This window comes from Malus domestica, chromosome 12 (genome assembly GCF_042453785.1).
Source record: "Malus domestica chromosome 12, GDT2T_hap1".
In the NCBI taxonomy this organism is placed as follows: Eukaryota; Viridiplantae; Streptophyta; class Magnoliopsida; order Rosales; family Rosaceae; genus Malus; species Malus domestica.
Genome location: NC_091672.1, coordinates 29,908,035 through 30,035,032, shown reverse-complemented (window position 1 = coordinate 30,035,032; position 126,998 = coordinate 29,908,035). Strand labels below are relative to the sequence as shown.

At 37.9% G+C, this 126,998-nt stretch overlaps 16 protein-coding genes, 4 long non-coding RNA genes, 3 other non-coding genes and 3 pseudogenes across 26 annotated transcripts; 17 read left to right on the top strand and 9 right to left on the bottom strand.

Moving 5' to 3' along the window:
* Nucleotides 1–9,359: 9,359 nt before the first annotated feature.
* On the top strand, nt 9,360–9,967 carry LOC139189948 (uncharacterized). Its single transcript, XR_011573750.1, has 2 exons — nt 9,360–9,612; nt 9,701–9,967. It is a non-coding gene; the product is annotated as an uncharacterized lncRNA (long non-coding RNA).
* Nucleotides 9,968–11,591: 1,624 nt separating this feature from the next.
* LOC103448719 (probable aldo-keto reductase 1) lies at nt 11,592–13,796 on the top strand. Its single transcript, XM_008387986.4, has 7 exons — nt 11,592–11,749; nt 11,884–12,075; nt 12,359–12,562; nt 12,655–12,827; nt 12,916–13,012; nt 13,093–13,252; nt 13,340–13,796. Exons 1-7 carry the CDS (start codon nt 11,690–11,692, stop codon nt 13,516–13,518), a joined length of 1,065 nt encoding a protein of 354 aa, XP_008386208.2. The 5' UTR covers nt 11,592–11,689; the 3' UTR covers nt 13,519–13,796.
* Nucleotides 13,797–22,059: 8,263 nt separating this feature from the next.
* LOC114820069 (uncharacterized) lies at nt 22,060–24,580 on the top strand. Of its 2 annotated transcripts, none has more exons than XR_003767394.2 (3): nt 22,060–22,127; nt 22,366–22,630; nt 24,570–24,580. It is a non-coding gene; the product is annotated as an uncharacterized lncRNA (long non-coding RNA). The 2 variants fall into 2 exon arrangements; XR_011573851.1 differs by lacking the exon at nt 24,570–24,580 and adding an exon at nt 22,764–22,836.
* Nucleotides 24,581–25,591: 1,011 nt separating this feature from the next.
* LOC103451026 (perakine reductase-like) lies at nt 25,592–27,584 on the top strand. The gene is made up of 7 exons (XM_029090136.2): nt 25,592–25,732; nt 25,867–26,034; nt 26,221–26,424; nt 26,517–26,689; nt 26,778–26,874; nt 26,955–27,114; nt 27,203–27,584. Exons 1-7 carry the CDS (start codon nt 25,673–25,675, stop codon nt 27,379–27,381), a joined length of 1,041 nt encoding a protein of 346 aa, XP_028945969.2. The 5' UTR covers nt 25,592–25,672; the 3' UTR covers nt 27,382–27,584.
* A 1,846-nt stretch (nt 27,585–29,430) lies between these two features.
* TRNAG-GCC (transfer RNA glycine (anticodon GCC)) lies at nt 29,431–29,501 on the top strand. The gene has a single exon. It is a non-coding gene; the product is annotated as a tRNA-Gly (tRNA).
* A 402-nt stretch (nt 29,502–29,903) lies between these two features.
* Nucleotides 29,904–33,021, top strand: LOC103451027 (probable aldo-keto reductase 1). Its single transcript, XM_008390452.4, has 8 exons — nt 29,904–29,983; nt 30,112–30,196; nt 31,045–31,212; nt 31,382–31,588; nt 31,673–31,845; nt 32,007–32,103; nt 32,216–32,369; nt 32,608–33,021. The coding sequence occupies exons 2-8, from the start codon at nt 30,137–30,139 to the stop codon at nt 32,796–32,798; spliced, it is 1,050 nt and encodes a 349-aa protein (XP_008388674.2). The 5' UTR covers nt 29,904–29,983; nt 30,112–30,136; the 3' UTR covers nt 32,799–33,021.
* A 430-nt stretch (nt 33,022–33,451) lies between these two features.
* Nucleotides 33,452–33,522, top strand: TRNAG-GCC (transfer RNA glycine (anticodon GCC)). Its single transcript has one exon. It is a non-coding gene; the product is annotated as a tRNA-Gly (tRNA).
* Nucleotides 33,523–34,712: 1,190 nt separating this feature from the next.
* LOC103451028 (probable aldo-keto reductase 1) lies at nt 34,713–38,134 on the top strand. 2 transcript variants are annotated; one of them, XM_070809418.1, is made up of 7 exons: nt 34,713–34,932; nt 35,941–36,108; nt 36,307–36,513; nt 36,652–36,824; nt 37,020–37,116; nt 37,219–37,372; nt 37,726–38,134. In XM_070809418.1, exons 1-7 carry the CDS (start codon nt 34,873–34,875, stop codon nt 37,914–37,916), a joined length of 1,050 nt encoding a protein of 349 aa, XP_070665519.1. In that variant the 5' UTR covers nt 34,713–34,872; the 3' UTR covers nt 37,917–38,134. The 2 variants fall into 2 exon arrangements, with proteins under 2 accessions (XP_070665519.1, XP_070665520.1); XM_070809419.1 differs by lacking the exon at nt 34,713–34,932 and adding an exon at nt 35,782–35,850.
* Nucleotides 38,135–39,397: 1,263 nt separating this feature from the next.
* On the bottom strand, nt 39,398–40,302 carry LOC103451379 (ascorbate transporter, chloroplastic-like; annotated as a pseudogene).
* A 1,858-nt stretch (nt 40,303–42,160) lies between these two features.
* On the top strand, nt 42,161–44,399 carry LOC103451025 (perakine reductase-like). Its single transcript, XM_008390450.4, has 7 exons — nt 42,161–42,322; nt 42,491–42,658; nt 42,767–42,982; nt 43,124–43,296; nt 43,400–43,496; nt 43,630–43,783; nt 43,950–44,399. Exons 1-7 carry the CDS (start codon nt 42,263–42,265, stop codon nt 44,132–44,134), a joined length of 1,053 nt encoding a protein of 350 aa, XP_008388672.2. The 5' UTR covers nt 42,161–42,262; the 3' UTR covers nt 44,135–44,399.
* A 485-nt stretch (nt 44,400–44,884) lies between these two features.
* LOC103451378 (probable aldo-keto reductase 1) lies at nt 44,885–53,193 on the top strand. Its single transcript, XM_029090135.2, has 7 exons — nt 44,885–45,150; nt 46,204–46,371; nt 46,573–46,779; nt 46,897–47,069; nt 52,268–52,364; nt 52,467–52,620; nt 52,852–53,193. Exons 1-7 carry the CDS (start codon nt 45,091–45,093, stop codon nt 53,037–53,039), a joined length of 1,047 nt encoding a protein of 348 aa, XP_028945968.2. The 5' UTR covers nt 44,885–45,090; the 3' UTR covers nt 53,040–53,193.
* A 3,833-nt stretch (nt 53,194–57,026) lies between these two features.
* LOC103413991 (perakine reductase-like) lies at nt 57,027–59,294 on the top strand. Its single transcript, XM_008352412.4, has 7 exons — nt 57,027–57,200; nt 57,368–57,559; nt 57,663–57,878; nt 58,021–58,193; nt 58,296–58,392; nt 58,526–58,679; nt 58,846–59,294. The coding sequence occupies exons 1-7, from the start codon at nt 57,141–57,143 to the stop codon at nt 59,028–59,030; spliced, it is 1,077 nt and encodes a 358-aa protein (XP_008350634.2). The 5' UTR covers nt 57,027–57,140; the 3' UTR covers nt 59,031–59,294.
* A 3,789-nt stretch (nt 59,295–63,083) lies between these two features.
* On the top strand, nt 63,084–65,321 carry LOC103413990 (perakine reductase-like). Its single transcript, XM_008352411.4, has 7 exons — nt 63,084–63,243; nt 63,403–63,570; nt 63,677–63,880; nt 64,023–64,195; nt 64,282–64,378; nt 64,513–64,666; nt 64,833–65,321. The coding sequence occupies exons 1-7, from the start codon at nt 63,184–63,186 to the stop codon at nt 65,024–65,026; spliced, it is 1,050 nt and encodes a 349-aa protein (XP_008350633.2). The 5' UTR covers nt 63,084–63,183; the 3' UTR covers nt 65,027–65,321.
* A 174-nt stretch (nt 65,322–65,495) lies between these two features.
* LOC103451024 (protein ECERIFERUM 2-like) lies at nt 65,496–68,519 on the bottom strand. The gene is made up of 2 exons (XM_008390448.4): nt 67,920–68,519; nt 65,496–66,519 (listed from the first exon to the last, which is right to left on the bottom strand). Exons 1-2 carry the CDS (start codon nt 68,346–68,348, stop codon nt 65,578–65,580), a joined length of 1,371 nt encoding a protein of 456 aa, XP_008388670.2. The 5' UTR covers nt 68,349–68,519; the 3' UTR covers nt 65,496–65,577.
* Nucleotides 68,520–70,592: 2,073 nt separating this feature from the next.
* LOC103451022 (peptide-N(4)-(N-acetyl-beta-glucosaminyl)asparagine amidase) lies at nt 70,593–75,756 on the top strand. The gene is made up of 17 exons (XM_029090133.2): nt 70,593–70,777; nt 70,841–70,894; nt 70,990–71,160; nt 71,251–71,349; nt 71,593–71,679; nt 71,793–71,875; nt 72,032–72,145; nt 72,673–72,727; nt 72,821–72,907; nt 73,154–73,209; nt 73,311–73,370; nt 73,464–73,551; nt 73,667–74,428; nt 74,511–74,571; nt 74,658–74,760; nt 75,034–75,168; nt 75,245–75,756. Exons 1-17 carry the CDS (start codon nt 70,700–70,702, stop codon nt 75,327–75,329), a joined length of 2,178 nt encoding a protein of 725 aa, XP_028945966.1. The 5' UTR covers nt 70,593–70,699; the 3' UTR covers nt 75,330–75,756.
* A 1,168-nt stretch (nt 75,757–76,924) lies between these two features.
* Nucleotides 76,925–79,791, bottom strand: LOC103451021 (PITH domain-containing protein At3g04780-like). The gene is made up of 8 exons (XM_008390445.3): nt 79,566–79,791; nt 79,231–79,317; nt 78,690–78,813; nt 77,758–77,806; nt 77,613–77,670; nt 77,447–77,493; nt 77,278–77,355; nt 76,925–77,129 (listed from the first exon to the last, which is right to left on the bottom strand). Exons 1-8 carry the CDS (start codon nt 79,602–79,604, stop codon nt 77,078–77,080), a joined length of 534 nt encoding a protein of 177 aa, XP_008388667.1. The 5' UTR covers nt 79,605–79,791; the 3' UTR covers nt 76,925–77,077.
* A 787-nt stretch (nt 79,792–80,578) lies between these two features.
* LOC103451020 (probable ribose-5-phosphate isomerase 3, chloroplastic) lies at nt 80,579–81,811 on the top strand. The gene has a single exon (XM_008390444.4). It carries the CDS (start codon nt 80,779–80,781, stop codon nt 81,619–81,621), a length of 843 nt encoding a protein of 280 aa, XP_008388666.3. The 5' UTR covers nt 80,579–80,778; the 3' UTR covers nt 81,622–81,811.
* Nucleotides 81,812–82,820: 1,009 nt separating this feature from the next.
* LOC103451019 (uncharacterized) lies at nt 82,821–84,643 on the bottom strand. The gene is made up of 6 exons (XM_008390443.4): nt 84,479–84,643; nt 84,166–84,318; nt 83,981–84,061; nt 83,748–83,879; nt 83,411–83,497; nt 82,821–83,158 (listed from the first exon to the last, which is right to left on the bottom strand). Exons 1-6 carry the CDS (start codon nt 84,582–84,584, stop codon nt 83,082–83,084), a joined length of 636 nt encoding a protein of 211 aa, XP_008388665.2. The 5' UTR covers nt 84,585–84,643; the 3' UTR covers nt 82,821–83,081.
* A 5,195-nt stretch (nt 84,644–89,838) lies between these two features.
* LOC139190119 (uncharacterized) lies at nt 89,839–91,802 on the top strand (annotated as a pseudogene).
* A 1,757-nt stretch (nt 91,803–93,559) lies between these two features.
* LOC103430583 (protein IQ-DOMAIN 19-like) lies at nt 93,560–95,327 on the top strand. The gene is made up of 4 exons (XM_017330998.3): nt 93,560–93,892; nt 94,132–94,392; nt 94,621–95,208; nt 95,307–95,327. Exons 1-4 carry the CDS (start codon nt 93,560–93,562, stop codon nt 95,325–95,327), a joined length of 1,203 nt encoding a protein of 400 aa, XP_017186487.2.
* A 283-nt stretch (nt 95,328–95,610) lies between these two features.
* On the bottom strand, nt 95,611–101,191 carry LOC103430503 (serine/threonine-protein kinase Nek3-like). Of its 2 annotated transcripts, XM_008368646.4 has the most exons (16): nt 100,610–101,191; nt 99,712–99,822; nt 99,501–99,567; nt 99,223–99,288; nt 99,011–99,057; nt 98,864–98,909; nt 98,651–98,731; nt 98,501–98,543; nt 98,370–98,419; nt 98,206–98,287; nt 98,066–98,115; nt 97,830–97,903; nt 97,525–97,576; nt 96,899–97,127; nt 96,672–96,826; nt 95,611–96,508 (listed from the first exon to the last, which is right to left on the bottom strand). In XM_008368646.4, the coding sequence occupies exons 2-16, from the start codon at nt 99,795–99,797 to the stop codon at nt 95,816–95,818; spliced, it is 1,821 nt and encodes a 606-aa protein (XP_008366868.1). In that variant the 5' UTR covers nt 99,798–99,822; nt 100,610–101,191; the 3' UTR covers nt 95,611–95,815. The 2 variants fall into 2 exon arrangements, with proteins under 2 accessions (XP_008366868.1, XP_008366867.1); XM_008368645.4 differs by having other exon boundaries at nt 96,672–97,127.
* Nucleotides 101,192–105,916: 4,725 nt separating this feature from the next.
* LOC139189975 (uncharacterized) lies at nt 105,917–106,415 on the bottom strand. The gene is made up of 2 exons (XR_011573850.1): nt 106,200–106,415; nt 105,917–106,101 (listed from the first exon to the last, which is right to left on the bottom strand). It is a non-coding gene; the product is annotated as an uncharacterized lncRNA (long non-coding RNA).
* A 1,988-nt stretch (nt 106,416–108,403) lies between these two features.
* On the bottom strand, nt 108,404–109,560 carry LOC139189974 (uncharacterized). Its single transcript, XR_011573849.1, has 2 exons — nt 109,131–109,560; nt 108,404–109,042 (listed from the first exon to the last, which is right to left on the bottom strand). It is a non-coding gene; the product is annotated as an uncharacterized lncRNA (long non-coding RNA).
* Nucleotides 109,561–110,940: 1,380 nt separating this feature from the next.
* LOC103451017 (trihelix transcription factor GTL2-like) lies at nt 110,941–113,871 on the bottom strand. The gene is made up of 2 exons (XM_008390440.4): nt 113,017–113,871; nt 110,941–112,563 (listed from the first exon to the last, which is right to left on the bottom strand). Exons 1-2 carry the CDS (start codon nt 113,535–113,537, stop codon nt 111,114–111,116), a joined length of 1,971 nt encoding a protein of 656 aa, XP_008388662.2. The 5' UTR covers nt 113,538–113,871; the 3' UTR covers nt 110,941–111,113.
* Nucleotides 113,872–118,579: 4,708 nt separating this feature from the next.
* TRNAF-GAA (transfer RNA phenylalanine (anticodon GAA)) lies at nt 118,580–118,652 on the top strand. Its single transcript has one exon. It is a non-coding gene; the product is annotated as a tRNA-Phe (tRNA).
* Nucleotides 118,653–118,892: 240 nt separating this feature from the next.
* On the bottom strand, nt 118,893–125,510 carry LOC103451018 (multisubstrate pseudouridine synthase 7-like; annotated as a pseudogene).
* Between the last annotated feature and the right edge of the window lie 1,488 nt (nt 125,511–126,998).

The window sequence follows — 126,998 nt, the reverse complement described above, 5'->3', positions numbered from 1 at the left end:
ATGATTGTGGCAACCGACTACTTCACCAAATGGGTAGAAGCAGAACCCATGAGGACCATAACTCAGATGGACATATAGCGTTTCATATGGAGGAACATCATTTGCCGAGTTGCATCCCTCAGTCAATCGTCACCGACAACGACCCGTAATTTGTGGGAAAAGATTTGGCGAAGTTCTTCCAAAAGTACGACATCAAACAACACATGTCCATGCTAAGATATCCTCAAGAAATGAGCAGGACGAAGCATCCAACAAGACAATCCTCGATTGCCTTAAGAAATCCCTCATCGACAAAAAGGGAAAATGGCCAGATGAACTCCCCAGATGTTTATGGGCATATCGCACCACCAAAAGACGAGCGACTGGTGAGACTCATTTCTTTTTGGCATTTGGTTCGAAAGCAATCATTCCTCCCAACATCATTGTGCCAAGCATCAACACTCTACTGCCAAGCATTGAGCAGAACAGTGAAGAGATGGCTACAAACTTAGATCTGGCAGAAGAGAGGCGCGAACAAACCATCACCCGCATCGCAGTTTACCAGCAACAGCTCATTTCTAGCTATAATAAAAGGGCAAAGATCCGGCAGTTCCAACCCAGAGATCTAGTCCTAAGAAAGGCTTTCATCACTGCCCGCATAGAAGGCTCGAAAAAGATAGATCCTATCTGGGAAGGTCCGTACAAGATCAGAAAAGTAGGCAGTAAGGGTAACTACACCTTTACCACCATGAATGACAAAGAGATCGAGAAGCAATGGAACGCCTACAATTTGAGGAAATACCATGTGTGACTTCCCACTATATAAAGACCCGAAGACTCAAGCAGCTCAACGGGCACCATCTCGCAAGTCGAGGAATATCCAGTCATCATGCAGTCTTTTACAACTAAGTTTCGTTCATTTTGTTCATTTTTCAATAAAAAATTAAGAAGTAATTTGCAACTTGGCTCGACTACATGTCTACAACAACTTATCTTTCCTGCAGTTCAAAAGAAGATCGCACCCCTTTCTGGGACTCACCGTAAGAATTGCATCCCCCGAAGGGCCAACCATGCTCTCTAAAACAGGAGGATAAACTCAACACTCTGAATATCCAGACGTGGATGAGCCTGGCTGCCCTAGTATAATTAGATGCACGATGGCTTGCACCGGGATTCCTAGAAGTAGCCACAATGGTCTTTTTCAAGGCTTAGCTAATTGAAGGATTTTGGGTCTTTTGGCCTAAATTCGCAGGGAACCGGGCCCTAGAGACGGAGGGGCACATTACGCAGTACACCCAACAGGCGGCTGCCCTGGAAACCTAAAGCTGCTACCGAGTGCACTAAGGTAGCCTACGAATTTCTGGAAGACTACCTACGGCTTGCCCTTCGAGCAGTAAAACCATGCTAGACTTATGCAACCGCACATTCTTGTGAAAGGTTAAACAAGCTAGCGTGCATACACGAAGATTTTATCCACTACCGACATGCTACGTAGTCAATAAGCTTCACCTCTGCCAAACACAGAATAACCTACACCAAGTCCTAAAGTGTTGTGATACTTGCTACACAACCTACGGAATTGGAAAGATCCAAGGTTAACAACCTAGTGGTTACGCGGATTCGTCTGCTTCTGTAAGTAAGGCATTCGGCTACCAACCCTATAGTTAAATAACTTTGCAAAAGTTCTACACCAATACCTGCTTATAGAAAAGTAGCACGCTTGCCACTGGTCTATAAGGTCTAAAGGTTAAGGCATAGACAAAAAGAAGCGAAGATGGAGAAAAGCAAAAAAAGCAAGTTTATTAAATTTTCTAGCAAAATTGATAAACAATTAGCAAATACCGAAGGAGTTCAAGCAAAAGTAACAAAGGAAAACAAAGAAAATCCTAAAGGCTACCTAGAAGACTATTCTTCAATAGCTTGGACATTTCACGACTACTCGGTCGTCACACCTTCAGCAGCCTTGATGTTCTCAGTAGCAGCATCCTCCGGCTCTTTACCCTCGGCTGCCCTAGCCTGGGCACCAACTTCTCCAACTACTTCACCGATAGAAGACTCAAAAATAAAAGTGAGCAAGTCTTCTGGAGAAATAAAGAAGGTTTCAAAGTCTTTACCGGAAAAATCAAACTCAGACGGCCGCCTATAGAGATGATCTACATAGCCCAGCTTGTAGAAATCGGCTTAACTTTGAGTAAGTGAAGCTTCGAACCCAGCCTTCTCACCCTTCAACTGCTTATTCTCCTCAAGCAGGGAATCACGAACCCGCTGTAATTCTCAATTTCTTTTTTCAGATTGTCGTTGTTCTTCAAAGCACTCTGAAGTTCCAACACTTGTGGCTCAAGCCTATCAACGACCTTTTTGAAATGGATCACTTGGTTGTAAGCAGCGATTAATTCTTCATCCTTTGCATAAGCAGCGGAGCGGAATTCAGAGATGAAACGCTCAAGATCTTGAATTTGAGGTATGTAACCTTCGATTTCTTTCTCTGCATTTTCGTACTTCACTTGGATTACATCAAGCCTAGTCTTCAAAACCATAATCTCTTGGTGAGTGGCCTCAAGCTGCAGAGAAGTGGGGGCATAAATATTAGATCCCTTAAAAGCAGCAAGCTCAGATTCTAATTTCCTGATTTTTTTCGACCGATGAGTAAGCTTTGGTAGCCATAGTTCTTGCCATCTCTTTAGCAGCCTTGGTTTTCTCTTGGTCAAGGAACATGGACTTGGCTGCCAAAATTGTTGTTTTCTACATCATGGCTAGCAGAGCAATCTTCCTATACTCGGATGTGTGCTTCGTGAAAATACTCGGACCAATAACCTCATTGACCCCATCAACAAACTTGGCACATAAATCCATGTCTTCAAGTAGATTTGGCTTTAAAAGCGTGCAAATCTTAGCAACTTCCCAAGAAACAGCCTTGGTGGATTCTTCAAGCCTGCATGAACAAGCAGTTTCCTTCTTATCAGCAGACGAGTTGCTTGCAGCAACGGATGAAGCAGGTTTTGGCACCACTTTAGTAGGCAGGGGCACCTTGTCACTCTTCATAATAGCAAGCCTCTCCAAAGGTGAGCCAGACTTAGCTCTAGACGAACGCTTTGGCACAAACTTCGGCATTGGAGGCACGAAGGAACTTCTGCGCTGGGTAATCCTTTCAGCAATCGAGGTAGCAGCCTTCGGAGCAATAGGCGTTACCGGCATAAATATAGCAGTTCTTTCTTTCTCGCCCTTAGAGGAAGTCAAGTCAATCACAATATTAAGAACAGTTGATGAACCCTCGCGAGCAGCAGAAGCAATCTTCGGTTTCTTCTCAACAGGTATTTCTTGAGCAGCCGAAAAATCCCCGCGATCAGTCTTCGGTTTCTTTTCAGCAAGCATCTCTTGAGTAGGCGAGGAATGTTTCTTTTTCCCACCTTTATTGATAGCAGGCTCCATCACAGTGATAGGACGAGCCATCGCATCTGCTTTGATCCGTTTTATCTCCTCTTTTGGAGGTAGCCCACTTTTTTCCCTACGAAGAGGACTAAGCAGACAACGCCACTCATGATATTCGGAAGGGATACCCCAGAACGACATGTACTTTCTTTATGTTCGGAAAAACCTTAGGTGTTAAGCTGAATTCCGAATCTACAAAAAAAAAAACAACGAAAGACAATCAGAAAATTGAAGTGTAAGTTGGCACTACAACAAAGTAGCCGAGAAGATTAAGCAGCCTGTTTACTAGATATGAAGACAGTTGGTACACGCAACTCGGGGGAAGAATCAGACTCCCATTCTCCACTTATCTCCAAAGTCTCTTTGGCCTGGTCATGATCTCTCTTGCTCGAGTTATCAAAAAGCTTATGGCGAGACCACAGTTGCCCAACTTTGTCAATGTGACCTATGTCAAAGAAATACCAAAATTCGTTAACGGTTAGATCTAAGTCAAAGAATTGGCTTAGATTGTGGAATCCCACCATCACATGGACTGTGTTCGGGGAACATTGGGCGGGGGCACATCTTATGGAGCAAAGCACTTCTTGGAAGAAACGCTGCATAGGGAAAGTAAACCCTAACACAAAATAATAGGGGTGGAACTTGATGGCTCTCCGAGTTCCACTGCATGGTTCCCGGCTGCTACCATCCTTAACTTGCTTCACACGTACTCCCGACGGAATGACATGCCAGTATGCCTCGAGGAAGTCCCTGAACAAGTCGTCGAAGCTAATCTTGAAGTGAGCAGCCTTAAAGTCGCCAACCTTGCTTAAAGACCCGCCTTGACTGTACAACGGCGGCACACCATCATCATTCTTGTGGCTTGAGGAAGACATGCTTGAAAATTCTACAAAAGTACAAGGAATATTTGTTAAAGAGTTGTTAAAAAAAAAAAAAAAAAAAAAAGGAAAAAAGCAGCTCTCGGCAAAAAAAAAAAAAGGGGGGGGGGGGGAAGGCACAACACAGAGGCCCCCAAATCCAAGAGGGCATTCAGCCCTTCATTCCTCCCTAGGGCAAGGGCCCAATAATAAAAAAAAAAAAGGCAAAGCAGGGAGCCCTGCCTGTGCTGGCTCCCCAATTTCTTTCTTCTCGACCCAAATGCCCCGAGGCCCATATTTGACTGACAGGGGGCAGGCGCCCCACATCATTTTCTCCCCCATAGCCCGAGCCGAACCTAGCCACCCTACTGCACTCCACAACCCATGGCTTTTAAAAAAAAATTTCAAAGTCTCCTCGACCCCTGGAGAGCCAATTTCAAGTCCTAAGACTTCTAAGAAAATTATGAAGACAGAAAAATTAAATTTTTCTTACCTAGAAACAACGAGAAGACGAAGCATGCAACGAAAGACGATCCTTTGCATGGGCAAGATGTAGAAGATGGCTAGAGGAGGAGGAATAAATATCCTCTAAGCTTTCTCTCGCTTGTAGGGTGAAATAAGTTTCTCTCAAAAAATTGATTTAATAATCCACTTAAGGTGGACTTACATAAACTTTGAGAGGGATTTATTTTCTTTTCCTAGAAGGATCTAATTTCCCATTAAAAGAGAGAATCATCACAAAAAAAGGGAAACAATTCAAAGTTTCCTAAGGCAAGAAAATCTCTACACCTGTTACCCTTTTCTGCAAGCAGCCCAACAGGTGTGGGGGCATTTGTGGAGCTAAAAATAATCACAAGGCGACACGTGGATTTTTGGACAAAAATGACAAAAATACCCTAGCGGTACAACGAGGTTCCTACGGGCAACCCTCTTTCAACCAAGTTAAAAGTGCCCAAAATAGGTAACAATTTAAAGCCTATTTCATTAAATCATTTCTATAAGGTAATTCCCAAAACCTAATTTATTCCATTTCATTATTTAGCTAATCAATTAGCTAAATAATATATTCCTTTCATATTTCCTAAATCTTCCTTTAAAAACATAATAATTGACTAATTAAGGGATTAATTGCCTAATCAATCCCCTAATTGTCAATTAAATCTAGCTAAATAATATATTCCTTTCATATTTCCTAAAATCTTCCTTTAAAAACATAATAATTGACTAATTAAGGGATTAATTGCCTAATCAATCCCCTAATTGTCAATTAAATCATTCATTCAACTCCAAAAACAACTCAAAGGCCGGCCATCCCCATTCAAAAAGGAGTCCACCATACTTTCTACCATTTTTTTTTTATCATTTCTCCCTTTTTATTACACTAATTAGCTAGCCAATTAATTTCATAACCACCAAAACATTCCCCTTATGATTAATTAGCCAATTAATCATAATAAGTTGGCTAATTAAACCAAAATTAAACCTAAAAAACCCTACCTAATGGCTGGCCACTCCCTATCCGAAGGGGACCGGCCTATCCCTATAAATAGGCTCCCATATTCATCAAAAAATCATTCCAACACTCTTGCAAAATTCCACAAACTCTCTAAACATTTTTTCTCTCTAAATTCTAACTTTGGCATAAGAGTTTCTTCAGCCAAAGCCCCCCCATTCATCGTGGGCGTGTGAGGCTCTTGGCATTGACTCTAAGGTGTTAATTGTTTTGTAGGTGCAATTTTGTCCAATAAGAAGGAGGAAGAAATTTGCATCCACATCTCCAATTCCAAGCACTTGAGACATTTAGTCATTTCCTAAAGTTACACGTCCTCCACCTGATTTCTGATAGGTTTTAAAAAATTCACGATCAAAACAGAGATGTATGTTAGCTCTAGAATCTACCCACCAATCCTTATTTTCATAAGTAAAATTGACAAAGGAATCATACTTAAAATGTGTTTGAGAAGATTGTTGCTCTATCAGCATATTCACTTGGGCTTTTGGACCATTATGATTTGACCTAGACTTGTTCTCCTCAGTCTTCTTGTAGAAGTAATCCTTAGCTTTATGATTGGTTCTTCCGCAAACGAATCAAACCCCTTTCTCTCTCCCTTGATCCTTAGTCTTGTGAAAGTTCTTATTTTGGTTGGGTGATTTGAATTTAAAATTTGTTCTTCTAGGTTTGAAATTCCTCTTATTATTCATGGTAAACTTGGTTTTGTTTTTTTCATATTTGTTGGTGTCATTCTGTTAACCCTAAAAACTACCAAGCCTACGTGGCACGCAGACCGAGTAACTAGTAAGCTAACTACGTCATTCGGTTGTATGCGGGCGTGCCAACTCGTCGGCCGACCGAGGAGTAAAATATGTTGATGTTACGTTGGGTGCGCTGTTGACTTCTGAATCTCAAGACTGCAGCCGAGGAAGGAACACTCTCGGCCTTTAGGTTCTAGAGCCTGAAGATAAGGCTGCTAGTTCTGCGAAGTTCAATATCAAATTCGGTTTTCAATGTGCCGAATGTAATAACTTGTAACACCTCACTTCGCCAAAAAGGCTAATGAGATGGCCTTTGCCAATAAGAATTCGAAAATCCTTCTCGACCGAGACTTAGATAGATAACCAGTCGGCCTCTACGCAGTGCTGTTTATCCAAACTGAAGATGTTCGCCGGTTGCCTTCACAGTGCTGTTTATCCAAACTGAAGGTATATCAGCGGAAAAAGAAAACAAAAGTCTCAAGGTTGATGAGAGGTTTCGCGTAGAGCGAGGGTTTACACATGGCAGTTTTTGTGTTGAATTGGAAAGGGGCTTGAATGCTGCACAGTCTTCATGTATTTATAACGTTGGATATCTATCTGGCACAACCTGATGGTGCTTGTAGAGTTCAACTGCAATTCTTTTCCGTGGAACTGAAATTAATCCGCATCAGAAACCAAGGCATATCCTTCAAATAGATGTTCACGATTTTCTAAACCTCACAAAAACCTATCCAAATAAAAGTTTTATCATCATAACCTAACCTACCTAGGCTTGTCATCATCATCCAAGACTATTAAATCTTAGACTTATCACATCACCACCAAAAGCCAAGCCTATCTAGGCTTTTCCATAATCCATCCGTGCATGCACCATGACTTTTCAAATCTCATCTACCAAGTTTCTCCAATCTGATAGCAGTAATCCTAAGTTCACTAGAACTGTACTTGTTCCAAGATATAATGCCAAGATAATCCAAATTGAAAAATAATTACTATGACAAAAGCCATAATATTATTTTTTAACAATAACAAAATTATCTCCACTTTTCCATCTGACGATTGAGAGCTATGCTTACTCAACGGCCTTGATTGCACGGGCCGATGGTGTAACTTTGGGTCCAAACACATTCTCAACTAAGTTCATAGTTGTTTGTTTTTCGGTTTCCTTCTTTTGGCTTGACCTATGTTTCTCTTCAATTCTAATTGAATTTATGACTTGAACCAAAGTAAATTCTCCTTGTTTATGCCTTAAGGTTCTAGCAAAGTCATTCCAAGATTGAGGCAGTTTATCAATAAGGCAAGAGACTTTAAAGTCCTCACTGAACTTCGTTCCTTTCTTTTCAACACCTCTTAATAGCTCTTGATACTCATGTATTTGTTCCCCAACAGACTTATTGTTAACCATCTTATAATCATTAAAGTTTGAGACCGTGAACCTATCCATCCCAACATCTACAATTCCATATTTCGCTTCTAAAGTTTCTCAAAGTTCTTTGGCGGTGGATGTAGTAGCATGATACACATCATAGAGATGATCAGAAATGGCACTTAAGATTCTATTGTGACAATGGTATTCTATGAGTTCAGGGGTTAGTTTAGAAGATGACTCTTTAGAAGAGGAATCTTTGTTTGATTGAGTTTCTTCAAGTGCGGATACAAGTCCTAAGACAGTTAACCAATATTTCACTTGTTTTTGCCACCTACAGAAATTATGCCCACTAAATTTTTCAGGCTTAACACTATTTGCTTCTTCTAGGCTTGCCATTTGTTATGTAATTCTGACTAATAACAAGTGAGAGAGATATAAGATTGCTATAATATTGTAGAGATTAAAACAAATTGTCACTCAAAATTTTTAACAAGTATAGGATAAACTATACTGCTATATAATAACCACAGATCAATTAATAATGATAGTCATGCACATATTTAATTAAAGCATAAAACAATTAACATATATGAGTATGCAATTGTAGTCAAATTGTAATAATCAAGCACATATTTAATTTAATTAAAGCATAAAAGATGCAAGTGCTTGGTACTGAATAATCACACACAAATTGTAATAATCACGCACTGATGCAATTGTAGTCAAATCACTTGACAGATAAACAATATTAAATAATTGCAGTTTACAAGTAATATTTAATAATTAATTGCAGTTTACGAATAATATTAGATAATTGCAGTTTACATGTATCAGTATGCAATATACAAGTAATATTTAATTATTAATTGTAGTTTATGAAGATTATCAACCCCAGACAATAGCTGACAGATATGCAATATTAAAATGTTTTGGTACTAAAAAGAATAAAGAGAATGCAAAGAGTCAAAAAAGCAATGAATTAAAGGCAAAGTTTGCCTTCTCAGACAATTGAATGACATGATGCAATGAATGAAGGGTAAGGTTTGCCTTCTCACAAAATTCAATGACAATGACTCGAATAAAACAAATGCACATAGTCAAAAAACAACGATAGGACCTGAATAAAAAAAAATTCAATGAACGACAGAATCCTAACAATTCCACTTTCAACATAGGAAAAACTACAATTCTTAGGGCTTTCAAGGTACTGTAAAAATAGATTGTAAAATTTGCAATTATATTATCACACGTATACGGCTTTAGATTGTGAAATATATTGCAAAAATATATCAATTATTTATATGATCAAATATATCAAATCAAATGTATAATCACTATCAGACTTATGAAATTTAAATTAAAAAAAATATCTGGCCTGTGAACCAAAGAGAGGCGCGATGTTGCTGCCCTAAAGCCGTAAACGCCTCCCTATGTGCAGGTTATAGCGGTGCCTACAACTCCAAGATACAACCCAAAGTCTCACAAGATGTCTGATTCGATATGCACGCCAACGGCAGACATGATTGCTAAGTAGTGATCAATTGCCCAAGAATTATGAAGTAGGAATGTAAATAGACTGAGAGAGATGTGAGAATTGAGGGAGACAGAAAAGTTTAGCGTATTATGTTTTCTGTCTAAACTTGGCCGAAAATCATGGATGCACATCGGCACGGCTTGCGCTCTTGTGGATTCTTAATCAAGGCGATGGCATGGTACCAATTCCTGGTATGTGGGTATTAGCTTACTAACTGGACCGCGTCGATTTTGAACAAAAAAAGGTTAAGCGAACTGATCTCTCATTGTGTCTTTGCAGGGACAACTAAGAAAAAAAAACATTGACGATAATATTGGTTCCTTGAGAGTGAAACTCACTAAAGACGATATGAAAGAGATTTCGGATATGATACCCATCAACGCGGCAGCAGGGGAGAGATTAACAGATAGTCTTATGCGCTGCTCGTGGAAGTTTGCAAACACACCAGCAAAACAATGAAACAGACCAACTTAAATGTTTGTATGCACAATCGAATCTGCACAGTTTCTGCGAGAAAGTTGCAATACAGTCGAAGTCTTTGAAGCAGTTACGGATATTTCAACATCGTATTAAGTTCTTTTCTAAGCGTAATTGTTGTGCTAAGATAGCACCAAACCCTTTAGAACCAACTCTTTGTTAACCCACAGGAAATATATCAAATGAAACGCAAGAACAAAATATTAAAGACACCAAGATTTTAACGAGGTTCCTCAACAGTTAGTGTAACTGGAGTACGTCCTCGGAGCAGTAGGAGCTCACCCAATAATCCACTATCAACCAAATGGGAGTTTACAAAGTGTTGGCAATCTCACAACCCAAATAACCCAATACACCCAATAACTCTCACACTCTAAAGAAACAAATAGAGAAAGAAATATAGTGATTAATTTCTTCTCTATACAAAGCTCAAAGCTATTACAACAATAACACTTTGATGGAGTGAGAACTATCCAATGAAAGGAATAACAACTCCTTCTCTCAAAATGGTACTGCAGCAGTACCTTCTTTCTCTCCCTCTCTTCTCTTCGGCTCACCAATTTTTCTGCTCTCTTAAAAAAACAAAAGGGCAGCAGCTCCCTCATCATAACATAGCCTTCATTCAAGTCACCCCGTGACTTCCCATGGACCAAGAAAACTTTAGACAAAAATCCCTTTTCTTTTCCCCAAAATAAGGAAGAGACATAATTATTTTGTCTACCTTTTTCTTTATAATTTTTTATAGTCAAAAGTTGGCCACTTGGCCACATACTCCAACAGTAATTTCCATTCCAAAATTGTAACGCTCATGAACAGAACAAAGATCCGGGGACTACTTATCCCGGAAACTGTTGTTCTGAAAATTTCCGTTTCTTATAAAATGATACTGGACTCGTACACGGCAGGCACATTAATGGGAAATTATATGTAATAAGAGAGATTATTTACGCAACAGACTGTTGAGAATTAAGCTGCCTCCTAGCTTTAGAGTTATCCTGCAGAAGGTAATCCTGCAGATGAAGTCAAAAGGAAGCAGAAAAGTGTGAAGAAATGAAGACCTTACTAAAATTAGAAGGAGCTTTTTAATTTCAACGGCTAGTTTCTTCCCCTAGTTTTAGAAAGATTACAGCTGGTGTTTTATCTTTTAATTGTACTGAGCATTCTCATCTTCTTCCAAGTGGATGGATGATATTCTCTGATAACCATTTATGATCGGAGAGGAGTACTAGGCCTCTAGATGTAGGTTCTGGTTTTAGACCGGCTGTGAAAAAGATATAGTCTTTGTAATTTGTCTTTTGGGATATTAAGAAAAATATATACAAAGTGACTTTTGCTCTTCCGTTTTCTCTCGAGCCAAAACAAACACAAAAATCTCTTCAAACGATTATTCAAGTTTGAATCTTTATCAACCAAAAACAACATGCCTGATACCATTTCAAACACAGACCATCTTAAATATCCTACTCCTTTTAAACTAATACCGGGGTATTTTGTGATAAAATCTCATACTTGACAGATAATGCAGATGGTAATTAACAAAGTGTTGTTGGAAGTGGGCTTTTGGACACTAACAAACTTCCAAATAATATTGGTTCTCACGAGTTTAGTATTGGATTTAGTTCCTTAATGACCAATGACACACGCAGTGATCTAAAAGATATGCTGATGTAATCAATGACGACATGAAGTTTAGTGCGTAAAACGCCTTTAAATTCGCTCTCACTTCACCAAACAGGAGACAAAAAAGAGTTCCAAGAGTGCAACAAGATCGAAGAAGATCGAAGAAGAAGAATGGCGGAGGAGCAGAAAGTTCAAATTCCAAGAGTGCAACTCGGAACTCAGGGATTTGAGGTGAAACCATTTCAGATTCTTTACTCTAGCTTTACATTTCTGCAACTCGGTTATGTTTTTTGCTTCCCTCCAAATAAAAATTAGAATTATTTCACATTGATTTTATGCAAATTGTGAATTCATTTGTGGTGCAGGTTTCCAAGTTGGGATTTGGGTGTCTGGGGCTCACTGGAATCTACAACGATCCAGTCCCCGAAGAGCTTGGCATATCGATCATCAAGCACGCATTCGATAAGGGAATTACATTCTTTGATACATCAGATGTTTATGGACCTCATATTAATGAAGTTTTGGTACCTCATATTAATGAAGTTTTGGTTGGAAAGGTAATGTGCTCTGAATTAGTCTTTCCATAATTCAAAGTTGTGATTTTCCTTGTGCATATCGATACATCAAATGTAGGATACCCGTCTTTCTGATATAAAATACTCAGGAGTGTCGTATAATATCGCCGTATTCGTATCCGTATCCATATCCATGCCTCATAGGCTTAGGATCTCTTTGACTCGAAATTGGAGCAGGTTCTGAAAAGAGTCTAAGAGTGTCTAGGGCTGTCGGTATGCATTTAATGTTGGTCATTTATGCCGTCTTCGATCGGTTTAACTTCAGGCATTGAGGCAATTTCCACGAGACAAAGTTCAGTTGGCTACGAAGTTTGGTATCGTAAAAATTGAACCTAATCAGATGCTAGTAAACGGCAGTCCTGAATATGTCCGCTCCTGCTGCGAGGCTAGCCTGAAGCGCCTTGGCGTGGACTACATTGATCTTTACTATCAGCACCGGATCGATACAACAGTCCCCATAGAGGACACTGTAAGTGTTAGATATTTCCCCCTACTTTTGAAGTGCATTGTGAAGCCTTTTTCCATTTTTCTGTTACTCAGTTACTATTTTTGTAAGGACAGATGGAGGAGCTAAAGAAGCTGGTGAATGAGGGAAAAATTAAGTACATCGGATTATCGGAAGCTAGCCCGGACACAATAAGAAGGGCTCATGCGGTTCATCCCATAACTGCTATACAAATGGAGTGGTCCCTTTGGACTCGAGATATCGAGGAAGAAATTGTCCCGCTTTGCAGGTAACTACTTTGTGGCTGGTCGATTGTTCCCGCATCATAGTCAATTGATCAATGTGAGAAAATATTGTCGCTTTTGTTGGAACCACAGGGAGCTTGGAATCGGAATAGTGCCATACAGCCCACTGGGTCGCGGATTTTTCGGTGGCAAGGGTGTTGTCGAAAGTCTACCTGCAAATAATTTTCTGGTAAGGGAGTTCGGGGGTTGCGATATGCTAAATTATGTGAACAAGAACGGTTATTTGATGGCTATTCATTTTGTTATCAGGTATCAGGTTTCTGTCCTCGATTCACAGGGGACAACTTGGAGAAGAACAAGGTCATCTTTGGCAACGTACGAAAGTTGTCCGAGAAGCACGGATGCACCACTGCACAATTTGCCCTAGCTTGGATTCTTAGCCAAGGTGATGACGTGGTACCAATCCCTGGTAAGTTCGTATTAACTTGCTAACTGGACGAACCATTGTAATAAACTTGAAAACGAAGCATACTTACATCTCATTGTGTTCTTTTAGGGACGACAAAGATAAAAAATCTCGATGATAATATCGGATCGTTGAGAGTGAAACTCACTGAAGAAGATGTGAAGGAGGTTTCTGATGCGATACCCGTCAACGGTGCGGCAGGGGAAAGATATAGTGAAGGTCCCAATAGCTGCTCATGGAAGTTTGCAAATACACCAGCAAAAGCATAGCAAAATACCAACTTGTATCTGAAGTGCCTATAGTACTAACTAGTTGGCCAATACTGCTCATTTCTGTTGATATGCCTAGGGTTTTTTATTGATATAATAAAGGCACGTTTGTTGTAAACAGTGGGTATGTTTGCCCACATGTATACAGTAAAGATTCATATGCTAAATAGTGAAGTTTTTGTAAGTTTTCAAGGTAGTTGCTCTATAAATATAGCACCACGAGTGTTCAAAACACATGGATGCAAAAAGCAATAAGAGAAGAATGATAAGTTAGAATATTTTTTGCGTTCTCCTATTTTTCTTTTACCTGCAATCATTCTGTTGTAGTTAATAAACAAAACATTGTGATATGTTACATCCACTTTGCTCTCGCTCTTAGCAAAGGTTATTTCTCTAACTTTTGCCTATTTATAACAATGTTTGAATTTTGGTGACAATAATTTTGGAGCAAATCTTTACTCTTTAGTAAAAATGCAAGTGAATTTTTAAAAAATACATTGAAGTGTTTTCTACAAGAAATACTTAAAGTGCTTCCTACAAGAAACACATAACTAGTGCTTCCTACAAGAAGCACATAACTAGTGCTTCCTACAAGAAGCACATAACTAATGTTTCTTGCAAGAAGTTCTTCAAGTGGTTTTGAAATATAAAAATCTTTTTCTCTAAATGTGATTTCAATCATTTTTAAAATACTTTCAAATGAGCCATAAGCTAGAGATTCCATCTCCGTGTTAATGCTCTATCCATGGCCTCGTAACTCTACTTGGAGGCTTGAAATCGGAAACGTGCATGTTTACATGCCATAAATTTACAAATACAATCACAATTGTTGAGTTTAATCCATAATCCAAAATCAAAAGAAAAAAAAAGAACACTCTAAGAATGTGCGTAAAATTACCCTAAAATATTTAATGTGTTGATAGTATCTATCTCACATCGAAGAAATGATGGACATCGCATGTGCTTATAAGTAATTGGACTACTTTCCATATTATCAATTGGTTTTATGGTGGAACCTCAACTTTCTTCATGGTAAGATTCTCCATTGTATGAATCACAACGGCCACATATGCTACACTTTACCCAACTGGTATTGTCCATGTGCTTATAATTGAGCTACTCTACGTCATTCGATTTGTATTGTCCATGTGATTATAAGTAATTGGGTTACTCTAACCCATGGTTTTAATGGATAGTCGAAAATGCCTTTTGCTTTTACATCTCATAGTAGGGTAGAAAAGACATTATGCATTTTGCAATATTCTTAAGGGATGTGCTGTCCACACTCCATTCTTTATTTCTCATACATTCTTTATTAATTTTTGTCATATTTTCTTCTTCAATTCATCCGATATGACTGTCGAAAATTTAAAAAAAAATGTATAAAGAGTAAAAAAAGGCATGTGGATCATGGATTTTGATCATCTCCTGAGCTCAACATCCTGAGCCTACTGAGCAAAACAAACGGGGCCGTTGGATTTTGATCCAACGGCTTATTATAACTTTTAAAGGAATCCTCTATTTGAAGCCGTTGGATTAAAATCCAACGATCCGTTTAATTTGCTCAGGAAGCTGAGCTCATAAGAGGATTCAAATCCTGTGGATCACACCTCTATTATTAATTTGCCCTGGAGTCGTTTGTCATATCCGACGGATTATAATCGCGAATGTGCCCACTTTGTTTCGTGACAATAATGTTGTGGGAGCTGAAAATGACATGTGGGCACAAATTGTCTAGTGGTAGAATAGTACCCTCCCACGGTACGGACCCGGGTTCGATTCCCGGCTTGGTGCATTTCCTCTTTTTTCATTCCCCCCTTTTTATGTTTGTTTTGGGAGACAGTGAGGTCCACAGTTTCTAGTCAAATTGGGCAGCCAACAATATCCTTGAACACCCAAATTTTCAATCTATCTTTTTGAAATAGTATGTATATGTTTTATCATTAGCACTTCAAAAATCTCATTTAACATTCTAAACTTTCTATAATTAGAAAGAAAAACTACCACATATGGAGATCACTCTAAGAAAAAAAAAAAGTTTGACTTCTCTGCTGCAAACAGTCTAAAGTTCGTGATCCAATGAGGTAGGAGGGCGTGCCAACAATATATATTATATATCCTGGACTTATACGAAAATTCACTTGGCCAGTGTTGGCAGCCATAGACTTCGATTGTTATTTAGGCTAATAATGTTCAGCCACAGACTTTGATTGTATGTATGTATTCTCTCATTTGGCATTTTTTGAAGAAATTCAGAGGAGGGGAATAGTATGGCTGAGGAGATGGGAATACAGTGTTGAAATGTAATCTTGTTCTTAGCCCAAGAAGATGATCCAACCCATAGAAAACTCATGAAATGTGCTAGAAAATGCTAGCAAAAGGTTGTCGGTGAAGTGATATGCTAGAAAACTCTAGTAAAGTGCAGCAATTGGTGGTATAGTCAAGTCCACCGCCTTATGCTTAAGAAAATATAAAATGTTTTTGTTTGTGGTAGAATCTAGAAACATATTGGCTGAAATTGGAAAAGTGTGCATGATCAATGCACTAGAAAATTCTAGTGAATGAATAAGTTGGCAAACATGCCCTATAAATATAGGTATGTGTGTGTGTTGCTAAGTAAGAGAGCAAGAAGTGAGAAAAGAGTGAAGAAGTGTAAGAGTGTTTGAGTGTTTCCTCTTGTACTAAGTTTGTGAGTGAATAAATTGAGTGTTCTTTCTTTCTCTTGCCTATCAATTCCGCTGCATTACATTCTTCTTTGTGAGATAAACATCTTCAAAGTAGTGAAGTCTTTTTAAGCCCCAACAAAGTGGTACCAGAGCTATGGCTAGCAACACTATGGCAGCCTTCCAAGTTCCAGTGCTCGACAACAACAACTTCGATAATTGGAGTATCAAAATGAAGGCCCTTTTGGGAGCACACGATGTATGGGAAGTCGTGGAGAAAGGCTACACTGAGCCAGAAGATGAAGCTACTTTGTCCCAACCCCAGAAGGAGAGTTTGAAAGATTCAAGAAAGAGAGACAAGAAGGCTATCTACCTCATCTACCAAGCATTAGATGACAATGGCTTTGAGAAAGTCTCGAGTGCAACCTCTGCCAAGCAAGCATGGGAGAAGCTTTAAACCTCTTACAAAGGAGCCGAACAAGTGAAAAAGGTTCGTCTTCAAGTACTAAGAGGTGAGTTCAAATCTCTACAAATGAAAGGGTTTGAATCAATCTCTGATTATTTTTCAAGAGTCTTAGCCATTTCCAATCAATTAAAAAGAAATGGAGAAAAGTTAGAAGATGTTAGCATTATGGAGAAGATACTATGCTCGTTGGACCCTAAGTTCAAGCACATTGTCGTGACGATTGAAGAAACAAAAAACTTGGAAGAAATTAGTATAGAGCAATTAATGGGTTCGCTACAAGCATATGAAGAGAAACATAAGAAGAGGCAAAGGAATGATGAGCAGCTCTTCAAGACGCATGTCCAGCCAAAGAAGAAAGAAGAAAGCTTGGACAACGAGAGAAGCCAGTACGAAAGAAGTCGCGGTTGAGGTCACGGACGTGGACATGGACGTGGACGTGGTTGGAACTTCAACAATCATAGCAACTACAAAAGAGGAAGAAGCTCAACAAATGGTCGTGGAAGAGGGCGCTCAAACTTGAGGTATGAAAAATCTCAAGTTCAATGCTACAACTGTCAAAAGTTTGGGCATTATGCTTGGGAATGTAGAGCTCCAAGCAATAGGCTTGATGAGAAGGTCAATTATGTGAAAGAAGAGAAAAAAGATAATGGCGTTGTGCTACTGGCATACCAGAACAATGATGGAGACCAAGACTATACATGGTATCTTAACACAGGCGCCAGTAACCACATGTGTGGAAGAAGAAGCATGTTCGTAGAGCTCGATGAATCGGTGAGTGGCAACGTTTCTTTTGGAGACGAATCCAAAATACCCGTCAAAGGAAAAGGTAACATCCTAATTCCCCTGAAAAATGGCGGTCACCAATTAATTTCAAGTGTCTACTACGTGCCCAATATGAAAAGCAACATTTTGAGCTTGGGTCAACTCTTAGAAAAAGGTTATGATATTCACATGAAAAATTATAGCCTTTTTCTTAGAGATGACAAGGGAAGATTAATTGCCAAGGTGAAAATGTCAAAGAATAGGACGTTTCCTATGAATATTCAAAATGATGTTGCAAAGTGTCTCAAGATATGTTAAAAAGACGCATCCTGGCTTTGGCATCTTCGTTTTGGGCATCTTAACTTTGGGGGACTGGAGTTATTATCCAAGAAGGAGATGGTGAAAGGCTTACCGTGCATCAGTCACCCTGATCAAGTTTACGAAGGATGTTTACTTGGGAAACAGTTCAGGAAAAGTTTTCCAAAGGAGTCGGCCACAAGAGCCTAGAAGCCACTCGAGCTCATTCACACCGATGTGTGCGGTCCAATAAAACCAAGCTCTTTAGGTAAAAATAATTATTTCCTTCTCTTCATTGATGATTTTTCAAGGAAAACCTAGGTGTATTTCTTAAAGCAGAAATCAAAGGTATTTGGAGCATTCAAGAAGTTCAAAGCTGCTGTAGAGAAAGAAAGTGGTTGCAAGATCAAAGCCATGAGATCTGATCGGGGAGGAGAATTCACTTCAAAGGAATTTCAAGAATTCTGTGAAGTCAATGGAATTCGTCGACCTTTGACAGTTCCAAGATCCCTTCAACAAAATGGTGTGGCATAAAGAAAAAATCAAACCATCCTCGACATGGCTCGAAGCATGTTCAAAAGCAAGAGATTGCCTAAGGAGTTGTGGGCAGAAGCGATAACATGTGCTGTCTACCTATCTAATCGGTCTCCAACAAGAAGTGTGTGGGGAAAGACTCCGCAAGAAGCATGGAGTGGAAGAAAACCAGGTATCTCTCATCTAAGAATTTTTGGAAGCATAGCCCATGTACATGTACCAGACGAGAAGAGAACCAAACTCGACGACAAAAGTGAGAAGTTCATCTTTATCGGCTATGACTCAAATTCAAAAGGCTATAAGCTGTATAATCTAAACAATGGGAAGATGGTGATCAGTCGAGACGTGACGTTCGATAAGGAAAGAGAATGGGATTTTTGCTCTCATGCAGGTGATCTTCACTTCTTTCCTCAGTTTGAAGAAGAGAATGAACAAGGGACGATGGAGCAAGCAAGAGAGGTTCAACAAAAGTCAACTACTCCACCTGCTTCACCAACATCAACCAATCATGGTAATTCACCAGCATCAGCATCATCAAGTGGGAGTCTAAATGAAAGAGAAGTACCATGTACAAGAAGTCTACGAGATCTTTATGAGGTAGCTGAAATACTCGATAATCCTACACTTTTCTGTCTCTTTGCTGATTGTAAACCAGTTGACTTCCAAGAAGCAGTGCAAGATACTAAATGGATGAAAGCAATGGATGAAGAAATTGAAGCAATCCAGAAGAACGATACATGGGAACTCGCTATTCTTCTGAAAGGACACAAAGCCATCGGAGTCAAGTGGGTGTATAAGACAAAGAAGAATGTCAACGGAGAGGTTGAAAGATACAAGACGAGACTAGTGGCGAAGGGCTATAGTTAAAGAGCCGGAATCGACTATGATGAGGTATTTGCACCTATTGCTCGGTTGGAAACTATACGATTACTAATTTCTTTGGCAGCTCAAAACAAATGGAAGATTCAACAAATGGATGTGAAGTCCACTTTCCTAAATGGAGTCCTTGAAGAAGAAGTCTACATTCAGCAACCATCAGGCTATGAAATCAAAGGGCATGAAGACAAAATTCTGAAGTTGAAGAAAGCCCTCTATGGGTTAAAACAAGCACCACGAGCGTGGAATAGTCGCATCGACAAGTACTTTCAGGAGAACAACTTCATCAAGTGCCCTCATGAACATGCTCTCTACGTCAAAGTCAAAGATGAAGATATTCTGATTGTGTGCTTATATGTGGATGATTTAATCTTCACCGGAAGTAATCCAAGTATGTATGAAGAGTTCAAGAGAGTGATGACCAAAGAATTTGAGATGACCGACATCGGGCTGATGGCATCCTACCTAGGCATTGAAGTCAAGCAGAACAAAGAAGGCATTTTCATCTCCCAAGAAAGCTACACAAAAGAGATACTCAAAAAGTTCAAAATGGACGACTGCAAGCCCATAAGCATGCCAGTGGAGTGTGGAGTCAAACTAACCAAGCATGACAAATGAGAAAGTGTATATCCAACATTTTTCAAGAGTTTAGTTGGAAGCTTGCGCTACTTGACATGCACAAGACCAAACATTCTCTACGCCGTCGGATTAATCAGTCGCTACATGGAGAATCTCATAACTACACAATTGAAGACCGCCAAAAGAATTCTTCGATACCTTAAAGGTACTATTAACTTTGGCTTGTTCTGTTCAAGTTTTGATAACTACAAACTTGCTGGATATAGCGACAGTGATTGGGCAGGAGATTCCGACGATAGAAAAAGCACTACTGGATTTGTGTTCTTCATGGGAGACACTGCATTCACATGGATGTCGAAGAAGCAACCGATTGTCACCCTCTCTACCTGCGAAGCTGAATACGTAGCTGCTACCTCATGTGTCTGTCATGCAATTTGGCTGAGAAACTTACTAAAAGAATTAAGCATGCCACAAGAAGAGCCAACAGAGATCTATGTCGACAACAAATCTGCAATAGCTTTAGATCCAGTATTTCATGACAGGAGCAAGCACATAGATACCCGTTATCACTACATAAGAGAGTGCATTGCAAGAAAGGATGTGCAAGTGGAATACGTGAAGTCTCAAGACCAAATCGCTGACATATTCACCAAGCCACTCAAACAAGAAGACTTTATCAGACTGAGGAACTCAATCGGCGTCACAAGACAAGATTAAGGGGGGATGTTGAAATGTAATCTTGTTCTTAGCCTAAGAAGATGATCCAGCCCATAGAAAACTCATGAAATGTGCTAGAAAATGCTAGCAAAAGGTTGTCGGTGAAGTGATATGCTAGAAAACTCTAGCAAAGTGCAGCAATTGGTGGTATAGTCAAGTCCACCACCTTATGCTTAAGAAAATATAAAATGTTTTTGTTTGTGGTAGAATCTAGAAACATATTGGCTGAAATTGGAAAAGTGTGCATGATCAATGCACTAGAAAATTCTAGTGAATGAATAAGTCGGCAAATATGCCCTATAAATATAGGTATGTGTGTGTGTTGCTAAGTAAGAGAGCAAGAAGTGAGCAAAGAGTGAAGAAGTGTAAGAGTGTTTGAGTGTTTCCTCTTGTACTAAGTTTGTGAGTGAATAAATTGAGTGTTCTTTCTTTCTCTTGCCTATCAATTCCACTGCAGTACATTCTTCTTTGTGAGATAAACATCTCCAAAGTAGTGAAGTCTTTTTAAGCCCCAACATACAGATTCTAAGAGTTCAACTTGGAAACTGTGGATTTTAGGTATAAATTAATTAATTAATCCATTTTTGGATTCTGAAGTTGTTTCAATTTATGTCTTTTGTTACTCGGATTAAGTTTTGAAGTGAATATATATATATATATATATATATGCTTGGTTGTGTAGTACATTGCTTAGCACAATTTGCCCAAAGTCTACTAATCTCTAGTTTCTTTTTTTTTTGGTTAAAGAAAGAGATGTAAGGGCTCGTTTTGGTGTCAAAGACTGGTGTGGATCAGATAACTCATTCGATTTAGTGTATGTTGAAGTAAGAATGGAAGATGAATTAGTTATGAAGAAATTTATCCCTCCCAATCCTATTGGAAGGAATAAGTTTCTCTTGTGATCCATCTCTTGAGCTTGAGCTTAAACAAAATTTGGAACTTTGGCATTTATTTTCTATCAACATCCATTCAACTATTGAGTTATCCAATCCGATTCAATCCTTGACACCAAATGAGGCCTAAGTGTTTTGCCTCTTTCAATGCTTTCTAGGCTCCGTTTCCATTAGGCCTCATTTGATAAGGAGGATTAACTTGGATATGGCTATTCACTACACTGAAGGCATTTTGAAGGAAGAAATGGATGAGAACTTCCATATTTTCTCAATGTTACCACTCATGAAGAAAAGATATTCCTCTTAGTCCTCACAAAAATGGTAGGATGAAAAGGGACAACTTTTCTTCATAAATAATTGTCGTATTCAAGCTAATCCTCTCTATCAAATGAGACCTTTGAGTTTTGAGGTCAACCTTTGTTGCAGAGGTTGACTTCTGTGGTTGGAAGTGTACTCATTTAAAAAAAATAAAAAAAGATTTCTATCGATTTTTTCCTGATTTGTTGCAAAATTTCTAACTTCTTTGTTTTAATCAGGTTTCAAAACTGGGGTTTGGATGCATGGGGCTGAGTGGGATTTATAACTCTCCTGTTGCCAATGTGGATGGTATCACAACAATGAAGCATGCCTTCAGCAAAGGAATCACTTTCTTTAACACAGCTGATGTATACGGACCTCATACGAACGAAGTTCTTCTTGGGAAGGTATGTGTGTTGCACTGCTGAATTTATCAAGTTACTTAAAGCATGTCTTCATGCTCTCCTGCTCAACTACCACTAGCATGGGTTCTCCACCAAGGAAATGATGTCGTACCTATCCCGGGTGAGTCCTCATTACATTTTTGTTCTCATCAAGTTCATTTGATTTGAAACCTGGTACGTTGCATCTGCAGCTTGTTGTTTCCGTGCCAATGAGTTTGTGCTTGTTCTTATAATGGTTGTCTTAGATAGAATAGAAAAGTGGCTTTCGGTTCATCTTACTTGAGCTCCAAGTATATGACATTCTGATTTAGAACTCGTCATCGACACATTGTTTATTTGTTTTTGAATTTCGACTGCAGGGACAACAAATATTAAGAACCTGGATTCAAACATTGACTCCTTGAAGGTGAGCCTGAAGCTCTTTCATTCTAATTATATTATATGATTTGACGAATCAATCATGCTCTCAGTACGGGCATCCTCGTTTCCAAGCAGACAACCTTGAGAAGAGCAAGATTACATATAGTAGAATACAAAAGTTGGCTGAAAAGCATAGATGCAGCACTGCGCAACTTTCCCTTGCCTGGATTCGTGGTCAAGGCGATGATGTGGTACCTATCCCCGGTGCGTGCCCCTTACCTTCCTGATCTAGCCTCTAGGGTTTAGGGTATTTGATGAGTTTAACTAATGCAATAAAGTGGAAACATTGCTAGATTTTTTTTTCCAGTTGCTGACTTTCCATTTTGTTTTCTTGTAGGGGCAACTAAGGTGAAAAATCTTGATGATAATATTGAATCCTTTAAAGTGAGGCTCACAAAAGAAGATGTAAAGGAGATTTCGGATATGGTACCAGTGGATGCGGCGGCGGGGAATAATGTACCTGAAATTTTCATCCCCTGCTCTTGGAAGTTCGCAGATACACCGCAAAGAGATGGAGGAAGACCATCTTAAATGTTCGTGTATGTGATCGGGTCTGTGCATTTCCTGTAAGAATTTTTACTATGCAGCTAATATCCGTAAGAACCGCCGAAATGCTTTAAGGTGATTATGTTTGTTTGGTTCTGATTGTTGTTAGAAAGTGCAACTAAAGTTCCAATTGCTGCACAGTTTGAGAACCTTTGGTGAATGCTGCCGAGTTCTGTTGGATGCTTAAGCCTTTTTTTTTTTTTTTTGTACTAATAAAAGCTGTTCTCAGTTAATTGTGTGCTGATTTAAGCTTAATTTCGTACACTTTTTAATCAAATTTCATGTTTCACGTATCAAATGATTTTCTCCATCATTTATGAACTAGATACACAAGGAGGGAAAAACTAGAGAAAAAAATTTCAAAATAAAAAGCAAAACGAAATAAAACTAAAACCTGCAACTTACTAATAACGAAAGATAAGTCGGTAGAGTTGCCCTACTAGGACAATTGCGTGAAGTTGAGAGAATCAATACAGATAATATGAGAAATGCGTTGCAGATGACGTGATTAGCATGTCCCAGCCTCAATTTTTCTTTGATAATTGTGGCAAGCCCTTTGAGTTAGTGGGGAAAAAAAATGATTTTTCAAGTTCTTGTGGTATATCAAGTGGTGTGGGGAGAGGGAGCTTATGAATATTCGAGGATAGAGAAAGAATGGTGACTTCTTTGTGTTGTGCTAGGATAGCACCAAACCTTATGGAACCAACTCTTGATAACCCACAGAAAATATATCAAATGAAATGCAAGAACAAAATATTAAAGACACCAAGATTTTAACAAGGTTCCTCAACAGTCAGTGTAACTGGAGTACGTCCTCGGAGCAGTAGGAGCTCACCCAATAATCCACTATCATCCAAATGGGAGTTTACAAAGTGTTGGCAATCTCACAACCCAAAACCCCAATACACCCAATAACTCTCACTCACCAAAGAAACAAATAGAGAGGGAAATATAGTGAATAATTTCCTCTCTATACAAAGCTCAAAGCTAATACACAAATACAACTTTGATTGAGTGAGTACCAACAAAGAAAGAAAATCACCTTTCTTTCTTCTCTTCAAAATGGGGCTGCAACACCTTTGTTTTGCTCTCTATTTTCTGCTGCGTTTTTTCCTCTTCTATGGTTTCATTACTACTCTTCATCAAAAGTAGCAATTACTTATCATACAAAACCTCATCCGTGACTTCCCACATGGACCAAAGAAAACTTTAGACAAATTTCACTTTTCTTTTCCCCAAAACAAGGAAACATAATTATTTTGTCTTTTTTTCTTTTTGATTTGTTTAATCAAAAGTTGGCCACTTGGCCACATACTCCAACACTACCTGCAAATAGTTTTCAGGTAACACATATATGATCTGAAGAACATCTCCTTAAATTCAAGACAGCTGCAATTTGTTATCCGAATAAGTACGGAACAAAACTTGGCCGAAAATCATGGATGACATCGGCACGGATGGCGCTCTCGTGGATTCTTAATCAAGGCGATGGCATGGTACCAATTCCTGGTATGTGGGTATTAGCTTACTAACTGGACCGCGTCGATTTTGAACAAAAAAAGGTTAAGCGAACTGATCTCTCATTGTGTCTTTGCAGGGACAACTAAGAAAAAAAACATTGACGATAATATTGGTTCCTTGAGAGTGAAACTCACTAAAGACGATATGAAAGAGATTTCGGATATGATATCGATCAATGCCGCAGCAGGGGAGAGATTAACAGATAGTCTTATGCGCTGCTCGTGGAAGTTTGCAAGCACACCAGCAAAACAATGCAACAGACCAACTTAAATGTTTGTATGCACAATCGAATCTGCACAGTTTCTGCGAGAAAGTTGCAATACAGTCGAAGTCTTTGAAGCAGTTATGGATACTTCAACATCGTATTAAGTTCTTTTCTAAGCGTAATTTCCATTCCAAAATTGTAACGCTCATGAACGGAACAAAGATCCGGGGACTACTTATCCGAGAAACTGTTGTTCTGAAAATTATACTGGACTCATACACGTCAGGCACATTTTAATGGGATATTATATGTAATAAGAGAGATTATTTTAACGTTTCACGCAATTAGTGTATGGTTTTTGTTGAAATATCTCACATTGATCGTATTTATGAGAAAAGAAGAGTTTAAATATCGTACCCTTTTTAAACTAATACCAAAGCCTTTTGTAATAAAACGTCACACCTAACAGATGGTGGGGTGTGATATTCACACACCTCATTTTACTTCTCACAGACCGTTTTAATTTTCGGTCATCGGATCGGTTGAATTGAAGAAGATCAACGGACATAAATTATCAAGGAGTGTGTGAGAAGTAAAATATGCCGTTTTAATTTTCGGTCGTCGGATCAGATAAATTGAAAAAGATCAACAGATAGAAATTATCAAGGGATGTGTGAGAAATAAAATAGGATGTGTGGATAGCACACCTTATTAACAAAATGTTGTTGGAAGTGGACTTTTGGGCACTAACAAACTTCCAAATAATATTGATATAGCACTCACGAGTTTAGTAATGGATTTAGTTCCTTAATGACCAATGACACACGCAGTGATCTAAAAGATATGCTGATGTAATCAATGACGACATGAAGTTTAGTGCGTAAAACGCCTTTAAATTCGCTCTCACTTCACCAAACAGGGGACAAAAAGAGTTCCAAGAGTGCACCAAGATCGAAGAAGATCGAAGAAGAAGAATGGCGGAGGAGCAGAAAGTTCAAATTCCAAGAGTGCAACTCGGAACTCAGGGATTTGAGGTGAAACCATTTCAGATTCTTTACTCTAGCTTTTCATTTCTGCAACTCGGTTATGTTTTTTGCTTCCCTCCAAATAAAAATTAGCATTACTTCACATTGATTTTATGCAAATTGTGAATTCATTTGTTGTGCAGGTTTCCAAGTTGGGATTTGGGTGTATGGGCCTTTCTGGAATCTACAACGATCCAGTCCCCGAAGAGCTTGGCATATCGATCATCAAGCACGCATTCGATAAGGGAATTACTTTCTTCGATACATCAGATGTATATGGACCTCATATTAATGAAGTTTTGGTTGGGAAGGTAATCTGCTCTGAATTAGTCTTTCCATAATTCAAAGTTTTGATTTTCCTTGTGCAGCAAGCAAGGGTTTAGGATCTCTTGACTCGAAATTGGAGCAGGTTCTGAAAAGAGCCTAAGAGTGTCTAGGGTTGTCGGTATGAATTTAATGTTGGTCATTTATGCTGTCTTCGATCGGTTTAACTTCAGGCATTGAAGCAATTGCCACGAGACAAAGTTCAGTTGGCTACGAAGTTTGGTATCGTAAAAATCGAACCTCATCAGATGCTAGTAAATGGCAGTCCTGAATATGTCCGCTCCTGCTGCGAGGCTAGCCTTAAGCGCCTTGGCGTGGACTACATTGATCTTTACTATCAGCACCGGATCGATACAACAGTCCCCATAGAGGACACTGTAAGTGTTAGATATTTTCCCCTACTTTTGAAGTGCAATATGAAGCCTTTGTCCTTTTTTCTGTTACTCAGTTACTATTTTTGTAAGGACAGATGGAGGAGCTAAAGAAACTGGTGAATGAGGGAAAAATTAAGTACATCGGATTATCGGAAGCTAGCCCGGACACAATAAGAAGGGCTCATGCAGTTCATCCCATAACTGCTATACAAATGGAGTGGTCCCTTTGGACTCGAGATATCGAGGAAGAAATTGTCCCGCTTTGCAGGTAACTACTTTGTGGCTGGTTGATTGTTCCCGCATCATAGTCGATTGATCAATGTGAGAAAATATTGTCGCTTTTGTTGGAACCACAGGGAGCTTGGAATCGGAATAGTGCCATACAGCCCACTTGGTCGCGGATTTTTCGGTGGCAAGGGTGTTGTCGAAAGTCTACCTGCAAATAATTTTCTGGTAAGGGAGTTCCGGGGTTGCGATATGCTTAATTATGTGAACAAGAACGGTTATTTGATGGCTATTCATTTTGTTATCAGGTATCAGGTTTCTGTCCTCGATTTACAGGAGACAACTTGGAGAAGAACAAGGTCATCTTTGGCAACGTACGAAAGTTGTCCGAGAAGCACGGATGCACCCCTGCACAAGTTGCCCTAGCTTGGATTCTTAGCCAAGGTGATGACGTGGTACCAATCCCTGGTATGTTCGTATTAACTTTCTAACTGGACGAACCATTTTTAATAAACTTGAAAACGAAGTATACTTACATCTCATTGTATTCTTTTAGGGACGACAAAGATAAAAAATCTCGATGATAATATCGGATCGTTGAGAGTGAAACTCACTGAAGAAGATGTGAAGGAGGTTTCTGATGCGATACCCATCAACGGTGCCGCAGGGGAAAGATATGGTGACAGTTTCGTTAGCAGCTCATGGAAGTTTGCAAATACACCAGCAAAAGCATAGCAACATACCAACTTGTACTTAAAGTGCCTGTAGTACTATTTGGCCAATACTGCTCATTTCCGTTGACATGCCTAGCATTTTTTATTGATATAATAAGAGCTGAACTCGTTTAAAAGTGCTTTTAACATGATCGAAAGCACTTCTGGTGAAAATAATTTTGTAACCAATTTTTAGTAAATATACAAGTGAATCTTAGAAAAGCATTTGAAGTAATTCCTACAAGAAGCACATAACAAGTTTTTTCTCTAAAAATGTTTTCAATCGTTTAAAATATATACTTTTAAACGAGCCCTAACTTAGAGACTCCATCTCCATGTTAAAGCTCTGTCCATGGCCTCGTAACTCTACTTGCACTTGGAGGCTTGAAATCGAAAACATCCATGTAATGACATGCCATAAATTTACAAATACAATCACAATTGTCGAGTTTAATGCATAATCCAAAGTGAAAAGAAAAGAAAATACACTCAAAGATTGTGAGAAAAATTATCCTAAAACGTTTAATCTGTTGAGAGTATCAATCTCACATAAAAAAAAAAGGTACATTACATGTGCTTGTAAATAATTGGTTTACTTTCTATATTGCTAAATAATTTTATGACTAAACCTCAACTTTTTTAATGGTATCAAAGCAAGTTATTCCTTGTGTGAAGCCAAAGACTACACGTACTCTAAGTTACTCAATTTATCTTGTCCACATATTAGGCTTAAAAAAAAAGAAACACGGCCCCTCTTCCTCAAGATTTTGTAATATTTTCTGCTTCAACATGGTCGTAACTAGGGGTGGGCACGGGCTGGGGATAACATTTTCTAAGATAGGAACCGGACCTTACCCGGCCCGGTTGAAACGGACCGGGTCCACGGGTTTTTTTGTTTTTGTTTTTTGTGTGGATACAATTCAATCAGTTTGATCCAAATACAATGTCCACATAAACAAAAAAATGGACCTCATAGGTAACCTAAAAGCCTAAACAAAGTTTTGAGCCCAAACAAACACTTAACCCTAAAGGTTTTCTTCCAGCACCTTCTTCGATATCGCTGCAGCTCTTTCGACGATCTTGACACACCACCACCGTTTTTTTTTTTTTTTTTTTTGTGGCGAAACAGCCACCTTCCTCGACGTCTCCGCCTCCCTCCGCCAAGGCCACGCCGTCGCCATCCTCTCCTTCAACCTTGAATCCCTCAAGCCCATGGAGTCCCAATCCTAGGAATCCCAACCCCTCAACTCCTTCAGCACGTGCCCAGCCCTAAATCAACCCACTCACACTCTACTTCTACCCAGTCTTCTCTCTCTGACTGCCTCCCTCCCACGCACAGACGCTAAGTTGAAAATTCAGTTGTAGAAAATCAAGGACCAGCCGCAGAGCAACGAAACTTGATCTCTCCGCTCACCCAGACCCGATCGTAGGGAGGTGAAAAAGTGAGGAGGAACAATCCACAGATGGTGATGGTGCTTGCTGGAGTGTACGCCATGATAGTGGAGGTCGCAGTGGTGTGTGGGTGTGGTGTGTCTATGCTCTGGGAAGGAGAGTTGCAGAGATAGGAGAAGAAGAAACAAGGAGAGGAATGAGGGAGAAGGGAGAAGGTTCGAGAGATTGGGGGATGAGGAAACACAAGTAGGGGGTGTGTGTGTGTGAGATGAAAATATGGAAATCAACGGTGGCGAGTGAGATTTGACAAACATTAAACCCCATCCAATTTTCTCAAGCTAGAAACGGGTGGGGCCGGGGGCCCACTCCTTCCTATTTTTGAACCTGCCTTGCCCTGCTAATTTTGGTTACCTGCCCCGCCTCGCCCCGCCCCATTTTGTGTTTTAAAATTTTGTACCCACCTCGTACTACGGGTACCCACCCCTACCCGTGGGTACAAAACCCGTTTGCCCACCCCTAATCGTAACTAAGTTTGGATAGTCAAAAATGCCATTTGCTTTTACTTTTACATCTTGGAGTAGGGTAGAAAAGACATTATGTATTTTGCAATATTTTTATTCGGTATAATTTCTTTTCCTGTCGAGCCAATAATAAAGCGGGAGCTGTAATCGACATGTTCGCACCAGTGGTCTAGTGGTAGAATAGTACCCTGCCACGGTACAGACCCGAGTTCGATTCCCGGCTGGTGCATTTCCATTTTTTTTCTTTTTCTCATATTTTTATGTTTGTTTTAGAGAGAGAGAGAGAGAGAGAGAGAGGTCCAAAGTTTCTAGAGTCAATTTGGGCAGCCAAGGACTTGAGAGGTAAAAAGTAAAATCTCACATTATGTCTTTGGACACCCAAATTTTCAATCCATTTTTTTCTTTATTGTATATGTTGAAATCAGATTTCTTTCCGTATGCATAAAGAAAATGAAAATGATTTATGCACACCTTTTTCACCTACTGTATGTATTTTTTTTCATCATTAAATTGAACAAATTAATGAAAAATCAATTGCTAAAGTTTAAAAAGATTGTGCGGAAGTTAAAAAAACGATGTACGGAAATCACTCTAAGAAATAAAAATTGACTTCTCTGCTGCAAACAGACCAAAGTCTGTGATCCAATGAGGTGGGAGGGAGTGCCAATAATATATCTTATCCTGGACTTTTCTGCAACGAAAAATCACTTGGTCAGTGTTGGCAGCTGTAGACTTTGATTGTTATTTAGGCTAATAATGTTCAGCAGTTTGTGATTTCAAATCATATAAATATATTCTCTCATTTGGTTTTTTTCTTTTTTGCTTTTCTTTCTTCGAAGAAATTCAGAGAGGGAGGGGAACAGTATGGCTGAGGAGATCGGAATACAGATTCCAAGAGTGCAACTTGGAAACTGTGGATTTGAGGTATGAATTAATTAATTAATCCATTTTTAGATTCTGAAAAGTGTTTCAATTTATGTCTTTTGTTTCTCAGATTATTTTTTGAAAGTGAGTAAATGGTTGGTTGTGTAGTATGTAACTCATCACAAGGTGCCTAAAGTTTACTAATCTCCAGTTTTTTGGTAAAAGAAAGAGATGTAAGGGCTTGTTTTGGTGTCGATGATTGGATTGGATTAGACTCGTTAGACTCATTGCATATTGAAGGAAGAATGGAAGATGGATTAGTCACAAAGAAAACTTATCCCTCCAAATCCTATTGGAAGGGATAAGTTTCCCTCGTGACCAATCTCTTAATCTCGGCTTGGACCAAATTTGGAACTTGACATTTATTTTCTATCAAAATCCATTAAATCTACTGAGTTACCCAATCTGATCCAATCCTTGACTCTAAACGAGACTTAAGCGTTTTGCATCTTTCAATGCTTTCTAGGCTCCATTTTCATTAGGCCTTGGTTGATAGGGAGGACTAATTTTGATAGGACTATTCGTTACATTTAAGGCATTTTAAAGGAAGAAATAGATGAGAAGATTTTGTCCATGTTGAAGATTACTCATGAAGAAAATATATCCCTCCTAGTCCCTACAAAATGGTAGGATTAAAAAGGACAACTTTTTTCTTCATGAATAATCGTCGTACCCAAGCCAATCCTCTCTATCAAACGAGGCCTTTGAGTTTTGAGGTTAACCTTTGTTGCAGAGTTTGACTTAGATGCTTACCTTCTGTGGTTGGAAGTAGCTCAATTTTTTAAAAATATATTTCTACCAATTTTTTCCTGATTTGTTACAAATTTTTTGTTTTCTTTGTTAATCAGGTTTCAAAATTGGGGTTTGGATGCATGGGCCTGAGTGGGGTTTATAACTCTCCTGTTGCCGATGAGGATGGTATCGCAATCATAAAACATGCCTTCAGCAAAGGAATCACTTTCTTTGACACAGCTGATATATACGGACCTCATACGAACGAAGTTCTTCTTGGGAAGGTATGTGTGTTGCACTGCTGAATTTATCAAGTTACTTAATGCATGATAGATTTATATGTCTTCATGTTTTATACATGTGTTTTGTATGGCGGAGCAGAAAAATGCAGCTACCGTTACCTTTCGCGGTTGTTATGTTCTGTAATTCTAACTGAAACATTGCGTAATTTAGGCCTTGAAGCAGTTGCCAAGGGAGAAAATTCAAGTGGCTACAAAGTTTGGAATTGTTGGACAGGTGGATCCTCCTGTTATTTCAGCGAAGGGAACTCCCGAGTATGTCCGCTCATCCTGCGAGGGGAGCTTGAAACGTCTTGATGTGGACTACATTGATCTGTATTACTACCACCGGGTGGATTCTTCGGTGCCTATAGAGGAAACTGTACGTCATTCTTCTCCTCAATCAACTAAAGCACCAAACTTGTGTATAAACTGATTAGATACGTTTGTTTTTCGTGGAGTTTAGGTGGGTGAGCTGAAGAAACTTGTGGAAGAAGGAAAAGTAAAGTATATCGGGTTATCTGAAGCCAGCCCGGACACAATAAGGAGGGCACACGCAGTTCATCCGATCACAGCTATACAAATCGAGTGGTCCCTCTGGACTCGTGATATTGAGGAAGTTATTGTTCCACTTTGCAGGTATGTTCAAAATCCAATCTGAGACTCTGAGTTATGCAAAACTGCTACCATGAATTGTTTCCATCATTCCGTTAAAAAAGGGGATGCTTCTGAAGATGGCCTTGTATGTATAGTTCATCGTAGTTTTTGTGAATCATTTTGTTCAATGCTATCGTGTATAGGGAGCTTGGCATCGGAATAGTTCCATATAGTCCACTTGGTCGTGGTTTTTTCGGTGGCAAAGAAGTTGTTGAAAGTGTTTCTGCAAATAGTTATGTGGTAATTTCTTCTCCTCAGTCCATTGTAAAAGTAAATGGTGGTTCTGTAGAATAACGAAAAATGACAGCGTAGGGTTAGATTCTAATCATGTTGTTTTTCTTCGTTTTGTAAGGCCTCACATCCCCGGTTCGTAGGAGAGAACTTAGACAAGAACAAGAACATGTACAACCGAATAGAAATCCTCGGTAAAAAGCACGAATGCTCTCCTGCTCAACTAGCCCTAGCATGGGTTCTCCACCAAGGAAATGATGTCGTACCTATCCCGGGTGAGTCCTCATTACATTTTTGTTCTCATCAAGTTCATTTGATGTGAAACCTGCTACGTTGCATCTGCAGCTCGTTGTTTCCATGCCAGTGAGTTTGTGCTTGTTCTTATAATGGTTGTCTTAGATAGAATAGAAAACCGGCTTCCGGTTCATCTTGCTTGAGCTCCAAGTATATGACATTGTGATTTAGAACTCGTCATCGACACATTGTTTATTTGTTTTTGAATTTCGACTGCAGGGACAACAAAGATTAAGAACCTGGATTCAAACATTGACTCCTTGAAGGTGTGCCTGAAGGAAGAGGACCTGAACGAAATTTGTGATGCTGTACCGATCGACCAAGTAGCTGGTGATAGAGATCATGCACTCCTGATGGGGCTGCAATGGAAGCTCGCCAACACTCCTCCTCCGAAAGACTCCAAGATCTGAGCTTTAGGACATGGAAACGTTTCCATCTGATGGTCGGAATTGAACGACATTGTATTTTGTGAACGGAAGCTGCTATTTACATTACCTAGAAAGTCATCGTGCACTCCTCTCTTGTGTGAAAAAAAAAAGAGAGGAGAAAAGCGCAGGATGAAGTTTTTATCGTGTTAATAACAAATGAAAGTTGAAACTCGTGTTCTATACTTTATCTGTTCTCATTTCTTAACATCTCTTCGTTCAATTTCCTTAGACTTTGGAAAGATTTTTTATAGTAGTTGTAATTCATGCTTTGTGGGCTTGAGTTTAGCAAATTAAGCATTGAAGTACCATATTGTCCCGAATTCAATATGTGGTAATAAGACCGGTCTTGAGAGGAGTCGGACCCTTAAGGTCGGTCACCTCATATTCGTAAGTGTGCGTTGCAAATACAAGTTGTGAAAATTGAGTGATTTGAAACATAAAAAAAGTTTGGATAGAAAAAAATGCCCTTGAATTTTCCTCATGTAACAGAGTAAAAAAGACATTGTACAATTTACCATTTTCTTCAATTTGCATGTGATTATCTCATATTTGATCATTTGATTGTTATGGCCAATGTTGGACAAACGCTCTTATGTTTTATTAATATGTGGGTGGGAGCTGAATATGACATGTTAGCACCAGTGGTCTAGTGGTAGAATAGTACCCTGCCACGGTACAGACCCGGGTTCGATTCCCGGCTGGTGCATTTCCTTTTTGCATTAAAAGATCATTTCCTTTTCAGTTTTAGTACACTCCATTCGGATTTGAAAGAATTTTTAATGGATAATGTAAAGAAGTTGGTAGAGAATCGATTCCTTTATAAAATTAAAGGCCATTTCTTTTTCAGTTTCAGCACATCCAATTTGGATTTGAAAGGACTTTTAATGGATAATATAAAGAATTTGATAGAGAATTTATTTCTTTATAAAATTAATTGACAAACAAAATAATATTATTCCCTTATAAAATTAAATGACGAACCGAAAAAGAGAAAATGGATGAACAAAACAAGAAAAAAGATGGATGAACAAAATAAAATAGTGCATTTTTCACGTTATATCTCAACTTTATTGAATACACTTAGATTTTTGGACTCATTTCTAATTCGAGTAAATTGTAGCTATGGTTCCTTAACTTTAACTCAATTTGAGCAATGGTCCTTCAACTAAAAATTCATTACCATTGGTTCCTCAACTCATCAAAACGTGTAGCTATGGTCCCTCAACTAAAAATCTATTACCATTGGTCCCTCAACTTTAATTCAACTAGAGAAATTGTCCCTTAACTTTAACCCAATTGTAGCAATGGTCATTCCAACATAACTCGTTTTGATAAAAGTTTTGACGTAGTTGACGAAAAGGACCATGATTACACACTTTGATGAGTTGATGGACCCTAATTATATAAATGGTAATTCCAACATAACTTATTTTGACAAAATTTTGACGAAATTGATGAAAATGACTATAGCTACACATTTTGATAAGTTGAGGGACCAAAATTTTGACGAAATTGATGAAAATGACTATAGCTACACATTTTGATAAGTTGAGGGACCAATGGTAATGAATTTTTAGTTGAGGGACCATTGCTCCAATTTGATTAAAGTTGAGGGACCATTGCTACAATTTACTCTTCTAATTCAATTCAAGTTTTAAACGGTTTTAAAAAGGAAGATGGATTGTCTGCCCTTCCCTTCCCATACCCTCCCCATGCCCTCCTGTTTTGTGCAGTCACAGTTAAGCTACATCAACATTTTATATTAATTTTTTTTATAAAAATAATAAGATAAAAAATAAATGTTAACGTAACTTAATCGTGATCCCACAAAACATGAGGGTATGGGACGGCAGACAATCATCTCCTTTAAAAAGCCATGGATTCTCCGTCAAACTCGATAGATTCCTTATTAAAACCCTTTAAAAATATTAATCGAGTACAGACAGTCCACCTACCCTTCAGGCTCCAGCTGATCCAACAACTCTGAGAGTGGGAGGGACCTTTAAAATCTAGGGAGAGAGGGAGTCAGAGAGAGAGAGGCCAAAAGTTTGGAAGGATGGCAGAAGAGAAGCAAGTCCAAGTTCCAAGAGTTAAACTGGGAAGCCAAGGACTTGAGGTAAAATCTCACATTCAAGCTTTCAAATTTCAATACCCCAACTTTCATTCTTTCTTCTTTCTTTGGAGAAGTGCAGATTGTTGTTTGTGTTCATATCAGATTTCCTAATAACCCCACTTGCATAAATCCAGAAAAAAAGTCAACTTCTTTGCTGCAAACAGACCAAATTTGGTGGTAAAAATGCAAAATTTAGTGAAGTTGATGATGACCTTGTTGGTGCTGGGTCAAATCCTATAGTTTTTCCTGGTTTTGGGAAATGTTTATTAAGATGGTCAATGGTGTGAGTGGTAAATTAATCTTAGAGAAGAAGAAGATAGTATGGATGAGGAGGGGATGGGAATATTGAGTCCAAGAGTTAAACTTCGATACTGGGGATTTGAGGTAACAATGATTCCATTTTTAGTTTCCTAGACGTGCTCGTTCGGTGCCTTGGATTGAATTACATAACTCGTTGTCTTCGAGATTACTCGTTGTATTCGAGGTATGTTGAAGGAAGAAATGAAGAAATTCTTTTCGAAAAACTTTAAAGGTAGAAGATGGATTAGTTGTTAACGAAGCTTTTCCACTCCAATCCTTAGAAATTGGTAGGATTAGGAGGGATAAGATTCCTTCGTGTCTAATCCCTTCTAGTTCTCTCGGAATGAAAAATCATTCGCCTCCACCTTCAGCAGACCTTCAATTTTATAAGTAATCCAATCCAATCCTAATCACCAAACGCGGCCAGAGTCCATTCAAACTCTGTCTTTCTCTCTTCAGACAGAATTTTGTTCAGTGAATATGTTTGATCCTGCAATGGAACTGATCAGATTTGCTCTAACTTAGTAATCCATATTATTCTTTCAAGGCTTTTTGGGCTCACTTTCTCAAAGGACAGACAAAAAGAACATTAACTGAGCTTTAAATTCTTTTGGTTTTGAGGTTAACCTTTGTTCCAGAGGTTGATTTAGATGCTTACTTACAGTAGTTGTAAACGTACTCAACTTTTCCTGATTCTTTCAAATTTTGCAGGTCTCAAAATTGGGGTTCGGATGCATGGGCCTTACCGGGGGTTACAACTCTCCTGTCGCTGATGAGGATGGTATCGCTATAATAAAACATGCCTTCAGCAAAGGAATCACTTTCTTTGACACAGCTGATGTGTACGGACCTCATACGAACGAAGTTCTTGTTGGGAAGGTATGTGTTTCCGCTTGTGAATTTATCGAGCTACTTCTTTAGACTAACTAGAAGTAAAATATTTGCATTGTTTGATGCATGATAGATAAACTTTGTGAAGTCGTAGACGACTAGCAGAATGTATCTATCCTTGCTTTTTATATGCGTGTCTTTTCATTGTTATTCTGTAACTTTAATTGAAAATTTTATGCCATTTAGGCCTTGAAGCAGTTGCCAAGGGAAAAAGTTCAGTTGGCATCAAAGTTTGGTCTTGTTGGACAAGGGAATCCTCTTATTATTTCAGCGAAGGGAACTCCTGAGTATGTCCGCTCATCCTGCGAGTCTAGCTTGAAACGTCTTGACGTGGACTACATTGATCTGTATTATTACCACCGGGTGGACACTTCGGTGCCTATAGAGGAAACTGTATGTCAGTCTCTTCATTTAGAAACAGTGTAGAATATTGAACATGTTAAGTTCTACACTTTATATATCCACATCTAGAAATAGTGGGTACCTGGCTGGAAAAATTGATTAGGTATGCTTGTTTTTCGTGGAGTTTAGATGGGTGAGCTGAAGAAACTGGTGGAAGAAGGAAAAATAAAGTATATTGGGTTATCTGAAGCCAGCCCGGACACAGTAAGGAGGGCGCATGCAGTTCATCCGATCACGGCTCTGCAAATGGAGTGGTCCCTCTGGACTCGTGATATTGAGGAAGAGATTGTTCCTCTTTGCAGGTATGTTCCAATCTGAGCTAAGCACAAGTGTTACTATGAATTGCTTCCATAATTCTGTTTCTGTAAGGGGAAAAAAGGGAGTGCTTTTGAAGATGATCTCGTACGTATAAATCCATTGTAGTTGTAAAAGTTGATTGGGGTTACGATAATAACTCTAGTTGTGTGAATTATTTTGTCCAATGTTATCACATATAGGGAGCTTGGCATCGGAATAGTTCCATATAGTCCACTTGGTCGTGGTTTTTTCGGTGGCAAAGCAGTTGTTGAAAGTTTGCCTGCAAATAGTTTTGTGGTAATTTCTTCTGCTCCAGCTATTGTAGAAGTAATTGTTGATTCTAATCATGTTGTTCTTAAATATGTGCCTATTGAAACCTTGTTTTCCTCCGTTTTGAAGGCCTCACAGCCGCGGTTCACAGGAGAGAACTTAGACAAGAACAAGAACATTTACCATCGAATAGATACCATTGCTAAAAAGCACCAGTGCTCTACTCCTCAACTAGCACTAGCATGGGTTCTCCACCAAGGAATTGATGTCGTACCTATCCCGGGTGAGTCCTTGTAACATTTTTATTCTCTTCAAATTTAATTGATGCGAAATCTGGTAAATCGCATCTGCAGCTCAATGTTTCCATGCCAATGGGTTGTGCCTTGTGCGTGTTCTTATAATGGTTTATAGAAACAGAAAAACAGCTTTCATTTCATTAATTCATTTTACTTGAGCTCGAAGTACGCTACATTGTGAGTTAGAACTCATAACTAAAAAGCCGTTAGCTCCAGGTTTGTTCATATATTTTGCAGTTACTAATGTTCCTGAGGAGATTCTACACGCACTTGAATTGGGCGAAGAGAAATACACACTCAATCAACTCATTGTTCATTTGTTTTTGAACTTCCACTGCAGGGACAACAAAGATTAAGAACCTGGATACAAACATTGGTTCCTTGGGGTTGAAGCTGACGGAAGAAGACGTGAAAGAGGTTTCTGATGCTGTACCACTCGACCAAGTAGCTGGGGAGAGAACTCTCGGAATATTCATGGCGTTGCAGTGGAAGTTTGCCAACACTCCTCCTGCAAAAGATTCCAAGATCTGAGCTTTTAAGACATGAACGTTTTTCCATCTGAGTGTTGGAATTTAATAATGCTAGGCAAATGAAACTTGCTTCTTGCTAATTCTTTTAGTTCTTTTTATTTTATTTTTATTTTCTTCAACCTATTTGTAATTAATCCGCGCAAAAGAACAGCTGCAACTAAACAAAAATAGTAATATGGCTGAAGGGCTCCAATACTTGGAACTCAAGGCCTTGAGATATATTTTTTGAGTATCTACATTACTCAGTGACAACACATATTTAATCGTGAGATTTGATTTAACGATTTAAATGAGTGATCGAAAATTCCTGGATCCAATTGAAAATCGAATATGTGTCAGCATAGTGCATGTAGTAGGTACTCAAGAGAAAATGCATTCCTAGAGCTTCATTGTCATGACTTTTGGTTTTTAGATAAACTTGTTGAATATATCACTCTAGCTCAACAATAGTTAGTTAGACAGTTGAGAATGTGGCTGCGTTGTTATAGCTGTTATTGAATTAGTTAGTCATGATGGCTATATAAACTGTATTCTCATAGTTGTAAATATTAATTCAGTATCAATACCATCAATTGTTTCTCTCTCTAAACTCTCTCTTTGTCAAACTCTCTGTGTTCATCTATTTCTCTTCATCTTTCTTCTTGATTCTCTCTTCAATTCCCAAACACTACAATGTAGTTAACATGGTATCAGAGCCACCAGGCTCACGCCATGATTCTGGTGGTTCCGTTTTTATTAGATTGTCATTTTCATCGTTTTCATTTCATTAGATTTTCTTTTCAAATTTTCTTGAATTTTCCGTCAAGTTCTTCGGTGGGGTTCCAGAGAGATGAAGTTTTGATCATTCCCAACTGGGTTTTGGAAATTCGATCGGAATCCATCACATAGGCTCTCAACAGAACAGCAAATGCTCAGGTGCAAGTGTTATTTCATACGAAATTTTGTTCTTGCCAGGTTCCAAGAGCAAGATGGGTCTCGGTCCTAGGTGGTACTACATCCGCTGTGTTAGATTGAATGGTCGATGATTTCTGGTGTTTCTCTGGATGTAATGATCAATGATTTCTGGTGTTTCTCTGGGCTTTTTGCTATCAAGAACTAAAGATTCAGGTTTCATCTTTCTTTATGCACTCCAACTGTTTGTTTGATTGTCTCAGTGAGGAATTATGTGTTAATTCTTGTATCAAGGCTGATAGCCATTTACTGATTTAGAAGAATATGAAGGCCGATTGCCATTTCTTCTAAGTGACAGATAGATTCTTTGATTGAATATTGTTTGCGATTTTGTGCACTCGATATTGTGTTGAATGCAATTTGTTTCCTCCATAAGGCCGATAGTCGGAGTGAAAAGTTCTGTCTCAGATATTGTGTGTTACTCCTTAAAGGCCGATAGCTGGAGTAACGTTCTTGAAAGTTTTTGTTTGTTGTTATTGTGTGCAGCTCCATTAAGGCCAATTGCCGGAGTGCAGTTCTTGTTCCTTTTCTTCATTGAAGGCCAATTGCCGAATAGGGGTGTGTTTCTTGATTTCTGTGGTTGTAAAGCAAATTCGAAAATGAGCAGTGATTTGACGAACCCACCTGGACTAGTCGTATCAACCGTTGTGATTGTTCTGCATTTCTCAAGTCAATAATTTTCTCCCCCGTTGAAAATAAGTTCCAGATTAATGTGCCCATGATGTATAATACAACATAGACCTTAAATACATCATCCCAAGAACCTCGTTGGAGTATGTAGCCGGTTGCAATTGTACCGAATACACCAGCAAGAACTCCTGCTGTGTTTGAGAGTCCTAGCAATACCCCAGCATAGCGAGGTCCAATGTCTTGGTGGTTGGAGTAGAGACCCGATTGTGAAAATGCATCAGATCCTTGACTGCATGCCATGCATAGTACTACCATTGTGGGTGTCTTGACATGGTTCAGCAGTGTAAAGAAAAAGGCTGGTCCCAGAAACCCAATTGATTGCATGATCTTACGAACTGTCGTTACAGAGAAACCTTTGCTGACTCTGCAATCCAGCCTCCTATATTTGCAAAAATAGCCATTGTCAACCATGGCAAGACACAGAGGAGCCCGGATTCAGTGAGGTTGAATTTCAAAACCTGATTGTAGTATGTTGGCATCCATGTCAATAGAATAAATGTTCCCCAATTGTGGCAAAAGTGGCATACTATAAGAGCCAAAACAGGTGGTTTTGATAATATTAGCTTCCAAGGAATGACCTTAACAGGTTCCTTAGATATGTTTCCACCCATGATAAGCTCTTTTTCCTCTACGCTAAGCTCCAGATCTTCTTTTGGTGTCGCTATGCCTGCTATGAATAACATACTATCTAAATGGATTCCAGTGTCTGAGAGAAGCAGAGTACTTTCACTGGTATATACTGGCATGTACCTTGGTTCTGTCACTGGGTTGGCTGTCTCTCCGATTCTAATCCAGAAGTTTAAATGGCCATCTGTGTTTTACTCATTTGGCTTCAATCTCAAACTGGGCAACCCAGTTGAGATTGAGGGGGGATGTTGAATATATCACTCTAGCTCAACAATAGTTAGTTAGAAAGTTGAGAATGTGGTTGTGTTGTTATAGCTGTTATTGAATGAGTTAGTCATGATGGCTATATAAATTGTATTCTCATAGTTGTAAATATTAATTCAGTATCAATACCATCAATTGTTTCTCTCTCTAAACTCTCTCTCTGTCAAACTCTCTGTGTTCATCTATTTCTCTTCATCTTTCTTCTTGATTCTCTCTTCAATTCCCAAACACTACAATGTAGTTAACAAAACTTCTGTTATTGCATAGCACATTGTTATACAAAATACTGTTACAGTAGTTCCGGGCGAAGGAGGGAGGATTTATATTCTCTAAGGCCATTTTCAACCCACCCGGTCAAATAGTCATAGGCCAAAATATAGCCTATTTTGACATGAAAACCATCTCTAACCAAGGGTTAGGCCAAATGGCTTGTGTGCCCTAAGTTATTTCTACACTATTTCTCACATCATTTTCTCCGTTATATACTATATTACCTCATTTTATTTCAATTTTTCACATCATTCTCATTATATAAAGATAAAAAATTCAGAGGTTTATTCATTTAACGACAAGTGGCACTCAAAAGATGTCTAAAAACTTTATTTTAATATGGTAATTTAATTCAATTAACCATATTAATTCAATTAAAATAATAAATTATTGAGATGGCTAAAAAATAATCCCCTTTAATTGGAGATGATATAAACTATAGTCTGACATTATTCATTAAAAAATATTTTTTTGCAGGAAATAAAAAATGGCCATTGATCCTTTTTCAGTTGTAGATGTCCTAAATGAAGAAGATAACATGATAAGGATAGAAACGTAATCAATGATGGAGGAAATAATAGACAAGAGAGTTGCAGTATGACATAGTCAATGATGTCAAGTAGTATAGATAGTGACATAATATATGGATGCTGGTTGTCAAATGTGCACTAGATATTCCCGATGACTACTGACATACTTAGTGATGTCACTATACATACACACACATACATAAAGAGAAAATAAACGTGTGTTGTACGAAACTTTATCTTTACCTGTAAAGAGATTGTTTCTACTACTGAAACCAGTGATTTTTTTGTCTTAAACAAAGTTCTAAAAGATGCTAGGCACTAATCGGGTGGTTGGTTGGAGCCTAGTGTCTAGACGGCTATGCAGGGTCTAGGCAGGCACCTAGATGGATTTAATTACATTTATTATATTTTGTTTAAATAAGTGTCTATTTATACTTAATATATATATATATATATATATATAATTTCATCGTAAACTACAAAATAGAATGACATAATATTATGAGCTATTGGAACATAATGAAAACATGAGAAACAAACATATAATGTGTGTTCATTTCAGTATTCAAAAAGGCTCTTACAATTTATTAAAAAAATGCAAAATGAAAGTTATTTATTTTTTGTCTAAATGAGTCGCAACCTTGGAGGGTCTTGGAGGGTCTTGGCGGGGTGCCTAGGCGATCTAGACGTCATTTCTTAATTTTCAAACGCTTAGGCATTAATCAAGACGGTGACCAACTACCTAACGTCTAGACGGCACTAAACGGAGATTTTTAGAACAATGATCATAAATGAACAATGTTTCTATCGCGATGTTTCTATCGCGCTAAATGGTCCCCATGACACAATGACATACTTAGTGATGTCAGTAAATAAATATACAAAGATATATATGTTTATATATATATAATATACTAGTGATGTGTGGCACTCAATCCTTCTTACATTTGAGATTCATCTTCTAAGAGAGGAAGCAATCAAAAGAAACTATAATTCAGAGGAAAAGAGGAATAATATGGCAGAGGGGCAAGAAATACAGATTCCAAGAGTTAAACTTGGAACCCAAGGACTTGAGGTAATTTCTTTCAATGCTGATTTGGATTCATCGCGTTTTAGTACCCTTTTATTGTTGGATTAGAGCCTCTTCAATAAATCTTTTGAATTTTGATTGAATATTTGTAAAACATTCCATTGATGCGTTATCTCCAAAAATTATTAATTAACTCACCTTGATCATCTTCAGGTGTCAAAATTAGGGTTTGGATGCATGGGACTTAGCTGGATAAACTCTCCGGATGCCGAAAAGGAAGGAATCTCAGTAATAAAACATGCCTTCAGCAGAGGAATCACCTTCTTCGACACATCTGATGTATATGGAACTGATCATTCCAATGAAATTCTTGTAGGCAAGGTATTCATATCGATCGATTTAAGTTAATTAATTACACGAACTCCGCTAATTGGACTCTCGCTATTGCTAAACAAATATTGATGAACGTAACATTGTATGAATCTTTAGGCCTTGAAGGAAATGCCGAGAGAGAAAGTTCAGTTAGCCACGAAATTCGGTGTTGTAAGTGTAAGCGTCGGACACCAACAGCCTCGTATGGAAGTAAGGGGCGATCCGGAGTATGTGAGGTCGTGCTGCGAGGCGAGCTTGAAGCGCCTTGGTGTCGACTACATTGATCTCTACTATCAACACCGGGTGGATCAATCTGTGCCTATTGAGGACACGGTATGGAATCCTGGTTACTTGCATTCTTCTCTTCCTCGGTCCTAAAACCGCGTAAATTTGCACTAAATGCGCAATCCGAAGCCAGTCCGGACTAAAATCTGATTACTTAGATTCTGCTTTTCTTGTTTTGTTGGAGTTCAGATGGGGGAGCTGAAGAAACTTGTGGAAGAAGGAAAGATAAAGTATATCGGACTATCAGAAGCGAGCCCGGACACGATTAGGAGGGCTCATGCGGTTCATCCCATCACAGCCATACAAATGGAGTGGTCACTTTGGACTCGTGATATCGAGGAAGAGATTGTTCCGCTTTGCAGGTAATCATGTTATCAAAAAACTGACAACGAAAATGGTTGCCATACGGACGCTTAAGTTTTCGTGCAAATGTTGGCAAATTGTAACACATTTATACGTATGCAGGGAACGTGGCATTGGAATCGTTCCGTATAGTCCTCTTGGCCGTGGTTTTTTCGCCGGAAAAGCGGTCTTGGAGAAATTGGATTCTAATGTTCATGCGGTAGATACTAATTTCTTCATTACAAATGCGCATTGTTTTATGCTCTGCTCACTTAAGTTATGAAAAACAGAGCTAATTAAGCTAATCTTAAACTTAACAAATAAATTTGATTTGTTTTCGGTGTGTAATTTAGGCTGCACATCCTCGGTTGACAGGAGAGAACTTGGAGAAAAACAAACAGATATATTATCGGATCGAAACCCTTGCTAGAAAACACGAATGCAGTGCTGTTCAACTAGCCCTCTCATGGGTTTTCCACAGGGGAAATGACGTTGTTCCGATCCCCGGTGAGTCAACTCACTGATTGCATTTGCATTCCAGGATGATCATCTGTGCTAAATTTGCATGATCTTGTTTGCATTGCATGATGCCAATGAGTTTGTCATGCCTTAAAATTTGATGAACATGAGTTACATTGTTCGTTTATACTTTATTTGCTTTGAATTTCCTCAGGGACGACGAAAATTAAGAACCTGGATGCGAACATTGGCGCTCTGGCGCTGAAACTCAAAGAAGAGGACCTGAAAGAAATTTCCGATGCCGTGCCTCTCGACGAAGTAGCCGGCGAGAAAACTTACGAAAATGTAAGTCCCTTTCAATGGAAATTCGCCAACACCCCCCGAAGGAATCTAAATTAAAGGCATAAATCATCATACAGATCAGGAAGGATACAAATTTAAGCCAAGCCATTGGATGATGCCTAAGAGTGCGGCAGTTGTGTTAGTAGAGTTGTAGGTTGTTTTTGTTACTACGATATTTGGGAGGGAGAGTCGAACTCGAGACAACGAATGTAAGGCTGAATGCTCTTAAACGACTATTGTAAAATTGAGCAATCCTCAATTCTTAGTCTATAAAGTCTTAAAATTATAATAAATATTTCGAAGCTATGGAAAATTTTATATAGTTTGTCTCCCACTCAGCAGCATTGTAGGGTTAAGGCTCGAAATAGCTTCTGCCTCACAAAGTTGGGCAAGCTCCTTCTCCGACAATGTCACCATAACCGGCAATCAGTTTTATCCTTTCAGAAAAAACTGAATCCAAAAATAAAAAACGTAACTTGTGTTTTCGTCCATCCGAGCCCAAGAGGACATAACTGTTCAATCAGTTTTATCCTTTTAGAAAAAACTGAATCCAAAAAATAAAAAACGTACCTTGTGTTTTCGTCCATCCGAGCCCAAGAGGACATAACTGTTCAATCATGCTTTCAATACCATAACCGTCCTTGCGAGCCCGCCTTCTGGCGCCCCCATCACCATCATCAAACCTTCCCCTTCCATATTTCCCACATGATTCGACATGTAAACCAGTTTCTTCTGCTTCTCAAACATAACTCCATCCATTAATGGCTGACAGTCGTTCATTACGTGCTCCGTGCTAACACTTGTCAATTCAAGTCCTCCTCCTTCTGACTCGAAACATGGGGGACCAAAAGTTCTACTCCATAGATTCCTTATTGAAACCCTTTAAAATATTAATCGAATAGAGACAGAACACCTAACCTTCAGGCTCCAGCTGATCCAACAACACTGAGAGTGGGAGGACTTTTAAAATCGAGGGAGAGAGAGTTAGCGAGAGAGGCCAAAATTTTGGAAGCATGGCAGAAGAGAACCAAGTCCAAGTTCAAAGAGTTAAACTCGGCAGCCAAGGACTTGAGGTAAAGTCTCACATTCATGCTTTCAATACCCAAATTTCAATCTTTCTTCTTTCTTTGAAGAAATGCAGATTTTTGTTTGTGTTCATATCAGATTTCCTGATAACCCCACTTGCATAAATCAATCCAGAAAAGTCAACTTTTTAGCTTGCTTTGTGTTCATATCAGATTTCCTGATTATCCCACTTGGATAAATCCAGAAAAGTCAAACTTTTTTGCTGCCAACAAACCAAATTATGTGGTAAAAATGCAAAATTTAGTAAAGTTGATGACCCTGTTGGTGTTGGGTCAAATCCTGTTTACATTTGGGATTAATATGAAAAAAGTTATGAAAAGAAATTAATTTTAGAGAAGAAGAGGATATTATGGCTGAGGAGGGGATGGGAATAGAGAATCCAAGAGTTAAACTTGGATACTGGGGATTTGAAGGTATAGTGATTCCATTTTTAGTTTCCTAAACGTGCTCGTTCTATGCCTTGGATTGGATTGGATTAAATAACTCGTTGTATTCGAGGTAGGTTGAAGGAAGGAATGAAGAGTTTTTTCGAACTTTAAAGGTAGAAGATGGATTAGTCGTTAAAGAAAATTTTCCCTTCCAATTCCTACAAAATGGTCGGATTAGAAGGGAGAAGATTCCTTTGTGTCTAATCCCTTCTAGTCCTCTCAGAATAAATATCATTCACCTCCACCTTCTACTTACCTTGAATTTTATGAGTAATCCAATCAAATCAAATCCAATTCTAGTCACCAAACGAGGCCAGAGTTCCCGTCACATTCTGTCTCTCTCTTCAGATAGAATTTTGTTCAGTGCATATGCTTGATTCTGCAATGGAATTGATCAGATTTGCTCAACTTAGTAATCCATATTATTCTTCAAGGCTTTTGAGGCTCACTTTTTCTTAGGACAGATTAAAAGAACATTAACCAATTCTTTTGGTTTTGAGGTTAAACTTTTTTCCAGAAGTTGATTTAGATGCTTTCTTTCTGTGGTTGTAAATATACTCAATTGTTTAGATACATTTCGGCCAAATTTTCCTCATTTTTCAAATTTTGCAGGTCTCAAAGTTGGGGTTCGGATGCATGGGCCTTACCGGGACTTACAACTCTCCTGTCGCTGATGAGGATGGTATCGCTATAATAAAACATGCCTTCAACAAAGCAATCACTTTCTTTGACACAGCTGATGCGTATGGACCTCATACAAATGAAGTTCTTGTTGGAAAGGTATGTATTTCCGGTTGTGAATTTATGGAGCTACTTCTTTAGATTAACTCAGAATCAAAGTATCTGCATTGCTTGATGCAGGATAGACATAATTTGTGAAGTAGTAGACGATTAGCAGCATGTATATGCCATTGCCTTTTATATATTTGTGTTTTGATTGTTATATTCTGTAATTCTAATCGAAAATTTTCTGCCATTTAGGCCTTGAAGCAGCTGCCAAGGGAAAAAGTTCAACTGGCCACAAAGTTTGGTATTGTTGGAGTAGTGCCGCCTGCTGGTGTGGTAGTGAAGGGAACTCCTGAGTATGTCCGCTCATGCTGTGAGGCTAGCTTGAAACGTCTTGACGTGGACTACATTGATCTGTATTATTACCACCGGGTGGACACTTCGGTGCCTATAGAGGAAACTGTATGCTGTTCTGTTCCTTTAGAACCACAATGTATAATATTAGACATCCCCATGTAGAAATTAGTGGGTACCTGGCTGGAAAATTTATTGGCTACGTTTGTTTTTCGTGGAGTTTAGATGGATGAGCTGAAGAAACTGGTGGAAGAAGGAAAAATAAAGTACATTGGGTTATCTGAAGCCAGCCCTGACACAATAAGGAGAGCGCATGCAGTTCATCCGATCACGGCTCTGCAAATGGAGTGGTCCCTCTGGACTCGTGATATTGAGGAAGAGATTGTTCCACTTTTGTTGTTGAGTGTCATTGTAATACCTTTCCCTTGATTTAAGGGAGTAGACTTGCATAAGTTAAGTTTAGATAGGTTGGCAGCTTTATTCCTTATTTTTTTATTTTCTTGTTGGCTGCTTGCAGCAGCTTTATTTTCCACTTTCTTCCTACTACTTTCTCCCCATTTCCTGATTTCTTGTCGGCTGCATATAGCAGCTTTCCCTCCCTCTTCTCATATATATCCGGACTCCCTCTTGTACCAATACACATGAAATACATATGAAAACTTTAAACCAGAAATTCTACATGGTATCAGAGCAGGTTTTGTAACCTGTCTCTGGCCATTCTTCCCGCTGCATCTTTCTTTCAATCGTAAGCCATGGCTGAAGAAGATTCAATAAACATTGAGGGTGACATCTCGCATGCCTCTCCTTCAAATTTCTCAGACGTCGAGGTTAACACCAATCAACGTTTGTGTTCAGTTCTCTTGAATGAGTTTAATTATCTCCCTTGGTCTCGAGCTGTGTCACTAGCTCTCGGAGGCAAAGGGAAATTAGGATTTGTAAATGGAAGTGTGGAAGCTCCAGACATCTCCTCCCCTTCATACGGTGCATGGCTTTGCAAGGATCAACTTGTCATGTCTTTGCTGCTCAACACCATGGAGAAACATGTTGCTGAGATTTTTAGCTACTACAATTCTTCATGTGAGCTTTGGAAAGCATTGCAAGATATGTATGGAAATCAAAACAACTATGCACGTGTCTTTCAACTTAAGAAGGACATAGCCAGTGCCCAACAAGAAGGGAAAGCATTTGTTCAACATCTTGGAAGCCTCAAAGCCATGTGGAATGAGTTGGATGTATACCTTTCACATACCACAGATCCTATCATTCTCCTTAAACGAGACGAGGAAGACAAAATCTACCAACTGTTGGGGAGTTTGAACTCCGAGTACGAGGATCTAAGGAGTCACATCTTGATGAGTCAGGAGCTTCCCACGTTCAACAATGTCTGTGCAACTATCCAACGAGAAGAAGCAAGAAAGAAAGTGATGAATGCTGAGCACAACTCGAGATTGACTAAGACTCGTGCATATGCCTCAAACTACAAGACCTCAGAGGCAAAAGTGTACAAGGGTAAAAATACACACCTGAAATGCAAATATTGCAATGGCGTTGGTCATGTGGAAGACAAGTGTTGGGAACTTCATCCTGAACTCAAGCCTAAGTTCAGCAAAGATGGAAAAATGATACCAAGGTCCTCACAGCAATTTCAACCTCACTACAAGGCTCAACTTGCCAATGCTCATCCCTCTACTATCTCACAAGGATCCATGGAGTTCACTACCAACCCATTGTCACTTATCAATGAGTTTGCAGCTTACCTTCAAAGAAAGGAACACGAAGGAGGTTCACAAGCTCGAGGCAACGAAAAGAGCAGTCATACAGCCATGTTGGGACAGTTTGCTGGCTTTCTTACTGGAAATGAGAAAGTCCCAAAGGATGAAGCACCAGGTATACTCAAAGCTTTCACTACTGCCCTATTAACTAGTACTGAAAATGATTGTTGGGTAATTGATTCAGGAGCCACAGATCATATGACAAACAAAGTCACAAATTTGAATCATTTTAAACGTTTTTTAAGTCCCTCACATGTGTCTATTGCAAATGGAAAAAATGTCTTGGTTTTGGGAAAAGGAGAAATAAACTTACTCTCACACAAAACACCTTCCACTGCCTTATATGTACCAACCTTTCCTTTCCAACTTCTGTCAATTGGAAAGATCACAAACACCCTAAATTGCCGTGCCATTTTCTTACCAGATAATGTGATGTTTCAGGATGTTCTCACCATGAAGATGATTGGTGGAGGGGTCTTTATAAATGGACTTTACTACCTGTGCAAGAATACCTGTTTTACTCAGGCCCTTCAAGCTCAATCAAAGTCCGTAGATGAAAACCAACTTTGGCATAAGAGATTAGCTCATCCCTCTGAAGTTATCTTGTCTAAATTATTTCCAAATTTTTGTAAAAATCATGTTACTTGTGATACTTGTCAACTTTCTAAGTTTACTAGACTACCTTTTGGTAATTCAATGTCTAGGACAAGTAAACTCTTTGAAATGGTGCACACCGATGTATGGGGACCAACAACTGAATCAATAGAAGGGTTCAAGTACTTTGTTCTATTTATCGATGACTTCTCTCGAATGAGTTTTGTGTACCTTATGAAATCAAAGAGTGAAGTTCAAACTATTTTCAAAGATTTTCATATGCATGTTAAGACACAATTTCAATCAGACATTAAGGTGTTAAGATCTGATAATGGCACTGAATTTCTATCCAACAACATGCTTCAATACATAAGTTCTCAGGGCATAATACATCAAACCAGCTGTGTAGGGACTCCCCAACAAAATGGAGTAGCCGAGAGAAAAAATAGAGATATCTTGGAGAAGACTCGTGCCCTCATGCTTCATATGCATGTTCCAAAGAAATTTTGGTCATTTGTTATCCTCACTGCCACCTACCTCATCAACCGACTCCCAAGTCGTGTGTTAGGGTTTAAATCTCCCTATGAAGTACTCAAGGGTAGGAAAATTAATTTGACACACCTCAAGGTATTTGGATGTGTTTGCTTTGTTCACATTCAAGCCTTGAACCGTGACAAATTAGATGCCAGGGCAACCAAGTGTGTGTTTGTGGGGTATTCTTCCACCCAAAAGGGATACAAGTGCTACAATCCAACCACTAAGAAATGTGTTGTGTCAAGGGATGTGAAGTTTGAAGAATATTGTCCTTATTTTACTCACAAGGGAAATATTGCAAGTCAGGGGGATGAACTGTTTGAAATCTTTCCACTTCCTCAGAACATTAATAATCCAGTATTGGAAGAGAGTTCAGTTACTGTGATACCAGATATTAAAGAAATACAAACTGACTCAATCACTGATAGCAGTATCCCGGCCAATGAGAGAGACGAGGAGTCTCATTCTGATAATTCACAATCTCCTACAGAGCCTCAAGGGCTTAGAAGAAATCCTCCTCAAACCAGAAAACCTCCAACTAGGCTGCAGGACTATGTTACTTATGCCTCACGGTATCCTATCAGTGAAAACATCAGTCTTGGTAAGTTCTCAACATCTCATGCTACATTTCTCTGTGAAATTGATAAACACAATGAACCTAGAAGCTTTCAAGAGGCTTTTCTCCTCCCACAATGGAAACAAGCCATGGCAGATAAGCTTAGTGCTCTAGAAGAAAATAAAACTTGGAGCTTGGTTCAACTACCACCAGGAAAAAAAGTTGTTGGAAGTCGTTGGATTTACAAGATTAAATTCAAGGCTGATGGTTCTATCGAGAGACACAAGGCTAGGCTTGTTGCTCGAGGTTTCACCCAAACCTTTGGGGTAGATTACAAGGAAACATTTGCTACTGTGGCCAAGATGAATTCAGTGAGGGTTCTACTCTCAGTTGCAATCAATTGTGGGTGGACTCTTTATCAAATGGATGTGAAGAATGCTTTCCTTCAAGGAGAGTTACAAGAAGAAGTTTATATGCAGCCTCCTCCAGGTTTTGATGGTATTAAAGGCAACATGGTTTGTAAGCTACACAAGGCAATCTATGGATTGAAACAATCCCCAAGAGCTTGGTATGCCAAGCTCAGTTCAGTTCTAGAGAAGGCTGGATTCCTACGAAGTAATGCTGATTCCTCATTGTTTGTAAGAACTGGCACCAGTGGGAAATTGGTGGTGCTCATCTATGTAGACGATCTCATCATCACAGGAGATAGTGTTGCTGAAATTGAGGCACTAAAAGTCTCGCTATGCCAAACATTTGCTATCAAAGATCTGGGGAAACTAAAGTATTTTTTGGGCATAGAAATGGCAACCTCTTCAAAGGGGCTATTTCTACATCAACGGAAATATGTATTGGATCTTCTTCAGGAAGCAAAAATGCTTGATTGCAAACCTGCCATCACTCCCGTGGATTCTAAACTAAGGCTCAACACAGATGGAGAAGCCATGCATAATGTGAGTTACTATCAACGATTGGTGGGCAAACTTATATATCTTACCATCACACGTCCGGATATCACATATGCAGTGAGCCTAGTAAGCCAATTTATGCATTCTCCTACAGTTGATCATCTTAACATGGTTAAGAGAGTTCTGCGTTATCTCAAGGGTTCGATAGGGCAGGGAATCATCATGCGTAACAACAATTCCACTGCCATCAGTGGCTACACTGATGCAGATTGGGCAGGGAATGCTCTTGATAGGAAATCTACCACGGGTTATTGCACGTTTGTTGGTGGAAATCTTGTCACTTGGAAGAGCAAGAAACAACATGTCATTGCTCGCTCTAGTGCAGAGGCTGAATATCGAGCCATGGCAGCCACTGCATGTGAACTTATATGGCTTAAAGGGCTTCTTTCAGACTTAGGGTTTACTAGCACTACTCCTATGTCTCTTATGTGCGATAATCAAGCAGCCATGCACATCGCTGCTAACCCTGTGTTCCATGAAAGAACGAAACACATTGAAGTGGACTGTCATTTTGTTAGAGCTCAAGTGCAAACTCAAGTCATTCAGACCATCTTCACTTGAAGCCATGATCAACTAGCAGATCTCTTTACCAAGGCTCTGACATCTACTCCATTTCATCGTTTTTTGGGCAAGCTTGGCTCGATTAATCTACTCGATCCAGCTTGAGGGGGAGTGTTGTTGAGTGTCATTGTAATACCTTTCCCTTGATTTAAGGGAGTAGACTTGCATAAGTTAAGTTTAGATAGGTTGGCAGATAGGTTGGCAGCTTTATTCCTTATTTTTTTATTTGCTTGTTGGCTGCTTGCAGCAGCTTTATTTTCCACTTTCTTCCTACTACTTTCTCCCCATTTCCTGATTTCTTGTCGGCTGCATATAGCAGCTTTCCCTCCCTCTTCTCATATATATCCGGACTCCCTCTTGTACCAATACACATGAAATACATATGAAAACTTTAAACCAGAAATTCTACAACTTTGCAAGTATGCTCCAATCTGAGCTATGCACAAGTGTTACCATGAATTGCTTCCATAATTCCGTTTCTGTAAGGGGAAAAGAGGGAGTGCTTTTGAAGATGGTCTCGTTCGTATAAATCCATTGTAGTTGTGAAAGTTGATTGGGGTTACGATAATAACTCTTGTTTGTGTGAATTATTTTGTTGAAATTATCGCATACAGGGAGCTTGGCATCGGAATAGTTCCATATAGTCCACTTGGTCGTGGTTTTTTCGGTGGCAAAGCAGTTGTTGAAAGTTTGCCTGCAAATAGTTTTGCTGTAATTTCTTCTGCTCCATCTATTGTAGAAGTAAATGTTGATTCTAATCATGTTGTTCTTAAATGTGTGACTATTGAAACCTTGTTTTCCTCCGTTTTGAAGGCCTCACAGCCCCGGTTCATAGGAGAGAACTTAGACAAGAACAAGAACATTTACTATCGAATAGAAAGCATTGCTAAGAAGCACCAGTGCTCTACTGCTCAGATAGCACTAGCATGGGTTCTCCACCAAGGACTTGATGTCGTACCTATCCCGGGTGAGTCCTTGCAACTTTTTTATTCTCTTCAACTTCAAATATTTTGTTCCAAGCACACGACAATGTGATTTAGAACTCAAGTAACTTAAAAAGGTGTTAGCTCCAAGTTTGTTCAAATAGTTTGCGGTTACTAATCTTCCTGAGGAGATTCCACACACCATGGAATTAGGCGAAGAAAATAACACACAACGATCGACACATTGTTCATTTGTTTTTCAATTTCCGCTGCAGGGACAACAAAGATCAAGAACCTGGATGCAAACATTGGGTCCTTGGGGGTGAAGCTGACGGAAGAAGACGCGAAAGAAGTTTCTGATGCTGTACCAATCGACCAAGTAGCTGGCGAGAGAGCTTTCGTGCTCCTCATGGCGTTGCAGTGGAAGTTCGCCAACACTCCTCCGAAAGATTCCAAGATCTGAGCTGTTAAGACATGAACATTATTGCATCTCAGTGTTGGATTTTAATGATATTGTATCTTGTGAAGTTTAGGCAAATGAAACTTGTTTCTTGTGCTCTTATGGGACGGTTACTGGTACTAATTAATTCTATTAATAAAGGGGTTTTTGAACATTAGTCATTGAAAAAAATTGATATTAAAAAAAAGAAAGAAAAAAAAAGAAAACTGGTGTTAGATTACGTATTCATTTTAATCTTTTGAAATGTACCTTTATTAAAATTTATATTCTATTTTGTTATTTAATGTGTATTTTTATTTCATGTTTTCACATTAAAATTTTGGTTTTATTAATATGCACAATTTAGTTCTTCCAATTCTAAACAAACCTAAATGAGAAAACATTAAAAATATATATATTGACACGTAAATATGTAATTACACAAGTGTACATAAATCACTATACCGAAAAACATCAAGTTGACTTCTTTGTACCGATATGTCTATTGTAACATCTCACATTGCCCAAGGGTGAGGATCTTGTAAGCCTTATATATATATTCACATCTATACCTAGCACGAGGCCTTTTGGGAGCTCATTGGCTTCGGGTTCCATCGGAACTCCAAAGTTAAGCGAGAGCAATCCCATGATAGGTGACTCACTGGGAAGTTCCCATGTGAGTTTCCAAAAACAAAACCGTGAGGGTGTGGTCAGGGCCCAAAGCGGACAATATCATGCTACTGTAGAGTCAAGCCCCGGATGTGGTGGAGCCCGGGTCGGGATGTGACATCTGTTCCTAAATATTTGTACCGAAATGTATGCACTAAAATGTATTATATTGAACTAATGTAGTATGTACCTAAATGTCAATACCGAAATGTCTTATAAAGAATTAATGTGCATAAATGTCTATGCCGATGGATATAGCAGAATATATTAAATAAATTAATTTACCTAAATGAAGAGCACACAAATTGTATTGAAATATATTGGATAAAATATTAGTTTAACCTGCATGTCTATAACAACATATATTATGATAAATGAAATGAAAATTGGATTCAAATGTAATTAATACAATAAAAATAAGGAAGAACAAGAGAAATAAAATATCAAAATATAATCACTAAATGAGGTTATTAAATGAATCAGGGACGATAATTAGATTTTAATCTCACACAAGGTTATAGTCTAAAAATCATCTTTTTGAAGAATTAAAATGAAGTTTTAACACCAATTTCTTCTAATTCTTTTAATTCCTTTTACTTTATTTTTAGTTTCTTCAACCTATTTATTAATTAATCTGGATAAAAGAACAGCTGCAGCTAAATAAAATGAAGTTGTTGAGAATTGATAGACTGATTTAATACATATACCAAATCCTAGTTTGTTTTTGGGATTGATCTAAATTGCAGGAAGTAATAAAAAGAAATCGTTTGGAGAAAATTAAAGAAGAATAAATATGGCTGAAGCTGAAGGGCAGGGAGTAATGTGGCCTTGCGGTATACCCATTTAGCTGCGTTTCTAGCTATTTTTCTTGAGCATATACACGTATTCAATGACAAAAATATTTGATCGTTGAATTTGATTTGGTTTAAACTAAGTGATTAAAGATCCTTGAATTAAATTAAAAACTCAAATATTTGTCAAGCGCATTTAGCAGGTACTCAAGAAAAGTAGCATTCTTAGAGCTTCTCTTATTTACTTTGATTTTTGTTTTGTAGATTAACGTTGGATTTTTCTTGAGCATCTACACGCATTCAATGACAACAAATATTTGATCGTTCAAATTTTTTTTTAAAACAAAATTTGATCGTTGAATTTGATTTAACGGTTTAAGCTGAATGATTAAAGACCCTGAAAACTTGAATATGTGTTAGGCATAGTGCATGTAGTAGGTACTAAAAAAAATAGCATTCTTAGAGCTTCTCTTATTTACTTTGATTTTTGCTTTTTAGATTAACGTTTGACAGTGCATAGCACATTGTTATGTAAAATACCGTTACAGCAGTGTCCATATGAGAGAGGTGGTATCTTCATTTCATCCAATTCCATCTCGTCCCTTTTTAAACGCTACCTAAATTAATGAAATAATATGAGTAGTATAGAAACAAGATCAATGATGGAAGAAAGAATAGACATAGATGCACATGACGTAGTCAATGAGGTAAGATAGTAACATAATATATGGATGCCGGTAGTCAAAAGTTGCTCTAGTTATTCCCACGTGGCATGTGACATACTCAGGGCCAGGCCAGAGATTTTTTAGGTCCGGGGAGACGCCAAAAAAAGTGCCCAAATTTCATATAAGAAAATTATTTATTTTCACATGTAAGACATTGATAAAATTATACTTAAAAAAGCACTTCAAACTCAATAATTTAGAAACACAAAAAAACTAATTTATTTTGTATTGAGAGAAGAAAACCAAACAACTCTGGGCTTATAAGTAGATAGATAATGAGTTTTGTTTTCCATTTGAACTTTGAAAGTGTTTTTGTATAAATCATGAGGTGTTTTTTCTTATTTACTAACCTTGTCAATATGGGACTAAAAAAATAATGATGTTTTCGAGTCTTTAATTGATATGTATTAGTAATGAATGAGCATTAAATTAAATATTTTGATAACACGTCATATAATTTACAAATTTGCGCTACAAATTTGGTCTACTTATTACTCATTGTTGAAGATTAGACTTGAATTGAAACAAATATTTAAAAATAACAAGTTACATAGCTACTAGCTAGTAACTAAAAAAAATTAACAACCAAACAAAAATTTGTTAAAATTGAAAAAAATAAACATGCCCATAGCGTTTCGAATTTGTTAAAATTGAAAAAAATAAACATGCCCATAGCGTTTCGAACTTAGGACCTCTTGCTAATTTTAAACAACAAAAACCATTGCTTATAATTAAACTTCTTGATCCTTTAACCAAATTTTATAAATTTATACTCTTCTGAAAAGAAATTTGTAAAAATTAGAAAGTAAATAAGCACATGTGGTGTTTTGAACTCAAGACCTCTCATTATTTTCAAATGACCAAACCACCTTTTCTACTTAAATTTCTGTGTCATTGAACCAAATTGTATAAATTTATACTCTTATGAAAACATATATAAATATACCACCCTAATAATTTTGGTGCCCCCAATATTTTTGGGCCCCGGACGGTTGCCCTGCTTGCACTGGGCCTGGGCCGGCCCTTACTTAGTGATGTCAGTATATAAATATATAAATATATATTAAACTATTTATTAATGAAATTATCTTTATCAATTAAAAAGGGTAAAAGATATTTTGTCTTTTACAATAAAAAAATTAAGGATAGTAACTTAATTTTATAAAATAACATTTTGATTTTTTTTGTTTAAACCTCATCTACAAATAATTTTATCATTTCTAATTAAAAAATAAATAAAAAACAAACCTCTCTCCCTATCTCCCAACTCCCACATTCTCTCACTCTCTTCCTCTCCTTCAATTTTAAATACAAAAGTAAAAAATTTCACACACTTTGTGGCTAGGCATATATTAGTATATATACATAAAAGCGCGATCTCATGCTAATAAAACTCTATGCTTTGCTAGAGTCGGGGAAGAAACATTTACCATATGCAGTTTTACCTTTGCTTTACAAATAAACTATTTTCACAACTTGAACCCGTGATCTTTTGGTCACAAAGGAGCAATCTTTTTGTTGCGTAAAATACTCTCCCATGACATAGTGACGTGACGTACTTAGTGGTGTTAGTATATAAATTTATAACCAACAAAGTTTTCCGTTTTACAAGTATTCAGGGATATGAAACATTGCCTTTATTTTACAAAGATGTTGTTTCTATGTTTTGAACCCGTGATTTTTTTGTCACAAAGAGAAACTTATTCGCTGTGCCAAATACTCCCCCATTACAAAGTGACATACTTAATGATGTCAGTATACAAATATATAAAGATATATATGTTGACAAACTTAGTGATACGTAAATATATAAAGATATATATTTTATATTACATATAATATACTAGTGATGTGTGGCACTCAATCCTACTTACGTTTGGGATTCATCTTCTAATAGTGGAAGCAATCAAAAGAAACTATCATTGGAAAAGAGGAATAATATGGCCGAGGGGCAAGAAATACAGATTCCAAGAGTTAAACTTGGAACCCAAGGATTTGAGGTAATTTCTTTCAATGCTGATTTGGATTCATCGCGTTTTAGTACCCTTTCATTGTTGGTTTAGAGCCTCTTGAATAAATCTTTTGAATTTTGATTGAATATTTGTAAAACATTCTATCGATGCGTATCTCCAAAAATTATTAATTATTTCACCTTGATCATCTTCAGGTGTCAAAATTAGGGCTTGGATGCATGGGACTTAGCTGGATAAACTCTCCAGATGCCGAAAAGGAAGGAATCTCAGTAATAAAACATGCCTTCAGCAAAGGAATCACCTTCTTCGACACATCTGATATATATGGAACTGTGAATTACAATGAAATTCTACCTGATCATTCCAATGAAATTCTTGTAGGCAAGGTATTATTATCGATCGATTTAAGTTAATTAATTACACGAACTCCGCTAATTGGACTCTCGCCATTGTTAAACAAATATTGATGAACATTGTATGAATCTTTAGGCGTTGAAGGAAATGCCGAGAGAAAAAGTTCAGTTAGCCACGAAATTCGGTATTGTAAGTATAAGCTTCGGACACGGACAGCCTCGTTGGGAAGTAAGGGGCGATCCGGAGTATGTTAGGTCGTGCTGCCAGGCGAGCTTGAAGCGCCTTGGTGTCGACTACATTGATCTCTACTACCAACACCGGGTGGATCAATCCGTACCTATTGAGGACACGGTGTGTACTCCATGTTCACTTGTATTCTTCTCTTCCTCAGTCCTAAAACCGCGTAAATTTGCACTAAATGCGCAATCCGAAGCCAGTCCGGACTAAAATCTGATTAATTAGATACTGCTTTTCTTGTTTTGTTGGAGTTCAGATGGGGGAGCTGAAGAAACTTGTGGAAGAAGGAAAGATAAAGTATATCGGATTATCAGAAGCGAGCCCGGACACGATTAGGAGGGCTCATGCAGTTCATCCCATCACAGCCATACAAATGGAGTGGTCACTTTGGACTCGTGATATCGAGGAAGAGATTATTCCACTTTGCAGGTAATCATGTTATCAAAAACTGAAAACGAAAATGGTTGCCATACGGACGCTTAAGTTTTTGTGCAAATGTTGGTAAATTGTAACACATTTATACGTATGCAGGGAACGTGGCATTGGAATCGTTCCATATAGTCCTCTTGGCCGTGGTTTTTTTGCCGGAAAAGCGGTTTTGGAGAAATTGGATTCTAAAGTTCATGCGGTAGATACTAATTTCTTCGTTACATATGCGCATTGTTTTATGCTTTGCTGACTTAAGTTTTGAAAAACAGAGCTAATTAAGCTAATCTTAAACTTAACAAAGAAATTTGATTTATTTTCGGTGTGTAATTTAGGCTGCACATCCTCGGTTGACAGGAGAGAACTTGGAAAAAAACAAACAGATATATTATCGGATCGAAAACCTTGCTAAAAAACACGAATGCTGTGCTGCTCAACTAGCCCTCTCATGGGTTCTCCACAGAGGAAATGACGTTGTTCCGATCCCCGGTGAGTCAACTAACTGATTGCATTTGCATTCTAAGATGATCATATGTGCTAAATTTGCAGGATCTTGTTTGCATTGCATGATGCCAATGAGTTTGTCATGCCTTAAAATTTGATGAAGATGAGTTACATTGTTCGTTTGTACTTCATTTGCTTTGAATTTCCTCAGGGACGACGAAAATTAAGAACCTGGATGTGAACATTGGCGCTATGGCGCTGAAACTCAAAGAAGAGGACCTGAAAGAAATTTCCGATGCTGTGCCTCTCGACGAAGTAGCCGGCGAGAAAATTTTCGAAAATGCAAGTCCCCTGCAATGGAAATTCGCCAACACTCCGCGAAGGAATCCGAATTAAGGATTTAAATTTGAGCCAGACCTTTGATGATATGCCTAATGTTGGAAAATACTAGTCCTTTTATGTTTATTTAATTATTTGGGTTCATGTAGATAATATCCATTGTTAGGAGAGTTAAAGTTTCTTAGATTTTGTTCTCTATAAATATAGTTTGTACTTTAGTATGATAAACGAGTGAGTCACAATGTAGTCAGTTTGGATTATGTAGCCGTCTCGACAAATTTGTAGTATTTCTTCATTTTCAATAATATTCCTAGTTTTGTAGACCATTTGTTCATCAGTTTGTTATGTGCGCTCTAATTTTCAACTCTTTAAGAGTCCGGCATTTGTGTTAGTTAACAGTCTCTCTTTCTAATTAGTTAGAGAGTTGTAAGGTGTTTTTGTTACGACGATATTGGGGGAGGGGGAGTCGAACTCGAGAAAAATGTAAGGTGGAATGCTCTTAACCAACTATTGTAAAATTGATAAATCTTCAATTCTTAAAGTCTATAAAGTCTTACAAATATAATGTATTTCAAAGCTATAGAAAATTTTATATAGTTTGTCTTCCCACTTAGTATCATTGTAGGGTTAAGGCTCGAAATAGCTTCTGCCTCGCATAATTGGGCAAGCTCCTCCTCCGGCAATGTCACCATAAACGTCCTTGCGAGCCCGCCTTCTGGCGCCGGCATCTTTATCATCAAACCTTCCCCTTCCACATTCCCCACATGATACGACATGTAAACCAGTTTCTTCTGCTTCTCAAACATAACTCCATCCATTAACGACTGACAATAGTTCATTATGTGCTCCATGAAATGAAAATTGGGTTTAAATAATATATCGTTTCTTAAAAAAAAAAAAAAAAAAATATATATATATATATATATATATATATATATATATATATTAGTTTAACCTAAATTTCTATAACAACATATATTGTGATAAATGAAATGAACATTGGGTTTAAATATAATTATTACAATAAAATTAGGAAGAAAAAGAGAAATAAAACATCAAAATATAATCAATAAATGAAGTTATTAAATGAATCAGGGACGAAAATTGAATTTTAATCTAACACAAAGTTATAGTTTAAAAGTCATATTTTTCAAGGATTAAAATGAAGCTTTAATACCCATTTTCTTCTATTCTTTTAATTGTTTTTATTTTATTTTTAGTTTCTTCAACCTATTTATGATTAATCTAGATAAAAGAACAGCTGCAGCTAAATAAAATGAAGCTGCTGAGAATTGATAGGCTGATTTAATACATATACCAAATCCTATTTTGGTTTTGGGATTGATCTAAATTGCAGGAAGCAATCAAAAGAAATCACTTGGAGAAAATTAAAGAAGAATAATATGGCTGAAGCTGAAGGGCAGGGAATAATACTATGGCCATGCGGTATAATCCATTTAGCTAGGCTTCTAGCGATTTTTCCTGAGCATCTGCACGCGTTCAATGACAAAAAATATTTGATTGTTGAATTTGATTTAATGGTTTAAACTAAGTAATTAAAGACTCTTGGATCAAAATGAAAACTCGAATATGTGTCGTGCATAGTGCATGTAGTACGTACTCAAGAAAAATAGCATTCCTAAAGCTTCTCTCATTTACGCTTTGTTAAAAGTACAACACCAGCCCAAATAATAAAGACTGGCCCATGATAAAGAAACAAAGAAAGCATGCATATGCTAGAATCTTCTAGCATGAGTGTGTCGGTGGGCATGCATAATAAGCTAGATAATTCTAGCAAGTTGTAATATTATATGGCTATTAGTAGCTAGAATGATCTAGCAATGTCCAATGTCGGCAAACCTCACCTATAAATAGGTGAGGTGCTAAGCAAGAACCAACCAAGCAAGCAACCAACCAACCAAGTGAGAGTGAGAAGCAAGAATAGTCTTGTAGGAGTGTGAGTGATCTAGAGTTTGTCTCTAGAAGGTGAGTGAGTGTCATTGCTTCTAAAGTTGTGTCCTTGTGAGTGTTGTAATATTTTGTGTGTGTAATACAAGTAATTTGTTTACTTATGTTGTCTCTCCAACACTTGTGTTAGAGTTGTGTACTCTAAATTTTTTCCCAACACGCTTGACTTTTGTTTTTTAGATTAACGTTTGATATTGCATAGCACATTGTTATGTAAAATACCATTACAGTAGTGTCTCGGTGAGAGAGGTGGTATCTCCGCTTCATCCCATTCATCTCGTCCCATTTTATTTCATTATGTCCCGTTTTTATACCAAACACTACCTAAATTAATAAAATAATATGATGAGTATAGAACCGTGATCAATGATGGTAGAAAGAATAGCAACATAGTTGCACAATGACATAGTCAATGATGTAAGATAGTAACATAATATATGGATGCTGGTAGTCAAAAGTTGCCCTAGTTATTCCCACGTGGCGTGTGACATACTTAGTGATGTCAGTTTATAAATAAGAACGATCTCATGCTAACAAGGCTCTATGCTTTGCTAGAGTCGGAGGAGGAACGTTTATCATACGCAGTGTTATCCTTACTTTACAAATAAGTTGTTTACACGACTCGAACCCGTAACATTTTGGCTACAAAGGAGTAACATTTCCGTTGTGTCAAATATTCCCCCATGACTTAGTGAGATAATTAGTGATGTTAGTATATAAATATATATAAAAAAAAGCTACTCCGAACCAACAACATTTTCCGTTTTGAGATAATTAGAGCTTCTCTTATTTACTTTGATTTTTGTTTTTTAGATTAACGTTGGATTTTTCTTGAGCATCTACACGCATTCAATAACAACAAATATTTGATCGTTGAAATTTTTTTTTCAAACAAAATTTGATCGTTGAATTTGATTTAACGGTTTAAGCTGAATGATTAAAGACCATATAAACTCGAATATGTCTTAGGCATAGTGCATGCAGTAGGTACTTAAAAAAATAGCATTCTTAGAGCTTCTCTTATTTACTTTGATTTTTGCTTTTTAGATTAACGTCTGACAGTGCATAGCACATTGTTATGTAAAATACTGTTACAGCAGTGTCCATATGAGAGAGGTGGTATCTTCGTTTCATCCAATTCCATCTCGTCCCTTTTTAAACGCTACCTAAATTAATTAAATAACATGAGTAGTATAGAAACTGGATCAATGATGGAAGAAAGAATAGACATAGATGCACATGACGTAGTCAATGAGGTAAGATAGTAACATAATATATGGATGCCGGTAGTCAAAAGTTGCTCTAGATATTCCCACGTGGCATGTGACATACTTAGTGATGTCAGTATATAAATATATAAATATATATTAAACTATTTATTAATGAAATTATCTTTATCAATTAAAAAGGGTAAAAGATATTTTGTCTTTTACAATAAAAAAAATTAAGGATAGTAGCTTAAATTTATAAAATAACATTTTGATTTTTTTTTGTTTAAACCTCATATACAAACGATTTTATCATTTCTAATTAAAAAATAAATAAAAAACAAACCTCTCTCCCTATCTCCCAACTCCCACATTCTCTCACTCTCTTCCTCTCCTTCAATTTTAAAAACAAAAGTAAAAAATTTCACACACTTTGTGTCTAGGCATATATTAGTATATATACATAAAAGCGCGATCTCATGCTAATAAAACTCTATGCTTTGTTAGAGTCGGGGAAGAAACGTTTATCATACGCAGTTTTACATTTGCTTTACAAATAAGCTGTTTTCACGACTTGAACCCGTGATCTTTTGGTCACAAAGGAGCAATCTTTATGTTGCGTAAAATACTCTCCCATGACATAGTGACGTGAAATACTTAGTGGTGTTAGTATATAAATTTATAACCAGTTTTCCGTTTTACAAGGGTTCAAGGATATGAAACATTGCCTTTATTTTACAAAGATGTTGTTTCTATGTTTTGAACCCGTGATTTTTTTGTCACAAAGAGAAACTTATTCGCTGTGCCAAATACTCCCCCATTACATAGTGACATACCTAATGATGTCAGCATACAAATATATAAAGATATATATGTTGACAAACTTAGTGATACGTAAATATATAAAGATATATATTTTTATATTATATATAATATACTAGTGATGTGTGGCACTCAATCCTACTTACATTTGGGATTCATCTTCTAATAGTGGAAGCAATCAAAAGAAACTATCATTGGAAAAGAGGAATAATATGGCAGAGGGGCAAGAAATACAGATTCCAAGAGTTAAACTTGGAACCCAAGGATTTGAGGTAATTTTTTTCAATGCTGATTTGGATTAGTACCCTTCTATTGTCCGTTTCGTGTCTTTTCGGTGAAAAAAATTCTAATTTTGTTTGAATATTTGTAAAAAATTCTGTTTAAGCGTTTTTCCGAAAATTATTAATTAATTCGCCTTGGTCTATCTTCAGGTGTCAAAATTAGGGTTTGGATGCATGGGACTGAGCTGGATAAACTCGCCGGATGCCGAAAACGAAGGAATCTCAGTAATAAAACATGCCTTTAGTAAAGGAATCACCTTCTTTGACACAGCTGATATGTATGGAACTGATCACTCCAATGAAATTCTTGTTGGCGAGGTATTATTATCGATCAATTAAGTTAGCTAATTAATTACGCGAACTCCGCTAATCAGATTATCGCTATTGCTTAACAAACACTGATGAACATTGTATGAATCTTTAGGCCTTGAAGGAAATGCCGAGAGAAAAAGTTCAGTTGGCCACGAAATTCGGTGTTGTAGGCATCGGACACGGTCGTATTGAAGTAAGGGGCGATCCGGAGTATGTGAGGTCGTGCTGCGAGGCGAGCTTGAAGCGCCTTGGTGTCGACTACATTGATCTCTACTACCAACACCGGGTGGATCAATCCGTGCCTATCGAGGACACGGTATGTAAATTATGTAATCCGTGTTTACTTGCATTCTTCTCTTCCTTGGTCCTAAAACCGCCCAAATTTGCACTAAATATGCAATCCGAAGACTAAAATCTGATTAATTAGATACTTATTTTCTTGTTTTCTTGGAGTTCAGATGGGGGAGCTGAAGAAACTTGTGGAAGAAGGAAAGATAAAATATATTGGATTATCAGAAGCGAGCCCGGACACGATTAGGAGGGCTCATGCAGTTCATCCCATCACAGCCATACAAATGGAGTGGTCGCTTTGGACTCGTGATATCGAGGAAGAGATTGTTCCACTTTGCAGGTATATGATCTCTCCTACCATCCGGATACGGACGCTTAAGTTTTGTGCAAATGTTGGCAAATTGTAACACATTCATACGTATGCAGGGAGCGTGGCATTGGAATCGTTCCATATAGTCCTCTTGGACATGGTTTTTTCGCCGGAAAAGCGGTTTTGGAGAAAGTGGATGCTACAGCTCATGGGGTGGATATTAATTTCTTCATTACATATGCGCATTGTTCTATGCTCTGCTCTGCTCACTCGGTTTTTCAAAACACAGAGCTAATTAAGCTAATTTTAAACTTAACGAAAGAAATTGATTTGTTTTCGGTGCGTAGGATGCACATCCTCGGCTGACAGGAGAGAACTTGGAGAAAAATAAACAGATATATCATCGAATCGAAAGCCTTGCTAAAAAACACGAATGCAGTGCTGCTCAACTAGCTCTCTCATGGGTTCTCCACAGAGGAAATGACATTGTTCCGATCCCCGGTGAGTCGACTCACTGATTTCATTTGCATTCTAAGATGATCATCTTCGCTAAATTTGCATGATCTTGTTTGCAATTGCATGATGCCAATGAGTTTGTCATGTTTTAAAATTTGATGAACATGAGCTACACTGTTCATTCATGCTTTATTTGCTTCAAATTCCTCAGGGACGACGAAAATTAAGAACCTGGACGCGAACATTGGCGCTATGGCTCTGAAACTCGAGGAAGAGGACTTGAAAGAAATTTCCGATGCCGTGCCTCTGGACCAAGTGGCCGGCGAGAAAACTTTCGAGCATGCAATGCCCGTGCAATGGAAATTTGCCAACACTCCGCGAAAGGAATCCGAATTAAAGGCATAAATCATCATGCTGATCAGGAAGGATATAAATTTGAGGCAGCCTTTTGATGATATGCCTGATGTTGGAAAATATTAGTCTTTTTATGTTTATTTAATTACTTGGGTTTTTCTCGTTAGTTTCGGATTTGAGCTTAACCCATCCAAGTTAGAGTTTCTTAAGTTTTATTTTCTATAAATATAGTTTGTACTTTAGTATGATAAGCAAGTGAGTCACAATGTAGTCTATTTGGGTTATATAGCCGTCTCAGCAAATTTGTAGTAGTTATTCGTTTCAATAATATTCCTAGTTTTGTAAACTGTTTGTTATGTGTACTCTGATTTTCAACTCCTAATAGTTTGGCAGTTGTGTTAGTTAACAGTTTCTCTCTCTCATTAGTTAGAGTGTTGTAGGTTGTTTTTGTTACAACGATATTGGGGGAGGGGAGTCGAACTCGAGACAACGGATGTAAAGCTGAATGCTCTTAACCAACTATTGTAAATTTGAGAAATCTTCAATTCTTAAAGTCATAAAGTCTTACAATTATAATAAGTATTTCAAAGCTATAGAAAATTTTATATAGTTTGTCTCCCACTTAGTAGCATTGTAGGGTTAAGGCTCGAAATAGCTTCTGCCTCACATAATTGGGCAAGCTCTCCCTCCGGCAATGTCACCATAACCGTCCTTGCAAGCCCGCCTTCTGGCGCTGGCATCACCATGATCAAACCTTCCCCTTCCATATTCCCCACATGATACGACACGTGAACTGGTTTCTCCTCCTTCTCAAACATAACTCCATACATCAATGGCTGACAGTCGTCCAACATGTGCTCCATGCTAACACATGTCAACTCAGGGCCATACAGCTTAAATGGTTCCCCAAACTTATCTCCCTCTCCCTTTTGTGCTTCGAACCAATCCATTCCGGACCAAAAGTCCTCCTCCTTCTGACTCGATACATGGCGGTGCACCACCCTTACGACATGTGCCAGCCCGTCCTCGCGCTCCAATTCCTCCACATCCAGTACTGAAAGCAACGAAAAATGCATGGCATTGCCGTAGTACCCGAAGGACTTCTTCTTTCGAAAGTCTATGCAAACTGAGATGGAGTGTTTGGTCTTGCTCTCCGAGGGCTTCAAGCGCGCAATTTGCGTCCAAAACATTGCAGCAAGCAGATCAAATGGAGTGGCACCAGGGCATGAGTTTAGTTCTTGCTTGATCGTGGAATTGGAAAACTTGAAAGTGGCTGTCCCCATTTTCCTCACAGGCAAGGAAGTAGTCTTTGATGCCACGAACTTGGCTTCATAATAGGCAGCTGATGATTTTTTGTTTATGACCTGATCAACGGGCCGTCCCCCGAGGACTGATGACCCGTCGACGAGAAGCGGGTGCGAAATCGCCTCTCGGCGGTGAGTCTCAGCCCACGACTTGATGAGTAGGGTGGCACAAGTTGGGTCAGCATGCATGTGAGTGCAACTTAGTCCAATGGCTACACCTCCTCCTTCAAATTCATTTATCTGCAAAATCAAACAAGAATCATGTGTTTTAGTAGTTTGCATTTTTTTTGTAAAAACGATATTTATACTAAAAAAACAAAGAAAAAAATTTAGACTCGAAAAGCAATGATGACTTAAAGAGAAATGTCATCATCACCAGACAATCCACCGCTTTCAAATTTTTGAATTTTGTTTAAATGGTTGTTGTGTTGTGATGTAAATTGTGATCGATGTAATTGGTTGGTGCGCCATTATTTTGAAGTTGGACTCAATTGGGTAACATAGGTTTGGTTTATGGAGAAATTTTTCATTGTGACAGAAATACAAATGTTACATCACGTGTTTTAATAGAATTGATGGGAAATTTTATTTTTCAAGTTATTAACTTTTTAGCACACATATCTCACCATTTGTATAATGACACGTGTTGTACCACCCCGTGTACCAGTCACATTAAAAAGTTTCTCCTATGGAGGGTGCTATCAATTTTTATACTAACTTTTGTATTTAAATTTTCTTATTTTATCAAATTTTAGGATATTTGATAAAGTGAGAATGTCCAAATACAAAAGTTAGTGCAAAGTTGTTATTATTAAGTAGGGTTAGAGATCAAGTTAATTACACTAACACCCCCTCAGATTTATAGTGTTTTCACAAAAAACCCTCACATTTGAAACATAACATTAATACCTCTTGAAGTTTTAATTACCTTCACATAACCCCTTTTGGGGCTGACATCACCTTAAAATATTTTCTTAAAGAACAATTTGCCCCCATTTTTAATTATTAAAAAAAAAAACCTTTTTGAAGATCAATATAGGGTTTAGGGCCTCCCCTCTGCATTCACCGCAACATAATATAAATTCTTAACATGCTTCACCTCCTCCCTAACCGTCCACACAAGAAGCTACTCCTTCGTCTCGGTTTTTCGATCAATCAACTTCTCCACAAGAAGCTACCAGATTTATTTGAAATTGATTTATTGCCACCATTTCGTCTCGATCATGTCATGTACAAATTTTCTCCATGAAACATGATACTACTAAAACGTCACATAACAATAATTTGTTTCATGTTCTACTGTTACCTACTCAAGTGCACTAAAACGGTTCATCCAAAACAAAAAACAAAGCAAATGGCCCTCTACCACAGTGGTAGAGAAGAGCGTTGCCTTTAAACCATAATGTGGGTTCAAATCTTGTCGGTTTCCTAATCTAACATTTAATATAATAAATCTATCGTTTGACAAAAAAAAAAAAAAATTGTTGCACAAATATCTTGTAAGAGTTTGTAGCTCAAGTTTTTTTTTTTTTTTTTGGAAAACTTGTAGCTCAAGTATTTATTTTGTAATCAAAGTCCTAAAATCAATTTTTTAATATAAAAAAGTATATGAGTATATTGGGAAAAAATAAATAAATCACCTGGATCCTATACGGCGACCATGTACTGTGATCATCAGGCATATCATCCCACATCGTCAAAAGCCTCTCCTCGGACCTATCCCCAGACCTCAGCCACTCATCAAGCGTGGTCCCCACCCGGGCCATCAAGACCCGAACCCCCGCATCATTGCACTTCACCTCCCAATTCCCGTCCGGGTTCTTGTCCACCCGACCCGTAACCTGAGGGTAGAGAGACAGGGTCTCCGAGAGAGAGACCCGGAGCGGGTCCAAGTCAATAGACCCGAACAGCTGCTCCTTGTAGTAGAAAACAACGTGGAGGCTGTGCAGTCCCATTGCATGGTCCAGTGCCGTGAACTTGTGGGTCTTCCCCGGCACCACCGGCCTGCTCGACACTACCGTCAGCTTTGAGTGCACCACCACCCTGCTCCTCCCATCAGCCGCCGGCATTTTCAAAGATAGCTATATAGAGAGAGAAACAGAGAGGATAATAGTTTTAATCTTCTGTGGATTCTGTGGATTCTGTGGGGGTTTTTGTAGCAATATATACGACGTATCGAGTGCATATTATGTATGTGGTAATATCGGTTCTTTAGTTCCCTGCCTATCTTCAAAAGAGCCAACCGTCCACCAATAATGAACTCAACCAACACTTGGTTCCCTCTTAAATGTTCACCACCCACCCCCACCACAACAATATCTCTTAAGATAGGGTACCAAGAGATGGAGAGACGTAAAAGGGTAAACATTTTTAACTGACTAATTCGTTAAGAGCGTTCGCCTTTACACTCGAGTTTTCGAGTTCAATCATCATTCCCACCGTCGTTTGTGTAAATTTAAAAGTATCTTGTGTATGTATTTTACGAGTCATTCCCACTATTTTGCTGCCTGGGTTGCTTCAGGTAGCAAAATATCAAGCCTTATCTTGGTTAGCAGACGTTAGTGTAGTCAAGTTGGCTAGAGCAGTATGTCTTATTGTTTACACATAAATTTGAATGATCTCATTCTAAACCTAATTAAATAACACTAGCCTTAGAACATCTCCACTGGAGCAGGCAAATGAGTAGCCAAATCCTTTTGATGAGCCACATAAGCAAAATCAAGCTCTCAATGAAGAAGTCATTTGAGGAGGCAACTTTGCCCATTATTCCAAAGTAGACAACATTGCCTACTTCTACACATGGAGGCAAAACTGAACTCTGATTCTTTATTCATAGTAAAATATTCCATCCGAGGGGAAGAAGACAAAAATAAAAGATAAGTCAATATCAAAGGTGAAAAAAAGCAATAAAATAAAATAAAATTTTGCCTACGTAGTTTGCCTTTTCTATTGAAGTGAAACATTTTTTTATAAAGCAATTGAGTAGAGAACTTACCACGTCGGCCATTTTACATACACCATTAGAGATGCTTTGGTAAAAAGTAAAAACTACAACCGCACACACAAATCCAAATGCGATTAACCAACAACTAAAGCGTTAGCAACAAAATTGTAGCTTTAAGAAACACATGGTGATGATCTATCAATTTTTTTGCATTCACAATTTTTGGATAGAATTTCTTCCAAATTTCAAGCAATTACTTTCTTCTTTCCTTTCACGATCATCATCAGTCATGGACGTAATCGTGGACCAAAACCAAAAATTAATTCGTGACTACAACTGCTACCATGCAACGATATAGACTTTGAATAATTAAGTGGGAACATCGCATGGGCTGGATTCTCGACCAAAGAAAATGATGCAACTTTCTTTCCTAATTCTGGTTAAGCAATTCTTTTCAATTTCATTACTTTTGGTCCCATCTTAACGACTCCTCCCCACCCCCCACCCCCCACCCCACCACCCCCCCCCCCCCCCCCAAAAAAAAAACCCAAGCCTTATCTGTATACTTGTTTCTTTGTTTCAAGTTTATGAGGTCTACTAAAAACGAAACAATGACTAATCGTATTTAATTTTACAAATATTTGTGGATTTCTCCCTTGAACTTGTAAGGAGCTGTCAATTTCCCTGATGAACTTTAATATTAGCCAATTAACACCTGAATTTTTATAATTGGTTAATTTCCTTCCTTAACTTTAAATTGAGCCGCTTATCCCCATAAACTTTTGTAATTGACAATTTTCCCCATAAACTTTAATTTTATGATTGCAAAAGAGAATTGTTATTGGCACTCCAAAAAAATTATTTTGCACTCCTCACAAGTATATATTTTTTTCCTTCTAACCGTAGAAAGTTTGGAGTGCCAATAACAATGCCCTTGCAAAATTAATTTATCTCTAATGTGGAAAACATATTGTTTTCTTCATCTTCTTCTTCTCTTCCCTTAGTTCACTATGTACACTTTTTGTTTGAATTTTAGTGATAGAGGAAAATTAGGCAATTATAAAGTTCAGTGGGGTAAATGATTAAGTTTAAATTTCAAAGAGAAAATTGGACAATTATAAAAAGTTCGGAGTGGGAAAGGAGGGGTTTAATCGCTACAATTAAAATCCAGAAAAAAAATTGTCAACTTTTTACAACTTTAAAAGAAAAATCGGCCATTACCTCTTAATTTTATATGTTGGTGAAGATATTTTTTTCAGATAACTATCCTATGGATCGGCCCAACTATCTTATAGATCGGCCCAAGGTCGAACAAAGCCCATGATTAAGGACATGTGGACCCACTAACCGGAGAAAGGAGAGAAAGATGGAGGCTGACAAGTTTCGGACATCAAATAATTTCCACCTCGATTTTTGGCTTTCGCTTTTCCATTTGCACCGATCATTTCCGCCACTGTCACCGCCGCAAAAGACAAGATGGTGGCTCGGAGCTTCCAGGTTCACCACAAGGACTCCACTTTCTCCGTTGACTACGACACCGACGACGGTCTTGAAGTATCTCCATCTCTCTCTCTCTCTAAAACTCTCTTTCTCTCTCTAACATCCAATTCATTGCAGGTCTTCAAATTTCAACTGTTCTCCCTCACCTCCGTTCCCCCCGACGAACAAAAGGTTCGACAGTCTCTCTGTATCTGAAAATTGTGAAATTTCGAGCTTAATTTTAGCTCAAGTTCGATTGAAATTGAATTACTTTACTTTCTGTAAAGTTAATTGGATTCGATGGAGATTCCGTTGTTTCGGACGATTCGGACCTCGTTTCGATTATCGAGAAGCTCCGATTGGTTTCGATCAGCGAAGAACAACAACCGCAAGAAGAATCAACGGTTCAGAACGACGAATTGCTGAAATCGGACGAGGAATTGGCTAGAATGTTGCAGGTTTGTTTACAATTCTGTTGCTTTTCAAAATTTTCTTGAAATTTTGATCAATTTTAACTTTTAATTTATTATTGTTTTGTAAAAAAAAAGGCAGAGGAGGAAGCACTTTTGTTTCAGCAGTACGCTGCCCATGAAGATGATGGAAAATTCGAGCAACAACTACGGCCTTATGTCAGTCAAGTTCTTATGGTAATGTTCTTTCTCATTGCTTAATGCGTTTGGTTCCCCGGAAACCGATCGAAAACAGTGGAAAATAAAGATTTGGAATTTAGAGGTTTATTTTGCTTCGGACACGAGAAAGCAATGAGCTTAGGGTGCTTAGATTTTGAATGATAGTTAACTTGTATTTTTGTATCTCTCAAATTTACGCATTGATTTAAACGTACTTGCTAAATGATGTTTCCGTTGGGTTTTGGCCTGTCGTTCGTTTAGTACGAGGACACGGTGCGCCAGGAGGCTGCTCGGAAAACAGTCCCTATAGAAGAGCTTGAGGAGAAGGCATTGGTCAGTTTGGCCAAGGTGAGAGCATTTTGTTGTTTTTTCTGTAGGACTTAACTGGTGTGTAGAAATATATCAATTTGCACTCTGCTAAGATGTTTTGGTGATAAGTAAATCTGATTAAAATGTTTTAGGAGGGGAACTTAACTCCGTCAAAAAATGAGCAAGATCATGCTTTCCTGCTGCAGCTACTTTTTTGGTTCAAACAGTCTTTCAGGTGTTCTTCTTTTGCTTGGTTGTCTTATACTATTGAGTTGTTTCTAATAAAAGTTTATTTTGTTTTGTTTTAACCAAACTTCCATTTCACTTTCATCATGCATAGCTACAAGTTGAATATTGCATAATTGTGTTCTGTCCTGTTTATTTATTGCAGTTGGGTTAACTCGCCTGCCTGTGATAGTTGTGGCAATAACACCGTAAATATTGGCATGGCTACTGCAATTCCTTCAGAAATGCGATATGGAGCTTCTCGAGTTGAGACCTATAGGTATGCTATAGAAATTAGAATATACTCATTTGTATCGATGCATAGTTTACATAGTAATTTTCTTTTTTTACTGTTCCACTATTATATGTCTAGCCTTTCATTGGGGTAACTGTCGGACAATAATGGTTCTGGTAAAAGATATAATTTAGTAGTCTTTCTTTGGCTGATTTAAGATCAAAGATAGCTGAAATTAAAAAGACTTTTTCACCGTAAACTCGGATCCTTCCACTGTCACAGATGTGGAAGCATTCACATCTATATTGTTCAGTTTAAGCTATTTTTCTTTACCGATAACTTTTTGTGACTAGCATTTTTAGGTGAGAACCTCATGTCACAAAACATTGACAAACTTCTATGTTCATCACAACTTTTAACCATAGACATTACTTTTACTTATTATATTTCCCTTTTCTTGTTTCTTAGCTTATATTTTTGTTGATGCATATTAAGTGAATTTTCACATACATCTCTAGATTCAAAATATTTAATTATAATGACATTTATTGTTTTTTTTTCCTTCTATCCAGATGCAATATTTGTTCTACGGTGACTCGTTTCCCACGCTACAATGATCCACTAAAGGTATTTACTATTTATGAATCTTGCCCTCGTTAAGAAGCCTTTTGGATATTTTATGTCTCTGTCAATTTCTTTTTCCTGTTTTCCTCAATGCAGCTTGTGGAAACAAGAAGAGGGCGTTGTGGGGAATGGGCCAACTGCTTTACGCTTTATTGCCGAGCTTTTGGATATGAATCCCGTCTTGTTAGTCATTTTCTATCAGACTTTCTTAATATTCAAATATGGATATGCTTAAAGCAATATGAATATTTTTAATGCATCCTGTACAGTTGAGCTTCAATGCTGGAATCTCATTATACGTTTTCGGCTGAAAACAGATAATTAAGTAGTTTCATTGTGTCCCTTTTTCCTTAAACTGAGGAGGCTTACTTGGACCCATACTTGCTGTTACCGGTGACAGATTTCTATTAATTATGTTTTCGTTTTCAGATCTTGGATTTCACAGATCATGTTTGGACAGAGTGCTTCTCACAATCTTTGGGAAGGTAACTTTCATTTACAAACTAGTGCTATTTATTTAACTTAGGAGATTTGGAAAGTCAATAATATATGCCTATAATCTTCTTTTGATGCCTTTGTTTTTCAGATGGATGCATCTTGATCCTTGTGAAGCAGTGTATGATAAACCCCTGTTATATGAAAGCGGGTACTTTTGTTAATTAGTCTGTTCATTCAGTAGATGACTTATTTTACCTTGACTTATCGGCATTAGAATGTAACTTCAAGTATTTTTCGGAAGGTGGAACAAGAAATTGAATTACGTAATCGCCATCGCAAAAGATGGTGTTTGTGATGTAACCAAACGCTATACGAGGAAGTGGCTTGAGGTAATCACACTAAGTGGTATTGGCTTTAATTAATTTGCCTAGATTTTCATTAAGAGAACTACCATGCGAACTTTATTTTTGCCGTGATGAGGAAGATTTCGTTTTGTTTTTGCAGGTTCTTTCTCGACGTAACATCATTACAGAGCCTGCATTGTCAGCTGTGCTTGCTAATATAACAAAAGACTGTCGAAGAGGGTTTACTTCTCAAGTACTTTCTGTACTTGAAGAGCGTGATGAGAAGGAAAGGCAAGAACTCGAAAGAGGTTTGCATTCTACAGACAATGACTCAAGCTCATTACCTGGGAGACGAAGTGGGGACAAGGAATGGCGCAAGTCAAGATTAGAATGTGGTTCTGATGAGAGTTGCTCCTTGAGTGGTTCTTGTTGTCCAGTTCGTTCATGCTTTGACGAGCACGTGACCAAAATTCATAATGCATTTCTCCCAATTCTTTCAAAGCTTGTTGAGGAAGAATTTCCAAAGTCAAGGGCCGTTGAAGTACTTGAGATTCTAAAAGGCATTCTCATGGATCTTAAGAAATCACCTTTTAAAACAAGGAGGGCCACAATCGATTCAGTTTCTAATATCAACCAATCACTTGTTCATCAGTTGTTGCCCTCTTTCACTGAGTTACTTAATGCTCTTTCAATGAGTGTTATGGTAGATGGTGATGGGAAAGTTGACATTTCTCTGGCTGGAAGTGCTGTTAAAACTTCTTTGGCACTACCTGTTGCATTGGATGCTTTGGACGACACAATAAATAATCTTAACAATTGTGATAACTTTGTTGAAAAGTCTCTTTGCTTGCCTCTTCTGAAGCTAAACAGAATACATTCTGGTTCAGTCCTTGCAAGTGGCGAAGAAATTCCTTTTGGAATTGTGAGTTTTATTTGGTTTTGTGGTTCATCTTTGTACTATTTCATTCAAAAAGCTTCTCCTCAATCTCCCCAATAAATTTCAGGCCACTTCAGCGTTTGATGGGATACGCAAGTCTAAGTGGGAAGAACCAAATGGTGCACGAGGTAATTAAGAAAGGTTCTCTTTTGTTTATTGGTATGGCGTACTATTTAACAAGGTCACTATGTAACTTTGTCCTTATGGCTTTTAGGTTGCTGGATCATGTATAAAGTATCAGAGAACCAGATGCACGAACTTGTGGCGTATGAGTTAATGTCAGCCAACGATGTACCAGAAAGGGATCCCATGGATTGGTATGATCTGTATAGTAACTTTATGAGTAACCTCATATCTTTTTGTTTCATCTGCTAGCATTTTAGTGACCAAAAAGTGGCACGTGGTGTGCTTATGCATCGAGGACTTCCGCTCCTCTTCATTCAGGCATCTTCGTAACGACAATGAAAGTGACCTGAATGTAGAAATTAAGTTTTCCTTCTGCGTGTACTTACACCGTTTAGTCCTTGTATACTTGTATTCCCGCAATCCTGTACAACAATGATAAGCGTTTTATAAGTTTAATTTTGCAGGGTTGTTGAAGGAAGCAATGATGAGGGATCAAGCTGGCATCTGCTGGATAAACAAACTTCTCAAGTATTTGATAGTCGTTTTCAGCGTAAAACATTTCAGATTGCTTCTCAAGGTTTCCTCGCAAATGCTTTCAGGTAATGACACACTCAATCGTATTTCAAACCTGTGTGTATTCGGGCGCTTCTTTTAACTTAAAATTATGCACGGCAGGTTTAGATTTTTGGCCGTTAAAGACGTCCAATCAAATTCACGGCTGCAATTAGGTAGCATTGACCTCTATTCAAGAAGCAGTTGATTCTTACAGATCAGAATCTCTCCATTTGGATACTCGGTTCCAGTGCGTTGCGTTTATTTTGCTGTTGATGAAGCTTGACGCTGACGTTTCATTTGTTTCGTCTGGCTGTAAGTCGCTCTCCTCCCTTCTTAAGGCCTAGGGGGACTGCCCATGGGATTTGGGATCTGTCCTAAAACTCCTTACCAAGATGTTTCATATTTCCATTGGGAATCTAGGAGAAACTGTTTTCAAAAGAGACTAATAAATATGTGGAGAATTTATGGAGGGAATTAACTTGGCTCCTCAATATTCGCTATGTGACCTACTTACGGAACTTCATATTTATGATCGGAATTTTTATATGTATGATTGCAATGTTTGTATTATAAAGCATTATTTAAAGACGATATCCAAAAAAATCACTAATATATGAAATCGTTTAATAAAAGCATTTAGATCCATCTATCTATTTGTTACAGTTAATTGGCTAAACTAAGATTTTTTTGTAGAAACAATATTTACATAGAGATTCAAAATATTAACGGTATCGGTTATAAATAAAGTAATATTAATCAGTCACTAAGTGAATTGAGGAAGTACTTCTCAATCCTTGAGAAGTCAAGCATTGGTGTTTATCGAGGTGTTATTGGGAAAACGGGGACAATGGTGGGAAAATACAGACTGCAATACAATTTTTGTATCACGGCTAATGTTATTGTAAACATTTGCAAACCAATGGATATGTGTGGTACATATGATTCAACACGATAATGGGTTTTAAATATCAGCCGTTGGATGTAACTTGTGCGCAAAGGAAACAGTGAATATAGTGGCCGGCCCTAATCTAATCCCTAACGGACATTTTTAGGTAAGAAAATTCGCTATCACACTCGAGGTCCTGTGTTCGAATTCACATTCACATAGATTAGTTATCCTATTATACGTCAATTCAATTGTTCTTAGGTAGATTGATTACTTATTGAAAGACCCAAGATGTTTGCTGCATGTGATTCCAGTACGGCTAGATACTTCTTGTTTAAAGTAACATGTGGCTTTATGAATTGCCCACTCGGCATGCCATTACAAGTCATATTATAGAGATTCGATGTGAAGAACAAAGTGCCGACTATCCACTACCTGACACATTCTTTCTCTTCCTTTGTCGGTTAAGATAGTCTGGACACGTAAACTAAAAACCTACAGATGTTATGAGACTAGGGCTCAAGGGAAGAGGAGTAGAGGAAGAACGAGGGACTAAAAAATAGACTATTAGAAAAGATATAGAGTACTTGGAGCTAACGAAAAACTAAACACAAAATCCACAATAACATTCTAGAATTCATATGAGACCCCACTTCGTGGGATAAAACTTGGTTGTTGCACTTGGCATGCCATTGATTTTAAGGAAAACTAATGAAATAAGCTTGAAAACTTTAAGTTTTAACGATAAGGACAAAATAAAAGATAAGATGAATAGTATCATAATTGACTTTTTAGTGTATAAATATAATTTTTTGTTAAAATAAATAGTACTGGAAGATTTTCGTTAAAATTCCCTTGATTTTAACAAAAATTCGCACGTGCAACAATTGACGAGAGCGGGCGAGATGAGAGAATTCAGGAGAAAAATCCCAAAAGAAAATAGATTATTATCTTAAATTTAATATGCAACATTAACCAAATAGGGTTGCTAGATGATCACTATGGTTTGTGAATTTAAATGATCCAATCTGTTCATTGTTCTTCTTCTCCTCCTTCTCTTACTTTCTTCAGTGTCCGTCCTCAATTTTCTTCAAGCCCTTCATGTCTGTCGTTTCCACCCTGCATAACACCACGAATAAATCATCAGATACATACGGCATGTAATTTACGCGGATACTGTTATCGAAATGGAAATTCCGTCACGTCAGATGCACAAATCAACAGATTGTAGACCGCATGATGTGACAGAGGAACAATAGAAACTTACGTTGTTCCACAAAGAACAATCTTTTGAACTTTTGTGACTTCCGAGCCGGATTGATTGTCCTCGATAAAAACAGTCAAGCTGAAACAAATATAATGACTTTCTATTGAATCGGATCGACTAAGAGCAAATGAACTAGTATATGAACAGAAAATAGGTTTAAGTAAGATACCTGCGAACATTTTGAAACTTGACATACTTCAAAACAACTGGTTTTCCCTGTAACGTATAAAAATGACATCAAGTACAAAGCAGAACTCTTCCAAATATGCATCGGTGAATTGCCTTCGCCAATCAAAAGAATCGTATAGCAGATGTCATAGTTACAGAGTCCTTACCTTTAGATTATCAGGGGATAAATCAATGGTGTCACTTGCTGGGTAGTCATTGACATTGCTGCAATAATCAATAGGAAATGCATTTATCAGTTAAACTAAATGCATTTATCGAAGATCGTTGACTGTAATTGTCCCAAAATAATACCTGAATCCCATGTGCTCCTTGTTTGAAAAAAGTTTCACGGTCTTAGGACCTAAATATCATCGTAACGTTAGAACAATATCAAACATCATCTCATAAATCGTTTTAAGTAGAAAAAAAATTCAGGATAGAACATATTTATGAAAATTACAATTTGGTTAACTAAGAGGCCAAGTAAAGACTAAAAAGAAATGAAAAATGAAAAAAACATAGACAAAGCAAAATGGTATAAAAGCAAAGATGCCAGGAAAATCATCCTTCTAAGAGGAAAATCAATGTAAAATAAACTCATTTTTCCCTGTCCTGTAATATAACTTTGAACAATGAGAAAACATTCATCTGTTAAATGGTTTTCCAGTAAAGAAGATAACTTTGTGCGATAGCAATTACGATACATCCATTACCAACTTTCGTGTTCACTCAATAAGTAGTGGCAGCTAAGGCAGATGTTTTTAAAAATACAATCACCCTTTTATGGATTACAATGATCAAATGAGAAAAAGCATGATCCCTTTGGATTTGGTTTGAGATCGGTAGCTTCTTAAATCCCCATGGTTACAAAATGATCAAAAGTTTCATTGTCCTTAGTCGGCATGCCAACAATTTTGATCTGTTTGAAAACCTCTATTGGATCTATAAACCGTAAAAGAGTGAATATTACGAGATCAAATACATAGATCCTGTGAACCCTAAATAGAATGTGTAGGGACGAATTCACTTTTATATGATTTTATAACAAAGGATAGAAGCAACTACCAAGAAAATCAAAGAAATGTACCATAGATAGCGAAAATAAATAACAACTTAAAGAACAATCGCCTATGCACTCGGATCAAAGCATATCAGTGTATTCAAGCGCAGCACTATGAATTTAGCAAGCACAGCCACATGCAGCTGAACTGTATCTATTAACAAACGTAAACATCCGATGTTACCTTCATCTTCAGGTCCTTTGACGACGACAGAGTGCAGTTTAACGACTTGAAGAAAAGGTATGTAAATCAAAAGCTGCTCATCCGCATCGCTCTCCAGATTCAAACCATCATCTTCTCTATAACCCTAATAGTTAGTCAACAAGAGCAAGTTCAATCCAAAACATGTTCAAGAACTGATCGAGCCTTACATCATAAAAACACAAAAATCGAGATTTGAAACCCCACAACACCATCATAAATCTTTCCCAATATTTAAACAAAACCCCATCAAATTAACATCCAAGAAAAAACTACTACAATAACAAAATAACTAATCTGCAAGTAAAATAAAAGGAACTTTAACGAGAAGTTACTAATACTGTTTACTTTATTAAAAAACCATATTTTTCCAGTAAAAAATCAATTCTAGTACTATTCACTTCTCCTTTTATTTTGTCCTTATCACAACTCAAAGTTTTCAAACCATTTTCATTAGTTTTCTTAAAATTAAAAGTTTAAAACAGTAAAAACCCAGAAGCCGAATGCAAAATTATAAAAATACCTGCTTGAGAGCGTTAGCAACAGAGTGAGAGGTGCTTTGGTTGAGGCATTCAACACCAGACCAATCTATGAAGTCCAATAAATCAACCTGCCACAAAAACAAAATTGAATGTCAGAAAGTCAGCAGCTTTAAACGCAGTGCCGTACTGCAGGCCGGAATTTGAAATTCTCTACACCGGGAGAGGAATTGGGTGATCCAAAAACTGGGTTTTGATCTTGGGAGAAACCCAGATGCCAGATTCAAACTTTTTCCCACCAATTTCCGCGTGTTGTTTTGGTTTTAGTCAAGAAAACAGAAGAGGAAAAGGGAAATCGGGAAGTGGGTGTCTTGCTTACTTGGCTTTTTTGGATTGCACTGGCTGATTCCGCAGACATGGCTGACAAGATTAAGAATTTGAGTTGGAATTTGGAGGACGGAAACGAGAGAGATGGAGTTTGGAGGACGAAAGCTATAAATTGGTCTAGTTGAAGAATCCGAAGCCGAAGAGGGGAAGGAATATGGTGGGTAGAAGCGTCGAAACGGCGCCGTATAAGAGGTTACTTTTCCATTTTTCTATAAAATAATTTTTTTAGTAGGTAGATTTGATCTAAATCACTTATTGGACTCGTAATTACATGTGATTTTTTTTAATACATACGATATTTTCTACATTATGAATGATTGACCTAACACCTCTCACTTACATAAGAATCTTCTTGTTTATATGTGTAGAGTAATAGCATCCGATTATATTATTAAGTAGCAGATAAATATGTCTTGCAATGGAGAAAGACACAAATGACCGCACCAAATAACTGTTCAATGGTCGATATAAAATACTTTGTTCTATATATTTTGATCTCTTTCATCCCGCTTCTTCCAATCTCACCTTCTTAGTTTGGTGCCCATCCTACTTTCTTGCGTTTGGTGTTCGTATAAAGATGTTTGGACTAAAGAATTTCTCGAGTCAGATATTTCCTTCTTTTCCAAAACGGTTTATGTTGAGATGAAACATGTTTTTAGCAATGCAAATCTTGTAGTTGACTTTGGTTTTCCCATATGCTTTTGTTAAAAAGGGTTCTATTTGATTTGTTACACAAATTTGATGCAAAATAAATAAATTTCCTTGTGACTATTTTTTCTTGATATCTAGTTGGTGAGTACAAATGGAAACTCTAATGAAAGTTAAAAGATTAATTTTTGAAAATAATCTAGAACTAGTGAGGGGTTCGAAAAATAATCAGTAAAAATTAACCATAAAATATTGAACGATGAAGATTTAAAAATAAATAAAATTAAGCTGAACTATCGAAGACAAACCCGTAATTCTCACCAAAAACCTCTTATCTCAACCAAACCAAATAGCAAACCGCCAACCACCCACCCATAAAGGTCACATCTTGCATATCCAAAGCTTATACCTTTGAAAATACAAAAAAACAGAGCTCACAAGAAAGCAGAGGAAACAAACAAACAAAAAACAGAGGAAGCAAAGCCAACCTCTTATTTCCTCTCTCCAATTAATTCTACTTCTTCTATCTTACTCTTCCTCCGCTCTCCACCTCTCCAATGGCTTCCTCCTCCCTATCCCTCCTCTCCCCCCACAATGCCTCCACCGCCACCCACCTTATCCTGCGCACCCCCAAATCCCCTAACATGCGCTCTTCCTACCGACCCATGTCCGTCAAAGCGCGCACAGTCCCCGCGCTCACTCAAGATGACCTCAAGAAGCTCGCCGCCGACAAGGCCGTCGAGTACGTCAAATCTGGAATGGTCCTCGGCCTCGGCACCGGCTCCACTGCCGCCTTCGTGGTCTCCAAGCTCGGTGAGCTCCTCAAATCCGGCGAATTGAAGGACATTATTGGAGTCCCGACTTCCAAGCGCACGGAGGACCAAGCTCGCCAGTTGGGTATTCCCCTTTCCGTGCTCGACGATCACCCGAAGATCGATTTGGCGATCGATGGCGCCGATGAGGTCGACCCAAATCTCGATTTGGTCAAAGGGCGCGGCGGAGCTCTGCTGAGGGAGAAGATGGTGGAGGCGGCATCGGAGAAGTTTGTGGTGGTGGCGGACGAAACGAAGCTGGTGACTGGGCTCGGCGGAAGCGGGCTGGCAATGCCGGTGGAGGTGGTGCAGTTCTGCTGGAAATACAACTTGGTGAGGCTTCAGGAGCTGTTTAAGGAAGAAGGGGTGGAGGCGAAATTGAGGGTCGACGGCGACGGGAAGCCGTATGTGACTGATAACTTCAATTACATTGTGGATTTGTACTTCCAGACTCCGATCAAAGACGGGCCGGCGGCAGGGAAGGAGATTTTGAAATTCGAAGGTGTTGTGGAACATGGGTTGTTCTTGGACATGGCGACGGCGGTGATCATTGCCGGCACGAATGGAGTGGATGTGAAGACCAAGTGATTGGATTTTTGGATATTTCCGGTGGCGGTGAGTGTTGAACCTCCATTTGTACTCTGTTTTTTCATATTTTTTGGTGGGGTTTTGTACTTGCTGCTTGTTCTTCAGTATTTCACTGTGAAATTTAGTTCCTTTGGTGTAACTTTTAAATTCACGATATGGGGAATTAGTCGAAAATCCTGCATTCCATGCACTTCTTGTTGGTTGAGCATGTCGGTTTTGATCAGTAGTATACTAACAATGCTAAAGAATGATGGAAGTGTAAATTGAGAAATAATGTGAATTGTTACCTTCGTGCTTCTGCGATTTTCGGTTACTAGATTCTTAGCTCACTATATCGCCTTATTGAGTTGTTGGCAGTCTTGTTTCTGGATATTTTTAGGAGAGTGAACTGAGAAGATAACTGACAACTATAACCGTACTTTTCTTGAGGCTTTCGAGCGTCAAGTGATTCCTGCATTTCAACTCGGCATCCAGAATAGCTAAGATTTCGACAACGTTTTCTCTTGACTTTGAACTGACATTTAAGAGATCACTACCTTTTGAGATTAGAAGATCAAGATCTGTAGCTTTTGTGATCACTGTGACTTGCAAATGAACTGAGTATCGATCAGTGAACAACTTTTGCTAGTTAATGGCTCTCTTGTATGCTGTATGATGCATGTGGCTGTCTCTTTGCAATGGCATGTTAAAGTTAGCAACTTTATGGAGTAAACCGCTCAACGGTGTACCCATGTTCAATGCTTGGATTACTATGTGATATCGGTTAATCTCTTGGTTCATCAGTTTGTAAACTTCTCCGTTTTATGGTGAGTAAACTTATGTCAATAGTCCTTAATGTCTGCAAATACGGCTGTGTTACAGATGAACAGATTCCTATTCAAGCCTAAATCATACAGAACGTGTAACATGGTTTCGGTTGCAACCTGAGTAGCGTATTTATAACTTGATCATGTTTTCGGTTGTCTTCTTTTTCTGTTGATGGCATCTGTTCTTCTTATTGTCTGGTGAGAGGAGGTTTGATCAACGTGTTAAAGTTTTTCCATTGAATTGCAAGTGTTCTAATGAAAATTTGATCTGCGTACGACTTAGTTGTCGTCGTTTCTTATGCCGATTGCATCAGTTCTATAAATTGTTTCACGAGGGTGGGTTTTATCGACATGTAAAATCTTTTCTGTTGTAGCGGAAGTATTTTCTGATGCTTGTAGAAAATCTGCTCTGTCAATGATAGATGATTCGTAAGAGGTATGTACACATAAAAATCTGTATACAAGTGCAATATATGACAGTCGTGGGGCTATGACTGCGTCGATTTATTTACACAAACTGACTTTATACACATTGATGAACTGGTGAAACATCGAGGCGATGTTACAACAACAAAATGAACCTGAAGTTTGTGAAACCAAAGGATGATCAAAAGAACAAATGTAATCCACAATCGTGTAACCGGACTTCCGATCCTACTTCCTCAGAATCATACCCACGGACACCGTCACTATGGCCATCAACAGGAACTTTCCGGGCAAGAACGATGTAGCTGGAAATCGAGAGGAGAAGAGGAAGAAAAGAATGTCAGTCTATTGTGTGGATTTTAGGCTATATTTTCACAACCATGTGATGCCTTTTTAAAGTCAATTGCGTAGAGATGTAAACTTTCAAAACCTCAAGCCCCTTGACCTAGTCTTAATCCTTATTTCCAAGCAATTTAATTAGAAAACTAATCTAAAAACGACATGGTTATCAAACGAGGTTTTACTTAGTTGGCCTTTAGATTGACAGACAATCTCACCTTGACTACTGTCATTCCCAGAGCCAGTGCGGGAATTTGAGTTTGCAACCTTAATTCCTAGACTTGCGCAGTCGGGTTGAAGTGTGCCTGAAAGATTACAAAAAAATTAAAGGAAAACTAACGAAAAGTCCAAAAAAACTTTAGTTTTAATGAAAAATGACAAATAAAAGTGTAGTGAATAGTATCAGGGAAAGATAAAAATATGGTTTTTTGTTAAAAGTGACCAGTAATAAGAGTGTTTCGTTAAAACTCCCTCCCATTACTTTCTCCAGCTTGTTGAAAGTATGTTAATTATGTTGTAAACCAGAATTAAAACAAGTTTAGTTAGTGTTCTTACATTCATTGTAGCAGGGGAATGCTGTGACGTTGAGAAGATTAGAGGAGCCGGATTTGCATTCACAGATGGGTGCGTAATTGTACGTGCTGTTCCTTACGCAGTTACCTTCTCCGCAGTAAGACCAGTAACAAGCTGTTTAACCACCGAAAATTAGAGTTATTAGGAAAAGGAACCAAGTGATTAACTATGTTAATTTATGGATGAGATAATTGAGCTGGTTTAGTGGTAATTACGATCAAAGGCAGATAAATTGTGAGGGACTTCTTTCTTAGGAACTGAAGGTGGAGCTGGCTGGCAGTTGTAGTCCAGTGTACCTGCGAAAACACGAAAATTAGAACCGATCCTAAGTCATGACATCTTGCAGAACAGAATCTTGCTCCTCAAGTTTTTGTTCGAGAGGGGGAGAGTTAGAGCTTACAGTTGGGGATGACACAGGGGAGAAACTTCAGATCATCGTCCCCATCAAACGTTCGCTTCCAGTTCGGTTCGCACTCGCAGGTGAAAGTTAATGGTTCGTTCATGTCGAATTTGCATGCTCCCCTTCCACACTCAACTTGTTTACATATTTCAGCTGCAACAAGAAGAAGATGTGTAAGAAGAAAGAAACTAGTTGATATAAAAGAACAATAATATGTCACTCGTATACATCTTCTCTTTGTTTGTCGAGCCTATAGTGAGTTACAGACAGAGTTCGAAAGGATGTGTGTTTGGAGAGGAAATGAAGTGCTCACCGGCAATCATAGGAGCTAAGTTATCTGGCCAGTCCAAGACGAAAGCAGCCACGGGCACCGCTACCAGAAGCACAGATAAAACGGCCATGGAGTTAGAGAAAGCCATTTGTATCTGGTTTTGAGAGAGAGGGAGGGAGGTATTCTGTGAAGGTTGTTTCTAATGAAGTTAGGCTCTCTCTCTTTATATATATATATTATATGAAGCCTTTAATGGAAGAGATCCTCATTTTTCTATAAAAATTAGGATTAGTTGTAGCGTCCACACGACATCGAATTTTAACAATTCGAACCGTTTATTTTTTAAGTTTCACCTCATAGATCATTCTTGCAAAATATTAGTCAAATTAGAAATATTTAAAACATCTAATTGGGTTCAAAGAAATTAACGAATATTTTGCTATATAAGAAACAATGAAATTTTATCTTGATAATTAAATAGGCAGATGATTTCAGATTGAATTGAACTTTTGCAAGAATTATCTATGAATCGAGACTTACAAAATAGATGGTTCGTATCATTAAAATTCGATGTAAAGTGGGTGTGGGGCTCATTTCACGTCGAACTATACAAGTCCTTTATGCAAAGGGATCCCCATTTTTTTTTTAAATGGAGATTGGGTGTGGAGACCACTCCATATCGAACTGAATATTTTCGATTTGACTAATATTTAGCTAGGATGAGGTGCAATTTGAGAAATAGACGATTCGGATCGTTAAAGTTCGATGTAGTGTATACTGAATTAATATGTGATTAAGACTGAAAACTAAGAAGGTATCAAAGTGGTGGAGACGCTTCTGGTGGCTGCCTAATTCTGTCCCCCGAAAGAAGGTTCCGTAATTTGAAAAAAAAAACGTGAAGAGGGTGGTTGTTAATTTGTTATTGTGCAATGTAATTGCCAATTATTTACGTTAAAATGTTCTTCATAAAATCGAATTTCTTTGGGTCCACTAGAGTTTGCCAAAGTCAACATATGCAACCAGAACAAAGAAATATTCCGGTTTTGACCTTCAAATCCTGCTATTTGACAACATCAAAACAAAACCATATATATTTGGTAATTATGACACGTTGATACGGTTAAACGTCCATTGGTTTTTTAAGTCAGTAAGCTTTGTTACTTAGTGCTATAGTTTAGTGGTATTTTTGTTCACTCGTAAATAAGAGGTCTTAGGTTTAATTCTCGCCAAAGATGAATTTGAACAACATTATTACAGCTAGCCCATTATGAACTTAGCCAACTCTCTACCCCTTTAATATAAATACTATCGTTAGTTAAAAAAAAGTGGGTAAGCTTTGATAGATGGTGGTGTTTTCTTAAAGTTGTTCTTTTTTTAGTCATTGACAACATTGTAGAGATTAGAGTACCTACCATTTAGTCCAAATAAGTAAAGTCCTTTCTACTTGACTATACCTATAGAGATAGGAGCCCTTGGCGTTCATCGATCTCTTAATATAAAAAGCAATTTCTTTCGCGAAAATGCTAACTCAAAACCTACCGATTACAAAGCCAACAAGTTACAAAAAAAAAAAATCGACATTGAAATCAAGAGTATATTTTGCTAAAAGTAATATTAAGTAAACTTTGATTGGAAAGTTTCCTGCTTGGCATTTGCAAGTTCCACCATATTGGTTGGTAGTACAATTCAACGATGTGGTGCAAAATTCAAAACGGGAAGTTGTAATTCTAGAAGAGTGACACGCGGTGGGCAGAAGCTTTGAGCTTCCACAAAGTCAACATTTCTCCTTAATTAAGCTGTCCAATAAATTCTTAATCAAACAACGACAACAAAAGAGGAAGCATTTTTCAAAGGATAATCAATTCGGAACGGGATTCTTTCCAGATCTATTCCACTAAATTCATCAATTCAGACTCTTGAAATATGATTCAACGACTAAAAATAGAGATTTCTTTTAAAAGTTATAATAACTTAAACCGTTTGATCAAATTTCAAAGATCCGAATTAGTGGATTTGGTGGAAGGGATCCCTTTACAATCAATTCACTCACCATCATACGTGGCCTACTAAAATTTTAACATCTGTCAAATAGAAATTTCTCCCGAACTTCTACTATCTTCGTAACCAAACACCATCCGTATTCCATCTTCACAACCAAACACTGTCATCTTATCTCCCTTCTTGCCTATTGCGCAGAAACTCCCCCTCCATCCTCCCTCTTCCCCGGTGAGACCATCCATCAATTCCTCACTTCTCCGGCGAGTCCACCCCCAACCTCTCTCTTCTCAGGCGAGCCCAACCCCATCCCTTCTCTTCTTTTGCGAGACCGCCCCCAATCTCTTACTTTTCCGGCAACCCCAACTCCACCTACCTCTTCTCCGACGACCTGGACTATCCCAACCCCTCTGTTCGCCGGAGAACCCACAGCTAACCCTCTCTTCGACGGCGGCCCCCCTTCATTCCTCTTTGCCGGTCAGATTCCGTTGGTTAGATATGGGTGTTACGAAGGAAGGTCCACGGCGGCGAGATATAGGGATGGGTTGGTTGGGTCGACGAGGAAGACGTCAGATTAGAGGAGGTACTGGCATTGGGTCGGTGGGGTTGACGTCGACAGATACGCCATGGCAGTTTGGAAGGGGAAGAAGAAGGATGATGTTTGGTGCTAGGTTTAAAGGGGGTGGTGGATGTTTGGTTAGCAAGATAGGATGGTGATTGGTAATATTATCTTAGTACAGGTGTTAAAATGTTAGTGGGCCACATAAGATAGTCAGTAAATTGGGTACTCCCCTGTCAGTCTTCAAGTATTATCCTTTTTCCAAATGTCTAAGCCAAAACAAAAGGCCTAATCAGATAAATAATCTTCGTGGTCATAAAGTATTCGGAAGGTAGTCCATGTGGCAAAAAAAATCGAATTTAAATCCTTGTGGTCTAAATCTGTTAGGATTTATACCTAAAATTGAAACTTCTGTCATTCCTCCGTTAGTATCATGCACGTGAATGTCACATGTGAGGATAAGATGGTCATTTCATCCCCGTTTCATCCCTTCCATAGTCACTCTCCATTCATAAACAAAGATATCACGAACTAAAATCGCATCTGGGTGCGCAGCTGAATTCTTTGATTGAATAACTAATTGGCTTTTTGCCTTCTAGTTTGCTTTGTTTGTTTCCTTTTTGTTGCCTTCTTCCCTTTCAAAACCCTACACGTAAACCCCTATATATACCACTAAGAAGGAGACCGATTGGAAAAAAAGAAAAAACTTTCAAGCATAAAACCGCACATGGTGGATACGATTACGAACAAACCATTTTCAAAATAGAACAATCACCTAAAGTTATCAAGATTGCAGCAATAGCTGAGTATGTTGGTGCGACGTCTCCCTCAATTCTTCGCTTAGCCATCGATGTGGCTTTTCAAACACGAACCAAACCTCTGATTTCAATAAAAGAATTTTGTTCGTGCTTTAGAATTGGGAAGGCCATAAGGGTTTTAGCTAAGCTATTGGCATGCTACTAACTATGAAATAACCATCTTATTCTCACATATGAGATTCACGTGCATGTTACTAACAGAGGAATGACAGAAGTTTCAATTTTTGGTATAAATCCTAACAGACTTAGACCACAAGGGTTTAAATCCGAATTTTTTTACCACAAGGGTTATGTTCCGAATACCTTATGACCACGAGGATCATTTATCCGAATAGGCCAAAACAAAAAGAAGATGCCAAACATAGTGAGAACTTTTATTATTAAAAAGAACTAGAGAGTTCGAAACTATTATAATAATTTAGAAAATACAGGAGTTCAAACTCGAGACGTATGAGTGGAAACTCAACATCATATCCACAAAAATATTATACTAATATGTTGGTTTTCTCATGCATAATTGGAAAATTTTGCATTCACAAAAATAGAGCAGGATTCTCTGCCCTTCTACTCTCATCATCTTCCCTCTTCTCCTTTTCCTTCCTCTCATCTTACACTTTGCTTTTTGTTTTATTATCTTTAAAAAAATCAATATAAAATCTTGATGTGATTTAATCATAATCATTTAAATATGAGAGGAAAAAAGATGAGAGAAATTAAGAAGGAAGAGAATCTTTCTTCCACAAAAACAAAAGTGTGCTGCAAGTTAAAAACATGTCAGAGGATTAGGTTTCGAATATTGTCGTCTTGGCGTCTCTGTTGGATATTCTTCCTTTCTCTTTTATTCTTTATATTTTATGATTGGTTCTTTTTTTTTTTATTGGGGTGGTTGAATATGAAATAACTAAATTAATATAATTGAGTTTATTAAAAACCATTGTCCATATATATTAAATCTTTTCGAAAAAAATAGTTCAATGATGTTTAACAAGAAGAGAAATGATGAGAACATTCTCATGATGAACTCTCTGATACTTCATATTTTTTGCACAATATTTTATAATATTTGCACAGAAATTGACGTTAAACTGTATTACACAATATTTTATAATATTTGCACGAGAATTGATATTAAACTATGAAATGACAGAAAGTCTTTAAACAATCCATTTAGCATTTCTCTTAACAAGAATATAGAAGAAAACAATGAGAAGAAGATGAAATCGGAAGTCAAACACACAATAAATTATAAACCAAACCATATAGTTAATTTTATTTGCTCATTAGTGGAGTTTAGGTTTATGATTTCAATAAGCATGAGATTATGCTAATTAATTGAATCGCATGTTCTCAACAACTAAAGAGATTCTTGTGTGGAGCTGGTGATGTATCTTTTTATATCCACGATGAGAGATGAATATACAAAACGATATATCCAGTTATTCATAATCTCTCTCTCACATACGAAAGCTATTTTGTTAGTTTATTAATATGCATCTAATTAATTTAGACCAACTTAATGCCGGTTATTTCAGTCATTTTAAATACACTTCCTAACGAGCCCTGACTTTCCTTCTATAATTCGAGAATATAAAGCTTAGTTAAGCTATACAACTAATTTGGATCAAATTAATGTAGCCCGTTCGAAAGTACTTTAGTTCATGAGAGCTTTTCGTTGAAGTGTTTTTATCATAAAGAAAAGTTGGAACTGTAATTGGTTTTACAAAAAACATTTATAAGACGAATAAGAATTTTTTAAATTTATTGTCAAACGTATTCATAACTCATAAGCGCTTTTAGCAATTTCAGAACCACTCGCAAGTATACCTATTAATTAAGGGATTAATCTTTAAGAAACAAAAACTTCGTTTTAAGTTTTGTGCTCAACCCACTTTTGGGCCATTATGTGAGGCCTACTTGGAGAAGATCATCATACCTAAGCAGGCCAAGCCCAACTTTAACCCACCCACATTCTAACCTGCAATCCAACACCCGTCTATCATTTCTCATCGCTCGCTTAAACCTTCGATTGAGATGCTGAAGAAAGACAAGGGAAAATTGGGCATCCCAGAAAAACCAACAATTATTGGAACTCCTGGTTTGGATTTGGTATCACTAGGTTTGGTCGATGTGGAGAAGATACCAAAATATAACCTGACTGTTGAAGGCGGTCGAAAGCTTGCAAAGGAGAATGAGTATAGTAGGTGCTTGCTTCCTAAATTTTTCATGGGCCTTGTGGGCATGCTAGGAATTTGCTCAAACATAAAATTGGTAGGGTGCAGGCGCGCCACTACTAGATGCCGCTAATAGACGAGATCTGAATGATTGAGGTTATACTTCAATTTGACTTCAAACTAAGAAATTGTGTCATTGAGTGGGAGTTGCTCAAATCAAGGTTATTTGTTTGCGTTAAAGATAAGAACTTTACTTATATGGAGAGATGAAATAATATGTAAATGACAGGGTTGCTGGAAATGTAAATGATAGAGGAGAGCAAATGATTAATATTGTAGATTGCTTGTAATTAAATGATTGGAAATGAGTTGTACATGAACTACAAATAAGATCTGATACTACTAGTGAGTAGCAGAGCTAATAAACAAGGAAAATAATGGATGCTTGGCTAAAGCTAAAGTCTACAAGGAAGCTGATGAGCTAATTTGAGTATAATTGATTGATTGGTTATTTGAGTGTCCATAATCATTCTGCATCTGCTTCTTTATATAAAGATCTGAAAAAACCCCATTGCTAAGAACAATGAACTTGCCTGAAATAAGTTTGGCCAGCTTGCATTGTGAAATGATATTAAAAATAGCAACTTGTACTTCCATCACATGTTTTCACATGTCTCCACCACTTGCAATAAACTAATAATTAAAAGAAGCAAGCTGGCTTCTTTCACATGTTCTCTGCAGGAATGTCTGTGTGGTGTCTTCCCATCCACTTGCAATGAAAAAGCATGCATTTGTCTTGTTTAAACAAATCTCTTGGCAAACCTTCACCACCCAAATAAATGAGAAAAATAATATTATAATGTCAAAAACTACCCTACTTGCATTCAAATATCTTTTCAAGTTAGTCTTTCTCCCAGATAATTCTCCAAATGCCATATTTGCCATATTTAGTCCGAATGGCACATTTTAAGTGCAAACAGTAGGGTAATAATGAAGCGTCACCGTGCAAGGCAGGCAGCAGAGTCCACACTGTTGCGGTGGAGGCGATTGAGGCATTGCCTGGACATTTGAAAGCAGCAGCACTGGTGCCAGATCTTACTCCGTTCCCAGTCAAACGGTTCACGGCAACTCTGACTCCTCCAATTGAAGGTTATATTGATCGAGTTAAGGAAGCTGCAAGAAAGAGCAGTGCAAAGGAGAAGCTCAGATAATTGAAGGTTGATCTTTTTCTTTCGGCTCCTAGTATTTTACTTCCCTGCTAAATTCGTATTCTACTTTGCGGATGATAATTTTTTAGGAAAACTAATGAAAAAAACTTGAAAATTTTGAGTTTTAACGATAAGATTAAAATAAAAGATAAAGTGAATAGATTGCTAAAGTAAATAGTATCCGAATCTTTTAGTTAAAATTTTCGGGAGATTTGGTTGATAAGTTGTGAATCTAGCTTTGAAATAGTTAAGCTCTCACGTGCACCAAAACAATCTGCGGTATTTAAATAAACTTGAGACTTGGCCTCTAGAAAGAAAGGCATGCATCATTCACTAGGTTCCATGCCTCTGCTCGCTTAACTTTGCCGGTTCTCAATATTTTTTCTTGTTTGATATGATTTCATGTTTCTTATGCAGACAGAGTTATGCTTGCGAGGTAGGAGATTTTTTGTTATCGGACCACTAGCATTTACTGAATTCAGAAGAGAGCTAATATTTGTGTTCATGAAGTCAGCGTGTTAACGACGAAGCGATGAAAATGAGAATTCTGGACAAGTTCCAAGTCTTTTAGGGGGCGTTTGTTTGCCCTCACTAAATGGGATTGGATTAGACTGAACTAAAACTCAGAGCAATACCGTGTTTGTTACGCAGCAGGACAACCTTTAGTGGGACTAGCCGGGACTCCCCTCGACAAAGGACGTTGCTAGACAGTCTTAGCAAGTCTCATCGAAAGGCATCAGATTGCTAAGACCTTCGCTGCTTCACTGCATCTGCTTCTCTTCGTCCGCTTCTCTCCCTTGCTCTGCTTCATCTGCTTCATTTGCTTCTCTCTCCCTTGCCCATTTATCTGCTTCTCTCTTTCCCATATCTGAAACCCAGCCCACCCACTGCCTAAATCTCAATACCAAAATTTAAAAAAAAAATTCAAAACAAAAACAACAACAATCCCCATATGAAAATTCTTCCTTATTCCCAATAATTCCCATAAAATTCCCAAAAAAAAAAATATTTTCCCAGAAAATTCCCGAGAAATGGATAGAGAAAGGGAGAGAGTAGCTTTGGTACAAAGAAAAAAGGAGAGACGAAGGAGAGAGTTGCTTTAGGGACGATTTTGCAGGAAAAATCGTTTTGAAGGCGATTGTTTTGCAAGAAAAAATGAGTGTTGGAGAGCGGCACTAACGAGGAAGAAAAGAATGAACTCCCAGGAGAGGAGAGTGTTCCAGACACAAACACAAAGAAAAAGCTTGAATAAAAAATAAAATATTATTGAGTTAATAATAAAATATTATTAAATGTGTATTTAATGATATAAAATTATAGTTGTTAACTATTCTTCTTTTTTTAGTCCGGCATTCTACCAAACGTTTCACTAAATCAGTCCAGCTTAGTCTAGTCTAAGTCAATCCAGCTTAGTCCCTAAAGCTAGTTCAGTCTGAGTTAGTCCGGTGCAACAAACGCACCCTTAAGATTTGTGGAAGGTGTTATGTCAACAATCCCTGACCCCTAAAGAAATGCTGCATTGGCCGGTCCGGAAAGCAATCAATGACGGCCTAATGGGGTATAAGGCTCGTTTGAGATTGTTTTGGTAACACTTATACTCATAAGCATTTCTACACCAAGTGCTTCCATTAAAAACATGTAACTTGGAAGTCCTTGAAGAAGCATTTGACAAGTGCTTCTTTAAAAAGTGCTTCTATGACCTTAAAATACTTCTGACTTGTTTTGTACCTTCAGATTATCTAAAGAATCATGAAATAATAAAGGATCCATGAAATATTAAAGGGAAATGGTTATCACGCACCTTTTCTTCTCTTGCATACCAGCTCATATTTTTGGTAATCAAATTGAATAAAGTAGAAAACAAGAAACAAAATTATACACAAATTCGTCGGGAGAGAAAAACCGTGTAGTTATCATATTCTGAAGTTCCAAATTTGGAAGTTTATAAAAAGGTGATTAGTTAGGTCACTCATCACTGTGACCAGTAACACGAAGAGTTAAGAGGAAATTAGGGATTAATAAGTCCATTGATGCCTTGATTTGATGCAGCTTCCTTCTAAAAAACCAAAAATTCTAAGCAGTTGAATTTTCTTTTCTTTTTTCACTTTATATACCATATGAGGGTGACAAATGGCTTTCTCAGAGAAACCTCTGCAGGCCAAAGTGATTAAATAATCAGCACAAAGATGACCATGCCAGAAAAGCACTTTGAGAAAAAGCCATGCAGATCATATTTTATTTACGCAAGTAAGATCATCGTACATATATGTATACATATGTGTGTGTGTGTATAACTATGTTTATACTCCTCTATATAAAGTGTAACTGCGTAGTCTTCCTGTGGTGCTATAAACTTTTAGTGACAGTTGAAGATGGGAAAGGCAAGCAGATGGATCATCAATTTCTTGGTCGGAAAGCAAGAGAAAAAGATTAACGATGTTCCGAAAACTAACGTTTCGAATGAGTTTGCGCTTACCTTTTCTGCCAGGGCGGCGGTGAAGCAGCTAGGTACGCCGAAAGTGAAGAGAAGGTGGAGCTTTGGGATGTTGGCAGGCAAAGAGGTATCCCGCATGGTTACAAAATCTGTTGATTCAATTGACATCACTAAGTTGTCACTCAAGGCTCAGAAGAATCGTGCTGTGACACCAGGAGATGTCGAAAACGCTGCAGCTACAAGGATTCAAGCTGCCTTCCGTTCGCATTTGGTACGAATTTCCATCCAAAACATTGTGTCATGTTTACTAATCTATAACTGGTTAGTTTCAGGGTCATTCCTAACCCGATTCCAAATAGTTTAGTAAACAACTTTTAATGGGAATTCTGGATTCTGACTCCTCGTGAATTCAATTCATCCTCGCCTAATTACAGATTAGTAAACATGTCATAAGATTCTGAACTCGAAATCTATCTATTTTTCGTAGTCATATCGCTTATGTTGTTGTAGGCAAGGAAGGCTTTACATGCCTTGAAGGGTTTGGTGAAGTTGCAAGCACTGATAAGAGGCCACATTGTGAGGAAACAAACAACTGCTACGTTAATTCAGATGCAGGCGTTGATGGCTATCCAGGTTAGAGCGCGGATTAAGCGAATTCAGATGGCGGAAGAAGCACAGCTAGCTAATAAAAAGCAGTTGATCATTCAAAGAGGCCACCCTCAGGACAATGGAGTTCATAGGGCAAGTCTCCTCCAATCTCAAATGTTTCCTGTTCGTGCTATATGTGCTAGTTTTTGCTTTGATTAATCTCAGCTTACGAAACCCGAGTGAAAATTGCATCATAAACCCAATTGAGCTTGATAAATCACTCGGGTTTCAAAGGCTGAGCTCCTCAAGAAAGCATTTTCTGATCAACCAAACATGGAATGATTAGTAACACACAATCCGGCTCAGGTCCCTAAAATGTACCAAGCTTACAATGTGGTCTTGTTTATGCAGAAGTCAATAGATTTGAACCCGAATGATGTTCAACGAGTTGCGAAAAGCACGAGTGGACACCTTAATCATTCACAAGGTGCAGGGAGGTTTGAACATGGCCATTCGACAATCTATTCTGATCGTCTTTCCATCTCAAACCGGCATCACTACGAGGAATTCTCTTTTGCAACGGCAAATAGTCCCTGGAATTATCCTTCTGCATCCAAACCAAAACCAACAAGACACCCCTTCACTCATCAAGACCAAGATTACACAGATCATGAGAACTCTGCATTCAAGCCAAATTACATGACCAACACGAAATCTTCAAAGGCGAAAGCCAGGTCACAGAGTGAACCAAAGCAAAGGCCCGAAGGAAGCTTGAAGAATAGAAGCAAGCAAACAGAAGTGGATGCCAGACTTGTTGCCATGGACTATCAAGTGCTGAAACGTTCATCCACACAGTTTAAACCCGACGGTCAGAAAAACCAGGATCCCTGGTTTGTTAAGCTCTACAGATCAAGAAGATTGTTCGAGGACAACAAGCATGCCTCCGGTAGCCCGAGTACCGTCCATTCCGACTATCATGAATCTCTTGCTGCGTATGAGGTAAAACTTTAGCTTAACGAACTGAGTTCTGCAGGTTTTTATTGTTGATTTCTGCATTTTTCGTATCTGTCTAATTTCGTCGACTATTTGATTTGCAGCCCCATGTGAACTTGTACTAACAGAAAGGGATGCTGAAGAGCTCGTCCAGACCTATATAGAGCATGCAGAGTCCTACACATCAATGTATATTAAAATGCAAACGCCAAACGTTTTAAGGGGCTCAAGTCCACCTGCTAAAAATGTGCTCTAGAATTTTCGTAGCATGCATTTGCATTACTCAGAAAGAACTTTCCTATGAAAGATACTAATAACTAATTGTACTTGTTCATGAAGTTCAGTGCCAATTTCAAATACCATCTTTTGAAATTTTTTGAACCATTTCTTGACAGAGAGAGAGAGAGAGAGAGAGAGAGAGAGATTCTATTAAGACATCGCAGTTATACAAACTAAGTTGAATTCATGGTGAGAATCAATTCCTTTTCTGAGATCATAACCTGCAAAATCAGGATCTACCTAGGAGCCTAATTCCTCTTGAGAAAAATGAAAACCGAAAACTCGTAACTACAAAAACTAATCGAGTTGGAAATATTATACATGTTGCAACCGCTCATTGTAATTGATCATCCTGGTCGACATTATTTTGCTTGATGCTCTTAGTCAACCAAATAGCAGTTTCCCTAGGAGAGACCTTCCCTGGCCCAAAAGGCTTCAGTAACACCCCAAGCTCGTCATATCGTTCGTTCTGGAGCAATCTTGCACTGAATTCGAGCAGCCCTTCTAAAGCTTCAGCCCTTTGCTGGAATGATGAGGTGTCAAAATGCTGGCGACGCGTGTTTGATGAGGTCCGGCTTGATGCTCCAGCAGTTGCGTTTTGATCCGAACATTCATCGCTTTGATTGTCTGGTGCAGCTTTGAACATGCCAGGTTCAATTCCCTTCCATGCACCTGTGAAACTAAGTTTGCGAGAGGCTCTGTCGCTTATCTGAACGGTGCATTTGTCCTTCATCATTGAACGGTCACCAGAGTGGGGGGAACCAGACGAACCTTGCACTGAGGGTGATGAGTTTCTATGGATAGGCAGAAACTGTTCTTCGTATAATTGTTCTTCATATGAGGCTAATGGGAATTCAGCTATCCTGTCAATTCGAGGGGAATTGACAGAAACGTCAGGAGATTTAATACAGTGAAGAACACCAACATTGGGCCAGAAAGGGGACTGTTGAGTTGCAGCTCTTGTTAATGGCAATGATGCTCTGCGAGTTGTACTCACTGTCTTTTGCGGTGTGCGTGAAACGGGAAGCTGGAAAGATGAATTTTATAAACTTAAACTATTAGATTAGCAAACACTAGCCGTTTAGAAGCTAAAATATTATGCAAAAGTACGGCTAGTGCTTTTATGCAGCTATAGTTTGTTCGAGAAAAACTTGCACCTTTGGTTTGAGAGAGTGTGAGAGAGATCTTACCGATGCACGATTCTTGGGCTCCATAAATCTCTTGGGAGTGGCAGAAGCTTTTGCTGGAGTAACTCGACTGTTAACGATATTTGAAGTTTTGGAAGCAATTGGCTGCTTGCGTATGGCTGCTTTTCTATAGGCTCCAGTGCCACCAACAGAATGTCCTGCAAATTCTCGATTCAGATATTTTGACCTGCCATGCATTTCTTGGGTAGAGCTTACAGAATCTTGCTCACCTCCAGATATACTAGGATTTAAAGTCCTATCATTGCTGAATGTATGCAGCTTGTCCTGGTAACGGCGAGTGGAGAAAGGAACTGCTTCTGGCTCTGAAAACCTTGTCTTCTTCAAGTAACCAGTATCAGGCCAGTTGACCGCTAAAGTTCCATGTCTGGGGTTATTGAGTTTGAGATGAACTTTGTGAACATGAGGCTGAAGGACTGGGTGAGCAAGCAGCTCAGCAGCCTGCCACAACAGAAAACACTTCAAGTGAGATGAAACGTTTGAAAGATGTGAATTGTCACAATTCCGAGGAATCTAATTCTAAAGGAATATTGTGCTTTCATGAAGATAAAAAGAAACCAAAGTTATATCAGGCAACAATGAATTGACAATATGTATTCAGGTATTGGATACAATGCGTTTGAGTTCATAAGCGGAAATTACAAAATGATTGTCAATCAAATAAAACCAGACTGCACCAGCTTGTGGCACATCTTAACGAGATGCATTGGACATTGCACCGAAGAGAAAGATTTTGCACAATGAATCCATAAGTAACTTTGTAATTCTGTCATGTTTGACTATTATCCTAGTATGTCTATCCGTAGACGCATTTACACTAGAGGAGAAGTATACGTACACTTGGCCTGAGTTCTGGGTTTTTCCGAAGCATGCTTTTAATAAGGCTTCGGCTGAAAAAAGAAATACAGAAAGTGATTAGAAACAATATTCACTATGAAAGGTAACTTAATCACATCCAACTAGAAACACGAGGTAACAGAAAATCAGGTTATTAAAGCATCTGTTTGTTTGGTTACAAACATCCTTACACAATTCCAAATGTTGCGGAAATTTATAATGATCGTACAAAGTAAGGAAGGGCGCTAAACATGCAATCCACGTTGAATAGCCACAAAGTATCAAACAAAATAAATAAGGACTCACAATGCACCAGTGTACTTTGTGGGAAGGGGAGCCACTATGGACCTGTTAATTTTGTTAATCAGTGCTTGTATATCCTGTTAAAGAAACAGCAAAAAAAATACGTAAAGAAAAAAATAACATGCGAAAGAAAAAGGAAACAATTTATAAATGCGGAGGAACATTAAACATTTTCTTAAACAAGAAACAGATTGAGGAAACACAAACAACAGAAACAGATTACGAGTTACAAAACTTACAAACGCTTTAAATGCAGCCCTATGAGAAGTCATTTCATACATACAGCATCCTGGACAAAATATGTTTAGTACAATACATATTGCAACTAGAGAAGAAAAATAATCAACAATGAAAAAATTCGCACATACTCGGTGCTTACCCAAAGACCAAATATCTGATTTTGAACCATAAGGTATATCAGCAAGAAGCTCAGGACACATATAGCTAGGAGTTCCGACAACCTGGGTCAGAGATAATGATTCTTACTATAGATCTTCAAGATGTTGTGAATATGAACTTCTGAAGAGAGCCACAGTTACTTACCGAAGAGGCAAGATCGTCTGAAGTCAACATTTTGGCAAGTCCAAAGTCACCTGCTCCAACGTTCATCAATTGTTGTCAGAAAAATTACACTCCGCTTATGGAGAACTATAGAAGATTATAGGATCACTTACCAAGGCGTATGTCTTGATCTTTTGTCAAGAATATATTAGAACACTGAAACAATCATGGACCACTATTAGTACAATTTAGCTTCGGGGAATTTGAAAGGACATAGCAACATACATCTTTTCAACGTGCACAGGAGGATAAATGTCACTAACCTTGACATCACGATGAAGAATATGATTCCTGTGCAAGTAGTCTAGCGCCATCAGAAGTTGGACAAGCCACTTACAGAGCTTCTGAAAAAGTTAATTCCCATATTAGATGATAGGAGCCGAAAAAAGCGACTGTGCAAGGAATGTCTTTTAAGAAAAAAAAAAATTCTGCATGGGGAAACAAAGTGAAGACGAAGAACTAAAACAAATTCATACCTCTTCAGGGAAAAGAAGACCATTGGCCTTTTTTATAGCTTCTGCCCTGTACCGCACAGAAACACAGAATGAGTGGCCTGGCCGACAATATGCAAGCCTTCAAATCAAAGCAAAAATATCAAAGTTTCAGCACGATACAAAACTTACATGTCCCCTCCTGCGCAATAACCGATGATAATGCACACATAGCAACCCTGAAAACAAGGGGTATGAACCAAGTTTAGGCCATTGCAACTAGCTAGGCTACCATAGTTCCAAAGTATCCAACCGGGAATTAATAAAATTACACTAGATACAGAGAAAAGGAAAAGTGCACCACTGAGCACAATTACACTAGATACAGTTGAGGGCAAATGTACCTTTTCCACCCAAGAATCTTTGTACTCCACAATAAATGGATTTTTGAACTTGGAAATGAGCTCCATCTACACAAACAAGGAAAGTTGTAAATCCGGAGGTATCCAATATATATAATAAAGCCTGCAGCATACTCCATCATTTCTTTTCTTTCTATGTTTTCTTTTAGTAAAATCGTGTAGAAAATGAATGAGAAATATTGTAAATGGAAGATTATCAATTGAGTCGAAAAGAAATGGAAGATTATCAGCACCCAAAAACATCAAAAAAGTATAGTAACCTCCTGGTGTGCAGATCTCCGCGATCTATCAGTCTGGCGAGCAAGACGAATCTTTTTCAACACGTACCTTTATATATCAAAGATTCAAAGTTAAGACCAACTCTCAAAATTTGCATGACAATATCATGAGGAATAGTTGAACAGCGCATGTTCCCATGAAAGTAACCATGGATACAGAGACAGAAAAAGGAAAAGTAAATTCCAGTCTTACTTCTTCTTTTCATGCTTATGCCTGACAAGAAGCGCAGAACCGAAAGCCCCTTTACCGATTTGCTCAAGAACTTCATATTGCTCCATGTTGTAGACTCAAAACTTATCTTCACTGAATGAAGAACAAAATGGTTTTAATCTCATACACATTCCCAATAGCGAAAACATTTCTTTTCAATTCTTGGAATGTACTTTAACACGAATTCAACGTAGCAACTCAGCATCAAGGGAAAGTTATGTGTAGTCACTCAAGACTTGCATAGCTCGGAAAAATCCCATTTCTTTTTTTCTTCTTGAGAAACAAACAAAGTAAATGCAAAAGCAAAACAACACTACATTTATCACTCAAGAAATTTGATAAACCCATGATAGCAAAATGTGATCAAACCATAGTTACCCTATTAACTACTTACAACACAAAATTCAAGTCAGACAATCCCACATTCCGTTTCTTTTTAGATGAAAGCCCGGTTCTTTATTGTAGAAAATCGAATGCGGTATAAAGCAGATGAAATTACATAAACATTTTAGCAAACAGAAGCACAAAAATTTGAACTTTGTGTCCAAATTATCAAATTAGCCCAGCCAAATGGTCAATTTTAGGCTCAAACCAGATCCCAATAGTAAGAAAAACAATGAATTGCAAAATTTATTTTCTCTTGCTTTCCCACACTTTCTCAGCAATCAAACAATGTAATATACACAGTAAAAACTAAGTACAGAGAGAGAGAGAAACTGAGTAAAAAGGAATGAAAAGTAATCAAATTGCTTCTAAGAAAATGGAAAATGCAACTCAAAACTAAAAACCCAAGTCAAAATTTGAACTTTGATGTCAAAGTAAAAGAAAAGTCAGAGAATTTAAGCTAGAGAGAGAAAGAGGAGAGAGAGATTCGGAAGACCTCAATGTAGAGTGAGTGAGTTGGATCGAAGAGATCACAATGCAGGTGAGGGAGGACACATTTTGGCTGGCGGCAGGGGAGAATGAGCTGAAAACGACGTCGTCACTGGACCAGTAGAGCAGGGAGCAAAAAAGGACGAAGAAGAAGAAGAAGAAGAAGAAGCTGCAGAGGAAGTTGCAGTAGTTCTTTCCCCCATTCCCATTTGGGTTTTTACCCTCGACTTCTTAATAGACAAACTGTCAAGTTCTTAAGAAAGAAGAGAGAGAAAGAAGAGAGAGAGAGAGAGAGACTACATGGCTAAATTGCTATCTAATAAAATAATAAGCAAATTAATCAGAGTTAAAGATACTCATATGGATGAAAAAAACTTCGTGTCGGATACACAACTCAATACGTTAGTATTATAATGCATTGTTTTATTATACTCAAAGTATTCGTGTTTTCGGCTCACCAAAAAATCTATTTCAAGAGAAAAACAAAGAGAGATCAATGAGATTAAGTGATAAACAAGACAATTAATATAATTAAATTGATAATAATTTTAAAGTGTGATTTGTTTAGTTTTGTGAAAAGGAGAGAAGTGGAGTAAACCCTGCAGGCTGCACCTTTACATGGCACGAGGAGGAGGAGACACTGACAAACAAAAGGGGACCGGGGGTGGGTCCGAGGGGAGGCTGGGAAGCTAGGAGGATGAACATGGCCCCCACCCATTTTGTCACGGCTTTATTGAATCTTTTCGGACTTTGGAGACCTTTCTTTACTTTTTTATTTTTTATTATTAAGAAACTATGAATAAACTTTGCAGACATGAGTAGGGTCAATTAATCTAAACATTATTATCTGTTCCTTTAAGATGTGAGTTGGGACACTCTTTCTTATAGGTTTTGTAGATGTGAGTTGAGTCTAGTCGAGAAAATGCTATCTGTTTGTTTGGGATGTGAGTTGGGATACTTCGTCTTATAGGTTTTGTAGGTGTGAGTGAGTCAATTAGGTGAGAGATTGTTATATGTTCTTTTGAGATGTAAGTTGGGACATTCTTTCTCGTAGGCCGGAGTAGTGTACAATATCGTTTTGTCAAAAATAAATTTAACTAATATTCAAAGAATAATGTTCAACTCCTTATCGTTTTATCACTCGCATATGTATGTATTACAGGTAGCGGTTACAAGAATGGCAGGAAAGTAAGGATACATTAGCTTTTGTGAGGGAAGTGAGGATACAAAAATAAATTTAACTAATATTCAAAGAATAATGTTCAACTCCTTATCTCGAATATGTGCCATCTCCCTCCCCCAAAGTAAAGCGCTGATTCCCCTAAACCCTTCTCTGTCGTCGGCCTTTTGCTTTGGCTTGAGGTTGGCGGCAACCCAGCCCTTCCCTCCTCGCCCTCTGCTCTTTTCCTCTCTCGTCCACCCACTGCTTCATCACTATCTCCCTTCTCTCCCTGTTTTTTCGCCCTTCTTTCTCTTCTCATTTTTTCCACCCTTGTTTCATACTTTCTCCCCTTCTCTCCCTTTCTTTCCTCCCGTTTTCCCCATCTATCCCTTTTCCTCTAACTCCACTACAGCTTTTCCCTCTCCAAGCCACCATGGTTGGAGATTTAGTTTATCTGTATTTGCATTTAGCTTTCGCTTGTTTTCTGTTTGAGCATTTTGTGTCTCAGGTTGCTCTGAGCTTGGTCTCAGTCTTTCTTAAGTTTATCTCAGATCTGTTTTCTTTGCCTTGTTCCTCTCCAAACATCGTTCCTCACCGTGAATCTTCTATTGGTTACCCTTTTAAAGTGCTTTTTGCACTATCTGGTAGGATTATGAGAGTGCTTCCAGCACGGGTAGCTTGCCTACCCCCATTTTCCGTTTATCCATTTGGTTCGTTGGCCCTTCTCCCTGGTGGTGGTGACAGATCTGTGATGGCAGTGCGGCTGTTTTTGTGGAGGTGGCTGTTTAGGTTTTTCAATTTGGTTGCTGCTATGGGTTGTTCACTTTGGGACCTTCTCATTGTAGTTTTCGTTTATGGAGTTGGGCTTTTTCTTGGCTATTTTAGACTCTCTTTTGGAGTTGTCCTTATCTTGTATTAACTTTCTTTTTAGTGAAATTTACTTTGTTTGTCCTCAAAAAAAAAAAAAAAAAAAACTCCTTATCTCGAATAAGACGTCTTTTGCCACTTCACAGTTTAACGTTAATTTCAACAACTTTATAAAATATTGCGCAAAAAAATTAAATAACAGAAAATTCATAAAGAGTCGCACTTTATTCTGCAATTTCTGATAAAACTATCACTTAGCAAATAAACTTATCCATAATCATTACCAATTATCCATACTCATAAATCAACATCAACTTATTTCTAGGCGTTGTTAACGCAATCACGAGCAAACTTTCATGTGAACCACTCATTGCAGGTTTCTTCCTGTTGGAAATTTTGCAAATTGGATAGCATTAGGACTTTACAAAACCATCTTATCAATCATCATACCATAACATAATTAGACGACTTTTTTGAAGAACAACTTATATGAAACAAGTACAAAATTACATGACGTAATGATTCATAATATAATGTTATGCACAATATTAGATTATTAAACCAAAATATAACGACGATTGTAAACTCGTTTTATATAAATCATTTTCCTTTTTAATCGAAAAAAATTATTAAGAGGAAAAATTATGCAAAAAGATAAAGTGAAAATAATCATTTTAGGGTTTTTAAGAGGTAATTAGAGCATTGGTTGCTCAACTTGCTCAATTGGAGTTTTAATCATGAACTAAAAATTCGGGAGCTTTAATCCCTCAACTTATTATATTGCGGAATAAGGATCTTTTGACTAACTTTATTATAACTTTCATTCAAAATAAAGGGTTTATAGGGATAAAAATGGATATAAATTCTAACAGAATTAACAAAATGATCATTGCTATACATTATAACAAGTTCAATTATCAATACTCATGAATTTTTAGTTCATGAACCAAAACTACAGTTAGAATTCAGAGACTGTTACTCCAATTTTCTCCTTTTTAATATTTATTATATGTTTTTGTGTGGGATGCAAGAACCAACAGGATTCTCTTCGGATCCTTTTGGTGAGGATCTTGGGAATTCGTAAATTGTATGTGTTCATTGTACATCGTGCAATCCGTTTTTGTCAGATATTATTTGTATTTAATTTTAAATAAAAATATTTAAAATAATTTCTAATTGCACGATATACGATGAACGGATATAATTCATGGATCTCCATAATCCTCACATAGAGGATCTAATGAGGATCTGGATTCATGCAAGAAGACTAACCAAGAGAATGAGAGATTTTTTAATGTGACCATCACACGATATGGTACACTATGTGTCTCTATATAAATAGTGAGTAATGTGTGTTAAAAGGTTAATAACTTAAAAATTAAAATTTCCCACCACTTACATAAAAACACGTGGTGTATCATCCGTATTTCCGTCACAACTAAAAATTTTTCAACCTCCGCACCAATCACGAAGCTTACCATTTGGCCGCTGGTATTCCCCAAATGACCAAACTACCCCTCAAAATTTTCAACCTCCGGTAGACGTGCTGCGATCACGTTCATGAATTGACTTGTATAATAAATAATTCCGGTAACTTTGGGATCCAACTTCGTCGTTAGATTTGATTGATCTTGAGTTCTTTGACTCATGTTCATCCACGCGCCAACTTCTCTTTCTTTCTTTTTTGTGTGTAGCTGGTTTTGACATATGTGATGACGCGCCAATACATGATTAGATACAAATTTACTGAATTAAGATATCATCACGATTATTTGTGTGATTTTGTTGAGAGTGGATTTCACCTCAAAGAAATGAAGGATCTTGTATGTGTTTGCCAATTGATTTTATAGTGGAATCCTAACTTTATTTATAAATATCATATCAGATTGTCCCATATGTGAAGCTCAATGGCTACATGTGCTCCACGTCACTCAATTTGTGTTGTCTACGTGCTTGAAAATTCGCCAAATATGGGTGGGCATATTGAGAGTGAATATCATATATCTCTTGTTACAATCCTCATCATGCTAAGCCTTCTTTCTTCATGTCAATCAATTTGTGTTGTCCACATGTTAAGCTTAAAAATTCGTCAAACATTAGAGCAATGGCGAAGCTATAAAAGGTCTGGGAAGGGCGGCAGCCCCTCCCCTCGCCGGAAATCAAGCCTAGGAGCGATCGTCCGCCCTTCTACTGTAGTCGGAAAGCCTGCAAGGTGGAGGCATGTATGCTGCAGCCTGCAGTGTAGCCAGCGCTGGGCGTTGTGGCGAAGCCAGCACCTCATTGCACTGGAAATCAACAATGAAATTGAAGAACTGCCATTCTAGTTCTAAGCTTGCCGACGGAGAATCTGAACTTTGGCAGCATGGGCGGCTGCTGTGCAATTTGATAATTGAAACGATCCGTTTTACTTAAAAAGAAATAACATGGGACGTCCCTCTAGTTCTGACGTGTTGACATATGCAATATATGTAATGTCATATATATGAATATAAATTCTAGTTGCAACTACAGTCACCTTGGGTAGATTAATGTCTACACGGAACTCTATTTCTTATTTATATGTGGATACTGGATCATTGTGATTGTTCATTTTGATCTTGTTCAAAGGAGTAATAAAATGAAGAATGTATGTATTAGAGCTTGAGATTTGATATGTGCTAACTTTAATTTAACGGATTTATAAACCCTTTTAAAATTCATTTCCGACTAGGATTTAACCAAAACCAAAGGGTGATTAGCATCAGAAATGGGTTTTTTAGACGACTGTTCTGTAAAAAAGTATTTTAATAGTAGGATTTTCGACAACCAGTAACGAACTTTTTCCGACGACAAAAATACCTATTCCAAAATCATTTGACCCTCGCTAATAAAGTTTCGTTTTGAATGAGCATATTATGTGACGTTTTCTTGACACGAAACTTCGACGACAACAATTGTAACTTGTTTGACACAAACCTCACTGGCAACAATTTTACCTTTTTAAATTTCGCCCCTCCCCTCAACATTTCCTGGCTTTCGCCACTGCGTGAAAGGGCAGTGAATCCCACACATCTCATGTCATTTTGCTAAGCCCTCATTTCTACTCACTTTACATAGACAAAATGTAAGACCAGTGTCAACAGTTCATCACATAAGAAAAGACTCGCTGAGCCGAGATCACTAACTAATACTAATATAATACAGGCCTCGTTTGGCAGCTCGGACTGTACTGACTATTTCTGTCGGATAGGATAAATAGCCACGGGATAGTACTGACTAAATTAGTCGGGCGTTTGGTGCAGTATCGGACTAATGACCGTATTATTTATACTGTGTTTGGTTTTATATCAGATAGGCTAAATCAAACTTAAAATTAAATTAAACTTATAAAAATAAAAATAAAATCTGAAACCATCCCTTCTTCTTCCCCGTTCTCTTCGCCGCACCCCTCAAACGCCCTCCCTCTCTCTCCCTTCTTCTTCCCCGCCTGCCTGCACATCTGGTGAGCAACCATGAGTCATCAGATCCACATCAACCCAAATCAAGATGCAACAAACGAAACAAACTAACGATTTGTTGACAAGGTTACCTCCTGCACTGCAGCATTGCAAGTGGAATGGACTGGCGGCGGTTTGACAAAGAGAAGGAGAGTAGTTTGTTGGCGTTTTGAGAAGAGAGGTTTCCCAGACACCATGCCGGCCAAGAGAGTGCATGCTTCTTTGCAAGACCCAGTTGCAGGGGAGGACGACGACGTCGACGGGGAGGACGACGATGGTGAGAGAAGGTGACGGGGGGGGGGGGGGAGGACGACGACGCCTAGAGAGGAGAGAGAGAGAGAGAGAGGGCCGAGAGAAGGCGAGAGAGAGAGGGCCGACTAATAATCCCGGCCTTTTGGTTGGTTTTATTAGTCCGGTGTATACTGTGCTAAATAAGCACACCGGTTAATTTAATCCGGCGCTTATTTAGTACGAGTGAACGCCAAACACCCGCATCCGTATAATTAGTCCTATCCGATCCTCTATCCGATCTGCCAAACAGGGTACAGCTTAAGCATCGGATTTTCATTGAAATTTATGTATTTGTTTTAAAAAGAAATTAACGAGGTGATATTTTGCGATCCCTAACTAATACTAATAGTACAATTTAAATAATAGTTACTCCAACATTTGTTAACTGCCTGCCTTCTTTCGATCTGCAATTCTGCATTCCAGGATTTTAATAAATCAGACGCGTTAGCTAGGGTTGTTCAGTTCTATTTCTCTCATACCAAAAACCTAGAAAAATATACAAAAAAATAGGTGTAATTCTTGTTACAATGGTCACATTTTTTCAAGTATATAGCATGCATGCATGTTGCCCAATCTCTTAGTCGATGAGTGTTAGATTTTCACCCATATGTCCTGAATTCAAAACTTCACTTTCTTAAATTATTGTAATAGTTTTATATGCTTCTACCCCTCATATTAATAGTAACATTTGAAAGAAAAAAAAAAGCAATGCCTTTTCTCAGGAAACTTCACTCTCTTAAATTATTGTTATCAACTGACCTTTGTTGGAGAGAGAGAGAGAGAGAGAGAGAGAGAGAGAGAGAGAGAGAGTACAGTGTGTGTGTTGAATTTTAGATTGACATATGTTGGGTGGACATGAGGACTTGTGAATTCCCTATGATGTTGAAAACGAGCTACCATAGTTGACAATTTGTTACTTGCATGCATGTTGGGTAGCAGTACAACTGGAGAAAATGAATCTACAAACTACTGTATCAGAACTCTAACCACATGGAGTCCCAATGTAAAAGATTCAAACGCGCCCATCGCCCAAGACTTCTTCAGTTTTTTCATCGAGAAATTTAGTTGAGTAATTGTTAGGGATTTTGTTATTTTTCTAGTTCTGTCGACAGCTTCCAATGCATGATGTCAAGTTTATCTACCAAGGTGTGCTGCCAAGGCTTGTCCCAATATGTCTGTTGAGCATCACTTGCCAAAGCATGTCGAATTCTTCTGCCTCCCATACCAGATGGTCACAGGGCCTCAGGCGACCTTCTCTCTATGTTTTCCAATTTTCACAGGGTCTCGGGACCAGGAGGACCCCCTGGATCGGCCCTTGCATAATGCTTTCGTATATTGTTTTGGTAGAGACTAGGGCAGTGTAAGGATGCAAAGAAGTGTCCTACGTCAGAAAGTTATTAAGAAAAAATGGCTTATAAGGAGTTCGATCACAATTCCCTCTCCCCTCCAAATAGTTTTGAAAGAGTTCTCGAATTCGAATTCCCTATAACTGAACAAAAGAACAAAACATTTCTGTCCATGCTTGTATCATGCAACGTGGGTGCAAGTTTGAGGCCCATTCCCATACATAAGGCCGATATACCTTTAACAAGATAAATTTTGGATTGATCACATGTTGGCATAAGGCTTAGCGCTCGATCCAAAATCCAAAATCCATCGATTTGAATTGTTGTAAAAAAGCACAACCCCACAAAGACTCACCATTTTTCCTTTTTTTTTTTTTTTGAGAACTTTAACGAAAAGCTCCCGGTACTGTTTATTTTAACGAAAAATCACATTTTTAAACTAAAAAGTCATTTCTAGTACTATTCATTTTATCATTTATTTTGTCTTTATCGTTAAATCTCAAAGTTTTCAAGCCATTTTCATTAGTTTTCATTTTTTTTCCTAAAGAAAAAAAAAAGATTTATGCAGGTTCTTTTATTCTTCTTGCGAAATATTCTCGTTATTTTTCTCATTCAGCCTCTTCTGCATTATTTGAAATGAAAATACAGAAACAGAGATGTGTACGGAAAATAACTATGTGCCGAATTCATTTTTTTTTCTTTTTCTGAATCCTCACATTTGCAGTTAGCATGAAATCAAAACCAGCCATGCATAACGCATGGTAACATAATGTAAGAGTTTTTTTCGAGACGAACATTATATAAGAGTAACATAACCCAACCCGCTTGTTCAAAGAAAGCAAACTTTTATGAAACACATACGTTGTTGTCGTGCTACGAAAATCCTTCGACGATGAAAGGCAAACAATTTCGGTTTGGGTCAATCTCTTTCATCATGTTTGTAGTTACCCGTACGTAAAAAAGTAAAAGTCAAACATGGTGGAGGAGTGGGAGTCCGACAAAGTTATACCTTAAGTTGATTGTATTGACTTTTGACTTTAATTCTTTAAAGAACTGCATCTCAGGCTTCACTTTTGACAAAAAACAAATTCTGAACGCGTTACTGGCATCTGAGATTCTCAGCCGTTAGATGATGTGGCCCTCTGACCATGTCAGCAGGTTACTGGTGAGGCTGGGATAGGGTGCGGACAAACCCATCACGTGATGTTGACGCGTGGCAGGGATCATTTGTCTGCCGATCCTGTTCAATGAGAGATTTTTCAATGTGACCGTCATACGAGTTGGTACACCACATGTTCCTATATAAATGATGGATTATGTGTATTAAAAGGTTAATAATTTAAAAATTAAAATTTTTCACCACTTATATAAAAAGAAGTGATATACCATCCGTATATTTCCGTCGCAACTAAATATTTCTCCTGTCCAAGGTGCGGTGGAACCCCTCTCCGACTCTGAGAAGGACTTTTAATCAATAACAACACATAAAACGACAACTTCTTCCCCCTCTCCAAGGCTTTTGCTTACTGACCAGTGACCACCGGCAGTACTGGCCTCTCTCTCTCTGGAGCATTCCGACAGGTCCCATTCCCAAGCAGAAAACATTGTGTCTTGCAGACCTGCAGTTGTACTGTCAATTGCATGCATGTGTAGTTCAAAACCAAAACCCCAAACCCCAAATGAAAAAAGACAATTTAATCTGTCATTTGCTAATTTACATGTTATGGCAGGCACTTGTGCAGCAACCGGTGTATTGCATAGTGCTTATACCTAAAGCGGTGAACCAAATACCTACTAGAAGCCAAGCAGCTAGGAAGCTCACCTTCTTGTTATCCAAAAGTCGGTCAAATCGGGGCACGCTCCTCTCAAGTCCCACTAGTAAGTGGAGTATTCTATAATCCTTCCGTCTCTTAAGATTTAACCCATACACTTAAATTACTTAGGACCCCTGGAAAGAGCTGATTTAAGGCAGCCCAAGAATGAACACGTCGTCTAAGCATTCCCTGTTGCTCCAATCTCCCCTACTCCTATACTTGTAAATCTTTGTGAACTCTTTTTCCTTCTCTCTTCTTGTTCTCTGTCCCCATCCGGCCACCTGTCGGCCTGATCTAAAGAATTCATGGGAATTGTTTGATCTAAAGGGGATATTCTATAATTTCGCACTTTAATTTTGGTTCTTATTAGGAAGATATTGGAATTTTCTTTGTTTAGGGCTCACCATAAGCTAATAATGAATGCCGACATCTAGATTACGTCTTGGATCATTAGACAAGACTTCGAAAATAAAGAAAGAAACAAAAAATATCACTAGCGTATAAACATATAGAATTTTCGTGAATTGTAAACTGTGTATTCTTTGAAGTTCAAAAACTATATATAAACGCATAGAGTTCCTTAATTAGTTGTAAATTATAATCTGTATGTACGAACATATCTCGTTAAAAGAAAACTTTATGCAAATGGAAAATTTTAATTTGTTTTGCAAAAAGAAAATGTAAGTTACAACTTAAGAAAACCCAGCCAGCTTATAAAGGAGAAAATTTTATGAGGATCGAGAACATAATAAGTCATTGTTAAGCTCCTTATAAACCCTTGGCCAGAAGTTCAAAACATACCTAGCACACTTAAATAACTATTTTATGATTGTACATTTGTATGTATTATTAACCTTGGCCAAAACAAAACCTTAATTAGCTTTATTGATTTATGTTTTTTCCCATTGCTAGATGTAACAACTGGAATGCTCTTATAGGGATTATATACACATGATTATCCTTATTATCACACATGCATGCTCTTCATCATTTTGGTGAAATTATAATTAATTTTTTTAATTCTTTAAACTTTAATTAAGTCACCATCTAGTATTACGGTTTAGTGGTATTCCTCTTTACTTGTAAGTGAGAGGTCTTAGGTTCAATCATTGCCAAAGCGAATTTAAACCACATTAGTGCTAACCCATTGTGAGGATTAACTCTCTCCCGTGAATAATATCGTTTGTCAAAAAAAAGAAAAAAAAAAGAGTAGATTTAAGTAACAGCTAGCAACAAAGATACTTCTGCTGCTGCGCGTAGCAAATTGAGAGCAAATATGGCAAATACAAAATGACAGCAGACCTCATTTAAAATCTAGTTCCTGATTTGAATCTATCTGTCGGTGCTCACTACAAAACAAGTTTAAAACATACATATATATATCCGCCATAAATAAAATATATAATAAATATTGGAAATTAATTTATAAAATTCATGTCGACTGCCGAGAGTACTAGCTAGCTACCACATGTTTTACCAAGATCGACAAGAAAAAAAAGGTATCACATATTATTATCATTGAAAATGCACACACAAATATGCAAATTAAAATTAATTAGAATTCAGAATCAAAAGCTGGTGGCGGTGCTTGCTGTACCGTATTGTTGTTTTTCTCACCTTCACCATGCTTAGTTGAATCATCATCACCTAGAGAATGGTTTTCCGGCGAAGCGGGGCGGTCTTCTGGTGCTTGATCAGAAGGCGGTACAAGTATCCCTTGATTGTACAAAGAGCTTAGTTGATGAAAATAAGGACAAGTCCTAGAGTCAAGTGACCTCTTCTTGTTAACATCTTTTGTTTTTCTAAAGTACTTGTTAATGTTCTCCCATTTCTCTTTGCACCTCTTGGCACTCCTCGTGTAACCCATCTCTAACATCCCTTGTGAGATTCTCTCCCAAAGAGGAGCTTTCATCACGACTCCTCCGTCCTTGTCCTGATCGCCGCCACCGCCATTGTTGAAGAGGCTGCACCTTAAGTTTATCAGAGCCAGCACTTCATCTCTCGGCCACCTCTTTCCGAGGTCTTGTTTGTCATGACTAATGGAACTAGGGTTTTGAGAGTTGATGATGACATCATCAGAACTAGGGTTTTCAGGAGGTGCGACGACAACAGCAGCAGCAGCAGTAGCTCTAGATAAAATCGTCATGGTTGGAACGGCAATGGGAGTCGGGGCAAGAGTACTTGAGCTAGGACTTTGGGGTGCAAGAGTACTTTCAGTTAATGAACTAGGCGTTGTTGGGTTATTTTCTTTTTCTTGATGATGATCAAGTTCTTTTCGGCCACTAACATCGTGACACGTAGGACGATTAGGGTTTTGTGCTTGAATCGGAGAAGACGAAGTGGAAGTACTAGAATTGCTGGACGACGATGTGAACTTCTTCAAGAATTTGTTGATTGTAGCTTGTCGATCACCAGCAACGGCTTGTTCTCTCGCCATAATCTCGAGCTCCTTGTTCATCCTATCCGTCTCTTGCTTCTTCCATGCTTCTTCCCTCGCAAGCTTCTCCTCGTTTCTCTTCATCATTTCTTCAAGAAGCTTGTCGTGCATCTCTTCCTGCCGAGCCATCATCCTGTTCACAATGTCCTCACAGAAACCCTTGAGCATTTCAAATTCCCTTTGCCTTTTCCTCTTCTTAGTATTGTTCTTTGATCTAGTTTCCACTACTACCTCTTTCTCATTGTGCTCCTCAGGGTTCAGCGGCTCGGTGGTAATCACACCAATACTGTTCCCAACAATTGTTTCATTTCTCGTTGAGTCTTGATGATCTCCATCATCACTGGGCTTTTCAACCTTTTCTTTCTCATTATTTTTATCCCCGGGAGCTTCCTGATGATCATCAGCGTTTTGCTGATGAGCATCACCACCACCTTGACAGAGTTGTTCGAGGTCACTGAGAAAACTGTAGTTTTTGGTGAAGTTAATGTTGTTGAAGTATCTGCTTTCTTCTTCAAACTTCTCTTTGCATTTCTCTGCACTCCTTTTGAAACCAAGCTCAGCTAGATTCCTGCTTCCCCCCATAAATATATACCAAACCAGCAGCATCAATAAGCAAGAGCATTTATTTACTCTATTATTCAGTCCTAGCTATATATATATATATATATATATATATTGTAAACGAGGGGATATTTGTGTTTAGTGAATATATATGACTCTCTCCACATACACATGAGTAAACAGTGACTTAAATTCCATTAGTATTGATGAAGCATCAATCGTCACTTAATTATAATAAAATGTCATCGGTATAACCATTCAAATATATAGAATTGTGCGTAGCCAAGTTGGCTAAAGTTGTGTGTGCTCCCTTTCTGAACTCAAGTTCGAATCCCCATCTCCGTTGTCTAGATGAATTTACAATAACCCCAGCTAGCTAGTTCATCAATAAACTAATTAATTAAGATAATCATATGAATATATGAGATAAGTAATATGAACGAATTATAAATAAGCTTACCTTGAGATATGTTCCCAAGTGAACTCAGGGAACCAAATCTCCATGTTAGATCTGATCCTGAGAAGTGCAAGCAATTCATCATTACTCCAAGAATCACTAATGATTGATACATCTGATGATGCCGGTATCGATGAAGATCTCTCTCTTTCGATCTCCAAATTATTGTTTATGGAGATTGAAACAGTACTAGAGCGTTCCTCTTTCTCCTCGAGATTTTTGGGGATGGCGGCGGATTGGCGGTGCAGTTGCAGAAGCTGATTATTCTGATGAAGCTGATGGGGTTGAATTTGCAGAAGTTGATGATGATGAAGATGAGAAGGGTTGTTATTGTTGTAGGGGTCAAAGGGAGTAGCAGCAGGGACAGGGAAGGTATTAATACTATTGTTTGATGGTGGAGGAGGGAAGGAGGAGAGAGGGAGAGGGAGAGGGTGAGGAAGAGGGAGAGGGTGAGGAAGAGGGAGGGAAGTTCTTGAGGATGCTATGAATTGGTGCAACTGCTCAGCTGGGACTCCATCAAACATGTTTGTCTGTGATTTTTTGTGAGAGCGTGTTTCTCTTCTTTACCTCTCCTTTTGTTTGCTCACCGTAAAATAGCAAAATGTTAGAAACAAAGACTACAAAAACACCAAACTTCTCTCTCTCTCTCTCTCTCTCTCTCTCTCTCTCTCTCTCTCTCTCTCTCTCTCTCTCATCAAGGACTTATGTTGTCCTATGCATCCTATCATGGAAGAGAAAAGATAGCCCACCACACAGTTTTAGAAGAAGGTGAAGTCACCCTCAAACTGGGAGAAAATTATTGAGTACATGAAAATATGACTTGTTATATTTACACATTGACTCAATTATTACACTTATTTTTGTGAGGGTGCTCCACATCAATTATGCTTGATTATGTGACTGTTTATTGTGATTTCATAATTGGTTTTATTTATTTAACCATATCATTGTGTTCATCGTGAATGTCTATCATAATCTACCTAGTGTCTTACGCGAGAAATTGAGACGACTTGAATCGTGGTAATAGTTTGAGCTCCAAGGTGATTAACCACCGTGTTTATGATGAATGAATGTAAGATGTTAAGTAACCGTTAAGTCTGTTAAGAAAATTGTGAGTAGCTGTTATTACGCTTATTTTGTTACCAATTGTTTCAATATTTGGTGCTAAGCATGCGAGCGATTGAAACGACTTGAATCGTGGTATTAGTTCGAGCTCGGTGATTAAACCATGTTTAGAGTTGTATCACCTAGAGGATACAAAGAGGAAGAGCGGGAATTAAGTCTTGTATAGTACCCAAGCAGCAAGGGGGCGCAAGGATGAACTAGTGTGGGGGTCTAATAATTTGGGTTTGAGTTAAGTCCCTTTTAAATTTGTGTGACTAATAGTGGATTATTTTCAGATTGACTAAGTGTCTAAGGATCTCAAGTGGTGGGTTTAACCTCATTGAATCGTTATGCACTATATGTTTAACATACACGTACTATGATTGATATCTACTTTCAGTCCTACTATTTGAATTGGTGTTGACAAAACTTAAAATTCGTTAGGAACTAGCTATATATGTTAACCTTACCACTGCATTTTTCATATCTTACCTTGTCACCATTAAGGTATCCCTCGCGTTAGTTCTCGCTCCAAGTATTTCTATGTCAATGTCTCACTTCATATCTCTCAACTTTAATACACAAAAATAAAGTTTCAAAGTTAAAAGTAATGGAATAAGCACATTGTCTTAATCAGTTAACGCCAGCCACAAACTCTTTCCAATTACATGACCTAATCTACCCTTAGTAACCCAAAAGAGTCAAAACCATATAAGTAGTGATGGGATTGGGGAGTGTGATCCACGAGGGGTGAGTTGAGAATGGTGTTAGCAGGATTTATATTTGAGGAAAATAATACTTAATCTTTATACAAGATTTAATTTGTGTTTTGGTAGTATTTGGGGCGGCTACTGTCCTTTAGAATCCTATGCAGTTGCTGATGCTGATGATGGTGTAATTAACGGCAAGGATATGGCAGGACACGTGAAAACATGCAGACACTGGGACCAATTTATTTAAGGTGGGACTCTTTCGAAGGGTACAAGGGATCACAATAACTACTCTACACCTCATCAGTCAGAAATCATTGTCATTCTAAACCGTCTAATTTTTAGATCTTTTTTAATTCTAGTCTAAACCGTCTAATTTTAAGTTTTTTTTTAAATTTTCATTAGTCGAAACCGACTAGCGTTTAGGTATTTTTATAAAGACTGTTCTTACAAAAAAATATTTGAATAAGAACCCACATGGATTTATTAGTAGATCTTTAGAGAGAACAATAATATCGTAATGTTCTACTGTTCTTCACAATGTTTTATACTCTAGAGCATCATAATTTTCGGTAATATATAATTTCAAAGAAGAAATATTTGTGGGTCTTTTAGGGTTGGTAACTTAAACAAAGAGAATAATACTTTACATGGGGATCCATCCAACCATTCAAAAAGGAGAAAATATAAGATTGAAAATTCCCTTTTGAGTAGTTGGAACAATACTATGAAATTTGGTATGACCCATTTAGGGGTGGTTTAGGAGTGAGGTGCTTAAAAAAAAACACCCATGAAAAAAAGCTGTGAGGGTTTTAGATGTTTGGTAAACTGAAAAAAAATGGCTTATTTTGGAAGCTGCTGTGAGAATAAGCTGAAATAAAAGGAAAACTGGTTTTTTTTCAAAGCACACAGAGCTACAGTGCTCCTTTAATGAAAAGACCCACTATCAGACTGTTTTTTTTTTTTTCCAAAAGCACTTTTACAAAAAAGTTTACCAAACACTCTTCTGATTTATTTCACAGCCGCTTATTCTCACAGCAGCTTTTTTCAACAGCAATTTTTTTTCAAAGCACAACAATACCAAACCAGCCCTTAATTAGTTCGTTCTTGCAGAAAGCAAATATTGGAAATTCATTGAGCTTTTGAAATAGTTTGAGTGTTAGATAAAGTAATAAAAGTTGGAATATTTTACAAAAGGAAGCATGAAATTAAATTTTTTTTTCTTCTACTCAAGTCGGCTTGGTGTAAAATCGAGCACGTTGACACTGTAGAATTTATACAGCCAACAACACTCAGCGAAATAATGCTTGGTTGTCGTTGTTGTTATACTAGTTAAGTCACTCGAGGCAAAAAATAATTATTGAGATTCTTGTTTTCTTGTGTGTGTTTGGTCCTTTTTATCACAGCTTTTTAATTTTAGCGAATTAATATCCCCTTGTGGGGCAAATGGGGTCTTTATGGTTGAGCACATTATTTCACCAACTTGTTATGAGTTTTATGGAAAGAGATGTATCGTAACATCTAGTTGTTACAAGGGTGCAATACATAAAGTGTCCTCCTCCATTGCAGTATTTATTCAACATGAATGACTAAACATGCATCACCAGTCAATGTAGCAGGGTCGAGCTTTTGCGCATGCTTGTAACTGGGCGGTGCATGAAAGCGATGAGTGATGATAGACCTTAAATCATGTGAGTAAATGTGTTGTAATTTGTTTCACCTCTATAGTTGGCATGTGAAATCATATTAAGTATGCCTATTCTTGTGGGGTTAATATAGCCACTCGCTCACTACGAATGGTAGCAATCATATATAAAGAAATAGACTAGTAAGGTAGTACTATTGCTTGATGATCTAACGCTCGCTAGGCTTTTACGCTCGCTAGGCTTTTATTGCATGGCGTAAAATCTATTCCTCTTTCCAAAAGAGAAGGGTAAAATGTGATTGCTTATGGTCGGAAATTTTGAGTTGGATTCATAGCTCCAACTGACACATCCCGACCTGGAATGTCTACCTGGACATCCGAATTGCGATGTGCTGGCCGACACCTCGAATGTGACAAAACCATAAAGTGTAGTGATGTGGAAAATGTGAATAAATGAAAACTTAAAAGTGACTAATTTAGAGTGCGCATTTGAGCGTGATTAAACCCATATCACACAAATGATGTCAGAGCATAGATAAATTGCAGTAAAAGAAGAGTAAGGACATTTATACCGAAAGGAGAAGTCTCCTATGTAACAGCTTTAACCAGCAATCCTCATCGTCACGAAACCTCTACCACTAAAATTTTGAAGGGGCGAAAAATAAGGGTGAGTGGGCCCAAAACCCAAACCTAGAACCAGGTCAAGCCTATGACCTGGTAACCCTAACCCAGATCTGATCTGGATTCGCAAGACTGATCCGATATAAAAAAAAAACAAAAACAAGATAGGGGCTTATGCCCAAACCTTTGGGCCGTTACCCGACCCTGCTCAATTCCAAAATGGATCCTGGAACTTTCCTGAAATATTCTATGGCATATTCCTGGAATATTATTTGTGTCGACTTCATGAAATTTTCTCGGAAACCCTCCTATGTTAATTTCAGCGCCTCGAGTTCGTTTTTGACATCCATTTAGTGAAATTCCAAAGTTTTAACGTAGTTGACCGCTGAAGTGTCTTGGTTGACTTTTTAAGGTTGATTGTAGACTTTTTACAAAATTTGCCCAAGACCCTTTTTAGCGTATTTCGACGCGCTAATTCCGAATCCACCTTTCGTTTTTACCAATTAAATTGTTTTAGTTGAGTTTTATTGACGGGACCCAATATTATGCTTAGGTGCAATTACTATCTAAGACTTCAACCTTCCTAGCTCGAACGGTTACAACATGCATGTACATGTGAGTTGGTCTTTTCATTTTTATGTATATATATGTATATGTGATTTTTCCCAACAATTGCTTTTATAAATTATGATGCGATATGCTATGTTTAGCTTTACAATAGACATTTCGTACACTTTATGTTTTTAATATTATTTGTGAGCATAAACTTGTGGCATGACATCCCTGCGTTTTACCTGCTCATTATTACATGTTTGCACGGTGTCTCTTAGTTATTTGTACTGTCATGGGCCAAGGACTAGCTTCATGTGTAGTTCACATGCACCGTTTACATTCACTTTGGATCTAGAGTTAGGTGTCAGCTTGTCATTTTGTGTGAAGTTTTGGACTCGTATGTGATGCGACTAGCAGCTCACGTGATGTAGTACTAGAATGTGAAACCTAATATCTCTGCAACGGACTTGTGTGCTTACATAAATTAATGAGCATTGATTTCTTATAATAACGGTTTGAGATTTAATGTTGAGATACTTTGTTGTTGTACCCTACATCTTGACTCACTTTTGCTGCAGGATACTTACTACATACTATTATTATAATATTTTTGAGAAACCATATACTTAATTTACAGCGAGGGATTACACTTTTTGACGCTATATTCAAACACACACGATGAGTTGAAGGATTTGTGTACAAAAGGAATAATCTAATCGTTGAGTGTAATATATGGAGTCTCATTATGAACGACGTAAAGATGTGCATATATTTCCGTTGCAACTTGTGATTTTGGTTCCAATGTGTTTCACACCATGTGTTTTGTTCTTATTGATACTATGGTAGAATTTGTGGTTCCTATGTTGCCGTTGAAGTTTGCTAGAAGCTGTAGGACTAACCTAATTAAAATTAACTTGTTAAGGAAAGAACATTAGCGGGGATAGCTCAGTTGGGAGAGCGTCAGACTGAAGATCTGAAGGTCAGGTGTTCGATCCACCTTCACCGCATGTTATTTTGTTTATATTCTAACATTATTATTATTTTTTACTTTCTATATCTATATATATTTTTATCAATATAAAATATCAATTCTTGCACGATCACCGGTTTGAGACATTGTTATTCCATACACTATGGCTGTGGCCGTCGGACCACGTGATGTTACCAATTCACATGTTGAATGAACGACATGATTGATTGTCATAAATTAGTAATATATTGTAACAATGTAACGGTTTACAATCTCATTGAAAAATTTCTCAAGCATGAAAATCAAAATTTTCCCAATCATGTCGCCGATTCTTTGTTCTGTAGTACTAAAACACAATTTCATCCGTGTGTCGATTAACAAAACCAGTAGGAAAGTTAAACATTGATCAGTTCCAAAAGGCGAGATCTTGATGTATGGAAGAGTGCCATCGTTGTTTTCTCCCGTGCCTTCAACTTATCCGTCCTTACAGAGATTCTGATGCGCGCTTTAGTTTAACGTTTTGTGAAACGCAACCTGCGAGAACCAAGATATAGACACATGAAACACCAAACCTGCTCATGAATTTTTCCCTTAGTAATGTGGTACGCATTCGAAAGAGGGATACTGACAGAATACGAAAGCATTTAAACGAGGCACATACCGATGTTGATGTCTTCAGTAGCTCTCTGATGGCCATTGTTGCATAACATGAAGCTGGGAGAGTAAAGCTCAACTTGAGAGCCATTTGAGTTTCCTGAGGATTAGTGTCACTGAGGGATCCAACTTCCGGCAACTTTTCTCTGTTGTCCCCCGATATCATTGTCAACGCACTCTGTCTGTTTTGCGTTGTCATGCAAACTTCCGTCTCCATTTAGACTGGCTGGATCCTCTTTGTCTACGCTAGCGGGTTTGGTTTTGGCAATTTTGTCCAAGTCGGTGTCCACCAGAGGTATAGTACCATCACTGTATTTTAGTATCTCCCTGGAACAATAAAAATCAAACATATTATTGTACACGATTTATTTAATAACTGAAGTTATATGTAAAGATGAGAAAACGAGAGTAGCTATACCATTCAAAGTCCATTGGTTTTTGGAAGATGCGTCTATAATTTCCAGTCACGCTTGTTATTGAGAATTCCCTAAAAAGAGAAACAAGGTGAGTGCATTTTATTATAACAGAAGCACGTGACGTGAGAGAGGTAAGAGGCGAGCTGAGGGGTAAAAGAGGAACCGTACTTGACATCATGTACGCTCTCTGTCAAGCTGATTTCATCCTGATTGATATATATAAACAACAATCCAGGAGGAGAATAAGGCAGATTAAGAATTAGAGGGAAATAAATTTAGGAAATCAAATAAATAACAATGAGCGTTTTCAGAAAAATAAATAACATGGAGAAATCGAGAAATTGTTGCTGAGAATAAGAAACCTTCTTTGCCAAATCATGAAAGACATCAGCAATATCATTTTCTGGAAAAATGACCCTTGAACTGCAAAACAACAAAGTATTAAATAGCTTCAGCAACCTTGAGACGGCCCGGGAAGTATACAATGAGGGAAGACAGTCAACTTTTCCTTACCCGGGCATAGGAAGGACAACATCCTCAATTGTATAATTTCCACTCTGGATATCTTCTGCAGTTACAGCCTGCCAGATGGGAACCATCTTAATATTTCCAATCTTTTAAATTAAAAATTAAAATTAAAATCCACAAGGTGGGTTGCATTTGTAGATTAAGGTACTAAAGTAGCTGTAATCATAGCATACTACTTAGAACAGCAAGGGAAAAACTCTCAACAACCTGGACACAACTAACCTTCACAAGACTAAGCTTTTCCTCAGGAAGATTTGTGTCAGCTATATCGCCTAAATCATTAGGATCAAGTGTATCATCACCATTTTCATCTACGCACTCAGAACTAACAACTTCTGTCACTTTTTCAGTCTCATTTCCTTTACAATATACCAAGTCTCCCAACACAACTTGGTCAGTTCCTGTCATCGTGGAACCAAATTCGTTTTACAAAAATATAGGATACAAAGATAGTTGCAATAAAGCTTTGCCAAAGGTAACAATAATGATGGTGACGCAACCAGTCCACAATATTTTGACCCAAAAAAAAAAAAAAAAATCAGTCCACATCATGACCTCTCAAAATTAAAGAATTGGTGTTGCTCCAATGAATAAATGGGGGTATACCATATTTCTTCACTCTCATACTCGCTGCATGGTTCCACAAATAGCTTTGGTAACTATGTACATACCTGAAAAAAGGGTGAAAATAATGCACAAGAAAGTGGTAATGCCATTGCACCCTTATATATATTGTATATATGTTCAACTGTGGCTAGATTAAGCTCGTATTGAGTGACTTGAGCACAAAAAACGCATAACATTAACTTAAGATTGCCTCCATTTACGAAATTAGAAAACAGAAACTAATTCTGCCGGAAAATCTCTTACATCATCCTCAAAGTTCTAGGAATAGCTCTCAACGCCTGCAAGTAGTTTCCAGGACATTTCTTCAGACACTGCAACTGTATGAGAACAAAAAAAAGTAAAAAATTAATGATCAGCCATGATGCACAAGATGAAGTAATCCAATTCAGTAAAATCATACAATATTATGATCACCATGCCAGATGCATGAAAATCACGTAAACGATGCACAAGCGAGGATGGGGAAGGATTACTCTAATAAACAAAAGGATTTAGATATAAATCTTAGTCTTTCGGGATAGTTTATAGAATCAAGAAAAAAACTAGCATGTCCCAACAAAGCAATCATAGTTGGTGACTTGGTTACTTACTATTGCTCTTTCAGAAACCAGATGTCGAGGTAATTTCCTCAGGGTCCCTTCAATATCATTAGTTTCCTTATAATATTCTCGTGCCTCTGTAATCACATTCCTTTGTAATCGAAGTTCAAGTTAAAGAAAACAAATACCAACGGAACACTATAGCAGCATGCACTAAACAGTTTAGCAAGAAGAAGTCAAGTATAGAGATGAAAAGCAAAGTATCCTCACAACACCCAGAAGCACAAAAGGATATCCCCTTCTCTTGGATCAAGGAACATGCTTATGGTAGATTTCCACTCTCCTCTGAGTAGTGACACTCCAATAAGGTGAGTTGGCACAGAACCGCTTCCAAATCGCTGAATTCATTACCATGCATGCTATAAATTATCTTACTAACCACCACAAACTGTAATCCACATGCCTTAAGAAATTAAAATTCTCATCGCTAACATATAAATAGTCTTAAAAACATTTTCTATTTAAGACAACTTATGAGAAACATACAGCACACGTAATGACTTGAAAGTGTTTTTACATAGCTTTAGATACAAAAGGCAAAACAACCACTTTTGCCAAAAATAATGAATAAGACACCTACACATCAATAACATTAGCTTTTATTGCATGTAAGGAGTCTAAACCAGGACAAGATATACTCACAGAGAGAGAGAGAGAGAGAGAGTACTTGTAAACCGAAGTAGTTAATAAATCCCTGCTTTCCCAAGGCACTTGCGGAGGCTTTGATGGTATCTTCCGAATCTGCAACAACTCCTCTGACAAGTAATGTGAGTGCACACAATGAGCAAATTAGATGGTGAATAATAGAATTAGCCATGAAATATGTATTATTCAAGCGTACGTAAATGATTACAGGGAACATGCTTACCTCAATGTAATTGTAAACCGATTTCCCAAGAGTTGGCCAAGGACAAGTCCTTTGGTCACATAACTGGATAAATGCAACTATCACATTAGTATGCATTAAAACCCAACTGACCGGGGATACCAATAATTCACAATTCATCAGCCTTACCAGAAGTCACCCACTTTGATACCGATCAACCTATCATTAAGAGCAGCTAATTTACTTGCAAGCTTCTTAAAAACCGTTACCTGGAAACACAACAAGAAAATGAAGTTCATTAACTCTTTGGTAACCACTACTCGGACTAGAAAAACTGGCAGTCAAGGATTCATGGCAGTAGACATACGTTGGAAGGGAGTTACTGTGAGCCTAATAACTAAAGGATATTCAACTTACGAAATATCGGTCATAATCCTCTTACCCACTGATTAGATAACAATCAAAAGTGAGCCCCTACGTGTTGCTTGAACAATATGTAGTTTTAAAGTGGATTATCATAAGTCTGATATATGAAGGTCAATGAGAAGCCATTCACTTGTGGAGCAAATGTTTCGTCTAGAGAAGAAAATATACAATATTTAAAGGCATAAGCAGAAAGATTAGCAAGTATCAATTACCCTCTGAGTTGTGACAGCACGCTTATCCTTTGTACCCGCAAACCCAAAGGACCTTGGCTATGGAAAAAAACAATATAAATACATCAAAAGAAAAGTAATATGATACCTATACATTAAGTCAAAGATGATAAACAAGTACTATAAATTTCTACATATCTAACCAATCTCAACTGTTTACATGGAAACCAATATTCCAAATTTTGCTCTGTCATGTGGTGAACTAACTAAAAAACAACTATATTTCATCACCTCTACTTCACAGGTACTTGCTAAATATTTAATGATGACCACAGAAAACTTTGACTTAATAACATCGGTATGGCCAAAGATGCTGCAAATGGACCTTAATGAAATCAAAGACAACAGATTACTGAAATGCACGCTTAATTATATTGAATGTGTTGACTACATCCATGCATGCAGAAAGGACACTTAAAGCAAAGAGTGACTCTATAATGAGTTTCTTAACCAAAATCCTCATATATTTTTCAAAAAAGGAGCAACAAAACCCCACTAATTACCATGTAAACAAATCCAGCAGTGGAGATGTTAACTTGCTAAGCATTGTCAAAACAGTAGTCATATGTCAAATGGTGTTCAAGTCAATTAGTTGTCGGCTGGAACCCATACCTGGACACCAAGCATCTTTCCTATAACTCCTAAGGCTTCCTGTGTATCCTTGTTCTCCTTGTAAAGATGAAACCTGTACATTCACGTCAAAAGAACCTTTCAGATAAGCTGACACAGAGCTTTAAGCCCCCAAAAGAAAAACAAATCTAGTTATTATTTGCATGCAAACCGACATGGGAAGAAGAAAATTAGTTAACAGCTACATATAGAAAACACTTGATTCGCCGCTAGCCAATTGCTCTCATCAGTCATTGTTAAGGAGGGCACTTCAGGGAGAACAGTTTCAAAAGAATAAAGGAGAATGGTGCAGATTAACTAATAAGTGTTCCATTGCATGCATTACACATGATTACATATATGAATAAATCAAACAGCTCTGCTGTCCAACTACAGCAAATCCCAATAAAGATATTTAAAAGAGAAGAATGACCTAAAAGTACCCTTTTACCTAAGGAATTTGCCAACATCCTCTGACCAATCCTCTGAACCCCTGCTATCAAAAGGTTTATCAACTCTTTCTTTTCGTTTTCTGGAATTTCTGCCTCTGCTGTTCTGTCCACCTGAATTTATCCTCACCCGGATGCATTTTGATGAAGCATCTGGTCCATCTACTGTGTCAGTGACAAGGAACTTGAAGTGCTGCTTAAAAAAATTATGCACTGCCTGGGAGAAAAATAATGTAAGCCACAAATGAAACTGAGAGAGTCAACTGGGTTTCATTTACTCATTTTGAATATGGTGGTAAAGGTGGTTTATGCAGATTAAGTTTGGAAGAATTATATGTACTTTTTCACATTAGCGGAAATCAAATACTCAGTTCCACCCTGACCTCTCTGATTGCACAAGTGTCATGTCTACGTCTCTATGCAAAACACTATCGAAATTATAAATAAAAGAAAAAAAGAAAAAAAGAAAAAAAGATAAGACTGAAAAACTAACCGTTCGATGAGATTTATCATAATCTGGGGAAAGAACAATAGGCATAACACCATCTTCGCCACCGGAATTAATTTGTTTGATAAAAGTTTCCAAGCGCTCAGCATCATTAGGACCAGCAAGAGCTCTAAATGATTCAATTTCGGTCGTATAATCTTTACTTGTACCATCACCTGTCGTTGTTCCACTTTCCTGAACTGCCTGAATACGCCCGAAGAATTATACTTCCCATAAATACTAAATTGTACATACACATACGTACTTCGGATGAAATCATGAGAACAAAAGTATGAACTTATTTACCTCCACCGGCGCATCCAAGTTGGTCAAATGAACAACATTTCCCTCCTTATCTACTTCGTTTACCATAAAATCCGAATACCTATACGATTTACCAAGAAAAAATAATAAGCTTTAAGATATCGACAAATAATTTATCTCTAAAAATAATAACTTATATGCAAATTACGAATCCAATGAGGAAAATAATAAAAAAAAAATGCTGAATTTCATATCCTGTGGTTAGTTTTCTTCAAGTTCCTAACTTTACAGCAAAATAATACTTTCATTAAATTTTCCTTCATTTTCTAGGCATCCAAGCACATCGTAACGACATTAAATAACTTGAAAAATCCCAAACAGAACAGAATGCTCAAATTTCTCATACAAATTTATAATCCAGACCTTTGCTTTAAAATGCCGCGAAATCCAGGGAGCTGAGAGATGTAGCAGAAGATTCCGACGTCGGATTCCTCCGTGGTTGTCGCCACTAGGGCTTTTAAGGCGGTGGTTAGCGGTGGTGGTGGAGGAGTAGCAGAGCAGTAGGGTTTTAGCATAGAGAAGCATGATGGTGCGGGCTCAAGCCACATTTTGATTTTGGGGATACCGCTTTTTCCCGGGAAACGCACTGTTTCGTTCCCATTCCAACTGTTCCGTTTGACAAATTTCTTTTGTTGATTGTAAATTGGCCCCTTAAACTTGGATATTGTTCCAATTTGGTCCTCAGATATTCTTTTTCCCATCTTAGGTTGACCTAAGCTTTTGAAACCTTGAGGGAAACAATGATGTTACGGCATGTATACCAACTAAGAATCAGAGTAAGCAGGAATCAGGTATTCATATTAAACTGTAATTGTTGAAAATCGAAACGAAAATAAAATTGATTCTCGTTATAACGATTTACAATTCTCCCTATTTAGAGTGAGATGAATTTTCAAAAGCTTACCGAATTCTTTTTGTCTAGTTCAAACTCTTTCTGATGACTATTCTAGAATCGCTAGCGCTTAACTGATGTTGAACAAAGTGAAAAATACTAAAAATTCAGGGGGTGAACATGAAATCTGATATTGTGTAGAATTACGATTGTGACCCTGAGCCAATGAGCGTGAGCCGATAGAGAAAGAAGATAGCCATGTGGTCCCCGTGGTCATAAAGTATTCGGATGATAGCCCCTGTGGTAAAAAAATTTGAATTTAAATCTCTGTGGTCACAATCTGTTAGGATTTAAACCCCTGTGGTCTAAGTCTGTTAGGATTTATGCCCTTCTATCATTTCTCCATTAGGTTTAGGTTGGCAAAATCGGATAAATGGTCCCCGTGGTCATAAGGTATTCGGAAGATAGTCCATGTGGTAAAAAAAGATTGGATTTAAACCCCTGTAGTCTAAGTTTGTTAGGATTTATGCCCGAAACTAAAGGTTCTGTCATTTCTCTGCTAAGCTTACAGGTGGAGCAGAGTTTCTTTGAGAAGACGCGACAGAACAAGGTGGAACTAATAAATCACATAATTCATTAAAATTCAAGATCTAATAAATCAAATAATTCAAAATGCCTTTATAAAATTAACAAGTTTTTGACTCCCGAATATCCAACCGATTAATTAATTCCTTATAACATATTCTATTTTTCTTTGACAAATAAGACAGTAATCGTTGGCGTTTTCCCAGAATTTTACGTAAACCTCTATGAGATAAATAGTTTTTTTTGTGTAATTGTAAATGTGAAGTAAGTCTTCGTATCCTATTGGTGAAACTAACTATTTGAAATTCAACAGATCCTCTGTTTTCGTCTTTTTCTTCTTGTGAAATAACTGAGATGAATGAATTTTTGTTACCATAAACTAAAATCTTCTCTCCCCCCTCTTTTTATTGTAAGATATTTTTTAATGATAGATACTCAGAGAAACTTTGCTCTACCTGTAAGTTTAACGAAGGAATGACAGAACCTCTAATTTCAGCCATAAATCCTAATGGACTTAGACCACAGGGGTTTGAATCCGAATTTTTTCTACCACAGGGGCTATCTTCCGAATTCCTTATGACCACGGGGACCATTTATCCGATTTGGTCAACCTAAACCTAATGGAGGAATGATAGAAGGGCATAAATCCTAACAGACTTAGACCACAGGGGTTTAAATCCTAACAGACTCTGACCACAGGGGTTTAAATCCGAATTTTTTTTACTACAGGGGCTATCATCCGAATACCTTATAACCACATGGACTATTTATCCAATTAGGCCAAGTGAAAA

Coding starts and splice junctions, on each gene's coding strand:
- LOC103451022 (XM_029090133.2), top strand. CDS start 70,700: ATGGTGGCTCGGAGCTTCCAGGTTCACCACAAGGACTCCACTTTCTCC. Junction 73,210..73,310: donor TTCTCACAATCTTTGGGAAG/GTAACTTTCATT, acceptor TTTGTTTTTCAG/ATGGATGCATCTTGATCCTT. Junction 73,371..73,463: donor CCCCTGTTATATGAAAGCGG/GTACTTTTGTTA, acceptor ATTTTTCGGAAG/GTGGAACAAGAAATTGAATT.
- LOC103451027 (XM_008390452.4), top strand. CDS start 30,137: ATGGCTGAGGAGATCGGAATACAGATTCCAAGAGTGCAACTTGGAAAC. Junction 31,846..32,006: donor GTTATTGTTCCACTTTGCAG/GTATGTTCAAAA, acceptor TATCGTGTATAG/GGAGCTTGGCATCGGAATAG. Junction 32,104..32,215: donor TTTCTGCAAATAGTTATGTG/GTAATTTCTTCT, acceptor TCGTTTTGTAAG/GCCTCACATCCCCGGTTCGT.
- LOC103451019 (XM_008390443.4), bottom strand. CDS start 84,584: ATGGCTTTCTCTAACTCCATGGCCGTTTTATCTGTGCTTCTGGTAGCG. Junction 84,062..84,165: donor CCCCTGTGTCATCCCCAACT/GTAAGCTCTAAC, acceptor GTGTTTTCGCAG/GTACACTGGACTACAACTGC. Junction 83,498..83,747: donor ATTCCCCTGCTACAATGAAT/GTAAGAACACTA, acceptor GTAATCTTTCAG/GCACACTTCAACCCGACTGC.
- LOC103413990 (XM_008352411.4), top strand. CDS start 63,184: ATGGCAGAGGGGCAAGAAATACAGATTCCAAGAGTTAAACTTGGAACC. Junction 64,196..64,281: donor GAGATTGTTCCACTTTGCAG/GTATATGATCTC, acceptor ATACGTATGCAG/GGAGCGTGGCATTGGAATCG. Junction 64,379..64,512: donor TGGATGCTACAGCTCATGGG/GTGGATATTAAT, acceptor TTCGGTGCGTAG/GATGCACATCCTCGGCTGAC.
- LOC103451028 (XM_070809418.1), top strand. CDS start 34,873: ATGGCAGAAGAGAAGCAAGTCCAAGTTCCAAGAGTTAAACTGGGAAGC. Junction 36,514..36,651: donor CGGTGCCTATAGAGGAAACT/GTATGTCAGTCT, acceptor CGTGGAGTTTAG/ATGGGTGAGCTGAAGAAACT. Junction 37,373..37,725: donor TGATGTCGTACCTATCCCGG/GTGAGTCCTTGT, acceptor CTTCCACTGCAG/GGACAACAAAGATTAAGAAC.
- LOC103451025 (XM_008390450.4), top strand. CDS start 42,263: ATGGCAGAGGGGCAAGAAATACAGATTCCAAGAGTTAAACTTGGAACC. Junction 42,323..42,490: donor TTGGAACCCAAGGACTTGAG/GTAATTTCTTTC, acceptor GATCATCTTCAG/GTGTCAAAATTAGGGTTTGG. Junction 42,659..42,766: donor ATGAAATTCTTGTAGGCAAG/GTATTCATATCG, acceptor ATGAATCTTTAG/GCCTTGAAGGAAATGCCGAG.
- LOC103451378 (XM_029090135.2), top strand. CDS start 45,091: ATGGCAGAAGAGAACCAAGTCCAAGTTCAAAGAGTTAAACTCGGCAGC. Junction 45,151..46,203: donor TCGGCAGCCAAGGACTTGAG/GTAAAGTCTCAC, acceptor CAAATTTTGCAG/GTCTCAAAGTTGGGGTTCGG. Junction 52,365..52,466: donor TGCCTGCAAATAGTTTTGCT/GTAATTTCTTCT, acceptor TCCGTTTTGAAG/GCCTCACAGCCCCGGTTCAT.
- LOC103451024 (XM_008390448.4), bottom strand. CDS start 68,348: ATGCCGGCGGCTGATGGGAGGAGCAGGGTGGTGGTGCACTCAAAGCTG. Junction 66,520..67,919: donor GGTCGCCGTATAGGATCCAG/GTGATTTATTTA, acceptor TTGATTTTGCAG/ATAAATGAATTTGAAGGAGG.
- LOC103413991 (XM_008352412.4), top strand. CDS start 57,141: ATGGCCGAGGGGCAAGAAATACAGATTCCAAGAGTTAAACTTGGAACC. Junction 58,194..58,295: donor GAGATTATTCCACTTTGCAG/GTAATCATGTTA, acceptor ATACGTATGCAG/GGAACGTGGCATTGGAATCG. Junction 58,393..58,525: donor TGGATTCTAAAGTTCATGCG/GTAGATACTAAT, acceptor TGTGTAATTTAG/GCTGCACATCCTCGGTTGAC.
- LOC103451017 (XM_008390440.4), bottom strand. CDS start 113,537: ATGTTTGATGGAGTCCCAGCTGAGCAGTTGCACCAATTCATAGCATCC. Junction 112,564..113,016: donor ACTTGGGAACATATCTCAAG/GTAAGCTTATTT, acceptor GGGGGGAAGCAG/GAATCTAGCTGAGCTTGGTT.
- LOC103451020 (XM_008390444.4), top strand. CDS start 80,779: ATGGCTTCCTCCTCCCTATCCCTCCTCTCCCCCCACAATGCCTCCACC.
- LOC103430503 (XM_008368645.4), bottom strand. CDS start 99,797: ATGGAGCAATATGAAGTTCTTGAGCAAATCGGTAAAGGGGCTTTCGGT. Junction 99,289..99,500: donor GGAGATCTGCACACCAGGAG/GTTACTATACTT, acceptor TTGTTTGTGTAG/ATGGAGCTCATTTCCAAGTT. Junction 96,509..96,671: donor AGCCCAAGAATCGTGCATCG/GTAAGATCTCTC, acceptor TCATCTTTCCAG/CTTCCCGTTTCACGCACACC.
- LOC103448719 (XM_008387986.4), top strand. CDS start 11,690: ATGGCGGAGGAGCAGAAAGTTCAAATTCCAAGAGTGCAACTCGGAACT. Junction 12,563..12,654: donor CAGTCCCCATAGAGGACACT/GTAAGTGTTAGA, acceptor TTGTAAGGACAG/ATGGAGGAGCTAAAGAAGCT. Junction 13,013..13,092: donor TACCTGCAAATAATTTTCTG/GTAAGGGAGTTC, acceptor TTTTGTTATCAG/GTATCAGGTTTCTGTCCTCG.
- LOC103430583 (XM_017330998.3), top strand. CDS start 93,560: ATGGGAAAGGCAAGCAGATGGATCATCAATTTCTTGGTCGGAAAGCAA. Junction 93,893..94,131: donor CTGCCTTCCGTTCGCATTTG/GTACGAATTTCC, acceptor ATGTTGTTGTAG/GCAAGGAAGGCTTTACATGC. Junction 95,209..95,306: donor AATCTCTTGCTGCGTATGAG/GTAAAACTTTAG, acceptor TTTGATTTGCAG/CCCCATGTGAACTTGTACTA.
- LOC103451021 (XM_008390445.3), bottom strand. CDS start 79,604: ATGTCTGCGGAATCAGCCAGTGCAATCCAAAAAAGCCAA. Junction 78,814..79,230: donor TTGCTAACGCTCTCAAGCAG/GTATTTTTATAA, acceptor ACTAACTATTAG/GGTTATAGAGAAGATGATGG. Junction 77,807..78,689: donor CAAAGGACCTGAAGATGAAG/GTAACATCGGAT, acceptor GATGATATTTAG/GTCCTAAGACCGTGAAACTT.
- LOC103451026 (XM_029090136.2), top strand. CDS start 25,673: ATGGCGGAGGAGCAGAAAGTTCAAATTCCAAGAGTGCAACTCGGAACT. Junction 25,733..25,866: donor TCGGAACTCAGGGATTTGAG/GTGAAACCATTT, acceptor TTTGTTGTGCAG/GTTTCCAAGTTGGGATTTGG. Junction 26,425..26,516: donor CAGTCCCCATAGAGGACACT/GTAAGTGTTAGA, acceptor TTGTAAGGACAG/ATGGAGGAGCTAAAGAAACT.